At 39.5% G+C, this 144179-nt stretch overlaps 7 protein-coding genes across 8 annotated transcripts; 4 read left to right on the top strand and 3 right to left on the bottom strand.

Annotated features, from left to right (window-relative positions):
* The first annotated feature begins 2635 nt into the window (after positions 1-2635).
* Positions 2636-44565, top strand: med12 (mediator complex subunit 12). 2 transcript variants are annotated; one of them, XM_026918733.3, is made up of 44 exons: positions 2636-2986; positions 8868-8972; positions 9090-9281; positions 10210-10369; positions 10513-10688; positions 11894-12004; positions 12181-12453; positions 13419-13565; positions 14389-14488; positions 15440-15576; positions 15778-15909; positions 16450-16576; positions 16843-17072; positions 17166-17225; positions 17671-17844; positions 18816-18960; positions 20245-20363; positions 20995-21138; positions 21328-21491; positions 22388-22519; positions 22647-22874; positions 23324-23468; positions 25195-25315; positions 27967-28074; positions 28274-28387; positions 28721-28884; positions 29167-29346; positions 31274-31345; positions 31891-32051; positions 32304-32465; positions 33337-33448; positions 33767-33856; positions 33933-34042; positions 34752-34887; positions 35113-35262; positions 35463-35828; positions 36993-37146; positions 37805-38019; positions 39085-39153; positions 39731-39951; positions 40846-41020; positions 41864-42052; positions 42248-42335; positions 44135-44565. In XM_026918733.3, the coding sequence occupies exons 1-44, from the start codon at positions 2888-2890 to the stop codon at positions 44182-44184; spliced, it is 6507 nt and encodes a 2168-aa protein (XP_026774534.3). In that variant the 5' UTR covers positions 2636-2887; the 3' UTR covers positions 44185-44565. The 2 variants fall into 2 exon arrangements, with proteins under 2 accessions (XP_026774534.3, XP_026774533.3); XM_026918732.3 differs by having other exon boundaries at positions 39079-39153.
* Positions 44432-50919, bottom strand: mars2 (methionyl-tRNA synthetase 2, mitochondrial). The gene is made up of 3 exons (XM_026918734.3): positions 50510-50919; positions 47872-48206; positions 44432-47151 (listed from the first exon to the last, which is right to left on the bottom strand). Exons 1-3 carry the CDS (start codon positions 50805-50807, stop codon positions 45967-45969), a joined length of 1818 nt encoding a protein of 605 aa, XP_026774535.3. The 5' UTR covers positions 50808-50919; the 3' UTR covers positions 44432-45966.
* Positions 50920-53128: 2209 nt separating this feature from the next.
* On the top strand, positions 53129-67999 carry hspa4b (heat shock protein 4b). The gene is made up of 19 exons (XM_026919519.3): positions 53129-53427; positions 56739-56796; positions 56932-57072; positions 57866-57988; positions 59432-59531; positions 59663-59796; positions 59898-60142; positions 60913-60989; positions 61079-61230; positions 61465-61571; positions 61663-61796; positions 61884-62080; positions 63250-63342; positions 63469-63624; positions 63727-63852; positions 65103-65210; positions 65311-65430; positions 65508-65669; positions 67530-67999. The coding sequence occupies exons 1-19, from the start codon at positions 53321-53323 to the stop codon at positions 67725-67727; spliced, it is 2538 nt and encodes an 845-aa protein (XP_026775320.1). The 5' UTR covers positions 53129-53320; the 3' UTR covers positions 67728-67999.
* Positions 68000-69802: 1803 nt separating this feature from the next.
* gnpda1 (glucosamine-6-phosphate deaminase 1) lies at positions 69803-74112 on the top strand. Its single transcript, XM_026918730.3, has 6 exons — positions 69803-70275; positions 72179-72280; positions 72374-72556; positions 72688-72872; positions 73514-73688; positions 73935-74112. The coding sequence occupies exons 1-6, from the start codon at positions 70152-70154 to the stop codon at positions 73973-73975; spliced, it is 810 nt and encodes a 269-aa protein (XP_026774531.3). The 5' UTR covers positions 69803-70151; the 3' UTR covers positions 73976-74112.
* A 1796-nt stretch (positions 74113-75908) lies between these two features.
* Positions 75909-84703, top strand: ndfip1 (Nedd4 family interacting protein 1). The gene is made up of 8 exons (XM_026919342.3): positions 75909-76133; positions 79502-79592; positions 79809-79939; positions 80030-80117; positions 81401-81525; positions 82870-82936; positions 83043-83151; positions 83255-84703. Exons 1-7 carry the CDS (start codon positions 76104-76106, stop codon positions 83147-83149), a joined length of 639 nt encoding a protein of 212 aa, XP_026775143.1. The 5' UTR covers positions 75909-76103; the 3' UTR covers positions 83150-83151; positions 83255-84703.
* Positions 84704-87015: 2312 nt separating this feature from the next.
* Positions 87016-89187, bottom strand: fgf1a (fibroblast growth factor 1a). The gene is made up of 3 exons (XM_026919777.3): positions 89016-89187; positions 87810-87913; positions 87016-87213 (listed from the first exon to the last, which is right to left on the bottom strand). Exons 1-3 carry the CDS (start codon positions 89185-89187, stop codon positions 87016-87018), a joined length of 474 nt encoding a protein of 157 aa, XP_026775578.3.
* Positions 89188-97606: 8419 nt separating this feature from the next.
* nr3c1 (nuclear receptor subfamily 3, group C, member 1 (glucocorticoid receptor)) lies at positions 97607-134712 on the bottom strand. The gene is made up of 9 exons (XM_026918772.3): positions 134337-134712; positions 130394-131538; positions 109467-109630; positions 107638-107754; positions 106388-106666; positions 104352-104496; positions 103717-103847; positions 101554-101711; positions 97607-99496 (listed from the first exon to the last, which is right to left on the bottom strand). Exons 2-9 carry the CDS (start codon positions 131527-131529, stop codon positions 99344-99346), a joined length of 2283 nt encoding a protein of 760 aa, XP_026774573.2. The 5' UTR covers positions 131530-131538; positions 134337-134712; the 3' UTR covers positions 97607-99343.
* Positions 134713-144179: the final 9467 nt, after the last annotated feature.

The following is a 144179-nucleotide window of genomic DNA, read 5'->3' as shown; positions in this document are numbered from 1 at the left end:
ACTAATACATTAGCCTTGTATGATAATTCTACATGCATGCAGTGTTATTAATGCGAATAAAGATGACCAGTTTGCTAAACTAGCACCAGAACTGAACTGGATTAGCGTTAGCTAGCTCTGTCGCTAACACCGAACTGTGTGTGTGTGTGTGTGTGTGTGTGTATACTTGTCAGAAAAACACTCGGCTCTTTAGCTAGCTGGGCTACACAGCGTCTGCATTTCACACGGCTCTTGTCTGTTGTTGTGAGCAGTGGAGCACTGGAACACTGTAGAACTGGAACACTGTAGAACTGTAGAACTGGAACACTGTAGAACTGTAGAACTGGAACACTGTAGAACTGTAGAACTGGAACACTGTAGAACTGGAACACTGTAGAACTGTAGAACTGGAACACTGTAGAACTGGAACACTGTAGAACTGGAACACTGTTGAACTGGAACACTGTTGAACTGTAGAACTGTAGAACTGCAGAACTGGAACACTGTAGAACTGGTACACTGTAGAACTGTAGAACCGTAGAACTGGTACACTGTAGAACTGGAACACTGTTGAACTGGAGAATTGGAACACTGTAGAACTGTAGAACTGGAACACGGTTGAACTGTAGAGCTGGAACACTGTTGAACTGTAGAACTGGAACACTGTTGAACTGTAGAACTGGAACACTGTAGAACTGGAACACTGTAGAACTGGAACACTGTTGATCTGTAGAACTGTAGAACTGCAGAACTGGAACACTGTAGAACTGGAACACTGTAGAACTGTAGAACCGTAGAACTGGTACACTGTAGAACTGTAGAACCGTAGAACTGGTACACTGTAGAACTGTAGAACCGTAGAACTGGTACACTGTAGAACTGGAACACTGTAGAACTGTAGAACTGGAACACGGTTGAACTGTAGAACTGGAACACGGTTGAACTGTAGAACTGGAACACTGTTGAACTGTAGAACTGGAACACTGTAGAACTGGAACACTGTAGAACTGGAACCCATGAATTGTATGGGTATGCAATTTTGTCTAATGTGTTTCCAAAAGGACATTGTTCATTTCCTAATCTTGAAATCTTAAAACTTAAAAACAAGCCTAAATAATGTTAAACTGTAATTACTGCAATTCTAGTAATACTAGGGAACAGACCATTGATATAAAGAGTTTCAAATCTCTGTGCAACTGCTTTGGGTTCTGTGGGTGGAAAATTCAGGAATACAAATTGCCTGTGCTGAGATTATAATGTTTTTATCCAGGACATAGTTTATGAACCTTCTCTAGGACCATGGCTCTCAAAGTGGGGTCCGGGGGCTCTCAGGGGTCCATGAAGCAGCCCCACCATCACAGGAGGCAGCCAGGCAAGCTGTGCTGGACTCCGCTCAGGTGAGGGGCCCCAGGAGGGTTTAGTAATCCACACTCTAGCTCTATGGGTCATTGCAACTCATCTGATACATTAATATTTCCCGTTTTGTAAAATGATTTTACTATATGTGACGATAAGTACACAAAATATAGATATAGACAACTATATGTGTAACTGACTATATGTGTAACTAATATTGAAAGTTGCATTAGAATGAGTTATAGTTTGATTAAAGGTTATTGCTGTTAACATTTCATGTGTGTGTGTGTGTGTGTGTGTGTGTGTGTGTGTGTGTGTGTGTGTGTGTGTGTGTGTTTCACTGGGGGACCCTCTTAAATAGTTTGCCCTGGGTCTGAGCAATATCCTCAGAGGGACATAAAGCATAACCATTTAATCCTTTTCTGATTTAGTTACACTATACGGCCAAAATTATGTGGACACCTGACCATCACACTCCTATGTGGTTCTTTCCCAAACTGTTGCCACAGAGTTGGAAGCACACAATTGTATCGCATGTCTTTGTATTCTGTAGCATTACAATTTCCCTTCACTGGAACTAAGAGGCTCAAACCTGTTCCAGCATGACAGTGCCCCTGTACATAAAGCGAGCTCCATGAAGACATGGTTTGCCAAGGTTGGAGTAGAAGAACTCGAGTGTCCTGCACAGACCCCTGACCTCAAACTCACTGAACACCTTTGGGATGAACTGGAACACTGACTGCACCCCAGATCTCCTCACTCAACATCAGTGCCTGATCTCACTAATGCCCTTACAGCTGAATGATCACAAATCCCCACAGCCACGCTCCAACATCTAGTGGAAAGACTTCGCAGAAGAGTGGAGGTTATTATAACAGTAAAGAGGCACTAAATCTGTAACGTTGTTCAACAAGCACATATGAGTGTGATGGTCAGGTGTCCACAAACTTTTGGCCATATATAGCTTTTTGCCTATGAATAATGTCAACTGGAGTCTAACAACATTTTTAATAAAAATTTAAAGTAAAAATACAAATAAAAAGTTTGTAAATAGAAAATAATATTGTATACATTTAAATAATAAATAATATTTAGATAAAATGCCTATTTTGTAATAGTTTGTGAAATGAATCAGCACTCAGGTAAAATCCGCGACTTTTTATTTTTTTCTCCAGTGAACGGTGTCCCTGAGAGAACCCCTTCTCTAGGCAACACATACGGGTCTTTTGGCTTGTCAACCGTCTTCCCACAATTCCATCGCACCGGAAATGATCTTTAGTCGGGTTTTTTTCTGCTCTACACCCGTTTTCTTTAAAATCCCGCCTCCTGCGCTAATATTGGTTAGTCACCTAACGATATTTACTAGCAATTAGCCAATTGGATATTAGGAATGTAACTATCAGCCAATAATATTGAAGGAGGCGGGGTTTGTATGAAAACGGTTGGCAAAAACAGTAAAGGCTGAGGGGATTGATCCGTATCGTGAAGCTGCTGGGTGGCTGAAGCGGAAAGGGGACAGGCAGCCTGGGGCAGCTGCTATGCCGCTGGGACGATGGCTGCGTTCGGGATGTTGAGTTACGAGCACCGGCCCTTGAAGCGGCCCAGACTCGGTCCTCCGGACGTTTATCCCCAAGACCCGAAGCAGAAAGAGGTCAGGAACTGATTTGTTGCGTTGATTTGTTGAGCGGAGAGAGAGAGAATTTGAAGTGTACACAAAGAAAATACGGTAGTGTTAGCTAGCTTCTCAGCAACGGGCTACACACACAGGAGTGAAAGAGAGAGAGAGAGAGAGAGAGAGAGAGAGAGAGAGAGGCAGGCGCCACAGGCCTAGCTTCATGCTAACTAATACATTAGCCTTGTATGATAATTCTACATGCATGCAGTGTTATTAATGCGAATAAAGATGACCAGTTTGCTAAACTAGCACCAGAACTGAACTGGATTAGCGTTAGCTAGCTCTGTCGCTAACACCGAACTGTGTGTGTGTGTGTGTGTGTGTGTGTGTGTGTGTGTGTGTGTATATACTTGTCAGAAAAACACTCGGCTCTTTAGCTAGCTGGGCTACACAGCGTCTGCATTTCACACGGCTCTTGTCTGTTGTTGTGAGCAGTGGAGCACTGGAACACTGTAGAACTGGAACACTGTAGAATTGTAGAACTGGAACACTGTAGAACTGGAACACTGTAGAACTGGAACACTGTAGAACTGTAGAACTGGAACACTGTAGAACTGTAGAACTGGAACACTGTAGAACTGGAACACTGTAGAACTGTAGAACTGGAACACTGTAGAACTGTAGAACTGGAACACTGTAGAACTGTAGAACTGGAACACTGTAGAACTGGAACACTGTAGAACTGTAGAACTGAAACACAGTAGAACTGTAGAACTGGAACATTGTAACACTGTAGAACTGGAACACTGTAGAACTGGAACACTGTAGAATTGAAACATTGGAACACTGTAGAACTGTAGAACTGGAACACTGTTGAACAGGAGAACTGTAGAATTGGAACATTGTAGAACCGTAGAACTGGAGAACCGGAACAGTGCAGCCCCGTCTGCTGGGGCCTCTCCACAGATGCACACCTCCCCACTATAAGAACGACTCTCTCCGTCCTAGAGAGAGACTTTAACAGAGTCTTCGAGAGAGAGAAAACCCACATAAAGCAGCCGGACCAGACTCTGTCTCTCCATCCACCCTGAAGTACTGCGCTGATCAGCTGTCTCCAGTGTGTACAGATATCTTTAACACCTCACTGGAGATATGCCATGTGCCAGGCTGCTTCAAAGCCTCCACCATCATCCCCGTCCCCAAAAAACCCAGGATCACAGAACTTGATGACTACAGACCTGTCGCTCTGACATCTGTGGTAATGAAGTCCTTTGAGCACCTCGTGCTGTCCCGCCTCAAATCCATCACGGACCCTCTCATGGAACCCCTGCAGTTTGCCTACAGAGCCAGCAGGTCTGCAGATGATGCAGTTAATGTGGCCTTCCACTTCATCCTCCAGCACCTGGACTCCTCAGGAACCTATGCCAGGATCCTGTTTGTGGATTTCAGCTCTGCTACAGATCAGGCTCTCCCAGCTGCGTGTACCTGCAGGTGGATCACAGACTTCCTGACTGATAGGAGGCAGCACGTAGGACTGGGAAAACACGTCTCTGACTCCCGGACAATCAGTACTGGTTCCCCTCAAGGCTGTGTTCTTTCTCCTCTACTCTTCTCTCTGTACACCATCAGCTGCACCTCCAGTCACCAGTCTGTCAAACTATTGAAACTATTGAACCCTCACTGGGCTCCTGTCTGAGGGGGATGAGTCTGCCTTCAGGTGGGAGATTGACCATCTGGTGGCCTGGTGCAGTCAGAACAACCTGGAGCTCAATGCTGTGAAAACAGTGCAGATGGTGGTAGACTTCAGGAAGAACCCAGCCCCACCTCCCCCCATCATCCTGTGTGACTCCCCAGTAGATCCTGGCGACTCCTTCTGCTTCCTGGGAACCATCATCACCCAGGACCTCAGGTGGGTGCTGAACATCAACTCCCTGATTAAAAAAGAGCACCAGCGGATGTGCTTCCTGCGGCAGCTAAAGAAGGTCAACCTACCAAAGACAGTGATGGTGCAATTCTGCACCTCCATTATTGAGTCCATACTCACCTCCTCCATCACCGTTTGGTACGCTGCTGCCGCTGCCAAGGACAAAGGCAGACTGTAGCGTGTCATTTGCTCTGCTGAGAAGGTGATTGGCTGCAATCTGCCACCTCTTCAGGACCCGTACACCTCCAGGACACTGAAGCGGGCAGTTAAGATTGTGTCTGACCCCTCTCACCCTGAACACAAACTTTTTGAAGCACTCCCCTCCATCAAGAGGCTGCAGTCCATCAAGACTAAAACCTCACGCCACGAAAACAGTTTCTTTTTCTTTTTTTCACTGTTGGCTTCATCAACAATCATCAACAGGACCCACCATGGTCTCTTATCCGCCTCCATGGACAGTAACGAAAAACCCTGTTGTGCTGTTTCATATGCGTTACATTAACACACATCTCACACAAGTGCTATACGTAGAACTGGAACGCTGTAGAACTGGAACATGGTAGAACCGAGACGCTGTAGAACCAGAACGCTGTAGAACTGTAGAGCCGGAACGGTGTATAGCCGGAATGCTGTAGAACCGCAATGCTGTAGAACTGTAGAGCCGGAACGCTGTAGAGCCGGAACGCTGTAGAGCCGGAACGCTGTAGAGCCGGAACGCTGTAGAGCCGGAACGCTGTAGAGCTGTAGCCTGATAGCTGGCTGAAGATCAGCAGTAGTATCTGGATATCTGTACTCATATACAGACTGCTGGACATTTGTGTAGAAAAGGTTTGAATTCATAAAAACATCACTAAAGTTGTTATTAACTATATGCTATTAACATCATTAAAGTTGCGATTAGAGCCAGAGGTGCTGGTGGTGTTTTCACTCGTAAATAAATAAATAGAGTTAAATACACAGACCCCGTCAGTACAACATTATTTTACAGTCAGACTATTTAAAATATAAATTCCACATTATTTAAATGTGTGCAGTAATATTCTGATGTTTATTGGAGCCAGAGTCTTTTTAATTACTGAACTTTCCAACCAATAAATAAATAAACAGATAGATAGAATAAAATTCATGGAGCCCATCAGGACAGATTTATTTTTACAAACAAATGTTAAAATCTGCATATTATTTAACCATGTGCAGTAATATTTTGGATATTTTTTTGGAACCAGAGTTTTTTTTTTTTTTTTTTTTTTTTTTTTTAATTTCTGAACTTTCCAACAATAAAATTAGATTAGATAAATTCATTAGATCCTGGTTAACATTCTTCTTCTTATTATTATTATTTGCACATAATGACTTAATGGTCATGATCTGTACCACTGTAGCTAAATTCGAAAGCCATGGCCCATCTGGTTAGACTTTACACACTTTACACGTTGATCTAGCTAATCTGGGGTTCTGACACAATTCTATCGAGATGACGTATTAAAGGTTTCTCTGCATGTGTACTTCAGTATTTCACACCTATAAATTCATACTACTTCATATATTTTCTAATGATAGACGACTAGAATATGTTACCTGTAGTTTGAAGCTTTTTCTGATAAAGTCACAGTAATAAAGTAGAAAAAATGGGATTTTATTTTTTTAAGAAGACCTGTAAGAACAGTTTGATCAGTTAGAATGCCAGCGTGGTAGAAACCTGACATGCTCTTCTTACTCACAAATATATAGTTTAATAACTAACATAATATAGTTATTATATTAAAGACATTGGCTAGTATATCAACTACTATAGTTTTGCACATTATACCTGTTTACTGCCATCAATATCATGCTGCTACCATTCAGTTTGTGTTCTTACCATATTTATATTTATATTTATTTCTGTACCTTCTCTCATGTTATATTCAGTCTATCACACTGCTGTAACACTTTAATTTCCCCATGAGGGATTAATAATAAACTTATTTATTTTTTTTTAATCCTTCCATTCATTCATTAACTCTGACTCCAGTTAGACTCTTTAGTTTTACTGAGTTGAAAACATTGGGTTACAAGTTGCCTGTTCGTGTCTGAGTTACGTTACATGATACTGTGTCATCAATACAGTAATTCATAACACACTTTATCATGCTTGTTATATGTTATTAATGTAATGTTACGCAGCAAAAAAAGCTAGCAAGTGGAAGGTGATTTGGCTAGAAACATTATGATTATTCAGAAATAAAAAAAAAAAAATGCAGTTTAAGGTTTGTATTTCACAAACTACCGCTTCCCTTCATAATCACTCACGTATAAAATATGTTTTTGTGTATACTTACATGTTTAACATAATATAGCTGTATCATATTTTAGCCTATACTATGTGCTTTGCATACCTCTGAACAAGAAGTTAAAGTTGTGGTAGCATCTCGTGACAAATGGAGATGCTACGTGGGAGATTAAAAACTAAAACTGAAATAGGTCATTAACATTGTCATAGCTAGTTATGGCCAAATGAGTGTGATTGACAAGCGAGAGCCAGTAATCAGTAATGCCGTCCCTCCCACTCGGAGAGCACTTTTGCTGGCTTTGCTTCCTTGACTCCCGGCCATGGATGGCTGTGGAATCTTCAGAACACAGACTCGCGATCTCTCAAGGACGTTGCGCCTACAGATGGATTCTCTTGTGTACTAGTCTCTGTGTCACCGAGCCTTGTTTCTATCTCTGCTCTCAACTGGGAAATAAGTGCTGATTCATTCAGTCAGTATTATTTTTTTCGGCCACATTTCTTCTTATTAATGCTGTTTTATTAAGTCATGTAAACAAGTGAAAACTTTGTGCACTGTCATCTGGTGCAGCCGGAATCTGATTAAGAAAGGAACTGATTATGGTTATGTCTGTTTCATTATGAGATGTAGCTATCCAACAACCCGATCAAAGATTGACATCCAGTGCGTGAGGAAATCACACTTATCTCGAAAAGTTTTAGTCATCTTTAGACAGACTGACTGTTTTTACTGCTGTGTTTGTGTAACTGGCTCCTTACGTAACATTATCTTTACAGGCAGAAAGCCAAGACACGTTTAGAAAGTGTCCTAAATAAAGACATTTCCACACTGTTTTTGTAAAATGTGTTTTTGTTAAGGTGCGCATGCACTTCATTCTCCCCACACGTACGTAAACTCAGTGTGTAATCTTTAGCGATTTTATGCACAGTGTTGTTAAATGCACTGACAAGCTCTGTTTCTCTTTATAACTTTCTGCTGTCGGCGTGATTGTTGTCATGATCTGCATCTCAATTCAAAAACCCTCACCGTGCATTTAAAATATTTACTAATCTAAAAAATCCAGAAGACTGGTAATCAGAACAGAGCCTTCAGTAGGTTTATTTAAAATGAATATGCTCACTATAATAGGAAAAGTGTTAGTATTACTCAATAACCGTCTGGAATAGTATATAAATATCCGATTTATTTCTGTAAAGCTGCTTTGTGACAATGTCCATTGTTAAAAGCGCTATACAAATAAAGCTGAATTGGAATTGAGTTGAATTGATTTGAGACAAGATGTTAGTTTGTTTATTCAGTTGCGGACACGGAGTCACGTATACTGCACTTTTTACGTTGATATTGCACCACATAGATGCATCACGTTAATTCCTGATGACACACCAGATGACCACAGGATACGTGCGGCGGCCATCTTGCGTATGCATATGCATGGTTAACAACCAGTACAAGTCAGCCTTTAAAGCAGTGTTATCAAAGTATAGTATTGGCAGAAAAAACTCAATTTTGGTCAAAATTCGAATTTCTGTTTTCTTTTTTTCTTTTTTTTTTTTTTTTTTTAAACTACAGCCACATCTGATGAGTTTTCCCAGAATGCCACCCATTTTCCTCTCCCTACTTTACCAGAAAGTGTCATTTGTGCTTCAGCTGAATGTACTGTAGTGTAATTTGTGCTGTAGTTTTCTGCACAGCCGCTGAAATGTTTCCTCTTATTGTTGTATAGGATGAATTGACTGCATTGAATGTCAAGCAGGGATTCAATAACCAGCCGGCAGTATCAGGGGACGAGCATGGTAGTGCTAAAAATGTCAACTTTAACTCCTCTAAGGTAAGTTCCTTAGAACAACAGTCATTAAAGGTGCAAGTGTGTGTGTCAGTGTGTGTAGTACAAGTCATCCACGGAGCTGTTGTGAAAGTAGAGCACTGTATTGCTCCTCTTTTTCAGATTAGCTCAAATTTCAGCAGCATCATTGCAGAAAAGCTGCGATGCAACACCTTCCCAGACACTGGGAAGAGGAAGCCACAGGTCAACCAGAAGGACAACTTCTGGCTGGTCACGGCACGGTCACAGAGCTCCATCAACAACTGGTTTACAGATTTGGCTGGGACAAAACCTCTCACTCAGCTGGCGAAGAAGGTTAGATTTCATCTCATGGATTTTCTAAGCAGTTTCAAATCCGTAGTGCCATATACACAATGTAGAAATGGCTAAAGAACAGAGCTGTATCACATACATGGTATTTACAACTTGTACTTCTGACTTGAGGGCATATTTTACCAACCAGTCGATTCATTTGGCATCTGTACACAGCACAGACAGTGAATGTGCGCAAGATGAGATTGTACGTATATATTCTGAATGTTCAGCTTTGCTATTATGAGCTTTAGCAGTGTAGCTCATTTTGCACAGTTCCCGACCAAAAAAAAAAAAATGTAAGCTTGTCCTGTAGCTGAGAAACCACAAACGTCTCTGTCCTTATGATTCTCCTGTGGCTGGAAACTTACCAACTGTTACAAAGCACTGACACTGGAGACTCCTTCCATAAATGTTAGATAAACGTCTCCTCACAGAAGACTTCACCATATCAGTGAATATGTTGTTAAACAAAAGCGTTTTGTAAAAAACCTGTTTATTTTTTATTAGCTTTAGACGATGTGGAACATCTACAATACAAGTCCATGTGTATTAGCTGTTACTATAGGAACGATAAAGTATTAGAACTCGTACATTAATGTAAACTTATGTATATAATCATTCTTTGGAAGATTACAGCCATGCTGTTATAGAAATTTTATGCACTCCTGATTTGATAATGCAACCCTGCTGTGGTAAAACTTGAGTTGTTCTGTTTTCATGGCAATACAATGATCCTGCCCAGAACCTCTGATGTCACTGCTTCTTTCTGCCAGACCAGCCACATTTTGCTGGCCAAGAACCAGCTCTCTTACAGTAAAAACACTTCAAATGTGGATTAGTTACTGCTTCTTGAGTCAGCACAGGTACCTTGTTTGAAGAAAAGTGGAAACAGATTGAAGTTGTGTATTTCTGTCTCTGTCTGTGCCAGGTCCCTATCTTCAGTAAGAAAGAGGAGGTTTTTGGATATCTGGCCAAATACTCAGTCCCAGTCATGCGTTCTGCCTGGATGATCAAAATGACATGTGCATATCATGCTGCCATAACTGAAACGAAAGTCAAGAAGAGGCACGTCATAGACCCATGCATAGGTAAATATGTGCTTACGTTGTGCGAGTTAACGTTTCCCAGTGCTCTCCAACCTTATTCACATAATCCCCAGTTGGCAATTGAATTTCTTTCGTTGTCGTGCTCAGTAATTAGACTGTCTCTCAATTTTATCACCCGTCTGCAGAATGGACTCAGATCATTACGAAGTACCTCTGTGAGCAGCTGCAGAAGGTGGCAGAGTTTTACCGGCAGTCTCCCAGCCAGGGCTGCGGCTCTCCTCTGCCTGCTCCTCCGGCCGAGGTGGAGACGGCAATGAAGCAGTGGGAGTACAACGAGAAACTGGCCATGTTCATGTTTCAGGTGAGTCGAGCTGTTCTCAGTAGAGAATGTGGTCCGGCTGATGTACAACACAATGATTCAGGTTTCCCACAGCATAATGATGCAGTCAGAGCTAATTTTACTATTCAGATTTTAATACTTTTTATTTTTGTATTCAAAGGCAAAAAAAAAAATTAAAAATCCACATTCAGAAGTTTAGGAACTCTGTCTTGCCTAACCAGGGTCTACTGAAAAATAGAATAGAATATTTCCTAAAAATTTGCTGAAATGACCCTGGTGTGCTTGATGTCCAAAAACTGGTCTGGACAAATCTGCATTTTTGTTTAATTTCTAATACCATTGTAATATTGTTTAAAAGTAATATCCCATATGTCGCTATTAGCCCTTATTAGAGGCACTATTTGGCATATGCCACTCTATATAGCTTCTCTTATACCCTATGTAGTGAGCACATACAGCGAATAAGAAGCAATTTGAGATTCTGCCTTTGTGTGTTTTTTGCAGGAAGATGTATATGCTGATAGCAGCAACGAAAAAACTTTACTGAAGGCAAATAAATGAAAAATGACCTGAGAATTTTACAATTTATGATATTTCTCTAATTAAGAAAGCAGCAGTGTGATATGAAGACATAATTTAGTGCCATTGCTAATGTTTCGTCTGTTTGTAGCAGTATAGAATTAGAGGCTCATTTGATATGCTATCTGGCCAAAGTTTTGTGACACTTGACCATCTTCCCCAAACTGTTGCCACAGAGTTGGAAGCACGCAATTATATAGAAGGTCTTTGTATGCTGTAAATTACAATTTCCCTTCACTGGAACTAAGAGGCCCAACCATGTGCAATGCCCCTGTACACAAAGCGAGCTCCATGAAGACATGATGTGTTTAAGGTTGGAGTGGAAGAACTTCAGTGTTCTGCACAGAGCCCCCACTGAACACCTTTCAGGAGGAACTGGAACACTGACTGCACCCCAGACCTCCTCACCCAACATCAGTGCCTGACCTCACTAATGATGGCTGAATGATCACAAATCCTCACAGCCACGCTCCAACATCTAGTGGAAAGACTTCACCGAAGAGTGGAGGCTATTATAGAAGTAAAAGAAGGATTAAATCTGGATTGGTCATGTGTCCACAAATTTTTTCACCGTATAGTGTATATTTAAAATGGAAAGACTGAATGTTTTAATTTAGGAGCCTAATGCATACATTTGTGTTTTGCAGGACGGCATGTTAGACAGACACGAGTTCTTGACGTGGGTCCTGGAATGCTTTGAAAAGATCCGTCCAGGAGAGGACGAGCTTCTGAAGTTGCTGCTGCCGCTCCTTTTACAGGTTGGTCAGTGTAGTGTCGCACTTCACTGTGTAATTAGTGACACACAGGCTACGTTGCCCTGGACTGGGTCAGAACCGTCATTAGGAGCACTGATTTGATATTCTCTTTATCTTTGTATCAGCTCATCACATTTGAAATTATAGCTGTCATTGCCATCTCTCTTTTTCCTCTCCAGTACTCAGGGGAGTTTGTGCAGTCGGCCTATTTGTCGAGGAGGCTGGCGTATTTCTGCACACGGCGCCTAAACTTGCTGTTAAGTGATGGGAGTATAGGGCCCAGCTCAGGAGGACACCCACCACACGGCATCGCCGGTCAGCCGGGCAACGCTCTACCCACCACCCCCACCTCCCAGCCTGCAGGGGCCACCCAGCCCCAAACACCCTTCACTGACTTCTACATCTGCCCCCAGCACCGGCCCGTGGTGTTCGGCCTCAGCTGCATGCTCCAGGTGCAGATGTTAATGACTTTTACAGAATAAAGATGCTCCTTTTTGCACCTTTTTTTTTTTTTTTTTTTTTTTTTTTTTTTTGAGTTGATAAAAGTATATTGCTTCTGCAAATATATGAATAATACCCAACTAGAAGTTGATGGATCACTTTTGTGACATCTGGAACAGTCACAGTGGTGACAGTAAAAGTGACTGCATTGTCTTTATGGTGCACAATAAGGCCATTGTTAAATCCAGCAGGGAAGAAGTGTTGAGCATGATCAACATTCTTCATTTGGCAGTTTGGCTAAACAGTTTAGATACAATGAAATTTCTGACTGAAAAGTTCTCTGATGAAGGTTTATTTGTAAATTACACAAACAGAAGACAAACTCCACAGTGATGGGGAAAAAAAATGACAGCTGATTGTTGACAAAAACGTGACAATGCTAATATTGTAACAACTTTATCATAACAAAATGGATATGGATACATACATACATACATCCTAAGAATAATACATTGTTGTTTTGTACGGGTGTCTGGTGTTGCAATTAGTGTGAAACAATGTGCATAATTGGCAACAAACAGCTAGTGGCAACAGCTAGCTTTACTCCCAAGAACTGTTTAGTTCCTGTTGGTGCTGCTTCTGAGCAGGTACCAACCCCCTCCCCCCCTTACTTTCAGAAGCAGTCCTGATGAGTTACTTGATGAGTTATAACGTGCAACACTTCTCATAAGAACCCTGTGCCAAAGAGAGCAGCTCTGGTCCTTGTGCCTAGTCGTGGCAGTTAAAATGAAAGGAATTTATCATCCAGGCAGTGTAATGAAGCCTGTAATGACAGCCCATAGGCTCTAGTTAGAATTATGTAAATGAGAGCTGAATTGTTAGCTGTCTCAGCATTTCAGTGTGGAGTAATGTTCTAAATTTGCTACTAATTATCAAAAAGTGCAATAACTGTTTTTCCTATCTCTGTCCTGTGCAGAGCATTGTGCTGTGCTGTCCGAGCGCTCTGGTGTGGCACTACTCGCTTACAGACAGTCGGAATAAGACTGGATCTCCACTGGACCTTCTGCCCATCGCCCCTTCAAATCTGCCCATGCCAGGCGCCAATAGCACCTTCAACCAGCAGGTATGATATCCGACTTAATAGTTTATAATAGTTTATAATAGTTTATGTATATTCTGAGAGAATACATTTACATAAAACTTTACATAAAATCACGCAGATACAGTTCAACAGCTTCGGTTAATGTTCACATCAAACATCAGAATGGCGTTGGTGGCAGGCTAGTTTGAATATTTCAGAAACTGCTGATCTCCTGGGATTTTCACGCAACAGTCTCTAGAGTTTGCACAGAATGGTGTGAAAAACACCCAGAATGCAGCAGCTCTGTGGGCGGAAATGCTTTGTTGATGAGAGAGAGGTCAGAGGAGAATGGCCAGACTGGTTCGAGCTGACAGGAAGGCAACAGTAATTAAAATAACCACTCTTTATAACCATAGTGAGCAGAAAAGCATCTCAAAATGAGGCAGATGGGCTACAACAGCAGAAGACCACATCTGGTTCCCCTCCTGTCAGCCAAGTAGAGGAATCGGAGGCTCCAGTGGGCACAGGCTCACTGAAACCAGACAGCTGATGACTGGAAAAACATTGCCTGTTTATTTGAAACCCTACTGAAGTGTAGTCACTACTGATGTGTGATCTTTGAGTTTTGGCATGTCAAAAAGTAGTCAATAGTAATATGTGATCTTGGAGTTTTTGGGATATCATCATTGAATGACCATAAATTAGGTATTCAATTCAATTCAGTTTTATTTGTATAGCGCTTTTAACAATAAACATTGTCTAGATCAGATGTAATCTCTAAGAAATCAAATGTCATACTGAGAAACATAGGGTTAAAAATGTAAAGTTGCAGTGCCTTTGTGGTCATGGTGCGATTTTCCCATAGGTACGTGCTAAAGTGAGGGAAATCGAGGAGCAGATCAAGGAGAGGGGGCAGGCGGTGGAGTTTCGCTGGTCCTTTGATAAATGTCAGGAAACAACAGCGGGTAAGTTCAGCACAAGTTCTTGAAATGGTTTTGCATCCCCGGATTGATGCTCTGCGTTGTCTTTTAATGCGTCGCTCTTTATCCCTGTGGCAGTACTCTAATGAACGCTTATACCACACTACTGAATTCTCAGATTTGATTAGTCAGAAGGTTGATTATCAGTAGTTACAGCTGCAAGGCAAATCGCAGGTTTACATTAATGAACTTATTCTAACACATTACCGTTGCTATAGTAACAGTTCCTTCACTGGTGCTTGCGTTGTAGACACTCCGCATAATCTAAGATCAATAATGAACAGATTAAAAAAAAAACATGCTGTCTTTTTTTTTTTTTTTTTTTTTTTTTTTTTTTTTTTTTTTAAAGGAACTTTTCTGTGAGGCAATGTTTTATTTAACATTTATGGAAGGTGTCTCAGTGCCAGTGTCAGTGCTTTGTAACCGTCAGTAAGTTATCCACCGTGGGAACGTCTTCAGCTTGTGGTTTCTCTGTAAACAAGAGTCAAACTGCATTTCATTCGTCTTATTGATTTCACACTTTTCACTGTTTCACACTTGAGTGATAACAGGAACTGACTCAGTGTTCCAAAACATAAAAATGCGACAATAAATGGATAAAAAGTATATAATATATAAAAAAAAAAATTGTTGACAAATTGCTGTGGTAAAAGGAATAAAACACATTGAGATTTGCTGTTATGGGACAGTAATCAACACTGGTGTGAGTAACTCTGCTTCGTGTCACGTCGCATCATGTCACCCATCACTGATTTTTTTCCTCTAACAGCACATCCTGTCTTGTTTTATCAAACCAGCACTTTAAAAAGTGAAAATCACAGTAGAATGCCAGCCAAATGAAGCAGTTTAGTTTTGCTTACCAAACCACTGAAATATGAACTTCTCATTTAGCGCCTGTGTAGAAACGTAATGTTTTCTGTCTGTGTGTCTGGACAGGCTTCACAATCGGTCGGGTCCTGCACACACTGGAGGTTCTGGACAACCACAGCTTTGAGAAGTCTGACTTCAGCAATTCTCTGGACTCGCTCTACAACCGAATCTTCGGGTCAGGCCAGAGCAAAGATGGACATGAGGTAACAAGGTGTTTCCTTTCCTTTTCAAGACCGTTTAGTTCACATCATATTGTTCTAGGCAGAAATCTTTTGAGCGTTGGCTGATTAACTTCAAATGATGTTATATGCATGATTGTTTTTAAAAGCAAATGCATTCCCAATGATTTGTATGTGTTGTAACCTATACGCATACGTGTGTCATTTTTAAAATTCTTTCTATAGATGAGTCCTGATGATGACGCAGTGGTCACTCTGCTGTGTGAGTGGGCCGTGTGCTGTAAACGCTCGGGGAGGCACCGGGCGATGGTGGTGGCTAAGCTGTTAGAGAAGAGGCAGACCGAGATTGAGGCAGAGGTTAACACTTTTACCAACATGTCTTAATGATGATGTTTTTTTTTTTTAAATACTTTGAATACTTTATAATAAAAATTCTACCACTAGCATCAAAGTAAGCATTTTTACCTGAAGTATTGCATGGAGTATTAGAGAAATGTTGTTCTTTTGTGATTTAGAGGTGGAGTCAGTGATTCTGAGGATATATTTTTGACATCAGAAGCTTTAGTAGCTATGAATAAAAAACCTCAGTCTGTGCATTGAAGGGAAAAAAAAAAAATGATTTGAATCGATATCTAACTATCTAGCCACCGAACAAATGATTTGAGTCACTATTTAACCACTAGTCTGCTAATTATGTTGCCCTGTCAAGCGCCCCCTCTTGCTGCAAATGTGTGTGTTTTTTGGCATCATTTTGTAGGAAACACCTGAAGGAATAAGCTGTATGTGTCTGGAGTTTCATCTAACTAACAAAATCACTGACTATACCTTTGAGGTTTTTCACTATATGAGTGGATCAGTATATTTAATGAATACATTTCATCATTCTCACCTTCACAGAGGTGTGGGGAGTCAGAGGTGGTGGATGAGAAGGGCTCTGTGTCTTCTGGCTCTCTCTCGGCCGCCACTCTGCCCGTCTTCCAGGACGTTCTGCTGCAGTTCCTGGACACTCAGGCCCCCGTCCTTAGTGAGTCACACTCAGCCCTCACAGCCTTCCTCATTTACATATTAGAATGTACATGTTATTAATTTTATGTATGTCTGAGTCACTGAGTGCCTTCACACACAGACACATGTTCAACTTCTGTATTTTTACCTTATTGTTTATTATATCTGTGCTTCAGTATCTGCTTACTGACTCTGTATGGCAATGCTTAGGTAGCTATTACAGTCATGAATAAACCATCACACGTCTGGTGACCTTCTGCACTGTCCCCGTCTCTCTCTGTGCAGCGGAGCCTGGTAACGAGAGCGAGCGTGTGGAGTTCTCTAACCTGGTGCTGCTCTTCTGTGAACTCATCCGTCACGATGTCTTTTCCCACAACATCTACATGTGCACGCTCATCTCCCGTGGCGACTTGGCCTCAGATTCCCACCTTCCCCGCCCACGTTCCCCGAGCGACGAGCCCTCCGACGAATCCGAACGCAAAGAGCAGGACACAGGAAGCGGGGTTAAAATGGAGGCATGTAACGTTTGTTCTGATCTGGGGGTTTCCTGGTTAATTTCTGAAGACTAGTTTAGGAAATTGATGTTTTTCTCTACCGCTGCACTCTAGGACACTGGTCTATCTGAGCCCATGGAGATCGATAACAACTCCAGCGCCAATTTTGATGAGGTGGGTTATAAAATGCAGTGTGATATAAACAGCATTGTTTGCGCTGGATTAGTTTTTACAAGAGGAGGTTATATAATGTAATGTATTATGAATTTTGACAGGGTGATTACGATATTATGAACTCAGTGTAATTTGTGTCAATAACCACAGATAGACATGTTTTAGCTGGATGTACATATTAGTGATATATGACAGGCACGGAGTTCAACAACTACAATGCTACAGCACATGCGTCTATTGCTAGGTTTAGTTATGACATTAATGTGAGTAATGTCGATAGGTTCAAATCTGACGTTGCTAATTAAAATCACAGATTTCATCATTAAATCACTTAATTCACTTAACCTACCTTAGTAAAAATATATCCAGCTAAAGTAGAGCTTTTGTGCCATGGTCTTTATCATTGTAGTGCCTAAACTGAGCCTTCTCCCTTGTCTTGGAGCAGATGTTTTCCCCCCCAATGCACTGTGAGGCGAAGGGAAGCCCCTCTCCAGAAAAAGCTGCCCCGGAGCAGGATGGGAAGAGCACTGCTAAGGAGAAGGGTTTGGACCCGACTTTCCCCCAGGTGTACGAGCAGCCACGCCACATCCAGTACGCCACACACTTCCCAATCCCTCAGGTGAGATCCATTCCCCCTACGTTGCGTGTTTTAGGAATGTCATCATTTAGACCTGCAGTTTCGTGTCAAAGTGATGGAAATGGACAGGAACTGGAATAATCACCTGTAATCCAAGAAATGAATACAGATATTGCTGGTTTTTGCCTCACTTCCCTCTTCCTGATTATAAGACAGGATTTATTGCATTTATAATTGCCAAGGTCCACCATTTCTCTGAGCGCTCCGGTTTCCTCCCACATCAGACACAGTTGCCTGCGTGGTGCCATGGAGTGGACTGGCATCACACGCAGGGTGTATTCCCACCTCTCTCCCAGTGTTCCTGCGAACATGACCAGAATAAAGCGATTACTGAGATGACTGATGAAAAGAAAAGAAGGAAAATGAAAGAAGGAGGGAAGGCAAGGAAGGAAAATTAAAGAAGAATAAGGAAGGAAAAGGAAAGAAGGATAAAGAAGGAAGGGAAAAGAAAGAATAGAAGTAAAGGAAGTGGGGAAAATTAAAGACTGAAGATGAAAGAAGGGAAAGGAAGGCATGTGAAAGAAGTGAAAGAAGGAAAAAGAAAGAAGATAACGAAATGAAGGAAGGAAAATTAAAGAAGAGAAGAAAGTAAATGAATGAAAGAAAAGGAAAGAAGGCAAGGAAAGAGAAGAAATGGAGCGAAGGGAAAGGAAGGAAAAGGAAACGAATGGAAGGAAAGGGAAGGAAAATGGAAGGAAGGAAATAAGGAATTAAAAGAAAAGGAGAGGAGATAAGAAAAAAAAAAGGATTCTAAAAATTGAATTTATAATGCCTCGCTCTCAGTTACTGAATAACTTCTGAACAGTTTCAGTGTATTAGTTAAAAGGGCATTTCCATAGATGAGAAAATGCCTTGTCGTGTGTGTGTGTGTGTGTGTGTGTCTGTGTGTGTGTGTGTGTGTGTGTTTATATCCCGTGTTGCGCTCGTTGTTGATGACCCGGTGTGTATTGCAGGAGGAAAGTGCCAGTCACGAATGCAACCAGCGCCTTGTGGTTCTGTATGGCGTGGGCAAGCAGCGAGACGAGGCTCGGCACGCCATCAAGAAGATCACCAAAGACATCCTGAAAGTCCTGAACCGCAAGAGCACAGCTGAGACTGGTACTGATACTGACACACACACACACACACACACACACACACACCTGCAGAAGGTGCTTCCTGGATGCTGCAAGCATGTATGGGGTCTATTGGTGTGCAAGTGCATAGTCTCATTCTAATGAAGAATTGTTTCACATCAGACACACAGGTTATCTAATATTCTTTGAATAATTCCACAAATTTGAATAACAGTTCAAACCAAAATGTTCACATTTACAATAAAGTTGATAAAGATTATTACAGGTTAAAGGGTGGCCTGATTTTATTTTTGTTTGACATGTGAGTGTTGTGATTTAACAAAACACTGATTAAATATTCAGTCAAGTTATTAAAGCCCCAGGGAACCTTAATCCGTGCTCGCTTTCTAATAAGGTTAATGAATAATTGAAAGTATGAATAATAGATGTTCTACCCTTTCAGTGTGAATTGTGTGGTCCTTGTGTAAGCTTTACCCTCACTAATCACAAGGCTCATGTCGCTTTTTATCAAAACTGTGTCACCTCTAAAGTCAGAAGTGAGCACCTGATCAACAAAAAACTTTCATTCTATAACAAAAAACACCGTAAACGTGTGTTAGACTGGAGTGTCCGTCAGGCGTGCCTAATAGAATATTAGGCCACATTTAAACAGTCATCGAGTTCTGATGTTTAAGCGGTGCTTTATCACATATGTGGGTTTTTTCCATTTCAGGTTTATAGGACTCAAATTTGTAGCATTCAAAATTTTAATTTAGTTGGATTTCTAACTTGAAGCTTATTTTTGTCCTGCTTGCTGTCTTTTCTCTCTCTCGCTTCCTGTTTGCCTCCCTCTGTCTGTCTCTCTTTCTCTGTTTGCCTCTTTTAATCTCTGTCTCTCTCTCTCAATTTCCAATTCCAAAGTACTTTATTCTCTCTCTCCCTCTTTATTTTTCCTCTCTCAATAACCAAACGCGTTCATGCCGAGCACTGACCCACAGCTGTCGTTGTGGGATATGCGTATCTGCAGGCCATTTCCATGCTAATAAGCTTTTATTTGCTCATTATCTCCCTGCTAAGTGTTTGGCCCCAGTCAGCGAGAGTAAAGCACTGCTCTGTCTTTGACGTCTAAGTTACTTTTGAGCCATTTAATATTTTACTCAGTACTTTTTCCGCCACGCTTTATACCAGACAGATTATCATCATCATGGACCCAGTGTGCTGCAGCATAGCATCCGTACATTTCTGAGACATCTGTGTCCACTGATGAATATTTTAAGTATTGACTATTTACCTGTTAATGTGTTTCTGTTTCTCTGTCTGCCCCAAGGAGGAGAGGAAGGACAGAAGAGGAAGAGAAGTAAGCCAGAGGCCTTTCCCACTGCAGAAGACATTTTCTCTAAGTTTCAGCACCTCTCCCACTTTGACCAGCACCAGGTCACCTCTCAGGTTAGATTCTTTAGTTTCCTTTTCCTCGGTCACAGGCCTGTGTTTATATATGAGATAACCTTGCTTAGCTGTATCAGTTCTTAAAGGTAGACTGTTTAAATGCACACAAATAATGTGAGCATTGCCAGATTGTGACTGGTACGTGATTATTTAACTGGTCATTTGAACAGAATATCACAATGTCTTAGATCAGATTAAAGCCTTTATTAAATTTCACAAAATTTGATACACATGGTTTTTAGGTGCACGTCTGGTTTGGTGCCAAGCGATGAGAAATAAACTGTTATTGCGTTGCGATGTATTTTATTACAAATAAATATAAAAATTAAACAGTGCAGAGTTTTCCTTATTACTTAGTTAAACGTTAAATTGCTTAGAAGGTGCTTAAATTAAAATGTATCTTGGTACTGGAAAATGTACAAAAATAATGATAGTTTTTCTGCTTGGATTGTGTAATTTTGGAGTTTCTCCATGATCAGATACCTGTGGTCAATTTATTACCAGAATATCCACCCCACCCCACCCTGCCCCGCCCCACCCCCGCACGTGCATTTTTTTTGTACACGTAAAAACACACTGTTCAAAAATCAAACTGATCATTGGATTTGTCTGTGTGTGTGTGTGTGTTCAGGTGTCCAGGAACGTTCTGGAACAAATCACCAGCTTTGCCTTAGGGATGTCCTATCACCTTCCCCTGGTCCAGCACATCCAGTTCATCTTTGACCTCATGGAATACTCGCTAAACATAAGTGGCCTCATTGACTTTGCCATTCAGGTACTGAGGGACTGAAAGAACTGAAACCTCTCCATGTTTATCCTTTACTACTTTCTACTGCTAAATATTGTAGAAACGCTGTATTAGGTTGCGGATGCGTGCATACATAAAGTATCAGCAGAACAGCATGACTACCACTCTCATCAGTCAGACATGTCATTATAATGTGACTCACTGTGTGTCTGTTAGCTGCTGAATGAACTGAGTCTAGTGGAGGCCGAGCTCCTGCTGAAGTCCTCCAGTCTGGCAGGCAGCTACACCACTAGCCTGTGTCTGTGCATCGTGGCTGTGCTCCGACGCTACCACTCCTGCCTCATCCTCAACCCCGACCAAACTGCGCAGGTCTTCGACGGGTACGGCCGCCATGCTCACTCAGACACGTGAAGACGTCTTTGTTTCCTGCTGTTACAACCAAAAGACTAGTTTGATCAGATATGTTAATGCGGATAATGAATTCGAGTCTATTTCTGTTGTTGCTCCAAACCATTTAAACCTGTGTAGTTGGACAAAATATGCCATCTGCATAGACAGTACATATCTATACACAGGATTGCATGCAAGCGTAAGACAAGCAATAGTTAAAACTATACTTAATAGCAATAGTAGGAGTCACTTCGTCACACTGACATAATGCTAACCGGTGATTCCAAACTTTTAAGCATTTTTTTTTACTCAATAACTAATTCAGATCTGAGTAATTCTTTATGGATTTGTTCACATGGAGGAATAAATCTGATTTATTTCTTAAACCAGGTGGCTGCATTGCATATTATATCTGATTAGATCCCATTTGTTTTTGTACTGTAGCCTCGTTTGCTCACAAATTGGTTGCTGTAGTAACACGGAGTAGTGCAGGGTAGGCAAAAATTAGCTAGTTTGCAAGCTACCTTCATGCAGTGGATTATTTTTACATAAGGACCATGTTTAGTCACCATGCACCGAATAATGAGAACGTAAACACATTAAATGTGCTTTGATTTGTTGTTTGACTTGCGTGCCCAGAAACATTAACTGGAATAGGTGTGATCAGTTTTTAGATATGTATTTCCCCCCTTTGAGACTGAACAAAATTTTTCCTGATTAAATCGAATGTCAAAGAATGTATTAGAGCTGCCTGTTTGAGCATAGCTATAAGTGTGCATGTGATAGTGTTTGATGGTTATGTAGTAATATTGTGATCGGTGTGTGTGTGTGTGTGTGTGTGTGTGTGTGTGTGTGTGTGTGTGTGTGTGTGTGTGTGCGTGTACAGGCTGCGCATTGTGGTGAAGTCAGGGGTGAATCCTGCAGACTGTTCCTCAGCCGAGCGTTGTATCCTGGCCTACCTGTACGACCTCTATACCTCCTGCAGTCACCTGAAGAGCAAGTTTGGAGAGATCTTCAGGTGAGAAAGAGTTCAGTTCAGTCAGTATAAATGTATACTTCTGTAGATCCTCTCTCAGCACTTCACCACAGATTGTTTCTTTGTACATATGTCTAAGTCATTCCACAATGTGGTTTTTTTTCCTTAGTGAGTTTTGCTCCAAGGTGAAGAACTCTATCTACTGGAACATCGACCCATCAGACTCCAACATGCTGTGGGACCAGGTGTTTATGATCGACGCCATAGCAAACCCTTCAGCCCACAACCTCAACCACTCCATGGTGGGCAAGATTCTCAACGACAGCCCAGCTAACCGCTACAGCTTCGTGTGTAACGTCCTGATGGACGTGTGTGTGGACCACCGCGACCCTGAGAGGTAAGAATGTTTCAGAAATCCATTTTGACCTGTTTCAGTTCCTCAGAGGTTAGTTAGGAATGACCTCTTTCTGATAATGGCCGCTCAAGGACTATGTTAAAGGCACTACATCTTCTTTTTAGACACAGAAAATGTAGCTCAGATATTCTGTTCTCCGCAAAGGGCTGATGTGACTTCAGATTTTCTTTTCAACCTTCCCTGATAAAACTGATCATCTCTGTAGGTTTTAGTGGCAGGCTTGTGTACCATGAAAAGACAACAGTGATTTAATAAATATTTAATAATTGTATGAATGTGTGTTTACTGTTATTTTGATTACTGATAATAGGAAAAGCAATATTCCCCATTCTTGTGACACAAATTCTTCCAAAATCTGTTAATGTGAATTTCCTTTGAAGCCACTACCTTTGTTTAATGTTAGAAATTGTGTGTGTGTTGTCTTGTGTCAGGGTTAATGATATCGGTATCCTGTGCGCGGAGCTGACGGCATACTGCCGTTCTCTGAGCGCAGAATGGCTGGGTGTCCTAAAGGCTCTGTGCTGCTCTTCCAACAACGGCAACTGTGGCTTCAACGACCTGCTCTGTAACGTGGACGTGAGTACACGCACACACGCACACACACACACTTCTCACACTGCTTACGATACATGTTTATACTGCACTTGTTACTATTTCGGAAAACCAAACGGTAGACTGTGGGATATTGTGTAGACTATGACTTTGCCAGTCATACAGAAAGTGAGAAAGAGACTTAAAAAGTTATTAAAATATGTATGAAAGTGAAAATGACTCAAGTGTGTGTGTGTGTGTGTGTGTGTGTGTGTGTGTGTGTAAATATGCAGCAAGTGATTGGGGCCAAAAAAATCATTCCCTGAGGTGATTAGTTAGTGAAGTACGATCACTCTTTCCTCCGGGTCATTTTTTTTTCTTTTTTTTTTTTTTTTTTACGTAATATGTAAGGAAGTTGCTGTGTACCTGTGAGTGTGAGAGAAAAACATTACACCAGATTTAACAAGATTAACAAGAACTCTTTCAGCTTAACAAGAACTCTTTCCTGATCATTAAAAGCTGGCTTGCTTCCTAACTAGGGAGTTTCTAAATGTGTTAATAAGCAGCCAAGGATGAGAATGTGCAGATGAGGCAGTGGCAAGCTTTATACGGGAGAGGGGGGTGTGTGTGTGTGTGCGCGTGTGCGCGTGCGTGTGTGCGCGTGTGTGTGTGTGCGCGCACATGCACTCTTCACCCCTGTACACCTCGTGCTGCTGAGATTCAATAGAGTTGAACCAGGCAGGAGTGGAGATTGAAAACTTGACAGAGGGGAAAAGCGTTAATATCTTCATATTCCTTTTTGTAAATGTGCATCCATTTATAGATACATCATGAAATAAAGTACAGGCTCTGTATTCTGTTGCACTCTTCCTTGATTATTTGTGTGGCTTATCTGTCAGAATTGTTATGGTGGTGTTTTAATTACTCGCTCCTTTTCTCATAGCTTTAAAGCTGGAGATCTGCCGTAGTACACTGATAAAAGTGGAATATGTGGTCGGTCAGATCTAAGAGAAGGTTATGTTTCTCATCAAAACGTGATTTCATTGCTTATACTAAACTTAATCTAAACATGTTTCTAATTGCTAGATTGAATTACGTAGAGTAAGCATGATCCATTCATGTGGGTATTAACGTAAACCAATGAATCTCGCGAGGATGTTGGCGCTGACAGGAACTATAACTCTAATATTAAGTTAATGCAGTTAAAACATGCAGTGGAATATCGCAGTGGTAATGTGGCTGTTGCAGAACGCCAGCGACGTGGGTTTGATCTTCAGTTCGGGTGAGAGCGCAGAGTTCACTTTTATTCAGGGCTTTAAAAATACTTCAGAAAATCAGAAACTTGTTGGATATATACGAAAGCAAATTGTGTTAGCTCTGTTTGATCACGTGGAACTGATGTATGCATTTGAATTAAGTAAATTCAATGAGCTTTTTTTTTTATTATTTTTATAAAGTATAGTTAAAACTGGTTTACACTGCAGACCTTGAGATTAATGATGCTCTGTAGTCATGGGGACTATTAAAAGATAAGGACCATGCAATCTGTGGCTTAGGACTATTGCAGAGTGACAGTTGGATGTCTGGGGTGGGGGTGATCAGTAACAATTAATTTGATAGTGGTTGCCCATCTGTTTCACCAGGGGATGGATTTCCAAAACGTTTGATTTTAAATGCCATTACGTCTGCTCTCTGGGATGATTTAGGAGCTGGTCATGACAAAGTTAATTACAAGTCCCCCTGCCTAAAATGTCATTTTGTTTCCCTACAGGTGAGTGATTTATCGTTCCACGACTCCCTGGCTACGTTTGTTGCCATTCTTATAGCTCGGCAGTGTCTGCTTCTGGAGGATCTGGTGCGCTGTGTGGCCATCCCTTCTCTCCTCAACGCTGGTACTGTATTAAAAAAAAACCTTTGTAATAAATCCAGGTTGTGACCAAGCCAAGGCCTTAATGCAGAACAAAATCTAATTCAATCCCATTAAATACAAGTTATTGTTTAAAGCTGTGTGTGTCTGAGCACATTCTCAGAGGAAATTAGAATTGGATGAAACAGTGACATTTCAGAAAAGAAGCTTTCACAATCAGTGGATGAAATGGATGACGTGTGTTAAGAGTTGTCTTAGGCTGTAATCGGTAGACTACAAAAATGCTACAAAAAGTCTCTCAGTTCTTATTGATTCAAGAGCAAATAATATCTTGTGCAGTTATTTTGTATAAATCTGGTGGAGCAATGCCAAAAAGCGATCAGTCCAAATGTGCCTCTGAAAAGCTCAAAAGTACAAAGGTTGAGTGGGAGCAAGACTTTGGCTAACTGTTCAAACCAACCTCCCGCAACAATTTAATTAAGATGCCGCTCACATGTAGGTCTCAGACTGAAAGCTAAAACTGAAACGGAGAAAAAAAAACATGTCTGGTCTCCAGCATTTCTAGAATTTACCGTCAGTCTAGAGAATAATCAGCACCTAACTAATAGATTAAAGATAAAAATAATTTTTAGAGGAATTTTACAGCCGTTGCACCAACCAGACTAAGACCAGGCATAAGTTTTGCACATCACAACACTGATGGCTAAACACAACAGCATCAAAACCTATTTTAAAAAACTGCTATTCATTCATTTTCTTTCATGTTCCACCCTAAATTATTTATTTATCCTGATATCATAAACAGCTATCATATGGATGATATCATATTTTTCGGAGAGAATGGTTTGATTGCTAATAAGCCTCCCCTGTTTAAAAGCCTGCTTAGTGTAAATGTGATACTAGATCCCTTTGCAATAAACAAGCTAATGTTTACGATGGTTGCTATAGAAACAGTATAGAGTCTGGCTCCTGGCTGAATGTTCAAGACTTAAAATTCAGTTTATGATCATTTGACTTGAGTTACAACATTTCCTTGATCCTGCCGTTACCTCATACATCTAGTTAAGAGACAGGACGCTCTGGAGCTGCTCACAGGGTCTCGTGCTGGCAATATTGACAGCGGGTAACGTTATGAACATTCAGAGAAGATGCAGCATCAACAACAGCACTCTAAACAGCACCCTAGAACGCTTCAGTAGCACCGCCGACTGCTTTCACTCTTGCTATTTGAAATCTGCATTAGCTCACTATTCGTAAGTTCATGCCTGAGAATTCGGTATCAAGCTGTTTGTCTCTGTCTGCACTGTCAGTCTGTACTGCAGCCAGAGAGCTGCTCACATGCTAGACAAACAAACATTTCATGTCTCTCTTGCTGTTTGGAGTAAATATAGCCATGAAGTCTGGATCAGCCTTTCAGTTTTAGCAATATTTCACAAAGCGCTTCTGAAGTCTGTTTTTAGGGCTCCTCACAAACATTTCAAAGCAAGTTTCTGTAGAACCTGTGTCTTTTTGCGTCTGTCCGTTATATTTATACAGCTTGTGTAAGAGTGAGGCAGCGAGTGTGTCTGCAGTATCGTGGTGCAAACTTCCCACTGTGTGGATACACTGCATTCACACAGCTCTGAAGCAGTGACTCATGGGGAGACGCCGGATCAGACTGCTGGTCCTGTGTGCGTGTGTGTGTGTGTGTGTGTGTGTGTGTGTGTGTGTGTGTGTGTGTGTACACTCATGTAAAGAGACTCCAGGCTTGGTGATTCATATCCCAGTACACCCGATTCATTGTGGTTTGCTCAGACCCAGGCGTGTCTCCAAAAGAGGTGTGTAACCAAAGCAGTTATGGTACAACGATATAGTCACTGATGCTAGAAGACATTCATCCTGTGTTTATATGATAAGATCACAGTCTGAACAGTGTGAAAGTTTCTCGTGTGTGTATGTATGTATGTGTGGTGCTAATAGCAGTAGTCCTTCTCTCACAAAGCCTCAGCTGGATATAGCATTCAATGTCAGTGACTGTAATTCTAATAAATATTTCCGCAATGTTGAGTTGAGATAAGAGGCCGGAAAAATTAGTAAAGTCCATGCAGCGACTCGCGTATAGGCCAAGAATCCTCTCAGCCTCGCAAATCAGGTTTAAAAAAAACAGTCATGCTAGAAAGAACCCTTAGAACCAAACAAACACAATTTGTTAACATTTCTGTGGTTTTCGCTCGGAAATAAGACATGAAACTGATGGACTTAACCTGTGCAGATGTTGTGGTGGCTTCATTGTGTACTTTTTTTCCCGTTAGAAGTACTACTCGGATGGGATAAGATTTCCAGACGTGTCTGTTAAGTAATGTTGCTGGGGTAATTATGATTGATTCACACAGTATAAGCAATCTCTGTGTAAATCACAGCTGGGAGTGTGACCTCTTTTAATACAAACTGATTGTTCTTTATTATTACTATCATGTGGCAGCAGTGTGATGCATAAAATCATGTAGATAGAGGTAAAGAGCTTGAGTTAATGTTTACATCAAACATCAGAATGAGGAAAAATGTGGTCACAGTCACTTTGAGTGTGCCAGGGTTGATGGTGCCAGACAAGTATGTAGAAGGTTTCCTGAACAAAAGGAAATGAACAAGATGTGATCTTGTAATAAGATTATTTTTATGTATTTGTGTGTTTTACAGCCTGTAGTGAGCAGGACTCCGAGCCAGGAGCCAGACTGACCTGCAGGATTCTGCTGCATCTGTTCAGAACCCCTCAGAGAAATCCATGTCCACAGGACAGCAAGACAGGTAACACACACACACACACACACACACACACACACACACTTGTCACATGTGTGCGTGCAAGCTTTACAGGTGCTTTCATTGCATCATATACCAGGCAGAACTAAAGAGATTGGTGAAACAAAATGGCTAAAAATCTTAGATTACTTTTATCTTGTTTTATTTGTAATCTCTGAATAAAATGTGGTGTCGTTTTCCTTAGATAAGGCAACAGTGGGCATCAGGTCGTCATGTGATCGCCATTTGTTGGCTGCATCTCAGAATAGCATTGTAGTGGGTGCGGTGTTTGCTGTCCTAAAGGCTGTCTTCATGCTTGGTGAGGTTTCTTCTTTTTTTTTTCTTTTTTCAAATACCATGCCAGTTTTACTTTTGTTGGAATTCATATACACATACATTAATCATAGTGTACATCATTTGAGATATATTGTATATATATTTTATATATTACCAGATATATTTTCCTTAAAATTTTTGGTTTGTTACAGACCTGATTAATAAATTCTGACAAGAATATTTAAGAAAAGTTAATAAGTTGCAGTCGGCATTAAGAAAATGCTTAAGATTTGAAAAATCTTTTTGTTAAATGGTTGCAAAGGCTGTGTATTTGTGTGCATTATGTCTACTGTGTATGTGTGTGTTCGTGTTGTAGGAGATGCTGAGTTAAAAGGCTCGGGCTTCTCCCACCCTGCTGGCTTAGATGACATCGGGGAGGATGACATGGGCTCTAAAAAATCTGGAGGCCGCAACATCTCCATAGAAACAGCCAGCCTAGATGTTTACGCCAAGTATGTGCTGAAAAGCATCTGTCAGCAGGTGAGAAACCACAAGAGCATCTGCTTTTATTTTGGTGACAAGTCAAGTAAAGGAGTTTAACGCTGTTCATTTAAACAGTTTGGGTTCATGTAGCTGTAATGTCTTCAAAGAATAACAGTATTGGCTTTTTTTTAAAAAAAAAACAAAAAAAAAAAAACAGTGTGGGTTGTTGAAATAATGCGGCTTTCATGGCACTGGCACTCAACACAGGCTCTAATTCCCTCATCTGAAATTAAATGCCTTGCGGACCATCGCTTCATCCACTGTCCGTCTCTGTTTCAGGAGTGGGTAGGAGAGCGCTGTCTCAAATCTCTCTCTGAGGACAGCAGTGCTCTTCAGGACCCAGTGCTGGTAAACATCCAGGCACAGAGGCTGCTGCAGCTCATCTGTTACCCACACAGACAGCTGGACAGTGAGGAAGGAGAAAACCCTCAGAGACAGCGCATCAAACGCATCCTCCAGGTCTGATACACACTCACGGGCATTAAGTTCATGGCTATAAATAAGACTTTTTGAATTTTGGCTAGCGTCATGGTCTGAATAGATGAGACATTTGGTTTGACTTATAATAATAAACACATACTTCTCTGTCCATTCGTGTTTAAACATCAAGTTATCGTTCTTATTTTTATTAAAAAAAAAAAAAAAAAAAACAAGCCATGCTGTCAATGCACTAATCAGACCAGAGAGAGTAAATGATAAAAGATCTACAAAACTCAGTGAAAACTCTTTCTTTACAAGAAGTCAAGTAGTTTGTTATTTCAGCCATATACAGCCAGTTAGTACATAGTGAAACGAAACAACGTTCCTCCAGGACCAATGTGCTACACAGAACAACACAGAACTACAAGAAATGTATCTGATTAGCTACAACAGAGAATCTGCTACATATTCAACAGGTATCACAGAATTACAGGCAATTTTTAATACAATGATAGGTTCTGCTACAATATTTTTTTGCACGTTTGCTTCAACATTGCTGAAACACTTTCCCGGGACTGCAGTCTGGCAGTCTGCCAGTCGACACCCCTGGTCTAGACACTTTGCATCTTTTAAGTATTACAAAAAGAATTTACAAGAAATGCCCCTTTTTAAACATAGTTCAATACAGGAACAACACTACAGAGCATCACTTTTATTACATGTTCAGTGGAACCTTAAGTGTGTTCATGTGATTATTTCAGTCTGCAGCATGCACTGCCATTATATCAGTGTCCCAGTGCATGTAGCTGATACTCCGAGTACCCTGCCATGTTCCATCCATCATATTAGTGACCTTCAAGTGAACTCCTGACTGAACAAACCCAAGTAACTCCCCACCCCACATCCACCCTCAGACCCCCCCCACCCCCCCATGTGATCACTGTCCAGCCGTGTATTCAGTTGGAGGGCATTGGGGTGGTGAGGGGATCTGTTTCCACTTTGAAGTAGCTGCTCTACAGTTTCATCTGTGCAGCTCATTTCTGTTCCCGCTCCTCACCAAAGTCTAGTCTGCATGCTAATATGAGTAAAGCTGGAGATAAAGCCTGTTCACAGAAAGCCTTATGTGAACATTGTTAATAAATCAACAAAAAAATAAGTGGCGATGTGCCACTTGTGGGTTTCACTCACTTTTATTTTATCTTTTCTTGAGGCAGATTACCAAACCTAATACATCACCTAATTGAGGCATACAGTGTGAATCCAGCTTAATTAGAAGAAAAAAAAAATACTTGTAAGGGATTTACTGTACGTCTTGTTTTGGTTGCCTGGAAACCTACCTGACTAGTTAACGTAATATAATAACGTATGGAGAACTCACTTGCTAGTTAATTGCCTTAAAACTGTGCTAGTGCAGAGGTTTCTACTGTGGTACATCATGCAACCTCACCAAGAAAAAGTCAGCAGGTGTTTCAGCCATGAGATGAGTAGCTCACACTGTCATTACAGCATTGAGATACTGGCATGCTACGTCGAAACACACACCAAATGAAAATTTGTTTTTGCGAAAGTCAATAAGGAGTAAGGTTTTTTTCTGGTTGATAAACCAACTTGTCTGCTGGACAGCTATGAATTAGAAATAAATAAATAAATAAATCTGCTTGTCCTATCCACAAGTGCTACTGATTTGTCCACCCCTGTTTTTTAATGATGAGACATGAAGTAGTGTAGTATAAGAAATGTAAGGTTTATATAAAAGTGTAAATGGTTTCTTTCTAACAGCCACTATTTAGTCTGTTTGGATCTGTACGGCAATCTCAAGCCTTCATTTCTCTGAAGGTTCATTACATCATGTGGTATAAATTAAAGTATGAGTCTCTTAAAACCAACACTCAGCTCTACCCTTTCACTTCCCCATGGTTTTGCCTGCACTCACTCGTTTCATGCTGTGTCTGTTTCTCTCTTGCAGAACCTGGATCAGTGGACCATGAGACAGTCTTCTCTTGAGCTCCAGCTAATGATCAAGCAGAGCTCTAATAACGTAAGTCATCTCTCTAAAAATGTAAGAAGTTTACATGCTTTGAATTTGCCCCTAAAAAAATGTGGTGGAAATAGGAATATGATTGATATGATCATTAGTAGTTTTTTATTAAAAGAATATTTCAGCTGTTTTAACACGGTTTTAACACAGCATCTGTAGCATGGGTGTGATTACAGGCAATTATTTCAACACATTTCCTCTTACTGGGAAGAGAACGAAAGACTGCTAACATGAAACTCACTTATTTTGGAAGTCAAAGAGCAGTCTGTGAATTTCATTTCAAAGAAAGCAAAATGAAATCTCTTAAGTAATCAAAGCCACAAAAATAAGACGACTGACAGATTAACAGAAAAACCATCATTAAGTCTAGGAGTCGTGTGTTTTTATTTTTTTTTTTTTTTTTTTTTTTTTTTTTTTTTTTGGTCACCTATCTGTAGATTAGGTTGAAATAATGCTGAAGTATTCCTTTAGTGCTGTTTTTAATATGATATTGGAGATGGGGTTATAGATTAGATATCGATGCAGCACATTTTCACTGTGTACAGGAGCTCTATTCCCTGCTGGAGAACATTGCCAAGGCAACCATCGAGGTTTTCCAGAAGTCTGCGGAGATGAACTCCAGTAACCCTTCCTGGAATGGCTCAGCTGCCTCCAGCAGCTCCGTCTCCAACAGCAACAACACCAGCAAACTCAAACCAGTGCTCAGGTGTGTGACCCCAATCAGGGCTCGGCAGAAACCTCATCCTCTCAGTGCCTCTCTCGCCTTACTGGGTTTCTGCTTGATGGAGGGCCTTTTAAACTTAGTGTAACCTTGTGAACTTTAAAAGAATAAGGAAAATGCATCAGTCAGTGATATGGGGATTCTAACAAACAGCCATCATGCCATGCCAGTGCAGTAGTGGCAGCCTGTGTGGAGCTGAGGTGACGTGTGTGTGTGTGTGTGTGTGTGTGTGTGTAGTTCTTCAGAGCGCTCAGGCGTGTGGTTGGTGGCTCCACTGATCGCTAAACTGCCCACCTCAGTACAAGGACACGTACTGAAAGCAGCAGGGGAGGAGCTGGAGAAGGGGCAGCATCTAGGGTCCTCCTCCCGCAAGGAGAGAGATCGACAGAAACAGAAGAGGTACAAAAATCTTTTGAAATCAAAAGAAAAAGCAACTTCTTTTTCTGTCTTCTATCTTCATTTAAAAGGAATGAGCAATATGGCAAAATGTCATATCATGATACCCAGTCTCTTCCGAAAGTATTGGAACAGCAAGGCTAGTTCTCTTGCTTGTGCTATACACTGACGACATTTGGGTTTGAGATTTAAAAAATAAATAAATAACGTATACGAGATGATAGATCAGAATTTCAGCTTTCATTTCCTGTTATTTACATCTAGGTGTGTTAAACAACTCCGAATATGGTAACTTTTGTTTTTTGTTTAACACATCTAGATATCAGGAATATCTAGGGATATCAAGAAATGAAAGCTGAAGTTCTGATCTGTTGTTTCATTTATCTTTTGATCTCAAACCCACATGTCTTCAGCATATAGCAAAATTAATAAATAAATAATTGGCATTGCCGTTTCAATACTAGATAGATAGATACATAGATACATAGATAAATACATACATACATACATACATACTTACATACTTGCATACTTGCATGCATACATAAATAATTGCTAACCAGCAAATCTATACCAGTAATGCACTAGTGCCACATAAAGATATCTCTATTTATGTAAACAACATCTTAATCATCTGTTTGGTACAGTAAGTGATAATGTACGATGTTAGAATATTGTATATCCATGATATTGTAGCATAGTTTATTGTTCTCAAGTCACTCAGTGCAGTTTGTTGTTGTTACTCAAAATAAAAATAATACCTTTTATCTAAGATGGTGTATAAATATCAAGGTTCCACTTCGCATCTAAATTTCATGCATATTTCTGGTCTGGATCTTATTCATAGTCTGCTGTGGTGTGATTTGTTTTGTAGTATGTCACTGCTGAGCCAGCAGCCGTTCCTGTCTCTGGTGCTGACATGTCTGAAAGGCCAGGATGAGCAGAGAGAGGGACTCCTTACCTCCCTCTACAGCCAAGTGCAGCAGGTACAGCAGCTGTTCAGGATAAGGAGTTAAAATGTTGCACATATTCGTCTCAGTATGATTCTGTTCTTATAAGCTACATCTTGTCCTGGACTCTCGGCCAGAATGGATCTGTCACGGGCTGATTTATTAACAAATATTAACTGTTAATACAGTATATTAACAATGTGAAAAGCATTCTGATGCATACATTTGACCCAGATCTCAGGTCTAGTCTAATTTCTTTGTCTAGAGCTTATTTGTATCTGTGGTTCCTGAAAGTACACCTCTGGGTTTGGCCTATACTGAGACTGAATGCTGTGTTTGCTGAATTTTGAATAGATTGTGACAAACTGGCGTGAGGATCAGTACCAGGATGACTGCAAGGCCAAGCAGATGATGCACGAGGCTCTGAAGCTGCGGCTCAACTTGGTGAGGATCCTGTTCTTTCTTTTCACCCGTCACGCTATTGATTCTTTTTGCTAACTGATTTTTTTGTTTGATTCAGGTGGGCGGGATGTTTGACACGGTGCAGCGCAGCACACAGCAGACCACTGAGTGGGCGGTGCTTCTCCTCGACATCATCAGCAGCGGCACAGTCGACATGCAGTCTAACAAGTGAGTGACAAATTGTTAATGAAAGTTCTAACCATTTTTAACTGCATCTAAATAAATTAGATGTCAAGAACATCCAAAATGGGAATTTGTTTATTTCCCTTTTTTTTTTTTTTTTTTTTTTTTTTTTTTTAAATACTTTTTTTTTTTTTTTTTTTTTTTTAAATACTTTTTTTTTTTTCCTCCCCCCTCTCTCTTCCCTATCACAGTTGTGTGGCAGTCTGGAAAGTTTAAAAAAAAAAAAAAGAGACAAGTATTTTGAATAGATTTGAATAGATGCTGAATTGGTTTTATGGTTTTATTTGCTTTTTAATTTTGCCTAGGCTTTCTGCAAAGATAATGCATCCATAGAAAGTCAGCCTTCGTAAAGATGTCTAAAACCATTCTAGCCAAGTGTGATTTCTACACACAGTGCATGTCAGCAAGTTGTTGGATAGCTACATGCTGTATGTAAACTAACGTAAGCGTAATCAATTCAGTTTGTAGTCAGATACGGGCTTCAAAGAGTCTGGGGTTAACGTGTGTATGAAAATGTCAAAAGTACTACGTAAACAGTTTTTCAGGCCACAATTCTAAGACCCACCCATTACTGATAATTTCATGAACTAGCTTAATGATGAAAGTCAGTAACTTGCTGTTGATGTGTTGTGTTATCTGGTGTCTCTGCAGAAACAGTTTGTGTGACTTGTCTGTGTGTCTCTCTGTGTAAAAGTGAGCTGTTCACCACCGTGCTGGACATGCTGAGCGTGCTGATTAACGGAACACTGGCAGCGGACATGTCCAGCATTTCGCAGGGTGGCATGGAGGAGAACAAGAGAGCTTACATGAACCTGGTGAAGAAACTCAGGGTGAGAGAGTGGAAAACATTGCTTACATTGCTCATGTGGTCAACCATCATCAGTCTACAAGGCTGCAGCTGGATACTACTGACCTGATCACTTCTTCATTTTATCTGTTAGCTTTAATAATGAATAATGATTCATTTTCAGATATTAGGCATGGTGTGGATTGTATTTTATCACCCAGGTGAAATACACAGTATTGTTTTGAGAGTGTACTGGATTTCTATGCAGAAAGAGCTGGGTGATCGTCAGTCTGAGAGTTTGGAGAAGGTGCGACAGTTACTGCCACTACCCAAGCAGACTCGGGACGTCATCACCTGTGAACCCCAGGGATCGCTTATAGACACCAAGGGGAACAAAATCGCTGGCTTTGAGAAAGAGGTACTCATCATCTACACTCCTGCTCATTAACTAACCAGTTATTCCAGGACATAAAGTGTATTGTTGACCTCACCTGTTTCTTTTTCACTTCACCTGTTTCATTTTCTTCCAATATTTGTTTGCTTTCAGCTATTTAAAGCTTTTTAAAATTTTACAGTGCTTCTAAGATCCTCTTTCTGTGTCTGTGCTTCTTGCTGCAGGGTCTACAGGTGTCGACGAAGCAGAAGATCTCCCCGTGGGACGTATTCGAGGGCCTGAAGCACTCAGCTCCTCTTTCCTGGGGCTGGTTCGGCACAGTGCGCGTAGACCGCAAAGTCACCCGCTTTGAGGAACAGCAGAGACTCCTGCTTTATCACACGCATCTGAAACCCAAACCACGCAGCTATTACCTGGAGCCTCTCCCACTGCCTCCAGAGGAGGAGGAGCCTCCCACACCTGTGCCACAAGAACCAGAAAAGAAGATGGTGGAGGCTGTGAAGCCAGATAAGAGTGTGCCTAATGTGGGCGCTGATACAAGCAAGAAGAAGACCAAGAAGAAGAAAACCTCATCTGTAAATAAACCAGAGGTTGGTTAGCATAGGATTTTTGAAATTGGGTGTTGTTTGTGCTGCTTTGGGTCAGTTTTTATCAGCCACAGGTTAAAATTCAAGTCAGTGTAAGTCACATGGGCCCTGTTCACACCTGGTATTAACATCTCTCTCAAGTGACCCGATAACAAGTTGACAGCCGAAACGCATAGCTGCTTGCACCTGGCATTATGAACGCATCTCCAGTGACCATTTGTGATCGAATTTCAATCTTCATTTCCACAGGAGGAACGTTGTCGCGCACGTTTATTACACCTGTCACCTGCTGCATTTATTTTCAGGCAGAAATTCACATGAATTCTATCTCACCTGTACCTGCAGGGACTGTTTCAAACATTTTAATCGTGTGGTCTGCTAAGGAAACTTAGAAATGGATGAGAGATGAGACAATGAAAGAAGCTATGAAAAGCAGCTGCGTTTGTCTCTGCTGTTACAGTATCGCTTTTATCCATTATCCGAGCAGTGGAGATCTCTACCGTTCAGTGCGATTTCCAAACAATCTCGCAATGATTACGGGTTTAACAACTAGGGCAGTAACACAGTCAATTAGGCGGTCCTTTTGCATTCACACTACAAATGTTATGTTGTCACATACGTCCCAAAGCACCTCCAAGTGTGGTTTGAATGATCGGATCAGAATGCGTCTTTGAGACCCATTGGACCCTGTTCACATCTGTACTTAGCGCTGACCACTTATAATCGAATGAGCTTATATTAATGGGCTTATTAATGGCAGGTGTGAACAGGGCCATAGAATGGCTTGTATAAAGACAATCTTTTTTTTTTTTTAATTTAATTATAATTTGTCATAGAGAAATGACTTCCTCTATGGGTCTTCCTGGGGTGGAAAAAACAGGTTTTTCTTCATAGTATTGTCACCAGTGTAAATGAAAGTAAGTGTAACTTATCAACATTATGCCGACTCCTTTTTAAACTGAAGTGAAAAAGCTGCTTTGAGGGAAACAGATATGTATTCTGGAAGAAAAATCAGTAGAATACATAAAAACAAAACTGTGAGCCAAAGTATGAAGGCAGGACAGCAGGAAAGTCTTGCATCCAGATGGTTAAGCATGATTTGGGTAAAGCTATTTAGTTTGATGTGCTTTTTAGATTCTGACAAATATGCTTATCTGTGTTACGCAGGACTACACGACACGTAACCCAGGTGTAATGGCGTTTCCTGGATCAGGCATGAATCCTGAGCTGATGAACATAAACCAGCCCAACCACTCTTACAGAGCAATGCACTACAACCAGACGCCTATCATGTACACTCAGAATCAACCTCTTCCTCCAGGTCAGGCTGGACAATCACCTTCACATCCTCTTTTTAATCTCAACATCAACATCATTACTCACTTGTCCTGCTATTTACTATGTAGACTGGTCTTTATAGAGCAGTAATAACTGATGCTGGACTGGATTCAGACAACACGTAACTAGTGTATTTCTGGAAACACACCACAGTGATCCACCATTACATAAACAGAACATTACAAATTACCTGGTGAACTGAAAACACTAAAATGCATTCCTATTAAGACATTTTCTGTATTAAATGTACCACTAACATACCTGTTGGCTTTACTGGTTGTTAAATAACATTATAAACGAGTTTGGTTGTGCGGTTATCCATCCTGAACAGTACATTTTGAACCAAACGAAATAGCAATGAATTGTAATACTTAAGTGTGACTATCGAGGAAATATAATTTGTGCCTGGAGATTTAACAGTACTACAGAATGGCTGCACCCTGAATCATGGACTATATGGTGAAGAGAGAATGAAATCAGAGCACATCAGTCTTTAACAGGAATAAATGCATGACTTTTTTGCCTTAACGTACTTGTGCATGAGCAGCTACAGTTTTGATGCTTCCTTCTTTTTTTTTTTTCTTCCCTGGACTGATCTCGAATCATTGCTTATTCACACAATTTCAATGATTATTTTACAGGAGGGCCAGGACTGGAACCTCAATACCGACCTCGCATGCCTATGAACAATCATCAAAAGATTGTGCCCACGCGGCCCAATTACCCAGGCATGATATCCAACCTCCAGGGTGGCATGAGCATGATGGGCATGGATAATAAGCAGTACCCGATAGGCTTCAAACCACAGCCTGCCATGCCGCAGGGCCAGATACGGCAGCAGCTGCAGGTCAGACTGGTGAGTCTGATTACAGACATTGAAACCCCAGAAACAAAGAAGCACCAGCTGAGAGAGTCTTAATTAGCCATTGGTCATGTTCTCTACACAATTGTGCTTGGGCTATACTAGAGGTCGATCGTTTCTAAGGCCAATTCCCTACAATCACAAAAGGCGTCCTGATTTTAGATTACCTTCCCAAATCATCCTGAAGTGTGAAGTGTGTAAAATCCAATTTTAACCTGTGAGATTGACTCTCTGTGCACCCATGGCCACCCTAATGCTGCATTCAGCTTGCCTCAGAAGAGGGAAGTCTGATCGGAGCTCAGAATTGCATCATTTTCCACTTCCGTGCATTCAAGCTGCAAAGTGAGAAAACCATGAATGCCATGTTTGTGTTTAAGAACAAACTAGCCAGCTATCTGTGAAGAGTGATGTACATTTTCCTCCTCAAAACAGCAAACTGTATAGTTAATGTTAGAGATTTCACGAATATGTCTGCATGTTGATTGATCTAAAGCTAATACATTACAGTATAACTCATTTAAAGGTAAGAAGTGCTGCGTTGTTTACTGTTGATGTTGTGAGCAGCCATGTTGATTTGATGTCACTTTCTGAATTCTGAGTTGAGGAGACCGAGTTCCTGAGTGTGAATTCTGAGTTGAGGGTGCATTTTCACTGTTTTTTTTTTTTTTTTTCCTAGTAAGAGGTTGGAAATCATGGCACAATAAACGCAGCATTGTTTCAAACTGTAAAAATTTAACATTTTCAGTGTTCCTGTAGTACGAGAATGCTATCTTGACATCACGCATAACCAGGGAGAGTCAAGCTGAGCTGTTGGCCATCATATTTGTTTTGATCTTAAGTCACGAGCGATAAAAATCTGTCATAGCCGGAGCCTCTCACATGAACATGGGTTAGGATTGTATAAATCTGTTGTGATCCAGGCGTTAGGTGAGAATAAACTGTAAAATCATTAATTGTATAGTGGCAGGTATTTTGACATGAATGCTGAATGCTTATTGTGGGAGAAGAAAAACAAAAAACATTTTGCCTTATTGTTTGTTTTTGTGACTGGAGAACCAGAGCATGATGGGACAGCAGATGAGACAGATGGCTCCCAATCAGCCATACACCTCCATGCAGCCATCACAGGCAAGAGCTTCCATGCTTTTATTCCATTCAGCTTTAAACTCAACGTTTATTCAGATAACTAATTGAGCTTTGCTCAGATTGAGTGTATTTGTGCGAACACTCACATGCACACACACACACAAACACCCACACACACACACGGGTGCATTAGTAGTATATTGATGACAGTAGCCATTATAGGACTTTAATAGGAAAGCCATGTTACCATGCTTTAGTTGATGACTCATATGTACTTGGAATTGATTTCTGGTCTTCTAACAATTATTTAAATGTTTTCAAGGGTACACTTTTAAATTACACAGAATGTCGCTTTTTCATACACATTCATTCTCGTCCTTTTCAGAGTTTTTTTGTATTTGTGCAGACTTAATCTGTGGTGATGTGTTTTGACGTTAGAATTAAAACAGTCATTGGGGATTTGCCATTTTACGCTCTTTTTATTGCAGCATTAGCTTTCGTTACTGACTCAGATGCAGTGCTTTTATGAATACATTCTGCTAAAGTGCAACACAGCAAGGCACTTTGCTCGATAAACAGCTGCTCACTTTGACTGTCCTCATTTCGTAACATTTCACAGGGCTACACCAGCTATGGTTCTCACATGGGGATGCAGCCGCACCCCTCTCAAACAGGGGGAATAGTTCCTTCTTCATACAGTAACCAGGGCTTCCCAGGAGCCCATCCTGTTACCAATCCTGGTGTGGTGGATCCTCTCAGGCAGATGCAGCAGAGGCCCAGTGGATACGTCCACCAGCAGGCACCTGGGGCATACACAGCCAACATGCAAAACACGCCAAGGTTAGTGAACACACGCACCCACAACGCTAAAACATAATTAGGCTTTTGCATGCCAAAACGTATGATTTTATGTGCACTGGAGTGTTTTTTTTTTTTTGTTTGTTTGTTTTTTTTTAATAAACATCACAGTTTATGGAAAATGGCACACAGAGGAGTGATCTACTGCAGTTTTTAGTTGGAAAATCAGATATAGAGAGGCACTGTTTTTGGAATACTTTACATAATTTATGTGGAAGATTATTACTAGCCTTTACAGTCGTTTTTACTCTTACATACAGCATCTCGAGCCCTTAATTTTCAGCACACTGCTCTAGCCACAAACACATCGACTTACTACACACTGACCCTACGTTCACACTAGCAAGCTACAAGTCAATTGTGTTGTTTGCGTTTCTCTTGTGTATGTGTAGTAACTGGTATTGTTGTTGCACGTTATTGGCTAAACCTTGTAGTAGATTTGTTGGCAGTTAGCAAAGCAAGCTAACACTGCTAGCTATGTACACTCACCAGAGACAGTAACAATCTCTGCTACTTCCTTCAGAGATTTATTTTTCTTTGTAACGTCTACATACACAAATTAGTGATGCACATAAACCTTGAATAGTAGGTTGGGAATTAAGAAACATTGGACCATGCCGAGCCATAGGACTGATCCGAGTCAGTTCAAGCCAGTTGATTGGATTTGTTGCCTTACTGTGTCATACCTAATTTGCACAGAGAATTGAATTGAGAAAATCTCAGCTTAAGTGTCTCTGGACACTGAAATCACAGCTCTGTGTTGCACATGTACACGGCCTGTTGCTTTGCTGCTTGCTAGTGTGTGAACATGGGGTGAAATACACGTTCAATCTCGCATTGCTCTCTTGTTTATGATCTCCTCTGGATGTGCCGCAGGTTTAACCATCAGCCCATGCAGCAGACTCCCATGATGCATGGCCTGGGGCAGGGCCACATGCAGGCACAAGGAATGCACCCCAACATGCGCACCAATCAGATGCTGGACCAGCAGCAGCAGCAGCAGCAGGCGCAGCAGCAGCAGCAGCAGTTCTTGAGACAACAGGCCCTCCGGGTACATTTACTTTTACACTACCTCACAGACCTGTGTTCAAATAAACACAACATCATTGTTATATACACTGACTGGGGATTTACTGATGTCTGTCTCTATGATCTGTACCCAAAGGCTGTTAATATTATTAATATGCATAAATACTATACCACTCTTACTTCTGTTGTGTCATAAAGGTATTTAAAGGGAGAAAATACATAGAAAATAATGTATGTTTAAAAAAAAAAAAAAAAAAGAAAGAAAGTACAAATGGAGACAAAAATGATTTCCAGTATGGAAATGGAACTGTGTGATCAGGGAGATAGAGGAAGCATCAGATGTTCTCTTGTGAAACAAAGAGCCAAAAACTGCAAGTCACACATGCTGAATGAGAACATCTGGTATTTTTTAAAATGGATGACAGTACAGGTGCTAATTGCGGTGTTTGTAACTGTAACGTGTCTCATGATTCATGTGAGTGTGTTTGTGTGTGTGTGTGTGTGTGTGTGTAGATGGTGCCCTGTGATGAACTGGCATCTCATCCAGGGTGTATTCCTACCTCTCGCCCAAGATGAATGAAAGAATGATGTTAGAAATAATTATTTTAGTTTGGTCACAACCATTGTCGTAAGCCTTAAGAAAGCGATTTCCTCCTGTCTTTCTTGAGGATAATGTGATGGATAATGGCAAGGACCCCAAATCAGAGATTGCATCAATATTGGCTGCGCCTGTAAAGCAGAAAATCTGGAATAAAAAAAAAAAAAAAGATTCAAAACGCAGATCAGCTCATCCATTAAATAAATCTCTGAAAAGTTTTATAGACCCTTTTCATCTTAGACCCTTGTGTTTTTGCCGCCTCCACAGCAACAAGCTCAGCAGCAGCAGCAGCAGGTGCAGCAGCAGCAGCAGCAGGTCCCCTCTCAGCAGGTGCAGCAGCAGCAGCAGGTCTCCTCTCAGCAGGTCCAGCAGCAGCAGGTGGGCACGGCGCAGCCTCCCGGCCAGCCCCAGAGTCAGGCCCTGGGCATGCAGCCTCTTCCTCCACAGCAGCCCATGGTGAGCTGCCAGTTAATGGAGATACAGCATGTCTAATGACAGAGGAACCGAATATGTCTGGAGACAGTGGCTTCCAGATTGTATAGTGGTTCCCGTGACAACCATGAATGGCAAGATATTACAGAGTGTTATAATTATAGACATTCAAATGACCTGGAAGACTGACGTGTGTGTGTGTGTGTGTGTGTGTTTCAGTTCCCTCGGCAGGGGCAGGGCATGCAGCAGACGCAACAGCAACAACAGACTGCCGCTTTGGTCAGGCAACTCCAACAGCAGCTGTCAAGTAAGTCCACTGATACCGGGGTGTCGTGGCAACCATGAAACCAATGATGGAGAAATTATTAGTAATATCTTCATAACCGCTATGTTGTTGTTGTTTTTTTTTTTAACCGTTTAAACATTGGTAGGCTAGCATTGTTACAGTTTCACATTTGGTCACGGTGTATGATAGGATGGTTTACTCAGCATCGATTTTTTTAATTATTTTTTTTTTATTTCATTTTTTCGTTTGTTTTTTTTGTTTTTTTTTAAACTGATAAAGTTCCTTAGTCCAGTGGTTCTCATCCTGTAAAAATATTCCGCAACCCTCCTCCCTCTGGACTCCCCCTAAATCATACCACTTCAAAACCTCCTTTTCTCCACAAACAAGACACCACTGCACTGAAAACCCATTGGCTGTGTGATCTGCTAAACATATTAAGCATATGTTGTAAACATATTAGCATTAGATACTGTTGTTAAATTGCTAGAGGTAGCTGTCCGTCCTAGAATGTTTGTAATTTTATCGTACACAACAGCTATTAAACGCACAGAAGAACCAGAACTAAACCAAACAACTGTCTCTTTTTGGCCTAGAATACTGTCACATTCTTTTTGTTTTGTTTTGTTTTACTTAGCATGCCATCTTTCCTCACAGCCACCCTCTTTCAGCGTAAGAAATGTAAGAAATTTTATGGAAAAGTTGTTCTCAAAAGAAAGAACAGTAATTAGGGGATTTGATATTTTTGTTCCCTTTTGATTTTGTTATATATACAAGGATGTCCAAAGACACTTCTTCTGTATAAAAAAAAAAAAAAAAAAATTCATAATCAGTTTTTTCCTTTTATTTTTTTTTTATATCACCAGCTCATGTGTTTTTGAATTAATATGGCAAAATGATATTTTTAGACTGTGCTATCATAGCATGAATATTTCAGAATGTAACACCCCGATGGCAGACTTGTGTTAATGTGTTAATCATCACTCCAAACTTTGACGTGTTTGAGACAGACTGCAAAAAAAAACCCATGCAGCTTCTGTCCCACTTGTGTGTGTGTGCGCGTCAAATTACATCAGCTGCAGTGGCACGCTGTATTTCACACTGAATGAACAGATGATTTAAGAAAAAAAACACACATGGCAAGAAATAAGAGCAAATACAACAGCAGAGTTAACTGATACTGAGACCTCGAGTCGAACGCAGCATAAAACTCATAACTCAACTGGGACCAAAGAAAACACCCCCTCGACTCCTCAAGCATCAACAGTAAACAAAGTAGCACTTCTTACCTTTAAATGAGTTATTCTGTATATACAACTATTTGCTTTAGATCAACATCGTCAACATAGATATTCAATGTTAAATCTGTAAGATATCTATAACTATACAGTTCACTGGTTTGAGGAGGAAATGTACATCACTCATCACAGTTAGCTGGCTAGCTTATTTCTAAGACGAACATGGAGGCAACCATGTTTTTCCCCCATTTTGTAGCTTGAGGTAAAAAAAAAAAAAAAAAAAAAAAAAAAAAAAAAGTGATTTCGAGGTCTGACTTGACAATTCTTGACAAGTCAAACGCAATAATAAATATAATACCTTTGACAATGTTGGGTTATGATTTCCATTGAACCATTGTTGAGCCAGGAGGCGGGGTTTGTCAGAATATGGGAGAAAAACATTTAAGTATTTTCTATGAGGATGTAAAATGTCATATGTTTATTGTTCATCCTTGATACTACTGCACTGCCTTTTTAAAATTATTACATAAACTGGACATTTGGTGAATTCATTCAAGTTTTAATCAAATGCCTTTCCCTACACAGACACACAGCCCGGACAGAGCACCAATTCATATTACCCCAAGTATGAGTGAGTCCTGCGTGGCCCTTCTGAAACGGACGGGTCGAGTCCAGAGCCTTCAAGAGCTGGGAGGCCTTCAGACAGGACAGACTGACTTTGGGCCTAGAAGATTCCCAGCCGATCTGTATCTGACCACAGTGCTGTTTCTAGGATTAAATCTCTTTCAGATTTTGTGTAATTCCACAACAGTCGACTGAGGGATGGCACTGTGAACTGGAGATCATGAAGCGCAATGGAAGGACTTTGTGTATTTAAAAAAAAAAAAAAAAAAAAAAAAAAAAAAAAAAAAAAAGACATGAAATGATGAGAGTAATGCAGTGTTTTTTTATTTTATTTTACTTTGTACAATTTTTCAGTTTCGTGTATTCTCATTAAAAAAGTCATGTCAATTTTTAGATCTTGTCCCAGACTCTGAAAAGTGCAAGAAGAAGAAGAAGAAAAAGGCATCATGACTGAACTCGCACACCGCTGCACCAACACACTGTACTACAGCAATCATTATAATACACGTTATCCATAAAACAAAAATATTCCCAAATGAACTTGTCATTGGGTACAATCAGGAGCAGCCTCCTCAGAGTTGGACTGCTCTTTAAATCTCAGTGGAGCTGATAGACAGACAATTAGATTTTACCCAAAGTGTAGTCAATTGCCAAGATGTCTTTTTTTTTTTTTTTTTTTTTTTTTTTAAATATTTCTTATTTCCAGTGGAGACAATGTTAAGCTTATAGCTACCAGGTTAGCAGTGTGTGTGAAATGCATGCCTAAATCATTACACACAGATGACTGTATGTCCATGGAACTAAAAACTGATTTGGCCTCAAGACTGAAGCTACTACTGAGTCCTTCTCGTAGTTTGGCATCACGCAAACATCAGACTCCAGCAGGGAGCGTTGCCCAAAGAATAATGGTAGAATCATGACTGAATGATAATATTTCTGAAATACTGCTCTTTTATAAGGTGTTGCTGAGCAAAGCGACGTCTTCTTGATGGTAAACGTGTAGCTCTAACCTCTCCTTGTTTACTAGTAAGGTCAGGCAATATGACAAAAGCATCACTATATTTAAAGACGTTTCTATGTTGCGATACATACCATGATACATAGGATTGCTAACTACAAGTGAAAGTGACGTTGCATTTTAAAACTAATGAATGTAATTATAAATTAATTTAACACTGAATGGGAGGGGGAAAATATCTAACATTTTACAATTTTCACATCTAACGTGCTGCTTCCAATCAAAGTTTCCTAATTGTTATTAGATACTTATGGTTTATAACATAGGGTGAGCTCGAGTTACTGTTTGTTCTCCTTGTGTTTGTACGGGTTTCCTCCGAGTTCCTCCGAGGTGGATTGGTGACTCTAAATTACCCCTAGATGTGAATGTGTGTGTGAATGTGTGTGTATGGTGCCCTGTGAAGTAAGGGTGTATTCCCTGGATAGGCTCTGGACCCACTGTGACCCTGAGCAGGATAAAGCGGTTACTAAATATGAGTGATTGAATGATTACTCTAAAAGGCCCTCCTCTCAGAAACATGAGCTTAGAGTTCTGAACACGTCTTGGCTGATTGACTATGTTTGGGGGAAAATGATGTATGCTGAACTATCAGGATGGTTATAACTCAGTAGACATCACATTTGAGCCACGTTTAGAACTTAACTGCATGCGCTATTGTATATCACCATATATACTTTCCTGCAGTCCACCTTTAGTGTTTCAGGTTTTAAACTTTTACAGTACTATAGTATATTCCTTTCCTCAAAATGTATGGTGAGATATTAGAATCTTTAATTTACTTAGACCTTGTCTTTTTGTTTGTTTGGTCATTTTCTGCCTTTTGGTTTGGTTTGTTCCTCTCAATACGACTGTAAAGGACCCCAGTGTCTGGACCTAGCGCTCTTCCTTCATAAGGACAATGTCTTCCTTCATACTTTGACAGGAAATCGAGTGTATTATCCCAGCTCCTCTCATCAGACCTCACCCCCAGCCTGGACAGGATTTTATCTGCTAGCACAGGCACAGCGGGCTGCAGGAGAATGCCGTAGATCCTGAGACACTCCATACACACATGCAGTATGGTGTCATGCCAGAGTTTATCCTTGGTGTCAGTGCAGTCGAGCTTCCACGGCGCATGTCTTTGGACGAAGCTGTTGGTCAGACGTACGCACGTGCTGATGGCTTCCAGTGCTTTATACATGAGCAGGTTGTCAAAGTTCTGCTTCATCAAAGCAGGAAGCCCTGAAACGGCCTCCACCATTTTGTAATCCTCTGACACCGCTCTTCCGCTGGACTCTTTTGGAAAGGAGATGTTGCAGAACGGAGGATAAACCTGCTCCGGGTTGAGGGAGGGTGCAGTGCAGCGGTTGAGAAGACCACCGAGAGAGTCGGCCAGTTCGCTATTGCACAACTTCACCACCTTGTCATCGTCATAGTCACAGTCAATATCCGGAACCCCTTGTCTGAGAAGAAAATATCTCAGCCCATCCACTGTGAACCTTTGCGAGCTCTTGATTGGATCTACTACGTTTCCGAGACTCTTGGACATCTTCTTTCCCTGCACCGTCCAATGCGAGTGCACGTATATGGCCTGAGGAAGGGGCAGTTCCGCGGCCAAGAGAAACGCTGGCCAATATATAGCATGGAACTTCAAAATATCTTTGCCTATGACGTGATGGACGACGTTCCACCACTGCGAGTATTCCTCTGGATAACCCGCAACAGTCAGGTAGTTCACTAAAGCGTCCAGCCACACGTAGATCGTTTGTTCGGGATCTCCAGGAACCGGAATGCCCCACTGCAGACGGCTTCTCTGTCGCGACACAGATAAATCAGGTAGCTCGCTCTCCAACCACTGAAGCACAAGATGGTAAAACTTCTCTGGCTGAATGGCTTTGGGGTTTGACCTTAACCACTCCTGGAGCCTGGTTCGGAAATCAGAGAGGCGGAACAGATAGTTGTGCTCCTGCATCCACTCCACCTGTTGGGTGATTAAAAAGGTAACAACTATTGTGAGTCATTACAGCGCAATTACTGCACAGAACATTGTTATTCAGCCCGCATATTATAAGCTGCGCTGACTACGGCAGGATCACATGATTTCAACTGACAAATGGCAGCCAGGGCCTTTTATTTGTAGTTAAAATATTATTAATTGAAACTTCTCTTGATAAGGGCCTTGGACAAGCCTTTCCAAAATATATACATGTTTTTAACAAAACATGGTACTGACTGCGGGGACTCACCGAGACAGACAGGTTTTATAACCTAATAAACTGGCCAGGATTAATCATTGTACATCAGAAAAACCTGGAAAATTTGTGATATACATGAAATTCATAGAAATGTGTCACATACAAGCTTTTGTTTCCAACAAAACAGGAAGTGACGTCATTACGTAAAGCATTTCAGGACAACCGGCACAAACTTCACAAGTCACAAACTTTTATAGCATTTCAGAGCTTGCATTACATGTATAAAGTGCATGGACCCCTAGCTGTAATTAGTAGTAAATAGTAAATATGCTTAATTGGTAGTGAAATGACTCAAGGTTTCTTCCTCATGTCATCTCAGTGAGGTTTTCTCTCCACTGTCATCTCTGGCTTGTTCATTAGGGAACTAAATCTACGTTATGATTTCTGTAAAGCATTGAACAGCAGCACTAATGATGAGATGTGTGATGTGTTATCATTTTCAGTACCTTGTGTCCGCTCTCGGTGGAGATTTTGATCTCTCTGCCCGTGGAGTCTGTGCTCTCGGTCACCTGGCTGGGTGCCAGAAAGCTCTCGTCTGGTGTGGAGTACCAGCCTTCATAAGTGCCTTTATAGATGAAGCCTTTATCGAGCAGCTTGGCCCAGAAATGTTCCACCGCCCGTCTGTGTCTGTCCTCTGTCGTCCGCACAAAGTCTGTGTACGCGATATTACAGCTCCTGAACACATCACGAAACCGCTCTGATACCTCGGTGCAGAAATGCAGCGGCTCTTTACCAGCCGTGCTGGCCGCCTGTTGGATTTTCAGCCCATGTTCATCAGTGCCTGGGAAAAACGTTTTACAAAAAATTACCATAAAATACAAAAGGTTCTGCATTTCATTCAAGAAGCCTTAATCACTGATGTTGATGCATGGAAGGGATGAAAACTATCAGAGTGTCTCAAAAGTCTCCGTACATCGGGGACTGTGTTTGCCAGCACCATGTTGGTTGTGTCTTCGTCAGTGGATGTTCGTGGACGTCCGCTTCTCGGTTGGTCACAACACTTGCAGTCTTTTTGAATTTGTTAATATTTGGCAACAGTGTCGTGTGTGATGTACTTGCCATGTTTCCTGTTAAAGTCCATCGCCAACCTTGCGACAGCTTCTCGATCCTGCCATGAGAATGATTTCAATACGTTCTTCTTTTGTCAAAGGCATTCTTAAAGGCTATGTGAAAAATATATATAACAAACTATGAAAAATTTTGGAAGACATTTTGCTAAAAAGTGTTAATTTGCCCTGTGTATGGAGACTTCTGGGACACCCTGTACAGTCTGGGCTAGAATGAAATCAGCCTGAGCGTCGCTTATTCATACCAGTCTGTGTATTTTTTCTTATGACTATTAGTAGTGCTGTTGCACTCAGTTCCACAAAAATCCAAAACAATCCACCTTAAGACATTCATTAACAGCAATTAATCTGACGCAGATGCCAAAAATTAAACCTTATACTGATACTTAGCCTGATGTCTTACCCAAGCTTCTTTTTTATGACTGTTTTTTTTCAGATATTATTAGATTTGATGTTATTATGTCAGCAGTGCTCTCTGTGTTGATGGATCTTTCTTTTAACAGGACTGTCTTCCCAAACTGATTCAGGCTTAGTTTACACTAAATGCTGTCTCACTTGTTTTTTTTTGTTTTTTTTTTTAAAAAAAGGGGATTTTCTATGGATGCCCTAAGGCGACATGGTGATGGGAAAAAAAATGAGATGGGAGGAAAATTTATATTTCAATGCTTTTACGTGTTGTCAAAAAATTGCAAGAGAACGCAAATTTTCTCTGGGGAAGAGCACTGAAATATAAATTTTCCTCCAATCTCATATTTTTTTCCATCACAGGGGCTCTGTGATTTTCAGCAGTATAATTGATATAATACTATATACGAATTTCATGAATGCATAATGTGGCGAGGCTCGACGGTCCGGGGTTCGATCCTGAGCTCGGGGTACTCTCCGTGACCGCGTCTGTGTGGGTTTCCTCAGGGCTCTCCGGTTTCCTCCCACCTGCCAGTAGGTGGATTGTGGAGTTATGCAAGCCTAAATACTGCTGTCTCATGCAGCGTGTTTCCCATTTCACACCCAGTGTTCCCGAGATAGTCTCCAGTTTATAAAGTTTATCTTATCTTATCCAGATCCACCACAACCCTGAGCAGGATAAAGCGCTTACTGAAGACGAGTGAGGGAGTGAGTGATGTGGACTCGTAACAATGTGATAAAGATATTGATCAGTACTCCTCAGGAGAAGAATTTCACCTGTAAAGATTTCTGCATAGAGCAGAGAGAGAGAGAGAGAGAGCAAGAAAGAGCACACAGAGAGAAGAGAGAGGAGAGAGAAAAAGAAAGCAGAGAGAGAGAGAGCACAGAGAGAAGGAGAAAGAGCAGAGAGAGAAAGAAAGAGCAGAGAGAGAATAGAGAGAGAAAGAAAGCAGAGAGAGAGACAGTGCGTGCAGGGAGGGATGGAGAGAGAGAGAGCACAGAAAGTGTGTAGTGAGAGAGAGAGAGCAGGGAGGGATGGAGAGAGGGAGCGAGAGAGCACAGAAAGTGTGTAGTGAGAGAGAGAGCAGGGAGGGGTGGAGAGAGGGAGAGAGAGAGAGAGAGAGAGAGCAGGGAGGGATGGAGAGAGGGGGAGAGAGAGAGAGCGAGCACAGAAAGTGTGTAGTGAGAGAGAGAGAGCAGGGAGGGATGGAGAGAGGGGGAGGGAGAGAGAAAGAGAGAGCGAGCACAGAAAGTGTGTAGTGAGAGAGAGAGAGCAGGGAGGGATGGAGAGAGGGGGAGGGAGAGAGAGAGAGAGAGAGAGAGAGCAGGGAGGGATGGAGAGAGGGGGAGGGAGAGAGAGAGAGAGAGCAGGGAGGGATGGAGAGAGGGGGAGGGAGAGAGAGAGAGAGGGAGAGGGAGAGAGCGAGCACAGAGAGTGTGTAGTGAGAGAGAGAGAGAGAGAGCAGGGAGGGATGGAGAGAGGGGGAGAGAGAGAGAGAGAGAGAGAGAGGGGAAGAGAGAGAGAGAGAGAGAGAGCGAGCACAGAGAGTGTGTAGTGAGAGAGAGAGAGAGAGCGCGCGCGAGCGCAGAGGCGTCTGCTCTGAAGCTGTACCTGTAGAGAGTCTGGACTGAAAGCCCTGCAGGAGTCTGTATCTGTGGAAGCAGTCTGCTGTCACGGCGGAATAAACGTGTCCGATGTGAGGAGAGGCGTTCACGTAGAAGATCGGGGTGGTGATGTAATGTGACCCCCGCGACCCTCCTGTGCACGTGCATCGCAGAACCGGCTGTGTGTGGAGCCTCTTTGCCGGAAGTGATGGATAAAAATATGTTTGTTCTCCGCGCGAGCTGTATTTTAACACCCGCAGCAAAAGTCGAGCCTTGCTCTGGAGAGTTAAACTTTCAGAGCTCATTGTTAAAGTGAAATCACTCGACTTACACTACTTCCGGGTGGCGAAGGTGTCTCTCCACAAGTACGCAAAAAAAATAAAATAAACCTCGCCTCCCTTGCAGTGATTGGCTAGCTTTACACTCACAAGCTGCTGATTGGTCAGTGTAGGAAGGGAAGGCGGTTCAATAATAAAAGTCCGATAATAAAAGCCTGGTTGAGTTAATTAACCTTATTTTTTTATTATTTATTTTAAGTGACATTCTTAGGCATTCTTAGGGAATGATTATAAAAATTTAAATACATTTTAAATCATAAATCATTTAAATCCTAAAGCCATAAGACATAAATACAAATATTTTTAATATTTTTAAATGCACGAGTGAAGGAAATTTGAGCCCAGCTGAGCTCTTCAGGGAGGCATGGTGGAGCAGAGGGCAGTGCTGTCTGCCTCCTAGCTCCAGGATCTCCTGCTCAGTCCTGCTCTGTCCTGTGTGAAGTTTCTGCGCATGTTTTTTCCCTCATGTCCACACAGGTTTCCTCAGGGTTCTCCGGTTTCCTCCCACCTCCATAAAACACACCAGCAGGTGGAATTTACTCTAAATTATCCCCGGGTGAAAAGGAGTGTATGTACACAGTGTCCTGTGATGAACTGTCCTCCCGTCCAGCGTGAAATGTCCCACTTTATGTACAGTGTTCCCAGGATCCACCACGACCTTGACCAAGAGAAAACAGTTACTGAAGATGAATAAACGCACAAATAAAATTTAATTGAATTTTAGCGTTTAATGGACATTGTCACAAAGCAGCTTTACAGAAATAAATAGATTCAAATTAAATTGAACCAAAATAAACTGTAAATATGTGAATTTATCCCTATGTAAAAATGTACTTTAATGGCCATATATTTAAGAACTAAACCTAGACTCTCTATACAGAAGGAAGACACACAGACAATAAAGGTTTAATCTGTTATTCCAGGAGGGGATCATGTTCTTCAAGTCAAGTCAAGTGGAGTTTATTGTCATTTCAGCCATATACAAGTACATAGTGAAACAAAACAACGTTTCTCCAGGAACAAGGCGCTACATAAGAAACACAGAACAACACAGAACTACAAGGGATTACATAAATTATACAATAAAGTGCACAAGTGCAAACATGTGCCGACAGCACAAAACAGTACAAGACAGTACAAGACAGTACAATGACTACTGGGACACACAATGAGCATAGTAAGTCCCAGTACAGCGCCGACCAGTACACAGTTCACAGTTGTTTACTCTCTGAAGAGAAGGAGAACGGCTAGAAAATAAAGAAAATCAGCTTTATTTAGATAAAAGTTTATAACAAATCCAGTTGTAGTGGTGCTTTATCCGCCATTTATACATCAAATCTGTCAGAAAGTATTCATGTTGGTTCTCAAAAGAATGAATCTATCTTTCCAGGGATTGGTGAACTTCTACACAAGCTGCAGGTTTATTTAGTCTACTTTTCTGTATAAATAATTAACTTCTCTGACACACAGGCTTTCTTTATACTGACTGATTCATAATACATTGCACTTATTCATAACCTATCATCTATACGCCTGTTTTTTTTTTTTTTTTTACTACCACACTTTATGTAGTCCTGTATTGTGCTCTTTGTCCACAAGAATTAATGAAATTTCATTCCACTGTGTCTGTGTATATGGATTGGATCACAAAAAAGATCTATTTAATTTATTATTTAGTATAACTACACTTTGTGTGCTTATTAACTGTGCCACTGTGTGTGCCAGAACAAACGCCTGTGGATCGTCCATAGTACTGCTCCTGTCGCTTGGCCTTCTGCTAAACTTCTGGCTGATTCCTGCCTAACCAAGCATACAAACAGATGTTCTGTACAATTGTGTGTTTCAGACTCTGTGGCACAGTTTGGGGAGGGAACACATATGAGTGTGATGGTCAGGGGTCCACATACTTTTGGCCACACAGTTTATTATTACAATGATATAATCTCATTAAATTAAATTTTTTATTTTCTAAGTAAACAAAGCAAAGATATAAATTATATAATCTATTTCTTTCTTTCTTTCTTTATTTATTTATTTTCTGTAATCATTACACAGATGTGTTATTGTTAATGTACCATATTTTACTCAGTGACTGATCAAGTGTTTCCTGTTGGTTTTAATTTCATAAACTTTAAATTGGTGCATGTGAATGTATTAGAGATGAGAATATTATTATAATTTCATGAGATGATAATATTCTCATCTCTTGCTCTATAACATATATATATACGCGCGCGCACACACACACTTTTTCCGGCTTTAGACAGTCTCGAACTTTGAACCGGAAGTAGTTTTCCGACAGTCCGCTCGCCACCGGCTTTAGCGCATCCCGTGGCTCAGGCTGGGATGATGATGAATTAAAACATCTCGCATTTTGTATGATCAGACTGTCGAGCCTTCGCTGTTGTTTAGCGTGTAGTCCCGCGCTTCAGTATTTCCATTAGCTGTGTTATTATTATTGTTATTATTATTTTTTAAAGATGTCTGTGGTGGGATTCGACGTGGGTTTTATGAACTGCTACATCGCGGTCGCGCGCGCCGGAGGCATTGAGACTATAGCGAATGAGTACAGCGACCGGTGCACACCGTGAGTAAACATGGCGGATCATTCTTCATCCCAGACACTCATCATCATCATGATCATGACCATCATCATCATCTATAATGCGCCTCGGTGCTGTTTTGGCAGGGAATCCCTTTAATGTGGACGGGGAAAGTGAAAAAATGATGCCGGGGCCGAGTCCTAAATGAGTCCCTGTGGAAGATGTAGTGCACTACGTAGGGCGGGGACGCCATTGTGCCCTAGTGTGCGCATGTAGCGAGTTGGCAGCCATTTGGGACGCAGCCCGGGTAGCATGCGCTGCTAGTCAGCCAGCTAGGTTAGCTGGTTAGCGTTCAGTGTCTGTTCAGAGCTAAAATGCTCTTTGAGACATAAAGCTGAATACAGACGCCTTTAAGGTCCACACGGTATTTATTTTATTGATCTAAATATGTGAGATAAGGTTAGCTGGGTATATTTTTAGAAAGGAAATGATAAGCTAAGGTTAGTGCCTGAAGGAGATGTTCGAGAAATTTCTCCTCACCTGCCGGATTAGCTGAGCTGAGCTAGCCCTGCCTGCCTTTGTTCATTACACCTTCTGCGCTTTTAGGTCAATTTTTTTTATAATACAAATAAAAATATAATGCTTATTTTTAGTTTTTATTTTTTGCTCTACGATGTCTGTAAGTTTTCTTAAAACAGTTTTCAACCCAAAAACCTTTGTAAAAGCCAACATGTCTCCTTAAACATCCACATCCATGGAGACACACAGGGAAAAGAAGATTATTACCTTATTACCTGCAAATATTCTGGAAAATTCTGCAAATTTCCCAAATTCCTGAGCCACATTTACTTCAGTCATATGAGTTTCTGTTATTTTATTATGTCCTGAGAGCAATTATTGATATTTTTCTTAGTGTAGGAAAAATAACCACAATTTAACCTCCACTTTTAAAAAAGAATTCTCTGTAAGCCCTTGTATCATCATCTGTCCATCTTCCCTCCATCATCCCTCCATCATCCCTCTGTTTAGCCTTCATGTGTACAGAAGTCTGAAATGATATGATATTTCAGTCTGTTTTCATTCTCTATACTATACCGATATCAGAGCTGAGCTGACTCAAGTCCCAGGCGCTGTGGTGCTCTGATTTATTACATTTTATATTATTTATTACACTTTATACCACGACACCATTGAATCTTCAGTCTAATGCTAGACAGAATAAAAAGTGTTGTTATTTTACAAGGAAAAACATGATGGTGAGCTTTTCTGTTAGGAGATGTTTAACATTTCTGGAAGGAGTCTCCAGTGTCAGAGCTTTGTAACAGTCAGTTTTCAGGCCCTTTTTGTGACTCGGACTTAAAACACACTTTATGTATTCAGCTTCTTCACAGTAGCTGCCTAATATTTTAGAAATAAAATATTACATTTTAATATTTAAATAATATAAAGTTAAACTAAGATGGGTGTCCCTGTTTTCATTTAACTTATGTAATATTAATAGCAATATAACTTTTTCTATAAGCTAATTTTTAAAGCGTTCAATCACCAAACCTAACACATGTTTCCTCTGAGACTCGTGAAGCCAGCCAACCTCTGCTTTTCAAACTGCTGTGGCGTAACGCACTCAGAGAAAAGCGCTATCTGCCCTCTTCCACATACATGAGCCCACGATTGGCTAGTGTCTCTGTGATTGACAGGGGGGAGAGCGAGAATGCCCCTCCCACCCAGAGAGCACAGCCAGTTTTGCTCTCTTGACTCCAGGCTACGGTCGGCTGTGGCATCGTCGGGATTCGAACTCGCCATCTCCCGGGCGAACGCTTTTCTGTTGCGTCACTCAGAGCCCTAATCACCAAACCATTTAAAAAGAAGGTTATAAGGAAGTCTGTTTTTCTTTTTTTTTTTTTTTATACCCATTGCTCTTCAAACCTTTCTAGTTTCATCATCAACGCCAACTGATTTGCTCCTAGAATTTTCAAGTTAGAACTATTTATTTATTCACTTTTGGACTCAAAACGCAAGCCTGCACTTCATACTGTAATTAATTGTTTATCAAAGCAAATCAAACTGTAATTTTATTTAGCCTGAAACATACGAGAACTGCATTGCACCAGTGAATATTATGCAGAACGCTGAATCTTTACCAAGCTAAATAATTCATGTGAGGAATTAAACATGTGAAGGTGTGCTGCTATTGGAAAATAATCAACGTCAGGGTGGTGTGATGTGGCTCGATATGAAGCGGAGTTACTGTTACCACTGCAATGTTGTTTATTTTTCCAATAACAGCACGTCCCAAAGTGTTTTATTCCTCTTAGGTACACAATCTGCCACTACTAACACATTTGTATTTATTTCAGGTATAAATTATTTAAAAAAAAAACACATTCAGATTATTTAGAATGTTTTTGCATGTGTGAGTTTTGACTTTTCTTTTCCTAAATATCACTTATTTTAAAAAGTAAATGAATGGTCCATGTGTAGGAATACCATGAGTAAAAAAGAAAAAAAAGATAAAACATTAAAACGGATACAATAATTTTAAAAAACGTTTTCAATGTGTTTATAAAAATTGTTAAAATTCGGGCCTACAATATTTGTTGATGGCCAAAATCATTATATTAATATCATTTTTGAATAAAATATAGCAGTGTGCTTGATATGTACGAATTAGGAATGTCACATGACCCAGGTGATTTCAGCCTTTCATAAGCGTGGACTCTAGGCATGAAAGGGTTAAAGAATGACACCTTATATGTGGATACTATTTATCCATTTATAGTTATGTTTAATTATTTGGAAAGAATCTGTGAAACAGGTTAGTTCCTGTTCTCACTTGCATTGTAGCAGAACAGTCGTTATCTCACTAGCATCTCTTTTTTTTTATCACTTGAAGTTAATGAGACAAAAAAAATGCAGCTTGTCAGCTTGTCATGTTACTGAGAAAGCACAAATTTCAAAATCCTCTGCCCTAAAGAGTTCCCGTGTCTAAACACGTAAAGTTGCAGCTTTATCTCTGACTGTTACAAAGCCCTGACACTGGAAATAAAAAATGTTATCACCGTGTCGACAATTCCACAGGCTTTTTAAACTGTTTATGTGAAGCGTCCGCTATACAGGTACGCTGTTACTATGGAAACAGTCACGTATTAGAATGAACGGATGAGGGTGGGCCTGGTTAAAGGGCCGATCAGTGACTCTGGGATTCGAGCTGATTACATTCTGTGAATATTAGAGAATCAGTATGAATGTTGGGCTACCACTTCTTCTAAAGATAAAGCAAAATACATTTTGTTGGTGCATTTCTGTAATATGGGACATGTAAATAATTTTCCCTGTAACCTTTTTGTGATTTTAGAGCATGTGTGTCATTTGGCCCAAGAAATCGATCCATCGGTGCGGCCGCAAAAAGCCAGGTATGTGAGGAATAAATCGAGTTTATAATAAATGTGTCTGCATCATTATTTTCCTCTGACGATGCTTTAACGTTCTTTTATGATTAAAGGATGCAAATGAAAGCTAACATTTCTCTTTTCCACTTTAAAACCCAGGTGGTGACTAATTGTAAGAACACCGTCCAGGGATTCAAGCGTTTCCATGGCCGCGCTTTCTCAGACCCGTTTGTTCAGAGTATGAAATCCAGCCTCGTTTATGAGCTTTCGCAAATGCCAACGGGAACAACGGGAATTAAGGTGAGTGATGGAGAAATCGCACAAGAGGGAGTGACAGGAATCGCGTTACATTATTATTTATTTGCCAGGCGCTTTTATCTCAAGTGACGTGCAACCCAATCCAGCATGTTAATGCAGCTGAACTAAATTTTCACTCAACAGAAAGGAGTGCAAGAAGAACAGAAAAATCTATTTAAACGTGAGGCTTGGAGTAAATCTGAGAACTCAGTAGTGCTGCAAGGATCATCCACAAACCAGTCAAACTGTGAATAATACAGTCTTAGTACTTACTGTCATGAATACACACCAATAACAATAATTATTAATAATTAGTAACTATGAGAAATGGGTTTATTCTCCAAGGTGATGGCATGAGCAAAAGGAACACGCCTAGATATACATGTACCAGCACACGCACAGGGTCAGAGGGAGAGAGCTGAAGGTGGTTCTGCATTAATATTCACATGCTCTTGGAGAAGCTGAGTCTTCAGGTGTTCTCTGAAGGTTGTGAAGGAACCTGTAGAGTGAAACAAATGTCACATAGCTGTAATTTGCATGAAAGTCTTTGTCCTCTGGCACTGATGCCCAGATCAGATCATATCTGTACAGCATAAGCATCACTGTCCCGGTTTACTGGATGTTTTAATCTCCAAGCAGTTTTCAGTTTACAGTTTATCAGCAATACCTGATATGAGTGAGTCATTCTCCAAAGCAGTGTTTCTCATTTCGACAGACTCCAGTTTGAGATTTCAAAATTTCTAAAACTCATCATCTCCCTGTCCTCTTTTTGCCATTTTCTCTGACATTTTCTCAGGTTACATACATGGAGGAGGAGAAGGTTTTCAGCATTGAGCAGATTACAGCCATGCTCCTTACCAAACTGAAAGAGACCGCTGAGAGCGCTCTGAAGAAGCCTGTGGCCGACTGCGTTGTTTCAGTAAGTCTGATTCGGTTTTTCTTTTCACTGATCAGTAAATAGAGCTGCATGATTACGGCTAAAATAATCATTTTGCCCAGTATTTAAATCATGATCATTTCTCTCAATTAAATTTAGCTTTTAACTGACAGTGGTCTTTAATGACACTGTATATTTATAAGCCTACATTTCTTCAGAATGTATAAACATATTTTCCTCGTCTGCTCTATGTTTAATGTCATGAGACAACGCCTTTTATCAGGACAAACTGAAAGACTTGTTTTGTAAGATGGACCCAGGAAAACTATTACAATTTTTATCACAAGGAAATTTAAAGAATCTTTTATAGAGGCATCATGCTGTACAGAAATCTCTGACTTTTTAAGCTGGATTTTATTGAATGTTTGATTAATACCTGTATTTGACATGAAATAGCCAAATAGTCAAATGAAAACCTTAATTTTTTAAATTGTGCATTGTTTATTGCAAATAGGTGTCACAAAAGTATGTAATTTTTCTACATGACCTCCATTCATTCTGTCTCAGCCCTTAAAAAATTTCTTCTGGTTCCTAATTTATGTCGCACTTTTCAGATTTCATTTGACTCGCGCTCATACAAACTGCTACAAATGATTATCGAAATAAGTAAACAATCTAACAAGTAAATAAATGAATAATTCACCATTTTATGCCTGTTAAATGGGGTGAAAAGCTTGTGAAAGGAGAGGATTTAATAAATGACAGTCTCACTATCGAACCAAAAATCATGATCAGGGTTGTGTAAAATCTAAATTGTGCAGCCTTATTAGTAAATTATATTTAAAGGAATATAGAAATGGTGACAAGTTAAAGTAAAAGCAACGAAAAATAATCTTAGGTGTTGGCTTACGGTGAGCCTCCAGAACAGCTTCAGTGTGCCTCGGCAACGATTCTACAAGTCTCTCTTGAGCAGTGCTGGAGCGAAGAACACCGTTCTTCCAGAAGATATGTCCTCAGTTGGTGTTTTGATGATGCTGGTGAAGAGAACTGTGTAACACATCATTGCAAAATCTCAAGGTGTTCAGTTGAGTTGAGATGTGGTGACTGAGAAGGCCATAGAATATGATTTACATCATTTTATTCTCATCAAGCCCTTCAGTGAGCCCTCTTGGTTTGTGGATGGGGGCGGAGCCATCCTGGAAGAGACCACGCCCATCAGGACAGAAATGTTTGAAGAACATTGCTTTGCATTGCTTTGCCTTGATGCTTTTTGCCGGCAACAATATCCTCCCCCAGAGGATAACACCCCGGCTTTTTTTTCAATTTGTCACATGTCTGTCACACTTTGTCTTCACCTGAACCCGGTTATCACTAGAGTCTCTTCATTTTTAGGTCTCTTGGCTTTTTACTGTGTGTAGCAGCTATTTCTCAGACTTACTGTCCTATAGCATCACATAGCTAAGTCGTGTCTGTGATGTTTTTAAGGTTCCTTGCTTCTACACGGATGCTGAGAGGAGGTCAGTGGTAGATGCAGCTCAGATCGCTGGACTCAACTGTTTGAGGCTCATGAATGAAACAACGGCAGGTAAATTCAGCCACAGTTAACCTGGAGTTGAGCTGCTGTATGCTTGTTTCACTTTTCACTGATCCTGGCAGCCGATTTGCTCAAGCTAACTGAGTGAGAAGAATGAATGAAATGTATGTTTCTCCCTGCAGTGGCTCTGGCGTATGGGATTTACAAGCAGGACCTGCCAGCTCCAGAGGAGAAGCCCAGGACTGTGGTGTTTGTGGATCTCGGTCATTCAGGCTACCAGGTTTCTGTGTGTGCCTTTAACAAAGGCAAGCTCAAGGTGCGTGCCAAAATCGAGTTTCACTTTCCAAACACTTGCTATGGTTCTGAATAGGAACGCGGAAGATGGTGGTGTGACATCCTTTCTCTTTGTCCAAACAGGTTCTTGCTACAGCCTTTGACGCACAGTTGGGAGGAAAGGACTTTGATGAGGTGCTTGTGAACCATTTCTGTGAGGAGTTTGGAAAGAAGTACAAGCTGGATGTAAAGTCCAAGCCCAGAGCTCTGGTTCGCCTCTACCAGGAGTGTGAGAAACTCAAAAAGCTCATGAGTGCCAACTCCTCTGACCTGCCCCTCAATATTGAGTGTTTCATGAATGACATTGATGTCTCTGGACATCTCAACAGGTAAACTAAAGGGGATGTTTTGAACATTTGTTGATTTGAAGTGCAGTAAACTGTCTATAATCATAATGAATATGCTCCAGATTGGGATTATTTAGACGGATTAAACTCAGTAAGACGGATATATTGAAGTCCTAACAGTGTCTATCTGTGACAGATGGTGCAGGTAGCTAGCAGGTTATAAACAAGAGTAAAGGTGTAGAGAGATCTCAGCCAGTTAAAGTAGATTCATGGGCAAAATATTGTACATATATTATTTTTGTGGTTTAAAGTTGCAAGCTCGTTCAGGAGGAGCTTCTTCCCTCAGGCCATCAGACTCCTCAGTATGGATATATCCACCACTCAGTTCCCTTAGGACTCCATAAACAATCTCCAGTCACTCTGCACGCCACTGACGCTCCGCACAATGCACTTTGTATTGTTTCTGCTTATAACATACTCGCATATTTTGTACATCCACTTTTTGCACATTCTTATACATATATTTCTTATTTCTTATTTTATTTCTTATTATTTCTTATTCATTTCTGATTTTTAATTTAGTATTTAAATGCACAGTCTAAAGAGGAGTTAGCCAGGTTTTCATTTCACTGCAAGTTATATACTGCATATAATTGTGTATGTGATAAATTAAATCTTGAATCTTGTTGAGTGACCTTTTACATTTGTAACCAAAAATTTTAGAATATACATGTGGTTGAGTATGTCATGTCCTATACATGTCCTAAATCTGAACTTATCAAGTCAGTGATTACTTTCTTGGATTCTTGCAGAGGTCAGTTTGAAGAGATGTGTGCTGACATTCTGGCCAGAGTGGAGCCTCCACTGCGCAGTATAATGGAGCAAGCTAGTGAGTAGCAGGAGCCTGGTATTCTGTATAGTTACCTTTCTAGTTATCACAAATTTTTCTGATCTCATATTCTTTGCCTCTCACTATAGACCTGAAGAACGAGGACATTTACGCTGTAGAAATAGTGGGAGGTGCTTCAAGAACACCAGCCGTTAAAGAGCGAATCAGCAAATTCTTTGGGAAGGAACTGAGTACGACCCTGAATGCAGATGAAGCCGTGGCTAGAGGATGTGCCCTTCAGGTCTGGCTGCTCTCGGCATCCTGTGATATTTCATCTGAAGTGCTGCACTAAGCCTTTATCAGCGCTGTTATTAATGGGAAATGGGGAATTTAGTGCCAGAGGGAACATTTACAGAGTGCAGAGAAAAGAATGATAAGATTTAAGACCGATTTAGCAATTGCAATGGGTAAAGTTATGGACTATTATTGCATCTCTGTAAGATTTATATTCTCATAAAGTGCTTTCTTTCCACAGTGTGCAATTTTGTCTCCTGCCTTCAAAGTCCGTGAATTTTCCATAACAGATGTAGTCCCTTATCCAATCTCTTTGAAATGGAACTCGGCAGCAGAGGATGGTGTAAGGTGCGTGATTGAGATATACATCTTCCCCACAATTAAAGTTCTCTTTATTTATAAAGGACAACTCCTTAAACCTATAATTCGTTGTTTTCAGTGAATGTGAGGTGTTCCCAAAGAACCACGCAGCTCCATTCTCCAAAGTGCTAACCTTCTACCGGAAAGAACCCTTCTCTCTGGAAGCCTACTACAACAGCCCTAAAGAGCTACCTTACCCCGATCCCACAATAGGCAAGTAATACCTGCAGCACCTACGTTCTTTTTTTTAAAAGGATAAATCACAGCTATGTGACTAAACAGGTTGCGTCCATTTACTAGGACAGTACATGATCCAGAAAGTTGTGCCCCAAGCCACCGGTGAGAGCTCTAAAGTGAAGGTCAAAGTGAGGATGAACATCCATGGAATCTTCAGCGTGTCCAGCGCTTCACTGGTGGAGATGTTGAAGAGCGAGGAATCCGAGGAGCCCATGGACACAGAACAGACCACAACACCGACCACAGAGAAGGAAGAAGAGGTGCTACACCATTACACGTTGCGCATTCCTTGTCTCGCAGACATTTTTTTTTTTTCTACTTTAAGGTAGAAATGGAAATTGTTATAAATATATATAAACTGTTCAGGAATTACAGCCAGATTCCCTCCATTTTCACAGGCTCAAAACTAATTGGACAATATTGTCTGATAAACAGTTTCATGGCCAGGTGTGGCCTCTTTCCTCCTTATATCATGACAGATTGAGGAGATAAAAAGTCTGGACTTGATTCCAAGCGTTGAATTTGCATTTGGTAGCTGTTCAGGTTACCAGGAGGTGTCGATGCAAGTGAAGGAGGCCATCATTAGGCTGTAAAAACAAAACATACCTATCAGAGAGAAAACACTGAGTGGTAGTGTACTACCACTTATATTTCTTCATTATATTTTGCACGTTCATTCAGCCTGAATGATACGAAGCAGCAGGCTGTGTGTTTGACGCATGTGCTTTAAACCATTACTAAACAGAGTTCCTATCACATCATAGTGTTCTACGTATAATAAATATCCATCTTAGGCCTGAGGGTTTATTCCCTTAGACACTGTCAATTAGTATTACTATATTAGTAATTAGTATTACTGTCTAAACAACTGTAACTGTAAGGTCTTCCACACTTTGTTTTCATGATCACAGCTTTCCACTAAGGCGGACACTGATTCCGGATGATCACTATATCTGAAAAAGAGAAAAAGTGTTTAGATGCAGTTAAAAACATAGGCTCTACACCATTAATGGCGAACACATCATTAACAAAGCCTATGTGAATGAAGTTATCTCATAGACAGTGTTTTTTGCCTGGTATCTGCTGCCTTAGCTTCATTTCTGCTTCTTTGTAAACTCAATCCAGCAAAAAATGGCAGATTTTTGGAGGCTGCTGTGGAAACAAGTCAAGCTCTTCGACATGTCCTACCCTCAGCACCTATTTTAAAAGAAATGTCTACATACACAATCAAATTGTGACTCCCAAGTGATTTAAAAAGCACTTTGAGGATTACTTTAAAATGATAGCTTGGCTGAAATGGAAAGTAAACACAGAACATCACCTAATTTGCGTTGTATTTGCATAAATATTGGTGAATATTTTATGTGTATTTCTTTAAGGCCTTCATCCACTCTGTGACTAAAGTTTAATCTGTTTTTTCACCTTACAGAACAAAATGCAGGTGGATGAAGATCAGCAGAAGGCCCAGGATGATGGAGAGAAGGAAGACGCAGAGAAGAAAGCAGAGACAGAGGAGATGGAGGTAATGCAAGATTAATGCTGCACTTCCCACTTTCTTCACACATTAAAGAAACTCTATTCTCTCTGCTATTCAGACCTTCAGGGTTGCTATCATGTGCTGACTGAATGTTGTTTGCTGTTCAATCAGACATCAACAGAAGAAGGCAAGCAAGAAAAGAAGGCAGATCAGCCTCCACAAGCTAAAAAGGCTAAAGTGAAGACAAAAGTCCTGGATTTGCCAATTGAAAACAATCCACAGTGGCAGTTAGCGATCGAAATGCTCAATCTGTTTGTGGAAAATGAGGTACGGCATTCAATTAGAAATTGAAACTAGAAATTCATCAGTTATAAAGTTATAAGTTTTTTGAGATGCCTCTATATGTGGTACTTTATTATTCCCAAACAGGGAAAGATGATCATGCAGGACAAACTGGAAAAAGAACGAAATGATGCCAAGAACAACCTGGAGGAATATGTGTATGACATGAGGGACAAACTGCATGGGATGTTTGAGAAGTTCATCAGTGAAAGTGTGAGTACTGTGCTGAAACAGACTGCAACAATCGCTGGCACATATCTATACGCAGACCAGAGACATTATCTTGACCCAGGTTAGACGTTGTGTGAGGTCATGAACTAGACTAACGCTTTTTACATATCACATCTAAGATCTTCTGCTCTTGCCTGTTGCTCTCAACGGCAATGGAATCAAGAAAGGTCACAGATGCAATGCTTGAGGCTGTGTGAGATGTTTGATTTTTTAGAAACACTTGCTAAATGGGTGACCCAAACAAACAATGGCAGTGGAGTTAACTGAATGAGCTGAGCTAATGAAAATCAGAAAAAAAATATATTTTAGTGCATTATTGATTATACACTATTCATACATTATTCCTATTAGTCTTGCACTTCTGCCTAACTCACATTGCTTAACTGACGACCTGCTTCTGAACGTAGTGCACACAGGATTCCTGAAAAGAATAGCATTGGACAAATTTGAACATTTCTGCATTGTACAAGGGCAGTTCGCTTAAAATGTCATTATGTTCAGAAATTATTTAATGAGGACCCCATAACCTTTAAATTTTACTCATTTTGGTCTGCATATCTGAAATTGACAGTGTGGATGTTCTCCGCATCACATTATAACAATAAGCATTATTCAATAATAATTTATTTCCGTTAAAGCAGTTTGTTACTTCTAAATCATTTTAGAAAATTGCAGATCTACCATCATATCTAGAATCCTGATCTCAGCTTTAACTGAATCTTGATGGGCTAATACTGGTCCCTGCATGTCTTGGTTTTGGTTTTGGCACAGCGAAGCAGCAATCGGAACAAACCCAAATAAAATTCATCTGTGGGGGGAAAATCTGTTCACTTGAACAGGAAAGGGTGCAGGAAAAAAACATAGTGGTTAATTTCTGTTTATACAGAATAAACCTTAAACCCTGTAAATTGTAGTGCTTAGCCCTGACCCTAGTCCAGCTCTAACTCTAGTCCAAACCTGGACCAAGGCTAACCCTTCTCCAAACCCAGCCCTAGTCCAACCCTAACCCTAGTCCAAGAAAAAACTCTAGTCCAACCCTAGAAAACGAGAGGAAAAAAAAAAAGAGAAAAGTGAGGTGTGAGTCTGTTGACTGCTCTTTTTCTGTTCCTCAGCAGTTGAGTTTAATCGGAACATCCATCTTGAGTTTCAGCTGAACGCAGAGATCATAGTCATTCCTAAACAGTTTGAATGTGTACACTGGGCATTTTGTTTATACTCGTCTTTCTGCACAGGACAGGGACACTCTCTCAGTTAAACTGGAGTACACAGAAAACTGGCTGTATGAAGATGGAGAAGACCAATCTAAACAAGTGTACATTGACAAACTTGATGAATTAAAGGTAACTGTGTTGTGGATTTGGGTTGTGTTAAACATAGTTTTTTTTTTTTGTTTTTTTTTTTTCAAACAAATGTTTTGAAATTGTTTTGTCCTGTTTATAGAAACTGGGCCAACCCATTCAAGACAGATACACAGAGTCTGAGGAGCGGCCAAAAGCTTTTGATGAGCTGGGAAAACAGCTTCAGCAGTACATGAAGATTGTGGAGGCCTTCAAGATGAAGGTAAGTGTTTGATTACTGCAGAGTTGTGTATCTACTTTTATCTGCCCATTAAGTAACACCTTTTTTCACTTTGGAAGGAGGAGCAGTATGAGCATCTGGATGAGGCTGAGATTCAAAAAGTTGATAAGATGGTGGGTGAAGTTATGATCTGGATGAACAGCAAAATGAACCAGCAGAGCAAACAGAATCTCACCGTGGATCCAGTGGTGAAAGCTGCAGAGATTACAGCAAAAACGAGGGTGAGTCTTTACATTGTGATCAAATCCCTGCAGCTTCTTATTTACAATGTTTTTTTTTCCCCACACTCTGTACCTAAAGGGTTAAAGGGTGGTTTTAACTAATCCCCCACCACCCCCACCCATTTTCTCCCTATTTTGGTATTGCCAATTCACACCCACTAGCTAACTCTCCCCTATCACATGACATCTACTAACCGGCAAAGGTGGGTCTAGCACATGCTTCCTCCAAGACACATGAAGCCAACCTCTGCTTCTTTGCAAACTGCTGCATCACAGGGCAGCACTACAATTAAATTCAGTTAAATTTTATTTGTATAGCACTTCTGGCAATGGACATTGTCACAAAGTAGATTTACAGAAATATATAAATTCAGGATATAAAATTTAAATTTATAAATTTATCCCTAATGAGCAAAGCCTAATGAGGTGACGGTGACAAGGAAGAACTCTCTGAGACGATATGAGGAAGAAACATTGAGAGGAAACAGACTCAAAAGGAAAAACATCCTCATCTGGGTGACACCAGACAGTGCAACTATAAATAATTCCCTTCTATAACTGTGTACTATATGGTCAAAACATGCCATTGTGTAACCAGGAAATTCATTATAGTTTCCACATGAAGTCTATTTTGTTGAAGTTATCAACTGTTCACTGATGGAGAATTGAGTGATGGCAATTGCAGTCCTAAAGCTATCTTACCAAAATCAATTGAAGTCCAATGCCATCTTCATGGTTTTTAAGTGGTACCATCCACAGTAATCTCATGTATCTTTAGGCTGTCCACGAGGGCCATCCTCAGCAGCAGCGAGTGGTTTCCATGAGATGAGAACTCCAACCAGAAGTAGGGCATCAGGAAGGATCAGGCAGGTCCGGAGAGCAGAAGGGGTCAGGATCACTGGTATCTCAGGAGTAGCATGTGTAGCTCGACAGAGAGAGAGAGAGAGAGAGAGAGAGAGAGAGAGAAAGACAGAGATTATTAGGTATGTTAATTGTCACGTAATGGTTAAGGACAATGTAGAGTGTGTGCAGTGTGCAAGCAGGGACTCCAGCAAGACCTAGTTATGACAGCATAACTAAAAGGGAGTGTGTAGTGTAACATATTCTGGGGGGAGGGGTTGTTGCTCTGAGTGACAGGGGATAGCGAGAGTATGCCATCACTTCCACCCTGAGAGTACAGACAGTTTTGCTCTCATGGACAGCTGTGGTAGTTCACGATCTCCGTACAATAAGATCTATTTTTTTCTATATTAATGCATCCAGATTTAATCAGTATGCTAATTAATAACCTACACCATCACCCGCTTCCACTACTAAAGCTGTATACCAGCAGAAGACATATTTTACATGGCTTGTGTTTGCATACTGCAACCTGGTAGGCTGTTATTTTTATGGTGCAATAACCTATTTTCTGGTGAATCTTTGCAACTTCCTTTATTTCTAAAAACAAGTGTGACAAAACTCCTTTTTTCACTTTCACTCCTTCTTATGCAGTTATGCACATTCATAATTCCCCAGAAAGGAACCAAACAGAAAAATTGTGTTTTATAAAGTCTAGGGTGATGGTGTGAGTGGCTCAGTAGTTAAGTTTCTGGTTTACTAATCAGAAGGTTGTGATTTTAAATCCCAGCGCTGCCAATGCTGAGCCATGAGCTGATGCACTGTATCATGACTGAGACAGCGCTCTAACCCCAGCCTCCAACAAACCTGTGATATGTGGGGGAAGAAAGAGTTTTGCTGTACCGTACTTGTTTTTGTGACAATGAAGGCTGTCTTTTTTTCAAATTAGCTTGCCTACATAGTTGGTGATTATGAGATTAATATAACAATTTTAATATTGAACTAATTTCTGTTCCTCAGGAGCTGTTCTCCAGCTGCAATCCGATCGTGACCAAACCCAAGCCTAAAGTAGAAGTGCCAAAAGAGGACAAACCAGCAGAACAGAACGGACCAGTCAATGGGCAGGAGAACCCCGAGGCTGAGCCCAGTGCCAATGACAAAGCCCCCACGGACGGGACAGAAGGCTCCGATTCCAAACCCGACATGGACCTCGACTAAGAGGACTGTGAGGTTTCCCAGTCGCTGTTCTGGTCATTCCATCTTCCCTGCCATGGGGTTGCTTTGACAGTCAGAATCATTAGTGGCTAAATGGTGCATGTCCTTTCTTTTCTTTAAAAAAAATAAAATAAATAAATACAGCATAATGCAATAAACTTGTTCATTGCCATCCATGCTGTGTGCGCATATGACTGAGTATATGTGATGTATTCTAAAATATTTGGGTCTGTGGAAACTGTTGAGTTTTAATAAATATGGACTTTAAATTGTCAGGGAGTGTGTTGTATTTTTGGAACTCATGCCTCGTCCCACATGACACATGATGTAAAGGTGAGCATCTGAGACTGTGCTCAAGACAACGTGTCACTGTGTCGCCTGCTGTTGTGTTCAGTTTAGTGCTTTGACTTTGCACAATACTGGTGTAGAGTCACTTATTAATAATTTAGTTGTGATAATCAGTTACACGTCATTTTCCATTCAAAGACAAAAGAAGGTCAGAGTCACTGCAAGTCAGTCCTGTCACCAAAATAGAAATCTCACACTGACAAATATGTATGAAGGATGAACCATGTGGATATCAGCTGTATGTAGTAAACTACAGCTAAAATAAAATTACATAGTCAGTGGTACTTGCTTTAATCAGTTAATTTACTTTTTTTCCCCCCAAATGCTCCTCAGCAAGTAAATTATTATTAACAAGGCACCTTATGACTCTGAGTGTTTTATTCTTCATATTTGCTGATAAGCTTATTGTATCCACTCTCTGGTAGGAGGGCACGGTGGCTTAGTGGTTAGCACTGTTGCCTCGCACCTCTGCGGTTGGGGGTTTGAATCCTGCCTCTGTTTTCTCTGTGCTTTGGGGGTTTCCTCCGTGTACTCTGGTTTCTTCCCTCAGTCCAAAGAAGTGTTGTAGGCTGATTGGCATTTTCAGATTTGTCCTTAGTGTGTGAATGGGTGTGTGTGATTGTGTCCCATGATGGACTGGCACCCTGTGCAGGGTGTCCCCTGCCTTGTGCCCTGAGTCCCCTGGGATAGGCTCCAGGCTCTCCACGACCCCGTGTAGGGTAAGCGGTACAGAGAATAGATGGATGGATCCACTCTCTGGTGTCAGGATACTGTGTAATAGTGATATGTGGTTGGGAATCGACTCACGTTTGGAGAAAAGAGTCAGTTTGGATAGATAGAAAGATAGACAGGAGGTGCAGTAATGTTAATATCACCATGCTTCCTGTAGGCTGTTTATCAGCTTAATTATGTAGTACCTTGTTTTTATATAAGCTGTATTTAATTTCTTTCTAACAAATACAATGCAAAGTGTAATACATTTAGCAATTATGCAATTATATAATGCTATTAATTGAACAATTTCAGTGATGGAGAGGCAAAAACCAGCACTTTGGAAAGTTTCGAAAAAGAAATGAGCAGTGATCCGTTTGGGAGTCAAAAGAGTCGGCTCTTACTGGTCAGATGAGTCGACTGATCCGACTCAGTGTATGAGTAAAGCAGCTGAAATAAAAACCCCAACAGAAACCATCCCAGAAATTCTAATGGCTTCCACTACAAATACCATTACAAACCATCAGCTAACCATTAAAACCTTTACCATTACTGGTCCTTAATGGTATCCACTAGACATAACATGCCATCAACAGAAGGCTACAGTCTCTAGCAGTAGAGACCCAAAGGGACCATTACAGTTTCCATTAAGACCAGTACAATTCCCATTACAACCATTACAAATTCTATGAGGGGGTCCATTTTTTTTTTTTTTTTTTTTGCATGGACAGCAGTGTTGCTGAGACCAAAACTGCTGGATTGAGACAGCTTCATTTTTTTTTTTTTTTTTAACTGAGTGTATGTAATTTTATGCTTGCTCAGCAGTTTTTTCCCACCAGTCTCATGACAGAAGCACAACCGCTGCTCTTTTCTTCTGGCTGCATCCCAAACAGCTCCTTACTTCCTATACTGGTGCACTACAAAGGATGATACTTTGTATTGGGTTCTAAACTCTCAGTGCACTGTGTTTGTGTGAATGACTGCGCGCGTGCTCCTTCCTGCAGCAGGTCAGCTGACTGAGCGTTTCTCTTTGCTAGTCATCACTCATGTGATTACTGTTACACCGTTACACACACTGTAGTTCACATACAGCGAGTTCAGGTGGAATATTATTACCTGGAGCACTCTGTATCAGTGGAAAGAGTCTCTACACCATGTTATTTTCACAGTAAAGCGCTTTTTTTTTTCTATAAGCCGTCCCCTTCCCACAGTCCCAGCCCTGATAAGCAGAGCTCTTCCGGACTCGGGCACTTTTATGAGGCTAAAGTCTGGACCAGGCAGCGCTGAGTGTCTTTCTGTGTACTGACACGCTTTTTCTGGACCTGTTTTAGCTCGGTTTTAACCCAGATCTCTGCGCAAGGGGCAGCAATGAAGCTGATCATACTGAGAGACTATGATGAAGCCAGCGAGTGGGCTGCCAGGTACATCCGCAACAGGATCATCCGCTTTAAGCCGGGTCCAGACAGCTTCTTCACCCTGGGCCTTCCGACAGGTAGTGCACTTACTGCCACTTCACACACTGCCACTTCACACACTGCCACTCAGTAAACAGCACTGCTGAAGGGGTTAGGCCAGAGAAAGTTAGTGCACTTCAGGAGTTTAACTTTACCTGAGAATCACTCAGCAATATACTCAATTCTTACACTCCAGTATTTATAACTTTACCTGAGAGTCACTCAGCAATATACTCAATTCTTACACTCCAGTATTTATAACTTTACCTGAGAGTCACTCAGCAATATACTCAATTCTTACACTCCAGTATTTATAACTTTACCTGAGAGTCACTCAGCAATATACTCAATTCTTACACTCCAGTATTTATAACTTTACCTGAGAGTCACTCGGCAATATACTCAATTCTTACACTTCAGTATTTATAACTTTACCTGAGAGTCACTCGGCAATATACTCAATTCTTACGCTTCAGTATTTATAACTTTACCTGAGAGTCACTCAGCAATATACTCAATTCTTACACTTCAGTATTTATAACTTTACCTGAGAGTCACTCAGCAATATACTCAATTCTTACACTTCAGTATTTATAACTTTACCTGAGAATCACTCAGCAATATACTCAATTCTTACACTTCAGTATTTATAACTTTACCTGAGCATTAACATTATATTCAACATTATACGCAGTTACTGTAGAAGCAGTTACTGCACCTCAGGATTTGTACTTTACCTGAGTATAAATGTCACTTATACACAGTTACTACAAAAGCATTTACTACACTTCAGTATTTGTACTTTACTTGAGTATTACTGAACAGTATACTTAGTGACTGCACCTCAGTATTTTTAAATTTACCTGAGAACCACTCAACATTATATTTAGTTACTACAGAAGCAGTTACTGCACCTCAGGATTTGTACTTTACTTGAGTATTATTGAACATTATACTCAGTTACTACAGGAGCAGTTACCGCACCTCAGGATTTGTACTTTACTTGAGTATTATTGAACATTATACTCAGTTACTACAGGAGCAGTTACCGCACCTCAGGATTTGTACTTTACCTGAGTACAATTTTCAACTATACTAAGTTACTGCACCTCAGTTTTTTTGTTATTTTACCTGTGTATTATTGAACATTAAACTCAGTTACTGCACCTTAGTATTTGTATTTTCAACTAAACTATTACTGCACCTCAGTATTTGTCCTGTACCTGATTATTATTGAACATTATACTCAGTTACTGCACCTCAGTATTTGTTCTGTACCTGATTATTATTGAACATTATACTCAGTTACTGCACCTCAGTATTTGTTCTGTACCTGATTATTATTGAACATTATACTCAGTTACTCCACCTCAGTATTTGTACTTCACCCGAGTAGAAATGTCACTTATACACAGTTACTACAAAAGCATTTACTACGGCGCAGTATTACTTTACTTGAAAATCATTGAACTTGTACTCAGTTACTACACCTAAATATTTGTACTTTACCCAAATTTTCACTTATACTCAGTTACTATGGAAGCAGTTACTACTCCTCAGTGTTTGAACTTTGCATGGGAAACACTGAACATTATACTCAGTTAGTACCGAAGCAGTTACTACACCTCAGTATTTGTACCTTACCTAAGGATATTTGAAATTATTGGACGTGTACTCAAATTTATTTCATATGAAAAACACCCTTTTTACAGTAATCCTCCCTTTTTTTTCTATCAAATACTTGATAGAACTCTTGAATATTTTTGTTCTTTTGATCAGTAACCCACTTAGCCAAATCATTGTGACATTATTTTGACTGTATATTTTAATAACTGATTTAATTAAAAATAATTCTTTGTCTTTTAATTAAGTACGATCTTGACACAGTACCTATATTTTCTGTCACTGCAGTAATTTTTGTTCATTTATATTTATTATCAGGCAGCACTCCACTGGGATGCTATAAGAAACTGATTGAGTACTATAAGAAAGGGGAAATATCTTTTCAGTATGTGAAGACCTTTAACATGGATGAATATGTAGGTATGTATTTCATCTTTTGGGGCCACTTGCAGGTTTTAATTACACCCTTATCTAGCATCTAAAGCCTTAAATGCCAAGCCCATCTCTGAACAGGACTGCCCAGAGACCATCCCGAAAGTTATCACTCCTTCATGTGGAACAACTTCTTTAAGCATATCGACATCCGATCAGAAAATGCACATATTCTGGACAGCAACGCTCCAGACCTGCAGAAAGAATGTCAGGACTTTGAGGAGAAGATTAAAGCTGCTGGTGGGATTGAGCTCTTTGTAGGTGGTAAGAGCATTGAATGAACTTTGACCTCATGTCATTTAACTAAAGATGACACTTTACGAGGATTGGCCAGTTTCCATGAAGCCAGGCTTTCAGATAACATATCAGCTTAATAGCTTGAAACTTTGTTGCAGGTATTGGACCTGATGGTCACATTGCTTTCAATGAGCCCGGCTCTAGTCTCGTGTCTCGAACCAGGGTCAAGACCTTGGCTATGGACACCATCCTGGCCAATGCTCGTTTCTTCGATGGAGATCTGTCCAAAGTCCCGACCATGGCTCTTACTGTAGGAGTTGGCACAGTGATGGATGCCCGTGAGGTATGGCCACATTTAAGAGACAGTTTTTAGTTTTCTAGACCTGTACTAATCATAGAATTTCACAGATACCATGAAAAATGGCAAATTAATTTTCAGTTTGTACATGCACGGACTCTTGGTCATTTCTTCAGTTATGGCTAAGGTTAAAGTTATGGTTTCAGTTTTCCAGCCTGGAAATTGGTTCCAACATGAGGAAGAACTGAGCTGCAAAGCCCTGCCCCTTTTCCCTAAATGCAACCCAGAACATATATTGAGGTTTGGCAGAGTGGATAGGGATCTGGGGCTTCACAGGAAGCAGAGGGCTTTAAAATTACAAACTGCTGCTTTAATTTGATTACTTTTAGCCATTTCAAATTAGGTACATCACAGTATACTAGTATGACAGCATACTGTGATATGGAAATCTGTAATTAGTTTACTATTAATATTATGCTGTACCAGTGTAGATGATATCCCACAAATATGGGATGAGAACACAACTCAACTTTAAATAAAGATTAAAATTTCCATCGATGCTTGCAAAGTTGCACGGAAACATGTTTAATTATTCTCCATGCTATTCTCTGAATTTGTCAATTTGAACTCTTTTCTGTAGTAAAACTGAAGTGTGATGTCTCTGTCTGTATTCTGACGTTTGTTAGGTGATGATTCTAATCACCGGTGCACATAAAGCTTTTGCCCTGTACAAGGCCATAGAGGAAGGTGTGAACCACATGTGGACGGTTTCAGCGTTCCAGCAACATCCTCAGACCATCTTTGTGTGTGATGAAGATGCGACACAAGAGCTGCGAGTCAAGACTGTGAAATATTTCAAAGGTAACACTGCTGAAGGACTTGAGGAACATAGCTTTTTAAACCAAAACGAGGCACAATCCAATCTACTCCAGAAAAAATCATAATAATAATATAAATAATAAATAATAATAATAACCATATTAAGTAGAATCACCATAATTATTAGTATTAGAATTAACTACAACATAATAAATGAAGACTTGAAATAAGACAGTAAAAAAAGAAGTTATGTTTTAAACTTTCTTTTTCTTTTTTTTTATTCCACAGGGATGATGCATGTTCACAACAAGCTGGTGGAGGAACCATAGCTTCTGCTGAAATGAAAAGGAGACTTTGATTTGTATTTTATATTTAAAGTATTACATTTTTAACATTTTGAAATGTATACTGTTTCTACTTGCAGTAGCAATTATAAAGAAGGTTTAAATAAATGGAAGAAAACTAATGGAATTATATGGAGTATTCAATTAATGATTAGAGGTGACAAAGTGTGTCTTTACTTTATATTTGATTCTGAGAACACTGATGAGTGTTGTATATAGTGTAATTTTTTCCATTGCCCTATTTGATTTTTTTTATTTAGTCTGCATTCTTTTTCCTTTTGATGAGAGACTGACTAAAATGACTGAGTTGGAGGGACTTGCACATATAGACTCACCCATGCCTCACTGTATTAAGAGGGTAACATATGAAAAAACAAAAAGAACAAATCTTGGAACAAAAGTAATCAAGTACAGAATTAATTTTTACCACATGTATAAGGCTTACACTGAATGCTATTGCTTTTACCTTTATTTTAAAAAAAAACTGACATCATCGTCAAGTGTTTAAGTTACATTGTTGGTATTTTCAGTTCAAATTGACAGCCTTGTTGGCTTTGTTGAGTCCTATTTGACATTGGCATTTGATTTATTCATTACAGCTCAGTGAGATCTCAATTTAAAAGGAGTAAAACCACAGTAGTATGAAATATTGAAGGTAGAATGTAAAAAAAAAACAGTGGCTCAGTTATGCTGTAGGAGCATTTATTTTGCTGGCTTGGTTTGGCTTCACTTATCCCCTTAGATGGAAGGGTCACTGCAAATCAATACAAAGTAATTCTGACTGTGTTGCACAGCGCTCTCCACTACCATCATCAAAACACCACTTGAGGGAATATCTCATGGAAGAATGGTGTTCGTCCCCCCAGTACAGCTCTAGAGACTTTCTGGCAGCTCATGATGGCCCAACACCTCACTAAGACAGTTTTAGTTGTTTTTACTTTACTTTGTTAGTACTTATATAATCAGCAATTGGATGATTATAGTACACTATATGGCCAAAAGTTTGTGCACACTTGACCATCACACTCAAATGTGCTTGTTGAACATCCTGTTCCAGATTTAGTCCTCTCTTTACTGCTATAATAGCCTTCACTCTTCTGCAAAGTCTTTCCACTAGATGTTGGAGAGTGGCTGTGGGGATTCGTGCTCATTTTCAGCTACAAGAGCATTAATGAGGTCAAGCAATGATGTTGGTTGAGGAGGTCTGGAGTGCAGTCAGTGCTCCAGTTCATCCGAAAGGTGTTCAGTGGGGTTGAGGTCAGGGCTCTGTGCAGGACCTTGTCACACCATGTCTTCATGGAGCTCACTTTGTGCACAGGGACATTGTCATGCTGGAACATGTTCGGGCCTCTTAGTTCCAGTGAAGAACCACATATGAGTGTGATGATCAGGTGTCCACATACTTTTGGCCATATAGTGTAGGTTTAGTAGGCCTGATACTGCTAGACATATTACTTCATGGGTTACTGCTAGTGTGGCATGAAGTATCTCAAGTTCTGTACCACAATGTGGCAACAATTCAATACTCTAACTTTTAATACTTTTCCAAAACACACAATATGTGAAATGTTTTGTTCAGAAATGTATTGAGTGTCTCTGAAAAAGCAGTACAATCAGTTTTTCTATATGTTTCAAAGATGGCACCTGTGTTTGTTTTATTTTAAACAAATTTTTGTTATCCTAACCACTGTTTTCCTGCCAGCCTCCTCCTCACACTAATGCTAATACTGCTATTAATCCTAAATAACAGCAATAATAATGGCATTGGGTCAGGTTTTTTGAAGATTACACGGTAGATTAATAAATGTCCATGAAGAATGGAGTGTTTTAAAGCTTATTATTTGTATGATTTAGCGAGGAATTCATCTTTGACCCGAGTTGTAAACACACCCTGAGGAGGAAAAGTGAACGCCACTGAGTGCGCATGCGCAGAAGCCATTTCTGTTGTGGTTACTTTTAGCGAGTGCGCTGACCTCGCAGTGTCTACAGCAGAAAATACAGAAAATACAGGGGGGAAAGAGAAGGAGCGAGGATATATCCTCATACAGCTGGCTAATTTATTTAGCTAGCTACTTGTATGAATAAGTGACTACTGCTCAACACGTACCAAAGAATGGCTGAGCAAAGGAGCGGATATCGGCAGGTAGGAAACACTTAGCATGCTAGCTTCCTTAGATACATAGCGCGCTAGAGTTAGCCTGTTTACCTTGTAAATAGATTTGATTATTGCTTATTTTCTGGCTGAAAGATTTAAAATGTCGTTTTGGTCAGATGGAAGAGCTTGTTTTATACCAAAACAAGTGCTTTGGGAGGTGTACACCAACACGGCTAATCTAGCTAATTAGCTAACCAATAACCCAGTCTCGATTCGCTGGTAATCCTGTCAGCTCTTCTGTTTTCTTTTCTTTGTAACTGTTTTCCTTTTCGTTTATAATAAGAATGGTAGTCATACAAAATCATTTTGTAGCCTAAAGACTCGATTAAATGGCGTATTTTCTTGTTTTTATTGCTTTTTTTTTTTTTTTTTTTTTTTGCTGTTCCAGGCCTATCAGCTGATCTGACAGTTTTATCCTGCAGTCCTAATCATTATATAATCCGATTAAATGAATAGAAAACCCCCTGTTTCTAACACTGTCCAGATTAGATCAGGACTCCTATTAATCAGTGAGATCCTTGAAATAAGCCTTATCATCTAATTTCTAATCTCAAATCACATTTCTCTTTTCCTTTACCTCCCCATGTCTGAAAACCTGGACAAGCCACTGCAGAGGTCAAATTAGAAATAATGTTTAATCCCAGTTTTTTTTTTTTTTTTTGTCTTTAAGATTCCTGACAGCCATTTTAGATAGCAGGACTGGTTTATAATAGTAAGAAGACGACAAAAAGGGTGGCAGTGAAGTCTGTCACGCAGAAGAGGACGGGTTCCCTTTTCAGTCCGATTCCTCTCAAAGTTTCTTCCTCATGTCCTCTCAGGAGGTTTTTCCTTGTCATTGTCACCTCTGGTTTGCTCATTAGGATAAATCTGTATTTATCTACATTCAGATATCCGTAAAGCTGCTTTGTGACAATGTCCAGTATTAAATAAATAAAGTTGATTTGAATTGAAGAAGTAAAAGAAGGTTTGAAGATATGGCAAAACTATCACAAGTCTTGAGCACATTTTTTGATGCGTCAAATGTACAGCAACTCCAGAGTCCACGGTTTGATCCTCAGCTCGGGTTACAACCTGTGAAGTTCTCGCATTTCTCTCTGTATCCGTATGGGTTTCCTCTGCGTGCTCCGGTTTCCTCTCACCTCCCAAAAACATGGCAGGAGGTGGATTGGCTCCACTAATTTGGCCCTCGGTGTGAATGAATGCAGCTCAGCAGGTCCTTAAAAAACCTCAAAGCTCTTAAAATATGTGATAATGAAGCTTTAATAGGTTTAGTGTGAATCATTTGTGTGAATCATTTAGTGAGTATTGTGCAAGTCAGAGAATCGCTGTTTTGTTTTAAATCAAATGGCCATTCAGTATTTATTGTTATTTATTTGGTGTCAAACAGTAATGATGGGAACATGTGCAGGATGTTTTCGATTTTAAGCCAAACAGTCACACATTAAGGCCCTAAGTTATAAATTATAAATGTGTTATATTATTTATAATTAATGAATCTATAGAATTTCTACAGAGCTGTAAATGTTAGCACTTTACATCCTTTTTGTTAATGTCCTTCTAACATTGAGAGGAAAGGTCTTATAGCTTTCTTCTTTCTCTACTTTATGGACGAGTTTTTCTCCATCAATCTTTGAAGGACAAAAATAGAAAACAGGGCATCCTTAAAGAAAGGTGCACCAGCTGTCGTTGTCATTGTTGCTGGCTCGCTGTGCTTGTTGTTAGGACAAAGTGTAAGAGCAGCTTCCTGCAACAACAGCCTTCTGCTGTCAACTTGACCATTATAGGGGTGTTTAGAGCGAGGGTTTTTACTCGTTCTTTACTGGAAATGTGAGGTTTTTATGTTTTGTATATCAGTGCTGCAAATATGGCGATGTGGCATAAAAAAAAAAAAAAACATAAAATGTATTTAATTTAACTTGCAAATTGTTGGCCAGCGTTTCAGATATGACCTGCGTTGTCCTCGCAAAGATATTATTCAAGTGTCTTTATTTTCTCTCTGGATGTTTAACTATGAGTGTGCAGATTCATATATGCTAGAGTTTATTATTCTAAAATATTACATAAATCTATATAATATTTTTCAAAATACTTAGAAAGGAATAAAATAGAAAATTGGATGTTTAATCAGTTTCTTGTTAATCTTTTAAGTAATGATGTAGAATTTCCGACGATACTCACAAAACTGAAATAATTAATCACAATAACACTATTATGTCAGCATGTTGTCCACCCATAATAATAATAATAATAATAATAATAATAATAACAATATTGCATATAACCAGCCTCAGGGGTGGACAAATCAGCAGCCCGAGTGCCCAGGACATGAATTTTATGTGTCCAGTCAGTTAGTGAACACTGAAAGAGAAATCCTTACTCACTACTGACTTTTGTGTATATTTTAATAAAATGTGCTTCCTGTTGGTGTGACATACCTTGATGCTGTAGCTACAGCGTGCAGCTGCTCCTCGCTCTGAATCCCACCGTGTCTTTACCATGTGGCCTGATTGCTCTGCACAAACTTCTAGGATATACAGCATTTTCTGAATCAGAAAACTCTGAATGCAGACTCGAACAATATCTTAGCGAGGACACCACAGCTCATATCGTAAAACATTAACAGCTTGCTGACCAGCTTGCCAAACGTTTTTACGTTATGTTTAGCTACCATCTTTTGGCCAGCTGAATTAGGGTTAGCACTTTAGACATTTCACGTCCCTGGTGAGCTAGCTAATGAATTTTCAATTTCAGTGTACTATAAAGCTAAATAAAAAACCATAACACTGACACAATTGAGAAACTGCTTTAATCCGGTGTTTAAAAAGTTTAATGTTAGTGTGAATGGAACTGTCAGGCACAAAAGTCATCATATACGGTTTATTTCTGTGAAGCTGGAGAAGGTTATTTGCATCAGACCTGAGATTAAGGATAGCCGTATAGGCTTCTAGGGTTTAAAATATTTTTTTGCTGTTGAGCCGATTAATTTTATAGTTTAAAAACAGTGAATTTAAAGATAATATTGGTGTAAAGTTTTGAATGTACTACAGTTTCTTGACTTGAAGTACATTGCAGTGGCCGTGTGCATCCGTAGATCCATTAGTTATTTAGTACTTATTTTAGTACATAAACTGTATAGCACTTTTTTGTCTTCATTGCAAGTAGTGAGAAAATAACCAGAATGATTAGAAAACAAACTATAATGTGTGTAAATGAAAATTGTAAATGAAAATTGTGTCCAAGATAGCATAGTCACATTATCCCCAAACAAACAAGTGTGGTTTTGATGGACATACTGCAGAAGTATATAATATAAATAATTAGACTTTACATGGTATAGTCTGTTTTCTCGTCTGCAGTTAGCCAATGAGGAGGAGACAGAGACGCCTGAGGTGCCCCAGCAAGGAACTGATGCTCCACCTCCTTACACCACCGTTGGAGCCGACACGGGTAAGAGCTGTTCACCTCAACACGCTAGCACAGCTTTATCAGATGTTTTTGAGGATTAATGTAGGTTTCGTGTATAATCCAGGCTAGTAGTATTTTATTATCTGAGAAATTAGTTTTTCTGTAATAATCAATGTCTGTTTTCTATTTAGGATAATATTGGTGCTGTGGGTGATAGTATGCAGTACAGTGTATGAATAATTTGTATTATTTCAACAGCTTTCTTTGATTACAAAGATGATGGGAATTACCCCAAACCGCCTTCATACAACGTCGCCACGTCTTTACCATCGTATGACGAAGCCGAGAGAACCAAGGCCGAGTCCAGCGTTCCTCTGATGCCTACGCGGGTGAGGAAACGCTCATCTCACAGAGCTGAGTGCATGGGGCTAGTTCGCTCAAACATTCACACAATTCTTTTGAACTCTTTTCTCTGAAAGGACGAGGATTTCGTTGCCAGAGACGACTTTGACGATGTTGACCAGCTGCGAGTCGGGAATGATGGCATATTCATGCTAACGTTTTTTAGTAAGACATGCATCCCAGACAAACATAATCAGTAACAGTATGACAGTCTTTTGTAGATTTAGCTGTTTTTGTTCTGCACACTACATTTGATTATACATTGATATCATTATTAGCTGGTGAGTTGTTAATCCTCTGAGTAATGAAGAAAACATAATGAGACATGCTGTAATAGGAAAACAATCAACGAATAGGGGGAGTGTGATGCAGCCTGACGCGAAGCAGAGTTACTGCTACCACTAGGTTATTTTCCTGTAACAGCATGTCCCAAAGTGATTTAGTCCTCTTATATCACAGCAAAGACCAATACATAGTGCTTTATAACCTTTTGCAGTGACATTTAACTTGTGAATTAAATGTGGACTATCTGCAAGACAAGCTAGTTCCTGTTATCACTTGTTATAGCAGCTATCCACCTTTTTCCCGAGAAGCCAGTGAGCGCAGTCATGATGGATTCTAACTTTCGCTGTACTGTTGTCCTGTTCTGGTGTCTACTGAAACCCTTATTAAAACTGGCTAAAGACAGTAACTGAAATAATTAAACAGAAACTTTTTGAATGTTAGTAAGAATCTTGAGAATCTTGAGCTCAAGTTCAAGCTGTGCTGTCGTTGGCTGCCACGACAACAGCAATAACCTCAAGAAATTACTGGAAAATACTTGTTTTGAGCAAACGACTGTCTCTATCACTCTGCTTTCACTCTGCTCAACATTACCAACGCTGCATGTTTAGCCTGGCTAACTTTTTGACTGGGCTCTAACTCTGCTTTCACAAAAAATAAAGTTGGCGTGTTTCCTGTACAAAACTTGGCCTATTTTATCGCTGTGCAGGTAATTAGATGCTTCTGTGCACCAACGCCTTCAGAGAAAACAAAGTAGTTAATAATATCAGTGTAGCTAACCTCAGGCCATAGCTTCATGTCATCTGCCCAGTCGTTAAACTTTGCTGGGTGAGGCACAGGCACTATTACCAACCCACCCCCCCGCGCCAAGCTCAACGTCACATTATCAGCTAGAAACATACGCTAATTTGACTATAAACACAGGAGACCGGAAATGTAAAACAGGCGAGACTTCCGTGTTCAAGAAAAAGGTGGATAAACAGTCGTTTCCCCATCAGCCTCTCTTTTCTCTCTCTCTGATCTTTCTGACTGATCAGAATTGAGAATCCACAGCGCTGTGGTAGAAGTCTTTTACAATCAGTTCTGTAGCTCTAGCAGTACTGAGTGTTTTAGATTGCCATCCTTAGCAGGCAGGTTGATGATTTCCTCTGCTCTTTCATTTCCAGTGGCTTTCCTTTTCAACTGGATTGGCTTCTTTTTGTCATTTTGCCTGACCACTTCGGCAGCAGGGCGATACGGTGCAGTCTCTGGGTTCGGCCTCTCCCTGGTTAAGTGGGTTCTGATTGTCAGGGTAAGACTTTTGAGAACACACGGAAAGTGACCATGTACATATATCAATGTTGAAAAAGAAATACCGTTATAGGTGCAGTTTGCAAAAAACTAATCTAGCATAGAATTTCTAGAATATTTTTCCAGCCTTATTACCATATTTTTGATGAATCATATTATATATACATACACTTGATATTTGGTCGCATATCACTTGCTTGCAATAACTGCATCAAGCCGGTGACCCACTTGCCAACACACAAGGCATACGTGGCTTAAGCAGAGGAGGTCAGGGAGAAGGCTTGTCGATGTTTAAGCCACAGAAAACTCTGTTAGTATTATGCAGTATTGATATAGATGATGAATAATTAAAAAGAAAAAACAACAGCCTAGTTTATAATGAAAACATGAGACACACCCAGTTCATCTCAGGAAGAGTTATAACTTAGCTGATGAGTTGAAGCAGGAGTGTTGGGAGCAGGGTAAAATGTCCAGGATACGGGGTACTCCAGCAGCCTGTGAGCTAACTAACAGTAACTCAGTTAATAATTAATAGAATTATTAACTCAGTTAATAATTGTTTATTTGAAATAATGTTATGAAAGTTATTTGAAATAAAATCTTTTACCTTACAAATGTTTTGATATTAAGTATAAAGCTATTTAATATACATGATTAAGGATCTTTAATATTTTTTGTAGTATGAAACATACCTGCTAGTTCTACGCCACTTAATTAGTATAATATTGCATTATAATATAAAATATATATATATATTGCAAATCTCAAGTTACATGATCCTTACAGGGTTTGCGTATATGGGGGCACTTTCATGACTCTTCATCAGACCTTGAGCACAAAATAGAAACCGGGTCACCCTTAAAAAAATAAATAAAAGGTGCACCACCTGTCATTGTTGTTGCTGCTTGCTGTGCTTGTTGTTAGGACAAAGTGTAAGGGTGGTTTCCTGCAGTAACGCTCATCAACTGTTAAGACATGCGCTATAGGGGTTCTTAGAGTGAGCGCTTTTACCAGTTCTTTTCTAAATACCTGGAAATGTGAGATTTTCATATTTTGTAAAAATTTTTAATTACACTTGAAGTGGCATTAAAAAATGTAATAAAGTTTTGCTGATACACACATGTTGCTGTAACTGTTGCTCTGTGGGGTGAGGCTCATGTTGAATTGTCACAAAACACTAACAGTAATATTCAAGCTGATTTACTAGCATAGAGGGTTAGTATGGCGAGGATTGTACAATACACTCTGAACAGGACAGCACATACTGATGCAGTGAGTTGTAAGCTTTATAAACCAGTTCTATCAGTGACATCAGTAACCATATTTCTTGTTTTTGTTAAACCAGTTCTCTACATATTTTCCGGGTTATTTTGATGGGCAGTACTGGCTGTGGTGGGTATTTCTGGTTGTCGGTAAGTATGCATTTCTAAATGTGCACCAATATCTTTTTATCCATTCTATCAAAGTCTTGTAAAAACTATACATTATTGAATGTTTATCTTTTTTTTTAAAAAACAGGATTCCTGCTGTTTATCAGAGGTTTCGTTAATTACTCTAGAGTGCGCAACATGGCTGATCATTCCTTCCCAACCGTTTCTCGCACCAGAGTCCTTTTTATCTACTGAAGGTAATTCTGTCATGACTTATTTACTCTAACAGTTTGTATGTGTGTGTGAAGAGTGATAACGTCTTGTCGTGTTTTATTAAATTAATGCTCTGTTTGTGTTCAGATTTTGCATCTCAGGACTATTATGAAATCCGCAAAATGGCGAAATTCAGCTTTGAATCTTCAGAAAACAGTGCTAAGCAGAAGCCGCCGCAACAAAACTGCAAATAAATGAAAAAGAAAAAAAAAAAAAACTTTAGGTACATTATGTATATTTACCAGGCTGTCGATAGTCCTCTAATCATGTATTTATCTGTAACTAATTTCCAGTGCAATCATGGTGACATAAATGCATTGTCTTTTAATATTCCTTAATCAGCACACTGACGGTTATAATGAACAGCCATATAGGCTGCCACTGCTTTAGACAATTAATGCCTTGCAAAATAAACAATGCACCCAGTTAATATCTTGAATGATGCCTGTTAAGTCCATTTTACACCAGATGCAATGCAGCACAGACGGCAAGCTGCAATCACACTGCAATGCTTTTCAATTTGTACAGATGAAGGGAAAAATACACAGCATTCACTTCTTTCTCTCACCATGGCTATGTAAGTATAGCATGCAAAAATGTGAATTCAATATCAGTTTAGTATAAATGTAATTTATAGAGCTTCTAAAGGTTGAGATTTTCCCTCTTGTGTTTGCTTTCATAAAGTTTGGCATTATGATTATTCTGTTGTAATAGGATTAAAAAGCCAATGTTAGGTATGATTATGGGCCTAGACCGAACAAGACAGCATGAATGTTGCATTTTGTAGTCTTTCTAGCTAGATACAACTGCCCTTCAAAAATCGATTGCAGGTGTACAAATCTGTTTTGTGCTTGACAACACTCACTCATGACAGCACAGAGTTCAGCTAATGTAAAAAGATTACATTGTTTAACGAAGGAGTGTGTTTCAAGCAGCCCATTGCGACATCTGGTGTAAAATGGACTTTATTGTTCTCATTTATAGAGTGCTGGGGAAATGTTTAGTTTTACTTGGTGAGTAAGTATTGTAACCCATCTTTTTTGTGAAATATAAAGTTTAGACGTATTAGGGACATTGTAATATCAGATATTATTTTACACTTGCACTTTGAAGATTTTATGAAGGTAGAGCAAGAGTCAGTTTCAAAGTCAGGAATAAGTGTAGGCCTTACTCCAAAATCATGATTTATGAGTCTCAGAATGATTTATCTAATAGGCATGACAACATTACAAAAGGTCTCGCTATTGTAATTAGGACCAAATATTCAAAAGACGCTTTTCAGTCGGATGCACACTGATTTGTCATGCAGTGACACCTAAAATAGAACCTGTATTTCTTCTGTGATCTGTATCATGAACAACGGTAATTTATAATGCCAAAAGTATCAGTAGATAACCCACTGTCTTGTTGATTTTCTTATTAAGTTTCCGTGACATGCATGTTGATGAAATAGTTCTGCACAGTGTGGTATAATGTGGTTTATATGTTTACACTTGTGCAAAATAACTTTTAATAAACATTGCTTCTATAGCGACATCACTCGTGTCTTAATGGCTCTCTGGTCAATAACACAATTACATTTTTGTATGTATTTAATCATTGTTCAGTGTAGAGCTGGACGCAAGCACTTTCTTTAAATCCCCTGCCCACCCAAAGCGTGACCATTCACTCCCACAGACACTCTGACTGCCTGTATTCACTCCCACAGACACTCTGACTGCCTGTATTCACTCCCACAGACACTCTGACTGCCTGTATTCACTCCCACAGACACTCTGACTCCCCTATTCACTCCCACAGACACTCTGACTCCCCTATTCACTCCCACAGACACTCTGACCCCCCTATTCACTCCCACAGACACTCTGACTGCCTGTATTCACTCCCACAGACACTCTGACTGCCTGTATTCACTCCCACAGACACTCTGACCCCCCTATTCACTCCCACAGACACTCTGACCCCCCTATTCACTCCCACAGACACTCTGACCCCCCTATTCACTCCCACAGACACTCTGACTGCCTGTATTCACTCCCACAGACACTCTGACTGCCTGTATTCACTCCCACAGACACTCTGACTGCCTGTATTCACTCCCACAGACACTCTGACTGCCTGTATTCACTCCCACAGACACTCTGACCCCCCTATTCACTCCCACAGACACTCTGACCCCCCTATTCACTCCCACAGACACTCTGACTGCCTGTATTCACTCCCACAGACACTCTGACCCCCCTATTCACTCCCACAGACACTCTGACCCCCCTATTCACTCCCACAGACACTCTGACTGCCCTATTCACTCCCACAGACACTCTGACTGCCTGTATTCACTCCCACAGACACTCTGACCCCCCTATTCACTCCCACAGACACTCTGACTGCCTGTATTCACTCCCACAGACACTCTGACTCCCCTGTTCACTCCCACAGACACTCTGACCCCCCTGTTCACTCCCACAGACACTCTGACCCCCCTGTTCACTCCCACAGACACTCTGACCCCCCTGTTCACTCCCACAGACACTCTGACCCCCCTGTTCACTCCCACAGACACTCTGACCCCCCTATTCACTCCCAAAGACACTGACTGCCTGTATTCACTCCCACAGACACTCTGACTCCCCTGTTCACTCCCACAGACACTCTGACTCCCCTGTTCACTCCCACAGACACTCTGACCCCCCTGTTCACTCCCACAGACACTCTGACCCCCCTGTTCACTCCCACAGACACTCTGACCCCCCTATTCACTCCCAAAGACACTGACTGCCTGTATTCACTCCCACAGACACTCTGACTCCCCTGTTCACTCCCACAGACACTCTGACTGCCTGTATTCACTCCCACAGACACTCTGACCCCCCTATTCACTCCCACAGACACTCTGACCCCCCTGTTCACTCCCACAGACACTCTGACCCCCCTGTTCACTCCCACAGACACTCTGACTCCCCTATTCACTCCCACAGACACTCTGACCCCCCTATTCACTCCCACAGACACTCTGACCCCCCTGTTCACTCCCACAGACACTCTGACTCCCCTATTCACTCCCACAGACACTCTGACCCCCCTGTTCACTCCCACAGACACTCTGACCCCCCTATTCACTCCCATAGACTCTCTGAATGCCGGGTATTCACTCCCACAGACTCTCTGACTGCCTGTATTCACTCCCAAAGACACGCTGACCCCCCTATTCACTCCCACAGACTCCCGTTCTCTCCTACAAACACTGACCGAATAATACAGAGTAAATTAAGAATGCCTTTTTGATTTAAATATAAAATATAATTGACACACTTCACATTTTATTTCTCATAGTTCATCTACACAATTGTGATGTTAAATGTTGTAGTGAATATGTAGATAGTCTAGAATGCAGAACAAGTTTTTTTTTTTCCCCCTCTAGGATTAGATGATCATGAAATTGTTTTGATTGCATGCAATTTCAGTGATCCCTCACAATGGGTGCAAATATTTCTCCCTAGAGAATCATGGTAAACATATCAGTCTATATAGAGAGTGTATTTGCAGTCATAATCAATAGAGAGAGTACATTCGACAATAAAAAGAGATGAACATCATTCTCAACATAATATTAGATAAAAATGAAGTAAACCTTCAGTAAGGCTAGCTCTGTACATTCAGGATTCATATGAGGTTTGATTAAAAAAAAAAAGTCTCATATGTTGGCAAACATAAATATTTGTCTACAGTAAAGTGTTTCCACACGTGAATTGTTTGCTACAGGACGCTGATGCAGCTGTCACAGGAAATGAAGCACTCTATATTTTGTGTGATTGAAGTTAACCGAAGAACATCTGTTAAAGCATATTTTAGTCTCTTCCTTGATCCTCCTGCTGAGGTAGAAAGAAAATGGCCTGTTGTCCAGTGTGTGTCCTCGAGCCTCGCTTTGGTTTTCCGTTCTTTTTTATTCCGACATACCAGTTTGGGCCGTACTTTTGGGACTTGTACGTGTTGTAGTTGTTCTCCTCCAGCTTCTCCAGGAAGTGACTTTCATCAGTTACTGACAGCTGCAAAATGCACACACAATTAAGTAGATTTTATCACCATCCCATGATCCCAATGGTGTTAAGCATAATTATCCAGCTGCTACCTTGTGATCTACAGATGGGTGACCAATTAAAGGAAAACCAACAAAGTGTCTTAGTAAGGCGTTGAGCCACCACAAGCCAAAACAACAGCTTTTAAGTAGAGATGAATCAAGAGCTAAATCCTGTTACTGCCACTATCAGCAGGTAGTCGAACAGCATTGTGGGTAATGTAGGAACCTGTTTGCCAACGGGAAAATAGAGCAACATGCGATTAAAAGAAGTTTAAATTTAAAAAATCAACTAAGAATTTCTTTACAAAATAAATCTTTTGCACAACTGAAGATCACATATTGATTATAAATACTGATATGCAAGTCATTCAGGGTGGATTTCACTTTTTACTTAATTGTATCATGCACTACACCTGCACTCATGTTTCTCCACTTATTTATTCGGGATTTTCTTTTAATTTGTCACTCTTCTGTATGTTGGTAGGTTTACCTGATAGCAAGTGCTGTTACAGTTACAGGGTAGGTGTATCAAGTTTGGTTATTATTTGTAGATAATGCACTTACTGATCCGTACAGCTTGCCATCATCACTCATAGAGAGGAACCGTTTGGCCTCTGTTCCCTCAATGACCACCACTCCAGCACTCACAGCTTTAATCTGCAACACACCTTTAAAAACACACAGGCCGTTGTGTTTACTCGACACCACCATGGAATCCATGATGAGGGTTTGTTTTAAGACTGTAAATTTGCCCATAATCGCTGGTTCTATTTCACACTTTATGGAGTTTAGACAGCTGGAATTCAGTGCATTCCAGAGCACCTACTTTTATGGTCCTGATATTTTAATATTAATAACAACACTCATATTTCTTCAAGTTTTAACTATCCCTTGGCCGGAATATATATGTTTAGAATCACTAATCACTGACTGTACTTTTAATGCCAAAACACATGGTCTAGTTTCCAAGAATCACAGCAGAAAAGATTGCTGCTTTATAACATAAAATGGTGCTAATTAAAACTTTTATTAAGTCCCTCCTTTATTTTTGTTGGTTGTCACATTTACTCAATCATAATAATTTCAGCCTTAATTCTGGTTATATGCTGTGGAGTATGGAGTACATAGGAAGTATTGAACATCACAGTCCAAAACCATGCTTATTAATACTGAGTTCCCCTTTTGCTGTTATACTAACCTCCACTCTTCTGGGAAGGCTTTCCACTAGATTTTGGAGTGTGGCTCTGGGGATTTGTGCCGATTCAGCACTGACCTTCCGATCAGTAGCTCAGTGTAGTAGCTTAACCTCTGACAATATTAAATTTTTAGGGGAAAAAATGTCTAAACAGAAATAATGTTCACAGAAACTTTTTGTGGTAATCAATTTATTAAATGTTTTGTTTTCCAGTTTTACCTAAATTTCTGGAATGCCATGGGGGAGTTGAACACGTGCCTTCAGCGCCCCCTATCTTCCCCTGAGAGCAGCTACTGACAGTAACCCATTCCCAAAGCTTCATATTATTACTTTACGTCACAACGCAAGAAGAAAGTGCATTTATTTGCAGTCTATATCCTGAAGAGGGAACGTCTGCGTATCAACACTGACTTATGCCATTTATAAATACATAATAACTCGTTTACACAGATATGTGAGACTAGACTTTACTGCTGTTTATCTGCCACTCATACATGTCTAATCTTCCACACCATGAGGTGTTTCTTACTAGATCGCCTGCCAGTTAAGGCTGTGATTAAAGAGACTGATCTTACTGTAAGGGTCGTGTTCCTCTCTGCTTCCTCTCACTGAGCCCTCAGGGAGAAGCTGCAGGTGATAGCCGCCATTCATGCAGTAGAGTCGCCTCAGCTCTGTGTGGTTCAGCCCGCTGAGGTTCAGTTTATCTGCACTGTGGGAAACATGTGCTGTAATTTCCACCTCTGTCATTACTGCGAGTGAGATCCTGAACTCAGTAGGTCCAATCTGATGTTATCTTATCCACCAACACTCAATAGTGTTGAAACGTCCTCTCTCTGTGTGTGTGAGTGTGTGTGTGTGTGTGTGTATGTATGAGGTGGGAAAGCTCCCTCTGACCCCCTCACTCCTCACACTCACAACACGCCTCTGTAAAGACACAGATTTTATTTAATAAAAAACAGATATTGACTTTACAGACATCCAGATGTAGATTTAGATCCCTAGCAGGGTTTCCCTAGGTCTTCAGAGGGCTTAGGTGCTGTCTGGGTTCCAGGGATTTGGTGACTGGGGGGTTTGAAAAAATTTCCAAGGAAATTTTAAGTTTTTTTCTTGTTGTTTTCGACCATTATGCTTACCATATTTGTGAAGGAAAGCTGGCAACACTTCTTGTACTTGAAGTCAAGTCTATTCATTTCAGCAAGTAATATGGTTGAGATTTAATTAAAGTATATGTGGACCCATTAAAAATATGTACCACCTTTAAATGAATGAATGTGTGTATATATATATATATATATATATATATATATATATATATATATATATATATATATATATATATATATATATATATATATATATATATATATATATACACACACACACACACACACACACACACACACACACACACACACACACACACACACACACACACACATATAGTGTTGGTCCCCCTTTTGCTGCCAAAACAGCTCTGATCTGTCGAGGCATGGACTCCACAAGACCTCTGAAGGTGTGCTGTGGTATCTGGCACCACGACGTTAGCAGCAGATCCTTTAAGTCCTGTAAGTTGCGAAGTGGGGCCTCCATGGATCGGACTTGTTTGTCCAACACACCCCACAGATGTTCGATTGGATTGAGATCTGGGGAATTTGGAGGCCATGTCAACACTTTTAACTCTTTGTCATGTTCCTCGAACCATTCAGGGTGCATTATCCTGCTGAAAGAGGCCACTGCCATTAGAGAATACTGTTGCCATGAAGGGGTGTACCTGGTCTGCGTTTAGGGACTGTAGGGGATACGTGTCAAAGTAACAGCCACATGAATGCCAGGACCCAAAGTTTCCCAGCAGAACATTGCCCAATGCATCACACTGCCTCCGCCAGCTTGTCTTCTTCCCATAGTGCATCCTTGTGCCACCTCTTCCCCAGGTAAACAATGCACATGCACCCGGCCTTCCACATGATGTAAAAGAAAACATGATTCATCAGACCAGGCCGCCTTCTTCCATTGCTCCATGTTCCAGTTCTGATGCTCACGTGCCCACTGTAGGTGCTTTCACTGGTGAAAATGGGTCAGCATGGGCAGTCTGACCGGTCTGCGGCTACGCAGTCCGATACGTGGCAATCTGCGATGCACCGTGTGTTCTGACACCTTTCTATCATAGCCAGCTTTAACTTTTCAACAGTTTGTGCTACAGTAGCTGTTCTGTGGGATCGGCCTTCGCTCCCCACGTTCATCAATGAACCTTGGGCGCCCATGACCCTGTCGCCGGTTCACCAGTTGTCCTTCTTTGGACCACTTTTGGTAGGTACTAACCACTGCATACCAGGAACACCCAACAAGACCTGCCGTTTTAAAGATGCTCTGACCCAGTCATCTAGCCATCACAATTTGGCCGTTGTCAAAGTCTCTCTAATCCTTACACTTGCCCATTTTTCCAACACATCAACTTTGAGAACTGACTGTTCACTTGCTGACTCATATATCCCACCCCTGGACAGGTGCAATTGTAAGGAGATAATCAATGGTAAAATATGCTACAACTTATTTTACAAAAATGAAATATGCAAATTTTGTAGGCAGTCAAGGCAACTTGCAGAACATGACTGGCTCTCACACCACACTGCAGGAACAGGGGAGCAAACTATTTCTGGGAAATGTCGCACAACCCGCAAGTGCAAGGCTGTGTTCAAAAGTAACATCTATTTAATTGATTGGTTGATTGATTAATTGATCTGTGTCTGTTTTACATAATAATCCTGAGGAGTAAACAGTGTTTTCAAAAATGCCCTGTGAGCTTCTTTCAGGACGCTCGAAACTGCATTTTAGAACAGTGGGTTAGTTTTGTTTTAATATGAAAAAAACACTTTGACCACAACCTGACTTTGTTTAACCAAGCCACGTTAGCTGCTAACGTTAATTCAGTCGAGATACTGTATCTTTATATGTAACGTCGGCTAACTAGCTTAAGCGGCTAATGTAACTTGATTCACTACATGAATATTTATGTGAGTTAGCTATTAGCAATTTCTTTAATTGTATTATAATATTAGTTATATCTTTTGCTATGTTATCTCTGTGATAGTGCTATCACATTCACACTGATTACTCTAACAAAAAAAACTTTATACTTCGTTTATTCTTCGTTAAGGCTTACCATATCAACGGTTTGTAACTTGCTTATCTGAGTTGCAGGTTGTAATCACCACCCCAAGGTGACGGTGCAGAGAAATATCCATTCAGCTGTTTGATTAACTGCCTCAGACCAATCACATTAACGCATGACCAAACGCTGGTTGTTGATTGGCGGCTCATTCCTGTTGCCAGCTTACCTTTCTGTCTGAGATCCAGCCACCTCTCCGTTTCTTCTTCTGTCAGCGCATAGAGCTCTCACTGCTGCTTTAACATTCATTCATAAATGCCTTTTTACTGTCATTCGGCTTAAGGTGCTGAACAAAACCACTTTAAAGGCTTTCTGTGGTAGAGAAAACCCTGCCTAGGTGACAGTGGCAAGACAAAACCCCCTGAGATGACATGAGAACGAAAACCTGAGAAGAACCAGACTCTAATTCTGGTTGACACACTTGTGGACTATCATTCAGTATACAGTACAGTAAAGTGTTACTGAAACTGTAGGCTCAGATTCCTGTTCTTGGCTGACAGGAGAGGAACCCGACGTGGTCTTCTGCTCCTGTAGCCATCCGCCTAAAAGTTCGACATGTTGTGCATTCTGAGATGCTTTTCTGTACGCCACAGTTGTAAAGAGCAGTTAGTTGAGTTACCGTAGCCTTCCTGTTAGCTCCATCCTGTCTGGACATTCTCCTCTGACCTCTCTCATCATCAAGCTATTTCTGCCCCTCACTGGATGTTTTTGGTTTTCTACACCGTTCTGTGTAAATTCTAGAGACTGTCGTGTAACAATCGCAGGAGATCAGCAGTTTCTGAAATGCTTTCACATTTTCCCCATTCTGATGTTTGATGTGATCATGAACTGAAGCTCTTGATGTGTATCTGCATGATTTTTATGCATTATACTGCCTGTTAGGATAATTGCATGAGCATACAGCTGTTTCTCTTGATGTGAGTGTATATTGTGAATAAGAGTCCTATGTTGAACACAGGCCAGTCTTTATGATTACAGCAGTAATTCATACGTATAAATTAACAGTATCCAAGTGAGATGATCCTCTCCTGAAGCAAACCAGCATCTTGAGAACAACTTGTTATTGGTAAGTTCAAATCTTTATCCATGAGACACATGGTGCCTGCTGGGCTTTTTGTTCATAATTAGTTTATAATAAGCAATTGTTGGTTGGTTGTCGTTTGCAAATGGTCAGCTCTTTCAGCTCTTTTATGTGAACACTGAGAACCATGCATATGTCATTTGGGTTTCTTCTTTTCCCTTTGTTATAGATGCAGGCAATGACATTACTCTTGTTGTGCAATTTAATTAAAATACGTCTAGGGAAAACTCGTTTCAACATCTGAGCTGTTTGTTAGTGTGTGTTTGACTCTCAGCAGTGTTTATGAGGCTGACTGACAGGGAATTAAACTTCTGCTTGTTGAAGATGTATTGTATGCATTCAAGCGTATTAGGGGAGGTGATTATCAGTACAAATTAAAATTAATCTTCTTAATAAAGTGCATACACAGTAACATGAATGCAGGGTTGCTCACTGTGTGCACATTTGCATTGCCTTGGTTACACAGAATCATTATACAGAATTTGTACAGTGCAATGCAAAGAAAAGTTATTTTGTTAGCTGTTTGTTGGAGAAAAATTCAAAAACTTTGTACAGTTTAGAAAAAATGTAAATAAGCCATTTAGTGGTTGAAAGAGTCAGCTCTTATTGGTGAGCTACATGATCTGACTCACTGAAAAGAGCTGGAATTCCCATCACTAGTGGGTTGCCAGGTCTATGACACAAACCTAGACCAATAAAATGGGAAGTACAAACCAGCCCAAAACTCAAATTCTGCCCTTTCTTTCTTTTCTTTAACAGTATAAAAGGCAAACCAAATGATTATTTACTTATATGTTGAGTTTTGATAAATGGCTGCATAAAGTTGTATGCAAAAGTTTGGGCACCCCTGGCCAAAGTATTTTGTTGATTGGGGAAATAAGTACACACAACCTCTGCAGCACATTATTTTAAAATATCTTAGGTCTGCAAATGTTAATGCACAGTTATATGTGATGAACTTAAAAAAAAAAAAAAAAAAGTAATCGTGGCATGAACAGAAGTTCAGACACCCTACTAATTCAGTACTTAGTAACACCCCTTTTGGCAGTTATCACAGCTTGCAAAAGCTTTTTGTAGCCAGCTAGGAGTCTTTCTATTCCTGTTTAATAAATTTTCACCTACTCTTCCTTGCAGAATGCTTCTGGTTCTGAGAGATTATTAAGCTGTCTTGCATGCACAGCACGTTTGATATCTACCTACATATTTTCAATGATGTTCAGGGGACCATGAGGGCAATTCCAAAAGGTTCAGCTCGCATTTCGTGAAGTAGTTTATAGAAGCCAATCTCTTTCAATCTCTTTTTCAATCTCTTACTTGACTGACTGTGTCACATTAGCTTCCAGAATTTGCTGATATTTACTGCAATCCATTCTTCCATTTGTGCACCGTACATGTACAATGTTTCCCCTTGCCACTGGCCGCCACACAAGGTGCTCTTTTCTTCAAATGCTGCTTGTTTTTTTCTCCAAGCAAAGCTGTGGTGATTGTGGTCAGAGAATTCCATTTTTACTTCATCAGTCCACAACACTTGTTTCCAAAATGCCTCTGCTTTATCTAGATGTTGTTTTACATGTTGTTTCCTTCTGAGGTAAGCTTTCCTTCTGATGACTCTTACATGCAGATTGTGTTTGTGCAATTAACACTGCAGAGTAGAACAATGCACCATCATTCTGTGTCAGTTAAACCTTCCTGCAGGTCCTTAACAGGGGTTTTGCTTTGCCTTCCTGCCAGCATACGAGCAGGTCTGTCTGAAAGTTTTCTTCGTCTTCCGAACCTTGCCTTGATTTCCAGAGTTCCCCTTAATTGTCATTTCTTAATGACATTTCAGACAGGAGAAATTGCGAGCTGTAAGCACTTTGATATCTTTTTATACCCTTCTTCTGCTTTGTAGGCATCAATTAGCTTCATTTTCAGACCCTCAGTCAGCTGCTTGGAGGAGCCCATGGGTGTTGTGTTAGCACAAGGTTTGAACAGTCAGAGAATTTATTTTGTGGCACATACCACAATTTCTATATTATTTTTTTTTCTATTTTTTAAGATTAGTAAATGTACAACAACTGTACATTAACATTTGCAGAAAAATGTTATTTCTTTAATCAGTTAGATGCAGTGATTCTATTTACCTCTTTACACTTCCAAAATCAGTAAAATATGTAATTTGGCCAGTGGTGCCCATCCTTCTGCATACAACTGTATGTGCATTATTACACTAATGTTTATAAGACACGAATACTGTCAGCAGAAAAAAACAAACCTACTAGATTTTCTCTAAGGGACAATCATAGAAAGTAGAAAGTGCTTTTGTATTTATAAATAAATGTTACCAAAAGATACATTTCTGGCAACATTTTGGTTGCATCCCAAAATGTTTAATTTGTGAATTTTTGTCAATTTCAAAATGGAGCCCTGTATCTGCACACCAGTCAGGCCAGTGTAATTACAACCAGTAATTTGGGGTTTATCATTTGAGAGATGAAGACCAATGTAGGAGGTGGGAATTGGCAACTTTTTAAATTGTGGCAGAGAGTTTACACGGAACGCTAGAAAAAGGTGGCAAGGACGATGTTTTTCAAATTTTTAGCTGTCCAGCTTTGGTGAGTCTATGCCCACTGTAGCCTCAGAATTCTTGGTCTGCTCACTGTGGCTGTAAAGAATGGTTATTTGAGTTTCCGTAGCCTTCCTGCCAGTTCAAACCAGTCTGACCATTCTCCTTTGACCTCTCTCATCACCGAGGCATTTCCGCCTGCAGAACTGATGCTAAGTGGATGTTTTTTGATTTTCAACCCATTCTGTGTAAACTCAAGAGACTGATATCAGCAGTTTCTGAAATACTCACACCAGCCCATCTGGCACCAACAAACATGCCACGGTCAAAGTCACAAAGATCACATTTCCCCATCCTGATCTTTGATGTGAACATTAACTGAAGCTCTTGACCCATATCTGGATGATTGTATGCATTGCACTGCTTCCATACGAATGGCTTATTGGATAATTGCATGAAAGTGCAGGTATGCAGGTGTTCCTAAAAAAAAAAGACGGTACACGGTGAGTGTATAGTGTATTGTGGAGGTGAATTTTTGGATAAATGTACAGAAATGTCCTTCTAATTCTATCTCAATTAAAGTTAAATGGCTGGCAATCAACCTCAGGGTAAACAGCCTCACAGAACATGGCACCTTTGGTGACAGATCACTCAATTTTTAGGTAAGCAAATATACTGGTACAGGTAGTCTTAAAGTAAATAACACTTCATATTCTGTTGCATATCCCTTACATTTTTTTTTTATGGCATTTGGCAGACGCCCTTATCCAGAGCGACTTACATTTTATTTCATTTTTACACAACTGAGCAGTTGAGGGTTAAGGGCCTTGCTCAGGGGCCCAGCAGTGATAGCTTGGTGGTGCTGGGGATTGAACTCCTGACCTTCCGATCAGTAGTCCAACGGCTTAACCACTGAGCTACCACTGCCTTACTTACAATAACTGCATCAATCCTGTGACCCACTGACAAATTGACAGTTCTGATCAAACTGTTGCATTTTTCTTTTGTTTTGCTTTCCCAGGGTTCTACTGCATCTTCTTTCAGATGTTTGTTTTGGGTTTTTTTTTCCCATCAGTCTCCTCTTCAGGAGGTGAAATGCATGCTCAATTGGGTTAAGGTCTGGTGATTGAATTGGCCAGTCTAAAACCTTCCACTTTTTTCCCCTGATGAAGTCCTTTGTTGTGTTGGCAGTGTGTTTTGGGTCATTGTCTTGCTGCATGATGAAGTTCCTCCCAATTAGCTTGGATGCATTTCTCTGTAAATTGGCAGGCAGGATGTTTCTGTAGACTTCTGAATTCATTCTGCTGCTACCATCATGAGTTACATCATCAATAAAGATTAGTGAGCCTGTTCCAGAAGCAGCCATGCAAGCCCAAGCCATGACATTACCTCCACCATGCTTGACCAATGAGCTCGTATGTTTTGGACCATGAGCAGATCCCTGCTTTCTCCACACTTTGGCCTTTCCAACACTTTGGTAGAGGTCAATGTTTCTGTATTTCTTTGCAAATTCCCATCTGGCCTTCTGATTCTTACTGCTAATGAGTGGTTTGCATCTTGAGGTATGGCCTCTATATTTCTGCTCTCTTTCTTCGAATGGTGGATTGTGATACCTTCACCTCTGCCCTGTGGAGGTTGTTGGTGATGTCACTGACTTGTTTTTCTGTTTTTCTTCACAGCTCTCACAATGTTTCTGTTATCAACTGCTGCTGTTTTCCTTGGCCAACATGTTTGTCATCTGGGTGTTAGTACACCAGTGGTTTCTCTTCTTTTTAAGGACATTCCAAAAAATTGTATTGGCAATTCCCTCTTTTCTCAGCTTCAAAATGGCTTGCTTTTCTCCCATAGATAGTTCTCTAGTCTTCATGTTGTTTTGTCCTGTTTAACAACAAATTTAGTCTTCACAGGCGAAACCCAGGGCTCAAACCAAGAGTAGACATTCAGCGCTATTATTTGTTTAAACAATTCATCTAACAGGGTACACCTGGGCAACAGGAAACACCTGTCAGTCACATGCTCCAATCTGGGTTTTGATCTCAAAGCCAAATGTCTTCATTGTATAGCAAATACAAAAGAATTGGCCTTGCAATTGCGATACTTTCAGAGGACAGTTATATATCAGAAGGTAGAGTAAGACTTTATTGAACAATTTAAGAGGTAGATGGACAAAAACCAACAGCTGAAAACCTGTCCACCGTAATTCCCTTCACTGTGAGACTTGGTGACACTGCGTCGCTTTGAGGCATGCTGTCCTGCTGCCAGAACCCTTTTTCCATCTCTGGAGAAAGAGCTTCAGCTTTGTGCTCCTAGCTTTGATTTCTGTTAAATGGCTGCTGATAATCTTAGAGAACTTGGTGAATAAAGGGACATTAGATATAACGTGGTCTTTTTATTCATGTATTAAACATGTAATAAGCTTTAACAGAGGAAAATGAAAATATTCCATCTTTTTCTCCAATTCCTGCTCAGCAGAACTCTTGACAACTGTTAAGACAAGCACAGTTTTGCGCGTCTAAAAATCAGAAAGTAATACACATTTTGGCACAGAAAGAGTAGAATACAACAAATACAGGCTTGTAGAAATTCCCCGAGAAGTGAGTATGAGGCTAGCATGTTGCTCTTTATCTGAGAAATGGACTGAGCAAGGTTATTACCACAAGGGTTAGTTAGACTGATTAAACAGCAGAGCCAGGATAACATATACGAGTATGTAAGCTGAGGCAGGTGCTGCAGGTGTGTCTGTGTGTGTGTGAGAGAGAGCTCTATAATGATTGTACTGTATTTCATTCACTACAGTTCAGTGAGTCTGTCTGTATTTGCAAGATGATTAATAGACAATTTATTATTCAGGAGTGAGAGTCTGTAATATTTAGTTTGTATGATTGGCTTTTTCCTCCGTACATCAGCTGTCAGCAATGACAACACAAAAACAAAAAGACCAAAAATGAGCATAAATCATAAGCACGATTCACATTGCATTAATTCATTCCTGCACCATTCAACAAATGACAAAAGCAAATTCAACATGGCTCTCTGAGACAAATACTAAAAACACAAACTCCACCATGCACACGTAAACCTGCAATCTTTCATGTCGCCCTTTTCTTTTAAAGCATTTAAAAGGAGTGAAAAAGTGCTTAAAATTGCATTTTAGTCGACAGAAAGTCCAACAGGCCAATGTGGGAAAGATGTGGATTTTGGATCAGACTCCTAAATTTCGCAGTAAGCAATAAGAATTACTTTAGTTCACGCTACGTCATCATGGAGCTGCCAGGAACAAAAATACGGCCATGTTGGTTAAAAGGAAAATAAACTGCCAGTGCAAGTGGGTATAAAAATACAATCAAATATAATATCTAACATGATGGATGCAGAATGCTCAGTATGAACTGTTACAGAAAAGAATGGCTAAAATGGGACAAAGCTCAAAAAAAGGCACATATTTTCCCTTTTTGCTATAATTGTATAATTGTGAGATTCAGTAAAGCGGTTAGCAAATCATGAGCATTAAAATAGAAAAAAAAGATATGTCTTTTTTAAGTACTCAATTTCTCCAACTTCAAGCAACGTCAAAGCCATAATAGCTGTACACATTACTGAAATGATTCATTCAAACAAGATGCATATCAGATGACATAATAAATTTGTATTTTTGACAGAAATTAAAGATCTGAAAATCTAAAACACATGTATACAAATTGAGCATATTGACAGTAAGTGCTATGGTGTTGCTTTTGCTCCGAAAAGAAACCCCCAGACATTGTGTAGAAACAGCTTTACTACTTATTGTAATGTTGAGAATCAAACACCTGAGACAACATTTATGGTATTTTTTTTTTTTTCATCCTCCATTCTGACTGTATTCACCATCAAGTTTCCTGTCGTTTACCCGTCTTTAAACTTGTCCATCGTTGTTCTGTGCTGGATCAGTTGCATACTGTTCCCCATCCATCCCTAATACCTGATCTCCTCCCCTCACAAGCCCTTCATCCACCTCCACTGTGTCTCTCCGTCCCTCTGCGTGGTTCATGAGGAACGCTTGGTGATGTGGTATAGCTTTAAGGCATGTTGTCCCGCTGCCGAAAAAAGGTGGGTTTTTTTTCCTTTCTTTTCATTTCTGGTGAAAGAGCAGCGGCTTGACGCTCCCGGCTTTGATTTTTGGCAGCTGGTTGCTGATGACCTCGGAAAGCATCTCAGGAAACTCCACGCTCAGTGACTTATTCACAAACGTGTAGAAGCAGAAGTTCATCAGTCCACCCACCATCTGGGGGAGAGCGAACGAGAGAGCAAGAGAGAGAGCGAGAGAGAGAGAGAGAATGAAAACAAATGTGTGTATGTATGTAATTATGGACTAATCAACGTCTAAATGGCACAGAGGTAACTATTCATTAAACAATATCACTGATTAAAGTATCGTCAGCATTTTTATATACAGAATATTGTTTTGAGAAATTAGAGACTAAAATAAGCCTAATTTGCAATGAACTTCTGGCTAACATTTAACAAATCAAATATATAGAGTCACTGATTTGTTCTTTGTTGTTTGCTGTATTTTCTTCATTAAATCATCAGTGTGTGCTGTATTACAGCTGGTTTAAATCAAGTGCAGCTCTGTGTTGCCATCTAGTGCTCATTATTACTAACTACCAAAGAAAGTGTAAGAGGTTTAGGGTGTTATTACTTTAAAATATATTTATGAAACCCAGCACATTTGAAACTTGACTTCTCTGGTCCAACACACTTGATAATTACCTGAATTGTAACAGGTGTGTTAGAGCGTAAAAAGCTAAGCTCAAACTGATACTGTGGTTCTGATCTATACATCAGGAGTGTGTGATATGGCAAAAAAAAAAAAAAAAAGATCATATCACAATATTTACATTTCTAGAATACATGCATCACAATATTTAGGTTTCCTAACAAACTGCCAGAAAAATAGTAGTGTTGCATTTAAAAACAAATTCAATTAAAATAAATTAAATAAAAATTATGAAATGATTACATTATATTTTTAATCACTATATTTCTTAATATTTTACCAACATTTTATTTATTAATGTATTAATACATTATATTTTTATTTAATTATTTCAATGATACTTTATTGAATTATTTAATTTAATTTAAATGAACCAATTTAACTTTTTATTGTAATGTCTGCAAAAATAAATGAACAAATGTAAAGGATTTTTTTTTTACAGTTTTAAAATCATTTTACAGTTTTCTAATTTTTGCATTTATATATAATCAGCTCATCCAAGTTTGTAATTGTTATTATTATTATTAAAAAAAAAAAAAAAAAAAAAAAAGATATCTCAGAAAAGTGTATTGTGACATAATTCATCATGATATTGATGTTCTCTGGTTGTGTCGCTCGGCCCTACACTACATCATGCCTTTTCTTCAGATGAAGCAGCTGGCCTGATGCACATCGAATGCGTGAAAACACTTTACATTTGTGATACTTGAATGATTAATTATAAACAGTATTGAATAACAAAGATGATGGTGATGATCACGATCATGACGATGATGATGAATAAACACCATCATTTTTTAAATGCTTTACCTTCTAAAGAAGAAGAAAAATGTACACAAATTGTCCTCTCAGCCCAAATGTAGTCGATCAGCCATGACGTGTTTTTTGTTTGACTTTTGATTATTTATTCCTGCTCTGGAGCTCTGAGGCTAATGTTACTAACACACAATGAATGTCTGTCACCCACAATAATTGATGTAAACATGTCGAACATGTATATGTATATGCAGACATATACGTGCTTGGACTGACACTGTTCATCTCATTTCTGAGCAGTTGTGTACACCAGTACGGATTGCTCATATTTAAAAATGTAACTTCAAACTGAAACTATATTATCACCTGCACTGCTTTCAGCTTTCTGCTCCTATTCTGTCTTCAAAACGTTGAGATGAGGGCCAGGGGGGAGGTGGAGGGGGGTCTGATCTCACACAGCTGCTATCATTACGTTACAGTGGTGATGTTTGTAGATTACAGAAAGCCACACTGTGTCTCAAACCACAATTGACGTTAGTGAAGAACTGGCTGTGGCTTGAAAACATATTTTGGCTGAGACAGATTTCTTTTACATGCTCTCTACAGTAGCCTAGTGCAACACTAAAGAAACAAACACACAAGACACCAAACATCCATCTATGGAAAGATAGACTTTTTGCCTAAAATCTAAACAGGTTTTGTGCCTAAAATCACCTTAAAGCTGGGGGAATCTGATTTCAGATCAGCCTTTTATCTGATGTTTTGTGTCTTAATTGTATCTAAGCGCAGAAACACAGGACTCTTACGTCGTGCATGGAGTCCAGTAGCTTAGTGAGCTGGTAGAATCGTTGCCAGTTCTGGCTGGAGTTCTCTTCCCTCCTCACAATGGCTTTTCCCAGTTCTTTAATATATGACATTCTGATCTCGTCGAACACAGACTGGCTCTTCAGACCGTCCTTTGGCACTAAACAAGAACAGCAAGGCATTATTTTACATAAATAGGGGAAACTTGAACCAAAAGCATTGCGCACTAACATACATGATGCCTGCAGGTCTGTTAGTGGTCTCACAAAAATGTACAACTTCCACAAAACAAACAAGCAAAAAATAAATAAATAAACCAAACAAAAAACCCGCACATTTTTGGCAATAACTAGTCCAGCACAGTTACATGCACTTACACACAGCTGGGTCTACATGAGTCAGTTAATATTCATGTGTATACCACAGCGCATGTTGAATTCTCAACTCAGTAGTGCTGTAATGCAAATCACAGGCCTTTAATAACACACTCGCTCTAATATGTTATCGTTACTATAGTAACAACTTGCGAGACTTGTATAACGGACGCACCACATAACCAATACTTAATAACCTAGTATTAATTAGGCATTAAAACATTGTTTAAAAAAAGTCAATTTTTTTGTGAGGAGACGTTTATTTAGCATGTTTGAAAGGAGTAACAGTCAGAGTCGAAGCTGTAACTTTACGTTTTCCACCACAGTAAAGTCTTCATGACAGGGATTTGTGCTTTATGCTTTCTCAGTAATGTGAAATGCAAAGCTGCAGGGTTTTTTTTTGTCTTAGAGTAAAAAAAGCAAGACCGCAGATAAGTTGGTCAGAGGTAGCTGCTACAACATGTGATAACAGGAGATTTTGTATTATATATATATATATATAAAATACAAAATCTATCTATCTATCTATCTATATATATATATATATATATATATATATATATATATATATATATATATATATATATATATATATATAAATTGATAAAAAAAATAAGAGTAAATTATAGTATTTGGCAAATGATCAATCATTCAGTCAGTCATACTTATTTATAAAGCACATTTAAAAACAACAGCTGTTGGCCAAAGTGCTGTACAAAATTTAAGCATATACCAAAAATACAAAAGTAAACATAGAACACAGCAACAGATAGTACACTACAGCTATGCCACTGCGCTTATTCCAGAGCTGTGGAGCGGCCACTGAAAAAGCACGACCTCCTTTTGATTTCAAGCGTGTCCTTGGAACAATCAGCTGAAGACTACTAGCTGATCGAAGTTCCCTGGAGGCATTACAGTGGAACAGAAGGAGATCGGAGATATATGAAGGAGCCAGTCCATGCAAACCCTTATAAACAAACAACAATGTTTTAAAATGGATACGATATTTAACTGGGAGCCAGTGGAGAGAGATCAACACTGGTGAAATATGTTCCCTCTTCCTTGTTCCAGTTAACAGTCTAGCAGCAGCGTTTTGAACAAGTTGAAGACGTGACAAAATAGACTGTGAAACACCCAAGTACAATACATTACAATAATCTAATCTGGATGAAATAAAAGCATGTATTACAGACTCCATGTCTCTTAATGTTAAGAATGACATTTATAGACCTCCCAAGCACAAATGGTGGTGTAAGGAGGAATAAAACTTTAAGACATGCTGTTATTGGAAAGTAATCAATTCCTGCTTCGTGTCAGGTCGCACTACACCATTCTGTCGTTGATTACTTTCCTATAATAGCACGCCTGTCATGTTTTATTCCTCCAACAATTTGATCAAATAGTACAGTAGTGTTGAGAAAATGGAACATTTTATAACGTGTGTATGTACTATGTAAATGTTTACATGTAAATATAAATAATACATTTCAGCCCATCATTTTCTGTATTTCTTGTCAGTTTTCTGAAAGCAAATTTAACTGTTACCCATCACTTTACTCCGTTTTTCTGGTTGCAAACTGAACATATCTATATGCTTTTTTTTCTGCAGATATAAGAGTTTACAAGCTTTGTATAATCAGACTGTTCTTGAAATCTGATATAAATGGTACAATTCATCGCATGACCGCTTGACTACCATGGTAACTCAGATAATCCGATTATCATGTGCGTGTAAACAGCTCTCTGTGTAAGCAGAGAGCTCAGAGGCTTGTGCTGTGGCGGGTTGCTCACCTGTGCTGAGCAACAGAAGGACCTTCATGCACAGGTACTCCTCATTCGACACCTGCAGTCTCACAAACTCATTGGAAATCTTCAGCATCTGTGCACACTGGTCACCCATGTAGGGCATTTTCATCCTCTCCCTGCACACACGTTCACAACACTGCAGTTACTCTCCTGCACCTGACTCGTGTTTAATGGAAAGTGCAACAATACTAAAATGAATTTTATGGATTACAGAGATGATTACGTTCAGGTTATTTGGAAATAAGTGAAATAAAAGTGTTGATAAAAGCGAATGGTCTTTGTCAGTGTGACACAAAAAGGTGAATTTATTTCCTGTTCCATTCCCTCCATCCTGTGCCTTTGCAAACATACACCTGTCCTCAGAAGGACCCCAAGGCACAGGAAGATATGTGAGTGTTTATTTTCAGAATTAATTATTATATTGGTAATGTTGATTAAAAAAAATTAAACTAGCTATAAAAACTTATGAAAACTTCATCTTTTACTAGTCATTGTCCTCTCATCTTAATCTCAGTGATGTCAGATAGTTTTAGAAAAACACTAAAACTGGCCCTGGATCAGCACAAAAAGGTCATCTACAGTCAGACCAGAGTGTTGGAGAGATTGGGAGGTGTACATACTCATTGATCACCAGGTCTGGGGCGAAACAGAGCATGTTGCCGTTAGACTGCTGGTAAGATCTCCAGCCCAGACCAAACGACATGAGGAAGAGCCAGGAGGACTGGAGCAGAGTCATCTGATCATCCAGGTGAAGGTTCCGGAAACCTAAAGACAGCAGTCGTTCATGAGCCTACATGACACTGAGGTAGGGCTGTGTTTTACATCAGAATTACATCAGAATCAGTTTTTAAATCACAAGAGCAGCAATTTCAGTTTGTACCTGCATCACCAAAATGTCATCTCTCCAAGAGCGTAAATTAAACGCACTGACACTAAGCGCACTAAACGCCTGTAGATGAGTTCAGCCACTCAGAAGCACCAAACACTGCGTATGAAACCAATGCTACAAAAAAGTGACTGGGTCAGCTGTTTTATTTTCTTCTTGAAGCATATGCAGCATCCTGTGGGCTTGTGTTCTGGTCTAATGTTGCACAATAGGGCTGTCAGACTGAATTTCACTGAATACTATTGACATTTTCATAATATTAAAAAATTAATATTTAAATATTTAAGTAGTTGATTTCCAACAGGCACTTTTTGGAAGATGTTTTTGTGTGTCTGACTCTATAATCTATAGGACAAGTAGTGCACAGGGTCTAAAACACCATTACGTTATACTCAGTATTGAGTAGTGAGCATGTATACTGAATAGGAATGACTTTTAATATTTAGCCTGCTGAAACTGAACATACATAACGGGTCACACATGAAATGTAAAATATTGCATTATCAGTGAAATTACAATACAAATGTGCATACATATTTACACATATTTATACATTTTGACTTTTTTTTTCCTTACAGACTGACCCTCAAGTCAGTGTTTTTGCTGTTTTTCCCCACTTCCTTTATTCTAAGGCTTCTAACTTTGGAACTTTAAGAGCTAAAACATCAGCAAACAATGAAGTTACTGCAAACATTATTTAAATTTTAAGTTTTATGCCTGAGGTTTACACAGGTTATTAGTTCTAAAACAGAGGAAACAGGACAGAAAAATGCAAACAAATTGCATTCACAGTCACTGAGGGTTGAGATTATTTCAGCTTGCTCTGTAGATTAGATTCATCATTAGAAGTAATAAAGAAGAAATAAAGATTGTTTTAACGTTGGCGATGAAGGGGTGATTTTTTTTCGCTGTAGCTTTGGCTGTATGCAGCCACGTATAAAGTGGGACGTCCTTAAAATAGACAAGTTGTTATTTTTTTTTAGTTACGTTACAATATTGGAATATTGGCAATGAAATATTTTGATTCGACCTGCTGTAAAACTGTCCTTTTCTCTTTTGCCCCCAAGTTGTAAACTGAGTGACTGAAAAGTAAAAAAACAAAACAAAAAAACACTTGACGTTGGTCTTATTTTGGAAGCGCTCCGCTTTTTAAAAGCGCCCACATTCCGTCTGCTTTCCAGTTGCTTCCCATAGGACGCCGTGTAAAATGTGCACAGTGGTAGATGGAGGAAAAAAAAAACGTGTGAAAGTATAAAGTGTGAAAGCATCCTAACAGGAGTCTAAACAGTGATACAAACAACAGGATCATTTCATCGGACCGGTTCATATGCAGTTTGTAATTATGCTTGTGTACTTTGTAGGAGCTAAGATAACTTCTCCAAATTGTTCAGCTCTACAATAAAGTCTCAGTGTCAATGCTCAGGTAAAACTCTGCCTAACAATAAGACTAATAACGACCAAATTTAGCTCTTTAAGGTTGGATAATAATAGAACGGTTACATTCATGGTTTTAATTCATGCCATTTTTAATCAAAATGTCTACTACATTGTGTAAGTAATGATAGTCCTAATGCACTATTTGGGAGAAGGGACACTTCAGATATTAACCACTGAATCACCTGAATAATTTTTAAATGCAACATCGTGAGCCTCTGTCTCCACTGACCAATCGTATCTGCATTTACACTACGTTTTCCTTCGATCTACGGCGTAGTTTCCTGTGATTGCTCCTGTGTGAGCTGAATGATGAAGTGTACGTGTCGTCAGTACCGGGCAGTGCTTTGGCCCACTTGACGGCGGAGATGAACTGGCGTCCTCCCAGTCTGTTCAGGGTGGTCATGAGCCGTGTGGAGGTGTCTGTGACTGTGCTGTCGTAGCCGGCGTAAATGGTCTCGGGCTCGATGGCTTTGAGCAGCGACAGCATGGTGGGCACCAGCTGCGGCATGGCTTTGGGAACCAGAGCTCGCACCTCAGGCATCGGAGGAGGAGACAGCTCGGCCGTGTTCGCCTGCTGTACACACTTCATCTTCAGCTTCTTGGCTTTACGTGCTGGTGGGACGAGAGGTTTTTCGTTAATGTGTTTTCAAACAGGCTAGTCAAAGTGGATATGTCATATTTCGTGAGCTTAGTATGATAAGGTTCTCGCTGGCTTAAGAATAAATATATCTTGTATATATAAATATGTCTAATAAATAGGAGATTTAAATTTATAATACTAAGTTTACGATTTATCCAAACTGAAGGCTTGAGACTTGATCCCTACAAGCTTGAACAGAGATAGTCCTCGCTGCAGAACCCAAAGTCCAGGGGGTGGAGCTGTATCTGATCCAACTCCTCCTATAACCCCTAAGCCCTAACCCATAGAACGCTATACAACAAGAAACAACACATTAAACACACATATCCAGTCTGAAATACACCCCATCCCTGGACTGTTGGCTCAACTCCGCCTAGGAGGAGGAGCTGGATCAGGTCTGACTCCACCCCGTGGACTTTTTGCTCTGCAGCAAGGTATTCTTGTGGCTAAACATGGAGAATTCATTCATACTTTAACATTTTCCTATTTTTATTTACTATCTCTGCTGTAATTAAGATTTGTGTTGCACAATAGGGCTGTCAGACTGAATTTCACTAAATACTACTGAAATTTTCACAATATTTAAATATTTAAGGAGGAAGATATTGGAGGATGTTTTTGTATGTCTGAATCTACAATCTATAAACTATAATCTAATGGACATGTAGTGCACAGGGTCTAAACCACATTACATTATACTCAATGTAGTGAGCATATATAGTGGATAGGAAAGCCTTTTAATATTTGACCTGCTGAAGATGAACATATATAACGGGTCACACAAGAAATGCAAAATCAAGCACTAAGAAATATTAAAACTATTTACGTAATGAAATTTTTTTTGTTCTTATGTGATATGAACGCATAGAGTAAAACCACTGCTAATGTTCACTCTGTCTTTGGCAATATAACATTAACGCATCATAACATCATCTAGTTTTACCTTCCAGGTTCATGCCAGCCATGAGGCACTTGCGGAAACGGCACGCGGGACAGTTCTTCCTGCGGATTTTGTCGATGATGCAGTCATTGCGCCCCGCGCACAGGTAATTGTGTTGCCCTGTGAGGATTCAAAGTAGTGCACATGGCATTATTTTTAGTCAACAAACCAGGGACACTTGTTTATGATGGACAGCTTTTACTGCTAGTGTCAAAAAGCAGCACAAAAAATAAAGAACCTTTATTTCTTTAATTTCAGCATTTCTAATTATGGCAAGAGGAGACAGACAGAAACCAAGGCTGTCTTATACCAAAGCTGTTACTCGAACACAGATTTGATTCTTATAGCAACGATGATTCTCTATTTAAAAATCTCTTTCAGTTTTTTTCACCAGTCAAGTTGTAACTATGTGTCATGTCACACCTAGCTTGATTAAAGTACTAATGAGATGGGCTAAAGATTTCCAGACACATGTCTTTTATGTAATGCTGCTGCAGAACATCTGTAGTAATTATGAGTTTACTATTAATGTAATTATAAATTACAGAAATAGGAGTGACTTCACGAATTATGCATGTTTAGTATACTATTTACACCTCATATATGTATTTAGAAATATTTATGCATATTGTTTTATTTACAGATGGATCTTGTTTTATTTTTAAAGATTTTGCAACAGAAATACCCCAAGCATGTTTTTTCTCCCCTCTAATATCTGATCATCCATCTGATATCCGATCTGGTGTCATCTCTAATAAACATCTCACTGACCAAACCAGCACAAACACAGCACACATGATTGGCAGTTTTATTTTTTTGCTTTTTGGATGCAGTGCCCACTTTACAACACATTAAATAACAAGTATTGTTTCATCAGTAACTTACAGAATGTGTTTTTTGTAGATGAAATAAATAATATTTTTGACATCTACATCCAAATGATACACACTCTCTAATAGCACGCTGTAGAGATGCATTCTGAATCTAACAGAGAAGAACAGCATGGTCAAATCAGCAGCCAGAGAATCTCACTCACACACACACACACGCACACACCCGCAGTGACACCATGCTGGTAATCTCGTCTTAACATGATGAGGCTCAGAGAGACAGTGGAGACAGACATCAGCAGTATTTACAGAGTTTAGTTACCATCTGCGTTCTGTCCTGAGCACCACCCTTCAATTCACACAAAACTAATGAACAGTACATTGAACTGTCTCCAGACAGATAAATAATGCCCTTATTAATATTCATGTAAAGTCTACAACTTTATTATAATAAATGAATAAAAGATGGCTAAGGTCACGGATTCGGTACATGATGTAAGTCACCTCAGAACAAAAACTTTTAATAGACGGCTTTATAATTTTGGCCAAAAAAAACCCTGTTAATTTCATTGCTGATTGGATTAAAAAATATGGTTGTATTTTAACCTACATGTCAAAACAGAATAGTTATCAAACTTTTCATCAACATTTCATTCGACATCAAAAATGAAAGTGTTTGTGCTGGTCTGGGTGATTTCTGAGACAGAGACAGCAGAGATGAACCAGATTGTAAGTGTTGATCCGAGTGTCACGTCAAACAGTTTAATTTCTCCGAGAAAATAGTGACTGATAACCCACAAACACAGAACAAATTAACATACGCACATTTGATTCATTTTCTGTTCACCCAAGGTGCTGATATACAGGCCGTGTTTCACACGTCTTCCTGTGCTCAGTGGAGAGTTTGAGTGTGCTGTGGAGGCTGTATGATAGTGTGTGTGTGTGTGTGTGTGTGTGTGAGAGAGAGAGGTGTTACTCAGTGGTGTTACACAAGCCTCTCACCTTCCACGGCTCTTTTGAAGAAGACCTTGCAGCTGCCGCAGGTGAGTACTCCGTAGTGGCAGCCCGACGCCTCGTCTGAACACACCAGGCAAATTTTGTGTGTGCTGCTGGCCTTCCCTGTGCCTGAGGACGTGGCAGTGTTGGCCTCAGGCCTGGCAGTCGAGCTAACACACACACACACACACAGAAAGAAAGAAAGAAAGAGAGAGAGAAAGAAAGAAAGAGACAGAGAGAGAGAGACATCATTATGCTTCTCAGGTATGATCAGCCCAGAAGCATGATTTTTGTAGTAATTTATTTAAATAAAATTTTTACTCATGCCATTGAAGTCTTCCTTCCTTTCTTTCTTTTTTTTTTTTAACAATGGGTTAAAGAAAAAGAATACAAATGTAGCTAAATTAGCAAAACAGAGTCAACTGATAAACAAACAAACAAATAAAGGCAAGTAAATAAATAAATACATAATTTAATAAATAAGTAAATACACAAGTACATAAATCAAAAGATACATAAATAGATACGAGTACGTAAGAAAAGAGATTAAAAAAACAAACAAATAAAACAAAGCATGCAAGAAAGCAAACAAACAAATAAATAAATAGGTAAATAAGTTGTATGGAAGCATGTAAATAAATAAACAAGGAAATAAATAACCAGGTGCATAAATAGATAAGTAAATACGTAAGTAAAGAAGTAGACAGGTAAGTAAGTAAAAAAGACATACAAATAAATATATAAAGAGCCACTTCCACTGCCTTGTACGAGACATAGGGATGTTTCCCATAGGGTTTTATTATTTAGATGTAAAAATGTCATTTAAGGTAATATAATATAAAAAAATCTCACTGTAAAAATTGCACACCTAAAAAAAAGTTGCATTAATTTTACATTTCCTATATGTTGCTATTATAGTTACTTGTGTTTATCTTCAGGAAGATCTGATAAAATACTGTTCAGCTTTTTTCCATTCGTCACCTCTCTGTTTTAATAACTTTGAGTCAATGATAGAATATTCTTAGCTTTTAATGTTGGCTCATTTGAACCATCTCCAGACGCAGCACTGCTGGACATTTATGCTCATCATCACAGAAACCCATTTGCTCTGCCTGGGAGAGAGAAAACCGTCACCCGCACAGCCTGCCAAATCAGGGAGCTGTGAATTAGCTCTGACATCTGGACACACTGAAGTGTCAAATTCTACCCAAAGGTCACTTTGGAGATGAAACCGCGATGTGGGTGTTGGTGTGGCCACCAGGGGGCGATGAGAGCCTGCAGCGTGTGAGCTGAGCCCTGCCCTCCGGCCACAGTGGCACACAACTGACTGCACAAAGCTCTATCAACAACCAACAACGCCCCCATACATACAGAGAGAGAGAGTGAGAGAGAGAGAGAGAGAGAGATAGAGGAACAGAAATACAGAGGGCAAACAGTGTGTGAAACGGTGCCTAACGGACGGCCTATATGCAAATGACGTGCAGCAAAAACAAAGAAAAAAACAAACAAACGGTACAGCCATAGTGCAGTCTGATATCTGAAGAGCTGGCGTTAAATCTTATTTTATGTTCCCATGTCTTGCAGGTTTGTCTTAGTCGCTACTAAATAAACGTATCACTGTTTCACAGTTTCTATAAATGTGCACTACTGTTCTACTGGCACACTGTTACTCTCAGCCTCAGACGCTCTGCCCACAGGGAACAGACAGTCTCATACCTTCTTCTAGCCACAAGCTTCACAATCATTCAATCTCAATGGTTCTCCACGCTTGTGTACATTAGGGGTATAACACAATGACACAATCTGCATCTGTATCTCTTTAGTGTATCTGTTCAGGTGTACTGATACACCAAGCTCAAATTTGACACAAATTTGCGATATGATACAGTGGTGCCTTGAGATAAGAATGTAACGCAATGGCTAGCTTTCAGTTGTGTGTCTCAAAGGGGCGTGTCTGAAACCCTGGGCCTTTTTCCCATTCTGCCCTCAGAGTCACGCAGCTCTGTAGCCCTAGATGTGTTTTTGAATCCGGGGCTCTTCACTACCGAATATGAGTTTCTCAATCGCTGGGTTGATCTTTTTAACCCAGATTAAATCAGCGAGGAAACGCTGCTTGAATGCAGCAGAGCGTTTGCTGTGCTTGTGTGCTGCTTCATGTTTTGTCTAGAACATAATGTCGGTGCAGATGTATAGATGTGCCTGTGGTATTAGCATTGGTGTATTGTTCACTTATTTGGTGGATTTGGCACACTGAAATGCTTCAATGCACCACTCACTGGAAGTGCTCCCGTAGACCAGATGGTAAAGATTTGGTGCTGACTGATGCCATTTTCTTGAGCTAACACACTAGTATGTTAGTATACTAGCATACTGACTGATGACAAAACAGCGTGATTAGGACAACGCTACGACACACTGTAAGGTTACACCATGAGTGTCTGCATTCAGATTTAAACCTGAAGTGGGCGGGGACTAATCTGGATTTTTTTTTTTATTTAAAGATGAGCCCAGCCACTATGCTCCTCGAAAAACTTGGGGGGGGGGACGACGACAAAACAAACAAACAAACAAACAAAACAAAACAAAAAACAGCAGTACTGGCTCTGACAGTTCCTCAACCTCAGCTACTTCCTCGACTCCAGGTCATAATCAGAATTGGTCTCAACTAGTTTTTTAATCCCGCTCGTGCTGGTATTATTTTTGTTTGTGCCTTCCTAGGATATTTTCTAACAAACATAGTTGGTTCTACTTCTCAAAATACAAAACAAACTTGTAGCCTAATTTAAATCACTGCAACCCTGACCAGGCAGTTACTAAAGATGAATGAATGAACATTGTACATTTAATGTTAATAAACATGATCTTTCTTTATTTTCTTTAATCTTTAAATCTTATCACTCACATGATTGAAAGTAAAATCCCGTGGGAACCTAGTCTCGATGCACACCTCTAGTTTAAACCAGATGCCTTTAAAAAAAAAAATAAATAAATAAATAAAATTTGTGTATGTATTTGTATCTGTGTAGAACTCATTATTATACACATTTCTGTGTGGGAAAAACATCTGAACACAACAAGACAATGAGCTTTTCACAGCATGACATGTCACTGGACTGAAAAAAAGCTCACAGAATCCACTATTTAAAAGTTCTTTAAGTTTTGTTTGAAGCAGTATGTGATGAGTCATCCAATAAAAAAAAAAACCCTGTCTATTTAAGGTACAGTCTAAATCTTATATATGTTCACATCCTCAAGTCCTCAGTTACATAAGTGCAGGTTTATTTTCATGGAGCAGCCCTGGGTGTGAGTCAGTGCTGTGATATGTATGCTCTCGCTAGGATTTTAAAGCAAGACAGGCAGCAGGTCTAGAATCGTTTCAGTCAGTTCATAGAAATAGTTTCATACAAAAACCAGAAGGTTTCTGTAGGCAGGACAGAGAGCGCCGTGCACAGCTAATCAATCCCACATACTGATCTCATGGTTCTGAGGAAGACCGGTCTCAAGGTTTTCACATTCTTCACATTCTTATCACATTTTTCTAATTTGGGGCAGCTTTTGTGACAGAGATTTTCCCTTTCAGTAACCTAATTCTGAGAGTAAAGTCAGAACTTTGGTGCTCTAAGGTGACACAAGGCCTTTAAAGGGCAGGACATTTGTGGTCAACATAATTAATCATCACTTAGTGTTGGCCCAGTAGTCTCTAGAGCGGGATTTCCTGTTTGGAAAGCAGGGAAAACTCTTGATGGTGGGTCTTAAAAGGCAGAGGTACGTTATGAATTACACTGGATACTTGCAGGTGAAATTTTGCTTAACTAGCTAATGCCAATAATTAGCACCGACATCTTGAAAAAGCCTATTAGGAAGGCAAATATTTTATTTGCAATTAAGTGCTGAATGTTTTGGACAGCTTGGATAGCTCCTGCAAAGCACAAATTGTTAGGTAGAAAAGTTACATCAGAGAATTTAAGAACAAATGAAACATTTTGATCATTTCTGAATTTAATGAAAGGTCATGTTTATTTAATAGAGCATTTTATGAAAAGTTGTGATAATGGGACATCTTCAAGAACTGAGGGCGGGGCTTATTTGATTCACGTGCTGTCAAACTGCATCTTTGTGTTTGTCTTTCCAACACGAGTTAGTGATAAATAGTAAAAATCAAACAGTGGATTCCAAACTTCTTAAGGTTGTATTTTATTCATTGTTTTGTTTCACTTTTGTTTCACTTTTATAGTTTCCTATCGTTTTGCTTTGTTTACTTGAATGCAGAGTGTGGAAGACGTATGTTATGGCCTTGAGTGTTGAGTAAAAGAAACAAATTCAACAAACGAATGTCGCTGGAGATGCTCTTTCAATAATGAAACAGAGCAGAGGAAATGTTTGATATGCTGTTGCATGTTGCACGGCATTATATACAGGGGCATACTGAAGAAGACCCACACAAAGAGGATGCGATAAAAGCTGAACCTCAAACCAGACAGAGTTGGTTTTACCTGGTATTAATACATTTCTCAGTAACTCATGGCCAGAGCAGTGTATCTATACCAACAACACAATTAAACAAAACTGAATTCTGTCATAGCGCTAAGGCTGGGAGATACAGTACTGTAGTGCAGAATATTGCATAATTGACCAATAACATTAAATATAGTTTTGTCCCAGAATGCTCCTCTAATCGAGAGGTTCTCAAAATCTAGTCCTTTATAATCTTTTCTAGCTCCCAACACAACAAAAACAGGAAGTTACTGGGTACGAACTTGGTTCTTAGTCTGTTAATATTTCCATAGTTTCAACTAGGCCAGGGCAATGTCAATCTTAATACTGTGATAATTTGTACATGGTATGTGAGATACTGTAGGTATTATCAGTATTACAGTTACATCATTTCTCAGAGTAACAAGCAGCTCACTGTACTGAATGTTTCATTTTCCCTTCTTTTGAAACAATCATATTGCTCATACAATCATATTATTAAGCATATTACAAAAATATTACTAAATAAACATATCATTGTTTCATCATTGATTCTACAAATGTGCAATATTTTCCCATTCTGTGTCCTGTGTATCTTTTGTACACTTTTCTAGCCCCAAGCTTCAGAATCTAGAAGGCTTCAATCTGATTGGCTCTCCATACTGCTGTGTATACAAACTTTCGAATGAGGTTTTTAAAAGTTATTAAAGATTTGTGTAAGAATCAATAAGTGTTAATCAAATTGCCTCTTTCTGTGAAAGTAAGCAGGTTTGGGCCATGTTTATTCACTAAACATACCAGACTGCTAGAAGTCTGCGAATGCTAGAAGTCTGCGAATGCTAGAAGTCTGCGAATGCTAGAAGTCTGGCTCACTTTGTTAGCAAATCTAAATATTGTGATGTTGTAAAAATGTCTTCAAGTGTTATGATATCTTTTTGCCATATCGCCCAACCCAAATTCCATCTCCAGTCAAAAAGTTTAAATGTTCAACACTATATAACAAGTAAGTTCTCAAAAGCACTGTGAGATGCCAGGATGGAGATCGATAAGATCCTGACGACACACCACTGAGAAGCCATTGTTCTGCTGCTTTCTTGTGTTAGAATATTGCATTACAGTCAAAGTCAGTTTGGAAATTATAGAACAGAGACTGGCGCTTATAAATAGACCTGCAACAATTATCCATGTTGGCTCTATAATGATAGTAAAAGGTTATAAATAACATAACCCGCATGGCTAGGGACATTTGTCACATACTGGAAATGACTGAACAAGTAGCATTTAACAGCTAATAATGCTCACTTTTTACGTGTTCAGAGACCACAGCCATCTAATATAGAGTGTAAATTTTTAAGTAAATCTGATCTACATCTATATATATATCTACATCTCTCTCTCTCATATATATATATATATATATATATATATATATATATATATATGTGTGTGTGTGTATGTGTGTGTGTGTGTGTGTATATATATATATATATATATATATATATATATATATATATATATATATATATGAGAGAGAGAGAGAGATGTAGATATATATATAGATGTAGATCAGATTTACTTAAAAATTTACTGCCCTGCCGTTCCAATACTTTCGGAGGGGCCTACTTTCAGTCATGTCTTTCACACTTAAAAATTTACTTTAAATCACTTAAACGTTTAACGTTTATAATCTACATACGTGTGGCACACATTTAACTCCTGTGGACTGTCAGCACGATTCAAAATATAGCCCAAGCTCTGCTTAGAGCACCATCTGTCTGATCACATGCCCCAGCAGCAGACGTCACGGCCTTAACACGTCTGTGCGCCGGGAGCCACATATTAAACACTGGACGCCATGAGATCTAGGTTAATTAACAATTTCACCAAACAGCGAGACAAAAGCCTGACTCACAGCATTGCTACTTTGCCTGGTCATGTCTCTGTGTTTGTTTTACTCATAACTGAGTGGTAACTGAACTGAACCACCGCCTTCAGTCCCTACATGAAAAGAAAGACACTGCTTTCCATGTGTGCAAACTTATGCACTGACAGACATGCCCTTGCAATCTCCGTTTTCCATAACACCAGCTGCCTTCATTTCCTCACAAAAGCCAACCATTTGGTGGCTCAGATCATTCTGAGGTGGTGAGAACCAGACGATCTTTTTTTTTCCTTCTTTTTTTGGCAAACCACCAAAACCTTGCCGAGACAACAACAGCTGAAGCGGTGGCTGTGTTCTGTACTACATCCGACTCTGGAATCTCTGTATTAAGCAGAGAGCTACTGTTATGGTTACTGCTATACTGTAATGCTTACACAACAGTAAAACACTTTAACTGCTGATTTTATAGGCTGCACTTCGCATTTAATACAATACAGGCAGGACAGACAGATCACTTTAACACGGCAGCGTCCAACTGACGCCTGCAAAAGACCTCGGTCTCCACGTTCGGTTTATTTTATAACATCAGGCCACGCTTTTAGTTTCACAAGCAGGACGATATGAGTCACGTTAACGGATTTTTGAAGGCGTCATACGTTTGGAAACTGGTGTACCCTCGAGAGTGATCATATTTGCAGTCTGTTTTTTTCCACTCTCCATATCTCTGCAAGATGCAGTGCACCAGAAAAGGAGGAAATGGTTATTCCCTGAAGTACACACAAAAAAAAAAAAAAAAAAACTCAAAAATAGAAACATTGTGTTTTTGAATTTACTTGGACATTACTATGATGGGAACTATGTCGAGTCTAATGAATAAAGTGTGACTGCGTAAAAATACTTCAAAACATGGCAGAAAGAAATAAAGAATTCAAAACTCCTTCTCTGTCATGTCATTTGGAGGTAAACAGTTTGGCTGTTATTACATTATTATTATTATTACTATTACAGTGAGCTTTTAATGACAACTAATGAATTTATTTTTGGCTTTGATTAATTTTTAAAGATATTATAGTTTAAAGTTTAAGCTGTTCCCTTTGAAATACGTTAATAGTGTGTCTGTCAGTTTGATTTCTCGCTGCCACTGGTGATGTCACAGCGGACGTTACAGCTGACCAATCAGCAACTCTGCTTCAACTTCATGCAACGCGTGTGCACACTGTAGGCCTCCTTCTCTCCTACACACTCCCCTTCTTGTTTTGTCTTTTCTTTCATCCTGTATTCTTTTTTTTTCTATTTCATTCTCTCTTTGCCATCTCTTTCTCTTTCTCTTTTCTTTCTTTCTTTTTAACTGCTTTGTCAGCTGCCACTGGCTGTACAGCTGACCAATCAGCAGCTCTGCTTCAAATTCATGCAACGCATGTGCACACTGTAGGGCCTCGTTCTCTTCTACACATTCTCCCTTTTCAATACTTTCACTCAGTCTCTATTTCTCTCACCGGGGATGTCGCATCTGGCTGCACAGCCGACCAATCAGCAGCTCTGCTCTTGTCACACCTTCTTTTTTGCGTTTTCTTTCATCCTGTTTTCTTCACTTTTTTCTCTGTCTCACTTTTTCTCCCTCTTTCACAGTCTTCATTTTCTCTTTCTGCTTTTCTCATTTTCTTTCTTTCTTTCCTTCCTTCTTTCTTTCAAGCATTGTGTTCCTACAGGAAATGCAAACTCTTCTTCTTCTTCTTCTTATTATTATTATTGCATTTTAATATTAGATTATTATGTTCTACTTCCAGCAACTGAGGAGGATTACAGTAGATTATGAGTGATAATCTCTGCTATCTATCAGTGGTATGTTTTATGGTGGAGCGTATCGTGCCATGCTATCTCCCCTGCATCTACATTATTAACATCCTGTATCTGTGTGCAGGATTCCCATAGCAGCTCATCACTGAGGGCCGGTATACACTCATGTCACTCAACAGTGTCAGTGGTCTTATCCTATTCCCGGCCTCTTCCTCTTCCGCTTTCTACTGGTGTACGGTCTCTAATCTCTGGGATTTTGAATGAAATGGCATGGTTTCGGACTCTCCACTTCCTCTCTTGGCCCGCTTATTACACACTTCAGTATCTGACGCATGTCAGGATGAACATTTCCCATCGAACAGTCCCCAATGTTCAACATGGATGTTCTTAAGGCTATGTGAGCTGACATTTTATTCACAGTTTGTTCTTGTCACTGTCGTATTTGAAGATAATTTGTGAAACATTATTACTTATTAACTTATTACTTGTGAGAAACATTTGAATTCCTTTAAGATAAAATAAGGAAGACGATACCAACAATACACTCTGTGGGTTTTGTTTCACAGACGTTTCTTCCTTATTACAAGTAACTAAAATAGTGTATGCTAAGATATTAAAATCATAAAAAAATGTTATCAGACAAAATTTTGCATTTGCGTATGTGCCCAGCCTTTGTCTTTATCTTTTTTTAATCACTTTATTGCAACTTTTTTATTCCATTTATAATCTTGTGGCACATATCCTTATTGTGTCACAATATTGTAAAGTTTTTTTTTTCTCAAAACAAAAAGGTAACTGTATAAACATATAAAAATTAATTTGCCTTTATAAACACATCCATCCTCTTTCCTACCCTCTAAATAGGTTTTTACACAGAAGCCAGTTTCATTATGTAAATAATCAGACAAATTTTCATAATTACATGATCATAATTACGGATTCTCATCTCATAATTAAGAGAACTAGGTCATAATAAAAGAAACTCCCATAACCATGACTAGGTTTAGAAAATTTCTCTTAATTAACCCTACTAACAAGAAAGTTTTTTTCCACATAATTAAGACGTAGTTTCTCATAATAACAAGGTTTACATTAACATAACTTACTTGTTCATAGTAAACACTTTCTTTTTTAATAATTATCACTTCTCCTAATAACGCAAAACATTCTCATATCAGTGAAAACAGTTTCACTACAATTATGATAAAATGTTCGCTTTAGATTTTTAGTTAATTTCTTTGTATTATATGGAGGAAATGGGCTTGAACTGCTTTTCAGATCCTCTCATGTACAATATTTAGGCTGTGTCTCTTTTCTAATTCAGGGCACGTTCCTTGGTAAATCTTTGCCTGTTTTTCCTGTCTGTTAAAAATCTGCCAGAGGTCAAAGAGTCATGGAAAAACACTGACTACTTCTTTCTTTTGGTTCCTTTCAAAGAATATTTTCATAGTTTGTGCATTTCTGTTCATTCAGCCTTGCGTTTCAGATAGTTATCTCGTGGCAAAATAGTTTTGCACTCGACTCTAGATGTGTGTTTTTGTGTTTGTGTGTTTGTGATAGCTACTTTATCTTTGCAGTCTTAGCTGAACCAACGCAGCACAAGTCTGTTTGTGCGAATAGGAAAGGCAAAATTCCCAGTAACCAACATCTACATGCTTAACTTTTGGACTGCATTTGCATTAAATAGTTAAAAAGTTCTTAAGATGAAGAAATCTAGGTCAGCCTTATGAAATAACTGGGTCAATGAAATGCATTTGCAGCAAATACACACTGTATTTCCTTCACTTTGAGTACTGTACTTTGAGCTGGTAGAAATGGCAGTTTCAACGTCAGCCAAAAAGATACGGGAAACCAACAGTGCATGTACACACATGCATGCGCATACAAAATACACACACACACACACACACACACACACACAAATAGTAAAAACATCTAATGGGCTGCTGTGCTGCCAACCAACTGTGAAGAAGAAGGGAAAGCAGGTTAGACGAGTGACAGCCGGACTCTTTGGGCGGTCCACTAACACCGTGCTGATCAACAGCCATCTTACACAGAAGACACCAAAATAGCTAGACTGGACACTGAGTCTAATTTCCATTCCTTGAGGAAACTCTCGAGGAAGAGGAACCAGAATCAAAAGGGAACCCGTCGTCTTCAGGGTGACACCAGATAGTGGGGTTATAAATCATTACCCTTCCACAACTGTATTTAAAGTTAAACAGTACTAAGCGTGTTCAAATGATGTTCAGTATGAGCAGATTGTGAATAAGAGTCGTGGGATGTCTTTACGATTACAGCAGAAGTTCTTAGCTACATATCTACAGTATCAAGGTGAGATTTCACCTAGACTGGGTGAAATTGGGCATAAATTGTTTTTGCGAAATCCAGAACTGCCAATCCCAAAGAGGAATAATGTGTAATCCTGGTGGGAAAGCGATCTATCCAAAACACTTGTCTAAGGTAGAAATCGTAGTGCGCATATTTACAGGGTTTTACGGTAACCACCGGGTGCCTGTTTTAGTTAAAATGTAGACACTAGCAAAAAGTACTTTTTTTCTTTACTTTCTACATCTTAAATAAAGTGTGGATAAAAAGTACCATTTTTGTCCAAAGTTTTTCAGTGGAATTCCTAACAAATATACCTAATTCATGTTAACTATATACGTGTATAATGTGGGCTAACATAGCGAACATACTTTGGTAGGGTTTATTCCACATGAATGAACTCAAAGCATTCTCCATTTAGCTTGGCAGAAAGCAAGGCTGAATCTGTCAAGTGAGAAAACTGTGATGAAACTAGAAATGACACACTTAAGGGGGCGGCGCTTCCAGGGGTTCAGTTAATATTGGAGACTTTAAAGCACTTGCGCAAATGCAGATTCATATGTCGACTGGCTCATCTGACATTTTTTTTTAACTGGGTCCAGGGGGAGAGTTTTTGTATATTATATATATTATATTTTTGCGTGATAACCTGCAGTAACGTACGCCGATGTTAAAATGCAGAGCTCCTACACTAAATGTGAAAAGGTTGGAAGGTGTTAAAATCTTTAGGGTTTCCATGAGGGACATAACAACAGCACATGACACTAAAGAAAATACAAAAACAATCTGTTATGCTTGTAACTTTAAAAATATGCTTTCTATTCCTAAACACAATTTATTCGAAGTGGATTTAAAGTAGCATTTATTTTTTTAAAGGCTGGAATCTGAGATTGGTGGCCTCTGTTTAAACTGTGCAGATGAGAGACATGTCTGGGCAAAGACACCGAGATTGTGGTTTGACTGCTGAACAAAAAGAATCTGTACAATCTACTGGCTTTTAAGAGGAAAAAAAAAGGCTTCAGAATCAACTAAAGCAAGCCAAGTACTGAGTTTAGATCAGGAGTGTGAGATTTTACAGAGTCTTCTAGCTCATTTACCACTCAAATCCATCATCAGCTCATTAGCCAGGCCTTTAGAGTCTGAAAGTGAGTTAGAAGAGAAAGAACACAAATGGTCTGAGCATTTTTATGATGTACAGCCAAGTCAAATCTAACTAAATTCAAAAAGCGATGCTAAATGTAGGGTGCCATGGACTGGGATTGGGATCCAGTGGACAAAAGACTTCGGAACCACGAGGCGAACTCGGTGGAGCAGCTACCTCATGTTTCTCTGCAGTAGTTTTGCTCAGCCCTTTTTATTTCATCTATTTCACCTACGTAGCAGCTACAATGAATAGATATATAGTGTATTATTCAGCACAAAGGTAGCGCTGGGCAACATGACAAATATCACAATCCTCAAAGATATTTCTATAATTCACGATCTGTAGCTTTACAAACAATTTTCCCTCAAGTACAGTACAGGTCTGTTACAATAGAAAATACTTTATTTAATGTCTTCAAATTTTTATTTATTTTTATTTTGTATAATCTTAAAACTAAACTTGGAATTAGAAAAATAAAATCTGCAAAATGGTTTATTATTGTACAAGTAGTAAAAAGTACAAAACTCTGAAATTAAATCTGAAATTATTTATCTGTCAAAATGCAAAAAATCCAAAATGTCCGACTTCCTGCTGCATGGTGATAATGAATATAAGTGTGAAATCTGTCTGTCTTAAAAAGACCCTACCATATTTGGTGCATGGAAGTGAAACAAAATGCCAACGGGGGGCGCTATCGAGCCCCACCAGGCCTCACTAATGGCATGTGTACGTGATTATGCCCCATCATTTAACATACATGTGAAGTTTACACCACACCACAAGATGTACAGAGGTACTATGCCGCATTTCCTGCTTGCGTGGGGTGACGTTAATTGATGGCAACATCATTCGATATAGCCACATTTCCTTTGCAATTTTGCATCATGGATATCTTCATCTCATGTTGACCAAATTAGGTATGAATCTGATGAATGCTGTAGGAGGAATAATCAAAAGTTTGGTTTATTAGTCTCACTTCCTGCTGATGGCTCTATGACAGTTAGGTGAAATGATATGATTAACATTTGTAGATAATGAGAAGTCATTATATTTACATCATAAAGTAATTCATTACAGAATTTAATGATTAATTTGTAATTTATGTAATAGCTGTGATGGGGCTACCAGTACACATTTATTACACTGACAAACACAAAACGTTTGCTGTCCATCAGCACAGATGACTTCAATAAAAACAGTGATCTCGGTTGTGGTTGAAATTTCAGTTGCTTTTGTTAATTTCTTTATTTTTACATGTACTCTGAAACCCTGCCTGAGAGACTCAGCTTTACGGTCCAGTTACCACATTTCTCCTCAGAGACAGACAAGCTAATGATTCCCTATTTACGTGCACTTAAGTAAAGCTCTGCGTGCCCCACCCACTCTCTCTCTCCACCAGCGTCCATGAGCTCAGTGTATGTTTCAATTCAGTTGAGTGCTTTTTAATATCTATTTGAAGACTTTTTAATACCTATTTGAGACAACTGTTACACCATTAAAGCTGCACACCAGCTAACTATCAAAGCACTGAGTAATGAGAACGCAAAAGCAAGTCTTCTCTCAGATGAAAGAAACATTATACAACAGTTAGGCATGGTAATGAGTAACTGAGCGCTGATAATCAGTGACACTGAAGTCATAAATATAGACACTTTTACAACACTAATATTAAACCAAAATTAACAAGCTGACCCTCTTTTTCTCCCCAGTTTCCACCCACCAGTCAGCTCTCCGCTATCATACAACAGCTAGCAGACAGGGAGGGTCAAGGCTAACATGTGCTTCCTCTGAGACATGTGAATTTTCAAACCGCTGCTCATGCTGCATCACAGTGTGGCGTAACACACTTGTGGGAAAGCGCTATTCCACATACATGAGCTCACAGATGCCCACGAGTGGCTAGTGTTTCTGTCATTGACAGGGGAGAGAGAGTATGCCCCTCCCACCCAGAGAGCACGGCCAATTTCGAAGACAAGGCCAGTGGTGGCTCAGTAGTTAAGGCTCTGTGTTGCTGATCAGAAGGTCAGGGGTTCAAGCCCCAGCACTGCCACGCTGCCACTGCTAGGCCCTTAAGCCTCTCTGCTCCAGGGGTGCTGTATCACGGCTGACCCCGCGCTCCGACCCCAACCTAATAAACAAGCTGGGATATGCAAAGAAAAGAATTTTACTGTGCTGTAATCTTCAGACGATGGGGCGAATGCTTTTCTTTTCTGTTGCTAGCTGATGTGTTGCTCTGCAATACATTTCTTAACTATTTCGGACTGTTAAATGCTAAACTTGACAAAATGCTTTTTTATACTATTAAATATATTCTGAATACGAAGTGAAAAATTCGCACTGCGATAACTGAAAAACTCACTACCTACTAATCAAGCTAAAAAAAAAAAAAAAAGAATAATTAACTCCCTATAATTATGGGCGATATATATATTTTTTTGCATAATGAAAAGATGGCTGACAAATTAAAGGGAAAAACTTGTGGCTCTGTTATGCTGCAGGCACATTTTAGTAAAGCCCTTCTGACTAATCTCCTTTATCCTATGATGAAATATTTCTATCCTGATAGGAGTGGTCTCTTCCAGGATGGCTAAATATGTATAGTGGCCTGGGAAATTCATTCACATGATGGAAGTTTTCCTGAACTGAAATATGTTTCTGAACCTGAACTGAAATATGTTTCTCAACCACAAGTAGAGTTGTAACATTTTAAAAACTCTAAAAAGGAGAAAACTGCATTTAAAAATTGAACACACTGATGGCTCAAAGGCAACTGCTATACTGTAATCATTTAATATGTAATAACTATGTCTATCTTTCTATCAGTCTTTTTCAGTCTTTTACAGACTGACAGGTTTTTCAGAAGTCCCACCCATCCAGCAGTCCTTCTGTGTTCAACAGCAATATCATTAAAAAAAGCAAACATTTACACATAATTAGATGTGACTGTTTTTACAAAACAAACAGTTTTATGAGTCATTAATTACCGTGAAGTCATCTCTGTATTAATCTCACCAGGAATTATCTTAACCTGGATTAATATTATCCTGAGATAATAGCATGCCATCGCAAGTGAACGCCCTGCCCACCTTTGCCTTTGGTACTTCTGGGGAAAAAAACAAATTCCACAAAATAAGCGACAATTTACTAAAAGTATTCTCATGAAGAGTTATACGTTTATGACAAGAAACTGAACTGATCAGACTTATGTCCATTTCAACAACTTGATCAAGGCTTAATCACACTTAGCTAGCTAGATTTTCGACATCTTTAAGCGGACTATTTTTACCGCTGTGTTTGTTAAACCCAACACCATCTGCGCACGCTCCTCTGCCGTATCGATGAACTGTGTGATGAATTACAGGGTGCTTAATTTTCCACTGAAACTGCACGCAAAGCCACTTTTAATAGTGCAACATTAAAGATCACTAGATAATGCAGCATACACCTACACTGGCTACAGTGACATGCTGCAGCTGCATATTTATTTATTAACTTATTTCAAACGAATGTGTTTCGCATTTAAGAGACAAACTTCCAGCTAAACTAAGAGATAAAGTGCCAGCTTTGTTCTGTTTAAGGATTTAGGGTATACAGAGGAGTTCGTAGAAATAGAGGTATTGAGCTTGCTTTATATATATATATATATATATATATATATATATATATAAAATAAAATAAAATAAAATAAAAAAGAAGTAATAATAATCAGGACTTTAATATCGAGCTACATAATCATGATTCATGCAGCTGTAGTTTATCCTAATTATCACATACAACATGTGCAGTATCACTTTGGCTAGAAAACTGTCAGACAGTTTACAGTCCAAAGTTCTCATTTGTGAACTGGTTAGAGAGTGTTAAAACGACATCCGTGGGTGTGTGTTTGGAGGAGGAGAACCTGAGCGGGAAAGAAAACGAACAGCAAGGGGAAAAAAAAACAAAAACAAATAACACGTTAGCTATGCAGAGCTGAAGGAGAGGCGGCTCTGGCCATCTCAGTCATGCTGATGAGTCAGGATAAACTCATGTAAGTGAGGGAGGATCGCTGGAGCTGAAGCTCATCTACACACGAGCACCTGATTCACACTGAGACGCACCGCCAGACTGAAGAAGAGACAAAAGCGACGCCTCGAAGCAATCGCACATTCGTGATCACACGCATGTAAAACCAGTCTGGCTGTGATTGTGTGAGTGCTTTCGTGAGAACTCGGTGCCATCTCTGACCCGATGCCAAGCCATTAAGCTTCAGAGCGTAGCCTAGCCTGGCGTTAAATGTCACGCATGTACAGACTCACCGGCGAAAACACAAAACCTGACTCCCACTCGAATCCTGCGCACCAAAAAGGCCAGATAATCAAGCCCACATGAACACTTAAGATGAGTCCACCCTTCTGTTTCACCATCTGTTGCTGCTGGCCGTGAGCCGCCACACGACTGCGACTGCTCTCCTTCAACCACCAGCTCCTCTCAGTTTATGATGTATTTACAGAGAGTATGGCTTTTTAAAGAGCTTCCTGAGCCCTCCTAACAGCTCTTCTATAGCGTTGTAACAGCGTTCGCTGTCCAGGCTAAAATAATCACTTCATTTTTGGATGTTTATCAAAACACAGCTCTGCAATGTCTATTAAAAACAGAGAAAACTAAACAACCTTTGCACATGTGTGACCCATGCAAATTATCCAGCGTGCTAAATGTTTTTTCCTCTTGAATAATCTTACGTCTCATCTGAAATAATCGCTCAGTCCATATTCCAATAGGGAAAGTGAACTTCTGCATGCACACCTTAAGATTATAAATTAAACCACAAACTGTCGAAACACTGAAACCTTGACACAGTTTACACTCCACATCAGAGAACACGATAACCTCAGATGCCATAGCAACACCGTTCAACAAAACATCAGCTTCTGCCCTTTTTTAATACACACCAGTTTTTAAACTAGTGATCAATACTAATGACACAGTATTAATATCGTGACACATTAAGTCACAATACATTTTCCTGAGATACTGTGCTTATTGTCAGTATTTTAATATCTATTACAATCTCTGATTCAATGGTAATTTTGTACTTTATTTGGCAAACATTTAAAAACACATTATTAAGATCAGTTTTGACAGTTTTGTTTAAAATGCCAATGCTTGAATCGTGTAGTAGCCAGAAACAGGCAGATTTCATGTTTAGGCTATTTTTTAAATTTTTAGGATTTTTAGGATTTTTAAAACCTTTCACAAAACTAAAGTTTTTATTTGATATTTAGCCATGTTTAAACTTAACGCATGTCATGGTGATGCAACACATCTCGATGTTGTAACAATAGCAAGAGCTACTCGCTCTGAATCCCACCACCTGCTGCACTACACACACACACATCAACCGAGTCACGATCTGTTGTTCGGGAGAACAGTTTGTACTAAGCAGATTAATTAGAGTACACAGTAGGCTCGGGACGTTTGGCGATAGTATCGGGAATCACCGACAGACTCCAACTATTACGCAAGCTACCAAGTTGGAATGATTTCAATGTCATCGCGAAAGCGTGGCGTCTGCAGCTTTAAAATTGATAAAAATAAAGCATGTTGTATTTCGTAATACGTTTTCATCTAATTTGTAATTTTATTTTATTTAATTTGTAATTTTATTTTATTTTATTTCAATTTTATAATGAAAAATATAATGAACTTACAGCTAATAACTTGTTATTTTTATTTACAATCTGCACTTCAGTTCTGTCAACATTCCTGAATTTGTTAATGGGTAATTAAGCAAAAAAAAAAAAAAAAAAAAAGACTAAACTATAATATTAGTGACTGCAACTACATTGCATTATAATTTATAATATAAATTATAATACATTTTCTGATTCTGACTAAATAGAGATGTCAGACATCAGAATCGAATAATATCTTTCACGTTCAATTCGAGGACAGAACACCATATCTCATAGCTGAAAAGTTGGCTAATGACTTGCTGACTTTTTGTCGAGATGTGTTACATTAGAAACCTTATTAAAAGAGGATAAATATTTAAGTATTAATAGCTAGGTAATACCTAACTAGTTCACAAAATGTTATTACATCACTTTAGCCACTTTGTAGCCTAGTCGCTTAGGTTTCTGGGTAACCAAAACACGCGACCTGGCAAACACACTTGCCTGATGGACCAATTTAAATTTTTCAAATGATTTGTCCATCCATGAATACCAGTGTTTTGCTGGCATCATATCATAGAAATGTCTTCAGGTATCATGACATAATATTTTTGTTCGATATGATATTATTTCACATTGCCCACTCCTACTTGAAGCTAAATTCTTCCGAGCTTCTGAAGGACCCTGCGCTGTAGAATTCGTTACTGTTCATGGGTGTTGAAGAAAAGACTAACTCCCACACTGCAGCTTTTTCACACTGCAGAGACTGTGCACTTTTGCAGAGTTATCTGTGACACTTAACTGCTTCCCGGTGAGATTTATGACCCGGGCTGCTGGAGGTTATGTTTATTGCCGTACTGCATGCTACACTTTCTCATCACATGATAATCTAAATCGTCTGGCTGACTACTTTGTGATTTGCGGCCCTCTCTTGCATGATGGTTTTGCTGGAATATGAATGTCCTCTGCTTTGGACTTTCTTAAACTCAAATAAATCGGTGTGAATGCAAATAATATCCAGCTGTCGTCAGGAATGAAGCAGGTCCACATAGAATTTCACCCGTAGTACCTCCTGAATAAATTCTGTGCAGTCATTAGTGAACCGGTCAGTGTTTTTTCCTATCCGCTTCCTCGTTGGAAGAATGACAAAAATTCCTGGTCTACTACTCTCTGCTCTGGTGTGGAGTCTCGCACAGGCGCTCTGGCGTTTATTTTCAGCCTGACACGGCTCTGTGAGCGAGAGGGTGTGTCTCGAATGGCCTGCTGACTTGCAGTAATACAGACACTTCCTTGTGGTTGATGTGACTACTATTTAGTTAATATGCAGAGTAAACAATGAACTCAGTGTTAGGGGCTTTTTTTGAGAACTGCTTACAAAGGTCAATCTGTATGTTACTGAAAATCACTTGGACTATGCACTGGTTCTGAGGAAGAAAAATCCAAATTCAGCTGGTTTTCCCCACTACTAGCAGATGCCATGACTTTTGGACTTTTGTTGTCACACCTTTTAAAAGCACCAGCACTGATTATTACTGAGATCTGCAGGCAATGGCAGAGCTGCCAATCTTTGTAACAAGAAAATCCTAGCAGGCAGAGAGAAAATGCAGAACCCTAGTGTGTGTCGGTGGACGAGATGGCTCGATGCTAACAGAACAAACGATACATGCAGTCCTGACGGCAGGTGGTTTCGGAGATGATGCATGGGTAAATGTTAGCTAGCTAGAGAATTTGTGTTTTCAGATGTGTACCAAGTAACTGCAAGAAAACAGCAAGGCAAGACTTCGTTCTGACCTCTACTTAAGCAAATTAGTGTTTCATTGGTGATTTTTATTTGTGCGCGGTCTGAATCTAAGAAATGTACTTCTCAGATGTCTCATTTTTTTTTGCTGTAGCAATGGGTCAGAAATCATAAATGCTAAGGCTGGACCGTAAATTTTGAAACTCTGTAACAGTAGTGGGCGTTATGACGGTTAAGCCGATATACCGCTTGCAATTCTTCTTAAAGTAGAAATGTTTGCCAATCACGCTATATCATAAAAAAAAAAAAAAAACTCCAACATACACATGCAACAGAACAAAAGCAAAAATTAAAAAATAAAAACTAAATTAAAAAAAAAAAAAAAAAAAAAAGCTAATTTGACTTTCCTACTGTGGTATTCAAAACCCCTTTTGCAGTCTCTGTTTCAGTGAGTCATCTTCTCTCACCTGGTATCACTGGTCGATCAGTAATCAGATTCATGTGATGTGGAGAGAAAAATATTCTCAAAATGTATTCATACTGAAAGCAAAGCTAATGACTGTGTAGTCATGTGTAGGCTGCCAGTAACACCATTAGCTTTAATAATGACACTGAGTGCCAGTAATTAGAATGCACACTGATTTATATATCCAGCTGTATTTTTATTTTTGTTTGTATATCTACATTATTAAAATAGTGTGGTTAGCAACAAGCAAATAGGAAAAACATGCAGCATTGGAGCTGCCCGCTATCTTGGAATTGGTAGTTCCCATTAAAAAAACAAACAAAAAAACAGAAAAAAAAGATTTTGCTCACTCTCGTCATGTGTGGAGGAAGATGAGGGGGATTTAGCACCCATCACAAACAATGCAAAACGTAATATTTAAAGGATAATAAATATGTGAAGTTAATACTGGTCAATACACGTGGTCCTTGTGATACTGAAGTTCCATCACATTATAATGTGCAATATTTTGTTACCGTGAGAAGCAAGAAAAAAATGATACTGCGGTGTGATGAGCACAAGCCTTTATCTATTACATGACAAACACCAAAACCTCTATTACTGCCGTGTGAAAATGAGTGTAGGAGGTTAAAAGATGATAAAAAAATTGACGTAGGTGAAGTCAGCAGTGCTTGCATCAGAACCCACTTTTGTCTTGCTGTCTGACCTCTTTACTTCCTGACTGTGCATCTGGAGGAAATGCACTACACTTTTTTTTTCTTTTCATTTGTCTTACCATTTACCACAGCTGCCAGTGTACGTGACTGGTTTGTGCCTGTTTTTGTTTGTAAGACACCCCAGTGGGTGTAAACCGATTGGAACTTTGCTGAAATAAGCAACCGTAGCGAAGCCTATCAACACATTTCTGATTCTGCCTTTCCAAACCTTCCATTTCTGCATGCTGCGTTTACATGCACGAGGTAAACAGTGAGGTAAGCGAGAAACGGTGGCTTCCAGGCACGTACAGAAGAGAGCATCATGTGTTCCACCCATTGCATGTATCTAAATTTCTAAGATCTAATTATATCAACAACTTACAGAGACAACTAGACACCTCTAATCAACTTACCTTCCAAACTAGGTTATCATTTGTCAAACGTGGTTACGGTGGTTAGCTAATGTTGGCATAAATGAGAAATGCTACCAAACAGTTCACCACATAAGCCTATGAATCGAATTATGAATCAAAATCAGAAATGATCCGATTTGTTTCACTGCTACAGCATGTTCAGCATGTTAGGAAAAGTCAAGAAAGTTGAATTTGTAATGGAACTTTTCTCAAGACCCAATTTTCTCTCACTGCTCCATTTAAAAACATAAAATATCCGGGTTAGCTTCTTCCGTCTACTGTCATAACGAAAGCAGCATAACGGCACTGCATGATAAACTGCACAAAAAACTTTGTCTGTCCTTACCTGGCATAGTTGGTGCCGAAGCTCTGGGTGGCGGTGAAGCTGTTGCTTGCCCTCTGCTGCATCGTGCTTGCATTAATGAAACCCCGGCCCCACTCGTCACCTGTAGCCTGCGGCGTGTACACGTTAAAAACGGGTTTCTGATCTTTCTGCTGGCTGCCGCTGGACACGGGGCTTCCAAAGTGGTAGCTCTGACCGCTGGATGTGCTGACACCACAGATGGCAATGGAAACGTTCCTAACTGTGCTCGACAGGTCTGGGGTCATCTGACAGAAGCTCCTCTCGCTGGTGTTCTCCTGCTTGATCACGCCCGGAGTACACAGGTGGATCATGGTCTCCTTCTCCTGCTTGACTACCAGGGATGGGCTGTTTGTGGACACACTGGAGGGAGTTGAGCTGGTGGCACCGTTGACGCTGTTGATGTTAGTGGTGGTGCTGGTGCTCACCGAGTCTACAGACTTCGAGTCCTTGTCTGAAACGATGACTCCTAGCAGAGAGTCATCGACCAACGGGGGGAATTCATCATCTCCCACATAGAAATCTGTGGGAGACTCGGGCAAGTCGAACTCTTGCAGAAGGTCCATGGTGTTCTCGCCGAAGAGCTTCGGGTTACTGGCATCCACATCTTTCCCGAAAGGATCCTGCTCTAGATCCATTTCCCCTTTCCCCATTGGTGAGAAGTCCTCATTTTTCAGGGGGAACAGACTAGGATCCCCTCCTCCGATTAAGGAATCCACAGATGGCAAGGAGCTGTTGAGATCAGCGATGCTGGCCTCCAGACGTGAGAAGTTATCCCCCAAGCTGTAGAGCCCCACGGAGGACTGCTGCTGAAAGGACTGTTGAGACCTCAAGTCCTTCCCAACCATTTTCAGATCCGCATCCTCCACGAAGAGCTCCAGGGGGGATGGCAAGGTGATGGTGATATCCTCTGGAGGAGGCGTGTTGCTCACACCATTGGGGAGATCTCCAGTCACAGGCTGCAACAGGGGACTGACAGGAGGCACTACAGTGGTTGGGGCAAATGACATGGTGCTGCGTGCTCCGTTATGCAAAACTCCCTCAGCTGGGCTCTCGCTGAAATTCAGCGTCATCAAATGCTCATCTCTCTTCGTGCTGTTCTTCACACCTCCCGGCTCCATCTCTCAATGCTGTGGTGGAACCCAAAGGAGACGAGCTTTAAAATTAAAAACTCGGTAGATGTGTTTTTCAACTACTAAACATTTAATATAATTACCTTTACCTTTCTTTCCTAATCACTGTAATAGTTTCTGCTCATACTCCTGAACTGTTTTTAACCCCAGAATTATTGGAACCCTTAAAAATTATGGGCAAAAATTACACAATAAACATTAAATACACTGATTAAAATGTTTGACTAAAACAATGGGAGAAACTACTTACCTCTGCGCTAACAATGTTTTTTTAAATTAGTATTCTTTAAAAAACAATATGCAGCAAAAATATCAGCACCCCTAATAATTATTTTACATCAAAACAAAACACTTTTCTTTCTTTATATAAAAAAAATTAAATATCCTCAGACATAATCAAAGCCATAATTTAAAATAATAATAATACTACTACTAATAATAATAAAAAAAACAGTTTCAAAAGACTAGAACAACTGAATATTTAGCCAGAAGAGAGGGCATGAGCATGGAGCAGATGTGGGAGGTTCTAGCAGCTCTTGAAAAGATTATCATAAATTCAGTATGCAAGCCTAAAAAATGTTCTGCTTGCATGACAGTCCAAAATCCTCTTGGACCGGACACCACAAAAAGAGACTCGGTGCTGTTCTTCTCTCCAGGGGAGGCTTCAGCACAAAAATCACTGGCAGCCTCATTTTCATGATGGGTGCCAATAATTCTTGAGCTGACTGTGTGCATTTGCATTTGCTCATACAGAAAATGGCAATATGCATGTTAAAAATGTAGGTCACGACTGTTTAAAAAAAAGAAAAGCTATTTTGCACCCACAAGCAACCCAATACACATTATCTTTTCTATCTGATTTAGCTGGAGTGAATTATTTTTGAATATTTTTTCCGCCTGAACTGCTGAACTGCTGCTTAAGCAATCCTATTCTCCTACACTTACAAACACCTGCGTGAAAAGTAAAATGACTGGAACACGCTATTAGCACTAAATCTGACACGGACGTCTATGTTACTATTAAAGACAGAGTTAATATGACATCATATGATATTTAATTATGATAGACTGTAATTAAGTTACACCGAATGTCTTTAAAGTTTGATTTGGAGTGTGGACATATTTCCTTTTGAAACAGGACATGCTTGGAATTCTTGCCTGATTTACACAACAGCCTATAGCGCTCGTGATACGCCACGCCCTCGATACATCGATACGGTGAAGTTTGTAAAATACTCTCACATCACAGCTAATTCGAACAGAACCCACCCTCTACGAAATGAATAAACTCCATCCATGTCTTTTTTTTTAACTGAAAGGGAATAGTGTGCGGGAAGACACGCAGCCAGAAACACGTGACGAATCATGAACCATCTGTGTGTTCAAGTGCTCCGGGGACGTTCGTATTCACGAGTCCCGAAGTCGTATTTACGACATCAGGCGCGTTCGAGTCACTTGGGTCGGAGCAAGATGGCGGTGTAGCTTCTCTTAATTAACTACAAAAAATAAAGCAAGTTTTTTTTTTTTAATGCTACTTCTAGAAAACGACGAACAAAGCACGCACATCAGCTGTATTTTGCTTTTTTTATGTTTTTAATCAATTTATGAAGCCACTGTAAACTTTGGCGTTACATATTATATCGTAATTGTACAATAATAATGTATTTTGTGCAGGCAATCAGCTTGTTTTATTGTAAATAAAAAAGCCTGACAAAGACACGTCACTACTAAATACATTCAATTTCAACAAATTTACTACAGACGTTGCATCCGTTGATTCCACCGTGTTTTCTTACTGCCACGCCCCCAACTCGGGAACTCAGCGCTCAAAGAAAATCCTGAGTTTCCCACTCGTAATTACGACTTTGTGATGCCGTTCATGTGCGTTTAACGCGGAAATACGATCTTTCTGACATGATTTGAACGCTCCACAAGTTTGTTGCTAATGACCTGCTATTGTAAAGCAAAGGGGGGCGGGGCATATATGATCTGGAGAGCATTTAATTGGACGGACACAAGGCTAGTACAGGATGAGTCATTAAAAAAAAATCTGAATCGCTTTCCCGAAAGAGGCGATAAACAATAAACAAGACTATCTCCAACTCTATTTTTATTCTATATACACTATAGTATTGGTGTCTATAACACTAAGGGATGTATACAGTAGTCTCTGAAACACTAGTTTTGATTTCAGCAGCTTTTTAATCACCTGTGTTTACCTGTAATAACACACCTGACTCAATCACAGCTCAATAACAAACCCTTCATGCAGATAACATAGCTGTCAGTGTGCTGGAACCTATAAACAGGAGAAGCTGGGCTATAATCCAAAACAGACTAGTATAGAAGTACTATAGGTGTGTAGTGTTTCTTTTGCGCACTATTTAGTACTCTTGCACTCGTTAAGACGCAGTTTGGGACGCAGCCACAGGTTACGGTTGGCTAAACTAAGCTATCACGGTAACTGATACCATAAGAGAGAGGCCTGCTATTGGAGTCGTGGCTCACTCACACACACTCAGAAAAATGTTGCAGATGTAAGCAGAATAGTAACAGTGCGTACACTCTTTCATGCTGAACTATATTTAAGTTAGAAGGTCAAAATGACAACAAGCCCAGCAATGTCATCGTGTCACGGCCAGCGCAATGCAGCTTCGCTAGCTAAGCTAAGCTAAGCTAAGCTAAACTCGCTAAGTGGCAGCGATTTATTTCGGGGCAAAATTAACCAGATTTTTTTTTTTCGAGGTACACCACTTAGTAAAATCAGTCCAAAATTGTCAAAAAACAATACCTACCATTCGGTGTTTAAGTTCCTGTTTTGTTTTGATGCATCATCTGACATGGTTTTGTTTTATTTTTGTTTTTTTATCCCCCGCTGCTAGCCGTTAGCAACACCGAGCACTTCTCCTGCAGCCGAGTGGTTTCAACAATCTCACAACTTCAAAACAGCGCAGAAAAACAACTGTGCAGCCACAATTAAAATCCGACAATAACAAGCGCCAGTGATTAGAGAAATCAGCCCTCTCGATTCCTGCGATCACTTTAATATTTCAACCAGCTGCGAATAAGCGCTAACTTTGCCATAAAAACATTCAAAATGGAGATTTTGCAGTTAGAGCTGCGTGTTTACAACGCACACTGCGACCTAACGGTTATAACGCGTCATAACAACTGCACACGTTTCATAACAACGGCACGAGCAGAAAGTTGTGACTGTTAGTCCTGGTTATGTGGCACTAGTGCTGGTGAACAAGTAGCCTAAATACACCAGGAAGCCAAACGCACAATTAACCTGATCAACATGATAAACACCAGCAAGGGTTGCCAGGTCTGTGTGATAAAACCCTAAACAACAAAACTCCCTCTCAAATTCTACAAAGTCCTCTAAATGTCTAGTTTTTTTTTTTATTAATACACACATTATATGGCCAAACGTATGTGGACTTCTGATCATCACACCCATATTTGGTTCTTCCTCAAACTGTTGCCACAGAGTTAGAAGCACACAATTCTGTAGAATGTCTTTGTATTACTGTAGCATTACAATTTCCCTTCACTGGAACTGAGACAGAAACCTGTTCCAGCAATGCAGTGCCCCTGTACACAAAGCGAGCTCCATGAAGACATGGTGTGTTTAAAGTTGGAGTGGAAGAACTCGAGTGTCCTGCACAGAGCCCTGACCTCAACCCCACTGAACACCTTTGGGATGAACTGGAACACCGACTGCACCCCAGACCTCCTCACCAACATCAGTGCCTGATCTCACTAATGCTCTTGTAGCTGAATGATCACAAATCTCTACAGCCACGCTCCAACATCTAGTGGAAAGACTTCGCAGAAGAGTGGAGGTTATTATACCAGCAAAGAGGCACTAAATCTGGAATGGGATGTTCAACAAGCACATATGCGTGTGATGGTCAGGTGTCCACAAACTTTTGGCCATATATTGTATTTATAACAATGTTGAATTCCCAAATCTGATTGCTCAGAAAGTGTTGATTAATTTTCTATACCCGCAGCTCTGACAGTAGTGCCGGCATTAATTCAAATCAAAGGTTCATATTAAAACGCTCCTCTAATATGATATTGTTTCTATAGTAACAACTAATTTGGAGGAACTTCAACAGCAGATGGTGTACATGATCTAATCCTAATAATAAACTGTTATTTAACAAAGAGAAACATATTGTATAATCATTGATATTGAGACTTCTCTGGTAGATTTATGGAAGGAGCCTCTAGTGTCAGTGCTTTGTCAAAGTTGGTACGTTTTCCACCATGGAAGAGTCTTCAGCACGGAGGAGTTTGCAGTTTGTGTTTTCTCAGGAGCATGACAAGATTAATTCTGTCTAATTAATGTAAGAAAGAGGAAAAACGAAAGGCTCTCGAGGGAACGTTATCACTTGTGTTATAGCAGCTATAAAGCAAGTGATAATGGGAACTAACTTGTTTTGTGGACATTCCACAACATGAAACATAAATATAAGAGACGAAAGAGCATGATGTGTCAGTCTTTAATCAATAAAAAATTTGTAATTCTTGGCAATTTCTATGGTACAAGAGGAATAAAACACCTCAGGACATGCAGTTATAGGAAAATAATCAACTTCTGGGTGTAACCTTAACTCCGCTGTATGTCAGGCCATATCACACCACCCTGTCGTCGATCATTTTCCTATAACAGCATGCCCCCAAGTGTTGTATTCTTTGTTTATAGTTTATAGTTATAGTTATATTTTTCTGTCGCTCACATTTTTAGAGTCTAAACTGTCACAGCAGTATGATAATTTAATGTATAGGCAATCTGATTATGTGTGTATCACAAAGAACTTGAATTTGAAAAAAAAAAAAAACAACAACGAACAAACAAAACAGTTCCTTCTTCTATATCAAATATGAACCCAATGCCAGAGCATGTCTTTCAGTAGTGTCATGACAGTAGCATACAGCTGATATTAAATACCACAGTAAAACCACGGTAATGGTGCAATCAAGCTGTATGCTATCTATTATAACTTTGGTACAGTATAATAACCATAGTTACCTTAAAGCATCACTGTTAAAACCATATAACAATATCATGGGTAAGTATGTATTAAACATTAATTTTAATTATCTTAATGCACCATATCATTGTAGTGTGATGGTTAAATATGTAATAAACATAGTCTAAGTTTATTATTCAGTTATTCAACTTAAATCATATTTTTTTCAGTAATTGCAATTCTTCTTCTTCTTCTTCTTATCATTATTATTATTTTGTAACTACACTGACACTACTAGAGAAAGGTGTGTAGTTGGAAGAGTGAGGAATATAAATCTGATGGGTTCTGGGTGTTTAAGGGAAATAAAACACAGTTTCACTATCTTTTCACCAAGGTCCTAAAATGGACCTGCATTATTACATATATATAGTCACAAATAAAGAATATCTGTGCAATAAATAAAATGAAATACACACAAACCATGAATAACAACAAAAAATTGTAGTCCAAATCTATGTGAAAACTGTGGACCTGGCAACACTTCCACCAGGGCTGTTTCTGGACTTGCGGCAGATCAACAACCAGGCCAACCCCATAATTATTGTATTTGCAAAAGTCCAAGGCAAACGATGTATCTTTATTTTGTATTTTGTATTAATAAAATAAAATTTTAAAGACATGTTACTAACAATGACAATAAACACTTATAACTAGATTATAATATTGTACAGCACTGCAGGTAAAGTATGCTTAATGTATGTATAATATGTAAAAAAAAAAAAAAAAAAAAGTATGCTTAAAGTATGCTTAATGTATGTAGGATATGTAAAATCGTAAATTGTTTTATGTGTGTTTTTTTTTCTCCCATGAAGCTGATCTACTTCACACTTTTACCCTCATTAAAAAGAGTGACTATCTGCAGCCTCACAGATCAAGCTCCACGTTGGCAAAAACCACAGCCTGGGCAAAAAAAAAAAAAAAAAAAAAAGCAACCCTATATATAGGTCGAGCAGCAGTGTGAGATAATGCAGATAAGTTGAAGAAGAATGGAAAAAGGATAAAAATGATTTCGTCATGTTTCTATGAATGGTAACTTAAAAAAATGAAGGTAAATATATATATATATATATATATATATATATATATATATATATATATATATATATACACTGTATACTATACTATATATTGTTCCTTTTAAAATTATTATTTAAAAATATATTCATTTAACTTTATTCAATATCTGTGTTTTTATTATTTTTATGCTCATATTGATTGAATTATTTTCACTTCTTTCTAAAATGATACTCTGTATATTTTATTTTTTATTATTTTTCACTACTTGAATATATTAAATATATAGAACTATATATATAGAACTTTGAGCTACAATGTGTATGAAAAGTGATATATAGTATTTATTTATTAATTAATTATGTCCCTGATTAAACTAATCATTTATGTATCTTTATGCATTACTTGACCTATGCAGGTCAACAGTTTTGCTTTGCTTGACATGATGTACTCGTGTTCAGGCCTTTAATCCATAACTACCTTTTTATTTTCTTCCAGCAGCACTGATGTTTTTTTTTTTTTTTTTTTTTTTTTTTTTTTTTTTTTTATATCTTCGGGCATGCCTCTGCCTGAACTAATAGCAGTGGTGTGAAGTTAAAGAAGCTCTCTCAGGTGTGTTATCACTGACATCTCGAACACTCAGTCCGGACAGATTCCAGGACAAAACTGATGAATTGTGCAGACATGCAGTCTCTGAACACTACAAGAAGAGCGAGGGAAAGAAGACACACAGCAGTGAACTCACTGAATTCTGAGATCTGATGATTTCAGGCACTGAAAGTCTTTAATATGAGAATAACTTCATAATACAAAGCCATTATTCTAACAGTTCATTTTATAAGAAGTGATTACAACTAAACATTGCACTGTAAATTTCAGGAAAATAAAATGAATTTACATTTGAGTGCAAATGTTTGCACACCATTAAGAGGACAAATTTCATGAATACATTCAAGAGATTTATTTCATTATCGCAAGTAAAAAAATTGCTCAATTAGTGTATATTAAGATATTGGTAGTTCATTCAATCATTCGTCTTTTGCTCATGCTCACGGTGGAATCGGGAACTCTGGACACGAGGCAGGAACACACCCTGAACTGGACAGCTAGTGAAAAACTGAAATATAACCATTTCAAAGTTTGCATCTCACTTTCTGAATGTGACACAAATATTCTTTATTTTAGTCTTTATAACTGCTTCCAACCTCTTTTGTATCCTTTGCACAACACGTGAATCCATTCAGTTGTAATATTCTCACCCTCCCTGCAGCCATCTCTGTTTTAACACTGCTAGAATTGATTCGTTAGCTAGCTATCTCTGAGCTTAATTTGATTTTCTGTCTCAGTTTCAAGTGGATCACATTTAATCTGGTTACGTCACCATGGTAACGTAGGCTACACACCTAATCTGCTCTGGGTTAGGTTAGGCTCAGAATCATTGAGTTCTTAAGTGGTACTTATTTTCTAATATACTAAAGCTTTTGCAGAGGAAATGGTTTAACGGTTCCCTAAACAGTCGATTTAGGACCATAAATTACGAAACAATGACTTTGCACTTTAATTGTATTTAGATCGCCGAAATCTCTTGGATTTTCCTGATTATTTCTATATTGGAGATGTAGAATTTCCACAGAGGAAATTGCATCTTTGTATCTTGGAATTATTTCTACATTCTCCGCTATTATATTTTGCCAAAACCACTCACCACTATGTTCTCAATGTTACACAATCTGCACCCATTTTAAAGAAACAAATAAAACATAATGTGTCATGGTGTTATAGGAAAATAATCAATTATCTTCATGACTGTTTTCAAATAACAATGCATCACTAAGTGTTTTATTTCTCTTATACCACAGATATTTGTCAACAATTGCATTTTTTTCCCACTTATAGTTACATTTAATATGTGGAACATCCATGAAACAAGTTAGTTACTGTTATCACTTACGTTATAGCAGCTATAAACAGTAATTTCCTAAATATGTTCTCTCTTTTACTCTCTCTTGCAGTTAATAAGCCAAAAAAAAAAAAAATGCTGCATGTCATGAAACTGAGAAACCGGAAAACATAAACTCCTCAGTCCTGAAGACTTTCCCATGATGGAAAACTTACTGACTTTTACAAAGCACTGACACTGGAGACTCCTTTCATAAATGTTAAATAAACATCTCCTTTGTTAAATAACAGCATGTCATTAATTTGTTTATTATTAGGCTTAGATTATGTGGCGTGTCTGATGTACAAGTCCCTGAGCTGTTACACGAGCACATTACATACATATAAATCTGCAATATATACATTCTATCCAATCAGAATTGAGCATTCAACAACGGTGTGATATAAAATATATTTTTTAAATATACAACAGCTAATTACAAAGTAATTAACCCGGGCTCAATTCTCAGTTTACTTTATCTGGCCATACAAGATGACGTTTACAGTATGTAGGCTAAGCTTCATTTATAGACTAGTTATGAATAATGAATTAACAGCTGCTTTTCTGTGGTTGTTACGACCTTTTAGTGGGATTCCCAAGAGCAACTGATAATATATAAATCACAGTCACATTCCTGCAGCACATCCCTGAGGATATTCACTGCTCCTGTGTTGTGGCAGTATATATTACAGTTATACAGTGGTGTAAAAGGCCACTTCACATCGCTGCTGTATGTGTAGAGCTTAACAACTTAACTACCTGAGGCAAACTCCATCAAGCCTGACCATCTAGCTGTCAGATAATAATTAAAAAAAAAAACCTACTGCACTTTTTTCGTGGAAAACGTTACAGTACAATGTGTATTGCTTTTCATTATTTTAATACAGACAAGTGACAAATTAAAGAAAAACCAACATAAACAACTTTGATGCACTTTGTGCACTTTGGTCTCTGTAACTGCACTGGAACGATGAACACCCTTCTTCCAAATAATATTCCCTCAGCTGGTGTTTTGATGATGATGGTGGTGGTGGTGGAGAGCGTAGTTTAACATGTCACTCCAAAATCTTCAATAGGTGTTCAGTTCGGTCGAGATCTGGTGAGTGTGAAGGCCATAGCATATGATTTACATTATTTTCATTCTAATCAAACCTTTAAGATTTCTGAAAAATAATAATAATAAATAAGAGTTGACAGATGATGTATTTGTTTAAAAAAAAAATGTGATGACCAGATTTCAGGTAAATGATTGACTGGACATTCAGAGACATATTAACAGTTAGAAAGACTTTTGAAGATGTTTCTGTAGCTGGTAAGATTTGAGGCGTGGGAGGGAAAAGGTCTTGGGTGGAGTCCAGCAGAGTGGATTTTAGTAGGTGGATTTAACACATTACAGTTCATCATCACCTTATAATTAGTTAGCATGAAGCACAGAAATGTGACTTACAAAATTAGAAACCCTTTTACTTTTAGTTACTTTTTAAAAACTTAACATTGCTACCTAAATCTGAATGTAGAATTAGGTCCCTAATGAGCAAGCCAGAGGCAATGGAGGCAAGAAAAAACTTGCTGAAACAACATGTCGATGAAACCCTGAGAGGAACCAGACTCAACACAACTTCTTCTGGGTGTCACTGACAAGTAACTGGATTGAGTAAAATTCCGAGCTGAGTATGTTCCAGAAAACTGAATGCAACCACTGACAATATGATTGTATTCTTACTATTCTGACATCATACTTGTTACTGCATTTCATTTGCATTTAACCAAGAACACATTTAGGCACAACGTAAATCGTTCAAAGTGTTAACTATTTAAAATCTAAGATGCTGGGACATGAACTAACTGTCAGAAAGTAGAATTCACTATATTACAAAATGGCAGAGTTTTGCTTCCTTATTCAATAATATGATAAAATACCATAACAACCAATAATACATGATAACAAGATAAACTTTTTTTTTTTTTTTTTTTTTTTTGCAACATAGCACCTTTTATTTGATTGGATTAATGAACAACGAGCAAAAAATGTATTGAACAGCTCACACTGATTAAACAAGATTTAAAGAGTGTTTCAAACTGAATAATAATTTATGTACATCATTGATTTCATGTCAGTGGAAGTGATAAACAAATACACACTCAGCTAAACCGAGCCGAAGGTGTTACTGTGTCAGTATTCCTGGAGGAGTTGAGTCTTCGGATGTTTCTTGAAGGTCGTGAAAGAGAATCTGCAGAGCAAATGAAGCTCCAGTTTAGTTTTGGACCATGCAGTGGTGGTATCAAATGGTGACATTCACTTGCAGTCTGTATGTGGATGGGGGAAGTGTTTTTTTTTGTATTCTAGCATTAGTGGCTTGGGCTGAATTTAGGACAGCTACAGCGAGACCTCAGTGTGAGATGAAGGTTGTAATGTGCATTTTGGTTAGTTTGGTTAGTTGAAGACCAAACATGCTGCCACATTTTGAATCATCTGCAGCAATTAAGAATCCAGACAGAATGGACAATAGAGCATTATTTTAGTTTTGCTATGGGATAACATGTCTGCTGTTGGGTTGGGAATAGTGGCCCAGTGGTTAAGGCTTTGGGCTTCTGACCATAAGGTTGTGAGTTTGAATCTCAGTGCTGCCATATTTAAGTCCTTGAGCAAAAGCCTCAAGTGCTCAGTTGTCTTCTGTGACAATTATAAGTAGCTTTGAATTAAAAAAGTGTTAACTAAATATAATTCTGACACGTATAGCCTGATTATTTTATGACCAGGTCTCTCATGTTGGGACGTTGCTGTGATGAAGTTTGTGAAGGCTAGCTTCATTAGATTTTGCCCCGAAGTGAAACTTGGTGGCAGCAACAATTATTTACTGAATTTGACAGTGATGTACTGAAAATTGGCACTTGTCAGGAGCACAAGATGACAAGAGCACACTGTCTGATAGGTTGAGTTGGAGATGGTGATCTTTCAACAAAGCTGAGATGTCTGTGAAGCACGTAAAGACCAAAGTGTGCTCCGGGGAAATTACACACAGACTTGAGTGTCTTCAGCATAGAAGTAGAACAAGAAGCTGTAAGATTGGATGATTGCTTCCTTCAAGATTGCGTACAATGAGAAAATGTGAGGGCCAAGCATAGATCCTTGAGGTACCCCTGTCATTAGCTGATGTGACTTTCAGTCTTCACTCTTCCCCCTTACAGGACCTTATTGTATTCTAAAGTTATTGGACAAAGAAGAGAATCTTAGAGAATATGATAGTTCACCATATTAACATCTGCAGATAGATCCAGCTGTGTAAAAAAAGCCATTCTTCTTGAAAATAAAGAAAAATATTGAAAATTGAGGGTTCAAGTGTTTTGATGGAAATGAGAGAAGGTAGTGTGTGGCACGGTGGCACAGTGGGTAGCATTATTGCTGCACAGCTCCAGTGTCCCTGGTTCAGACGTTCTCTCCATGTCCATGTGGGCTTCATGAGTTCTCTGGTTTCCTCCTACCTCCCAAAAACATGCCAGTAGGTGGATTGCCTATGCTAAATTGCCCTTTGGTGTGTACCGTGTTCATGAAGCCCTGCGATGGACTGGTGTCCTATCCCGGGCGTATTTCCACCTCATGCCCAAGGGTCCTGGGATAAGCTCCAAATCCACATTGACCCTGACAAGGATAAAGTGGTTCCTAGAGATGAATAAATGGAAAAAATTAATAGTGCTGCATAGTACTTTTACATTTACATTTGGCAACATTTACAACTTACTGTGGTGGGCAGATTTTCAATCCAAAGGTACAAACCAGAAAAAAGAATCTGTTGTGATTTCAAAAATGTCCCATTTGTTTTTGATGTGTAAAATTAAATTGCTAGTAAATATTATAAATATATGTGTTTTTTTTCTTATTTTAACTCATTCAATTTTTTTTTTTTTTTTTTTGTAAAAATGATATTTAAAGTGTCTTTTGTCTTGATAACCAAGTCTGGATTACATCTGTGTTCACACACCAGAGAGAAAAAAAATGTGCCTTACTGGCCAACTTCAGGGAACTTTGCACTATATACTCACCCCACCTTCACATTTTTTTTGTTTTTTAAAGAAAAGGTAGCAAAGTTCTCAGCAGTCAGAAATGCGGTTTTATGGTGGTATTCTTGCTGGTGGTAGTGAAGGGCTGGGGAGGGTGATACACAAATGAGATGTATTAACAGTGTTGCTAGTCTTGTCCTATGTAGTGGCTAGCTTTAAGAGTTGTAATGTTAGAGAAGATAAATAGGATAACTCTGATCAAATTAGTGGGATCTCAAGGGTTGAATTGTACTGCCAAAGCTGATCTGGGTGTGAGAGGATGAAGGCGATCAAGTTAAGATATTAATGTCATAAATTAGAAACACTTAGAAACGCTTAGAAACAATGGCAAAACACTGCAATGAAAGTTGCATATATTGAAACAATGGAAACCCTGTGTAGGAGGGGAGTGGCCTGGGGTGTGGCAGTTAATGTAGGGCAAAGAGTAGCTTAGTTTGCTTTAAGAAGGGAGACAATGACAACTTGAGATGTTGTAAATGAGAAGCAAAAACATGTAAATGAGCGAGATAATCTTGTCAGCTAAATAATATTTTGAGTAAACTAGTTATTTTCAAGTGTTCTATGTCTGAAATATTGTGCTG

Source organism: Pangasianodon hypophthalmus, chromosome 9 (assembly GCF_027358585.1).
Source record: "Pangasianodon hypophthalmus isolate fPanHyp1 chromosome 9, fPanHyp1.pri, whole genome shotgun sequence".
Classification (NCBI taxonomy): Eukaryota; Metazoa; Chordata; class Actinopteri; order Siluriformes; family Pangasiidae; genus Pangasianodon; species Pangasianodon hypophthalmus.
The sequence above is the reverse complement of the archived record's forward strand: the minus strand, read 5'-3'. Positions and strand labels throughout refer to the sequence as shown.

Excerpts from the sequence above, each read along its gene's own strand:
- med12 (XM_026918732.3), top strand. The coding sequence starts at position 2,888 with ATGGCTGCGTTCGGGATGTTGAGTTACGAGCACCGGCCCTTGAAGCGG. Across the intron at positions 12,005-12,180 it reads TGCTGCCGCTCCTTTTACAG|TACTCAGGGGAGTTTGTGCA; the intron begins GTTGGTCAGTGT and ends TTTCCTCTCCAG. Across the intron at positions 21,492-22,387 it reads ACTGCGCAGGTCTTCGACGG|GCTGCGCATTGTGGTGAAGT; the intron begins GTACGGCCGCCA and ends GTGCGTGTACAG.
- mars2 (XM_026918734.3), bottom strand. The coding sequence starts at position 50,807 with ATGAGCTCTGAAAGTTTAACTCTCCAGAGCAAGGCTCGACTTTTGCTG. Across the intron at positions 48,207-50,509 it reads TCAGTCCAGACTCTCTACAG|GCACTGATGAACATGGGCTG; the intron begins GTACAGCTTCAG and ends CGTTTTTCCCAG. Across the intron at positions 47,152-47,871 it reads CCACCGAGAGCGGACACAAG|GTGGAGTGGATGCAGGAGCA; the intron begins GTACTGAAAATG and ends ATCACCCAACAG.
- hspa4b (XM_026919519.3), top strand. The coding sequence starts at position 53,321 with ATGTCTGTGGTGGGATTCGACGTGGGTTTTATGAACTGCTACATCGCG. Across the intron at positions 60,143-60,912 it reads GTCTCTGGACATCTCAACAG|AGGTCAGTTTGAAGAGATGT; the intron begins GTAAACTAAAGG and ends GGATTCTTGCAG. Across the intron at positions 65,431-65,507 it reads TGGAGGCCTTCAAGATGAAG|GAGGAGCAGTATGAGCATCT; the intron begins GTAAGTGTTTGA and ends TCACTTTGGAAG.
- gnpda1 (XM_026918730.3), top strand. The coding sequence starts at position 70,152 with ATGAAGCTGATCATACTGAGAGACTATGATGAAGCCAGCGAGTGGGCT. Across the intron at positions 72,281-72,373 it reads TAACATGGATGAATATGTAG|GACTGCCCAGAGACCATCCC; the intron begins GTATGTATTTCA and ends ATCTCTGAACAG. Across the intron at positions 73,689-73,934 it reads GACTGTGAAATATTTCAAAG|GGATGATGCATGTTCACAAC; the intron begins GTAACACTGCTG and ends TTTATTCCACAG.
- ndfip1 (XM_026919342.3), top strand. The coding sequence starts at position 76,104 with ATGGCTGAGCAAAGGAGCGGATATCGGCAG. Across the intron at positions 79,593-79,808 it reads CACCGTTGGAGCCGACACGG|CTTTCTTTGATTACAAAGAT; the intron begins GTAAGAGCTGTT and ends TTATTTCAACAG. Across the intron at positions 80,118-81,400 it reads ATTCATGCTAACGTTTTTTA|TGGCTTTCCTTTTCAACTGG; the intron begins GTAAGACATGCA and ends TTTCATTTCCAG.
- fgf1a (XM_026919777.3), bottom strand. The coding sequence starts at position 89,187 with ATGACAGAGGTGGAAATTACAGCACATGTTTCCCACAGTGCAGATAAA. Across the intron at positions 87,914-89,015 it reads AGAGGAACACGACCCTTACA|GTGTGTTGCAGATTAAAGCT; the intron begins GTAAGATCAGTC and ends GTGTTTTTAAAG. Across the intron at positions 87,214-87,809 it reads ATGGCAAGCTGTACGGATCA|CTGTCAGTAACTGATGAAAG; the intron begins GTAAGTGCATTA and ends TGCATTTTGCAG.
- nr3c1 (XM_026918772.3), bottom strand. The coding sequence starts at position 131,529 with ATGGAGCCGGGAGGTGTGAAGAACAGCACGAAGAGAGATGAGCATTTG. Across the intron at positions 104,497-106,387 it reads GTGGGCCAAAGCACTGCCCG|GTTTCCGGAACCTTCACCTG; the intron begins GTACTGACGACA and ends TGCTGTCTTTAG. Across the intron at positions 99,497-101,553 it reads TACTGGACTCCATGCACGAC|ATGGTGGGTGGACTGATGAA; the intron begins GTAAGAGTCCTG and ends GCTCTCCCCCAG.